This window comes from Panicum virgatum, chromosome 5K (genome assembly GCF_016808335.1).
Source record: "Panicum virgatum strain AP13 chromosome 5K, P.virgatum_v5, whole genome shotgun sequence".
Classification (NCBI taxonomy): domain Eukaryota; kingdom Viridiplantae; phylum Streptophyta; class Magnoliopsida; order Poales; family Poaceae; genus Panicum; species Panicum virgatum.
Window position 1 is genome coordinate 40,185,723 of NC_053140.1, and position 143,162 is coordinate 40,328,884.

At 47.0% G+C, this 143,162-nt stretch overlaps 7 protein-coding genes and 2 long non-coding RNA genes across 9 annotated transcripts; 4 read left to right on the forward strand and 5 right to left on the reverse strand.

Annotated features, from left to right (window-relative positions):
* The first annotated feature begins 55,421 nt into the window (after positions 1-55,421).
* LOC120707479 (kinesin-like protein KIN-13B) lies at positions 55,422-59,481 on the forward strand. Its single transcript, XM_039992386.1, has 12 exons — positions 55,422-55,741; positions 55,837-55,992; positions 56,484-56,669; positions 56,784-56,891; positions 57,003-57,080; positions 57,166-57,247; positions 57,321-57,480; positions 57,602-57,904; positions 58,024-58,242; positions 58,324-58,783; positions 58,850-58,915; positions 58,991-59,481. The coding sequence occupies exons 1-12, from the start codon at positions 55,646-55,648 to the stop codon at positions 59,168-59,170; spliced, it is 2,094 nt and encodes a 697-aa protein (XP_039848320.1). The 5' UTR covers positions 55,422-55,645; the 3' UTR covers positions 59,171-59,481.
* A 13,207-nt stretch (positions 59,482-72,688) lies between these two features.
* On the forward strand, positions 72,689-74,869 carry LOC120707480 (heat stress transcription factor C-1a-like). The gene is made up of 2 exons (XM_039992387.1): positions 72,689-73,558; positions 73,768-74,869. The coding sequence occupies exons 1-2, from the start codon at positions 73,310-73,312 to the stop codon at positions 74,473-74,475; spliced, it is 957 nt and encodes a 318-aa protein (XP_039848321.1). The 5' UTR covers positions 72,689-73,309; the 3' UTR covers positions 74,476-74,869.
* Positions 74,870-78,599: 3,730 nt separating this feature from the next.
* On the reverse strand, positions 78,600-80,318 carry LOC120707481 (transcription repressor OFP3-like). The gene is made up of 2 exons (XM_039992388.1): positions 78,984-80,318; positions 78,600-78,813 (listed from the first exon to the last, which is right to left on the reverse strand). The coding sequence occupies exon 1, from the start codon at positions 80,154-80,156 to the stop codon at positions 79,005-79,007; it is 1,152 nt and encodes a 383-aa protein (XP_039848322.1). The 5' UTR covers positions 80,157-80,318; the 3' UTR covers positions 78,600-78,813; positions 78,984-79,004.
* Positions 80,319-88,023: 7,705 nt separating this feature from the next.
* On the reverse strand, positions 88,024-89,177 carry LOC120710678. The gene is made up of 5 exons (XR_005689981.1): positions 89,056-89,177; positions 88,824-88,981; positions 88,357-88,735; positions 88,200-88,265; positions 88,024-88,096 (listed from the first exon to the last, which is right to left on the reverse strand). It is a non-coding gene; the product is annotated as an uncharacterized LOC120710678 (long non-coding RNA).
* Positions 89,178-96,243: 7,066 nt separating this feature from the next.
* Positions 96,244-106,278, reverse strand: LOC120707482. Its single transcript, XR_005689013.1, has 3 exons — positions 105,825-106,278; positions 105,566-105,610; positions 96,244-96,451 (listed from the first exon to the last, which is right to left on the reverse strand). It is a non-coding gene; the product is annotated as an uncharacterized LOC120707482 (long non-coding RNA).
* A 1,382-nt stretch (positions 106,279-107,660) lies between these two features.
* On the forward strand, positions 107,661-115,169 carry LOC120707483 (beta-adaptin-like protein A). Its single transcript, XM_039992389.1, has 11 exons — positions 107,661-107,818; positions 107,909-108,425; positions 110,169-110,293; positions 110,382-110,580; positions 111,060-111,288; positions 111,392-111,558; positions 111,659-111,868; positions 112,268-112,378; positions 112,467-112,643; positions 113,627-114,085; positions 114,442-115,169. Exons 1-11 carry the CDS (start codon positions 107,763-107,765, stop codon positions 114,730-114,732), a joined length of 2,541 nt encoding a protein of 846 aa, XP_039848323.1. The 5' UTR covers positions 107,661-107,762; the 3' UTR covers positions 114,733-115,169.
* A 521-nt stretch (positions 115,170-115,690) lies between these two features.
* Positions 115,691-116,291, reverse strand: LOC120707484 (mitochondrial import receptor subunit TOM7-1-like). Its single transcript, XM_039992390.1, has one exon. It carries the CDS (start codon positions 116,186-116,188, stop codon positions 115,940-115,942), a length of 249 nt encoding a protein of 82 aa, XP_039848324.1. The 5' UTR covers positions 116,189-116,291; the 3' UTR covers positions 115,691-115,939.
* A 4,155-nt stretch (positions 116,292-120,446) lies between these two features.
* LOC120710679 lies at positions 120,447-121,142 on the reverse strand. The gene is made up of 3 exons (XM_039996284.1): positions 121,032-121,142; positions 120,866-120,946; positions 120,447-120,798 (listed from the first exon to the last, which is right to left on the reverse strand). Exons 1-3 carry the CDS (start codon positions 121,099-121,101, stop codon positions 120,479-120,481), a joined length of 471 nt encoding a protein of 156 aa, XP_039852218.1. The 5' UTR covers positions 121,102-121,142; the 3' UTR covers positions 120,447-120,478.
* A 6,629-nt stretch (positions 121,143-127,771) lies between these two features.
* Positions 127,772-130,927, forward strand: LOC120707486 (WRKY transcription factor 71-like). Its single transcript, XM_039992391.1, has 3 exons — positions 127,772-128,492; positions 129,581-129,727; positions 129,950-130,927. Exons 1-3 carry the CDS (start codon positions 127,942-127,944, stop codon positions 130,347-130,349), a joined length of 1,098 nt encoding a protein of 365 aa, XP_039848325.1. The 5' UTR covers positions 127,772-127,941; the 3' UTR covers positions 130,350-130,927.
* Positions 130,928-143,162: the final 12,235 nt, after the last annotated feature.

A 143,162-nucleotide genomic window follows, 5' to 3' on the forward strand; every position in this document is an offset into this window, starting at 1 on the left:
TTCTATTGACGCGTGGTCACGCCCGAGGTTTTCAACAACTTCAAGAGTGTGGGTTTGTGGGTGGGTGCTGTGGTAGTGCTTCAGTTTTGCTCCCATCATTGCGTAGAGTGGTGGTTTTATAGAGTAGAGCTTGAGATGAGTTGTATACTTGTATGGTCGTGTTGATGTCCAAATCCAATCGGTGGTGTGCCTTTTTTGTTTGTTTGTTGTGCCCAATTTGGGTGTTGTTCCTTTTTTTTAATATAATCAACAGCTCTGTTGCCTGGTTCGTTAAAAAAATACAAATGATATTTTTCAGAATCATTAATATCCACATAAAACTTTTACATAATGTTGCACGATGCTTCTTGTTGCTTTTATTTCTCTTTTCTTTAGCCTTCTTGTTGCTTTTATTCCTCTTTTGTTTTTTCATCAAACATTGACACGTTGCTTCTTGTTCATGTCATTTTCTATTCAACAAATATTGTTGCAGATTGGGCTCTCTAAGTCTGATCTCTTTAGTTCTTCAAATCATCTCGAGCAGTCTCCCTTTCCATAATAAACTGTCAACATTAGGAAAAGATACCCTCCAGCAGTTTTTCTTAGATATGCATAGCCAACTCGAAGAACTACATATCGAATCAGGATAACATATACTTGGAGATTACATCGACCTAATGTAAGCATCTAGGCCCTCTAGGTATGTTTTGGTGATTAATGACAACCATTATTGTGACTAATGAGTTTGTGCAGCTTAATGAAACATTATCGCTCATTTGGTCATATGTTAAAGAGGCCCCTCAATTTCATTATTCAAAAAGGCGATCTCGGTATTCAACTCAAATATATAACAAGACTAAGGATCTTTGTAGTCCTAAGTGTCGCAAGGTTGAGAAGGACACTTAGATTAGTATAGGTTTTATAGTTTTTGTAGAGGTCGCACTATTAAGAGGGGTTAAGGCCAAATAACTTGAGCATGGACATGGTCAATCAAAAATGGATGCACACTATGGTCACTCAAGTTCCTAGAAGTTCAAATGAGTGGTTTTCAACTTATATCTCAAGAATATTTGGATTTCATTCAAGACTCAAATCAGAAAAGACAAAATCAGAAAAAAAATCTATACACCGGTTTAACCGACGATTCCATTTTTCTATACGTCGGTTAAACGCAGTTAGCAGAGTCTGGATAAGTACATACACCGGTTAAACCGATGATATTTGAAATTAACATCGGTGCAGTTGTCCAGAACGTTGGTTTTCCAGGGTGTTTCAAGGTTATATACACCGGTTAAACTGACAATGTTTGAAATTAACGTCGGTGCAATTGACCAGAACGTTTGTCTTTCCAGGGACTTCTAAGATTACACTCACCGGTTAAACTTGAGTTAGCGTCGGTGCAGTTGTCCAGAGAGTTGGTTTTTCAGTTGATCAGTGGACAACTACACTCACCGGTTAAACCGATGATACGTCTGTTAATTGGCCCAAGTTGTAACGGCTAGTTTTCCAAATGGGCAGTTTACATTCATCGGTTAAACCGACGATGACTTTTGGAGAACCGTCGGATTAACCGGCGTTAAGTACTTTTCTGGCAGCTTTTCTCCAACGGCTCTATTCGTGTGAGCTGCCTATATATACCCCTCCAATGGGTCATTTTGCTCTCTCTTGACACCAGGCAACATTCGTACACTCATACTATTGTTGAGAGCCACCTTGAGCTTCATATTCCACACATTTGATCATTCAATCATTCAAGAAGCAAGACTAATGACTTGAGTAGAGAGAAGCTTGTGTGCATCCGTTCTTGGTGATCAGTTCTTACTCAAGTGAAGGCCCTAGCTTGTTACTCTTGGTGATTGGCAGCACCTAGGCGATCTTGGTGATTGAGGTGTTTTTCCGGAGCTTGCCAAGTTGATTGTGGGAGCCCGAAGAAGTTTGTACGTGGCTTGAGCTCCACCACGACGGGATGGTGAACGGAGACTCTTAGTGAGCGCCCTCGTCTCGGTGACATGGGAGGTGACAAGACTCTTAGTGAGTGTCACAATGTGGATTAGGGGTGTGTGCCAACACATCGACACCACGGGAAAAAATCCGGTTGTCTCTTGCCCACTCTTTACTTTAAAGCACTTACTTTCATGCAATTATTCATGTGCTTGACCTTAGAGATCATAACTAAGCTCTACCTAGCTTAGTTTCATATCTTGTTGTATTCTTTATAGCTTGTGTAGTTTGCTTAGTTAGCCGGTTGGTGAATTGAGCCTTACTATTATTCCATAGGTTAAGGTTGCTTCAATTTATTTTAGAAATTTGAAAAAGGCTCAATTCACCCCCCTCTTGGTCCATCGATCCTTACAATTGGTATCAGAGCCTCATTGCTCATTTGAATCATTAGGCTTCACCGCATAGAGCTATGGCCAAGATGGGTGGTTCGCCGCGTCACTGTAAGCATCTAGGCCCTCAAGGTATGTTTCGGTGATTAATGACAACCATTATTGTGACTAATGAGTTTGTGCAGCTTAATAGATCATTATCGCTCATTTGGTCATATGTCAAAAGAGGCCCCTCAATTTCATTATTCAAAAAGACGATCTCGGTATTCAACTCAATTATATGTCAAGACTAAGGATCTTTCTAGTCCTAAGTGTCATAAGGTTGAGAAGGACACTTAGGTTAGTATAGGTTTTATAGTTTTGTAGTGATCGCACTATTAAGAGGGGTTAAGGCCAAGTAACTTGAGCATGGACATGGTCAATCAAAAATGGATGCACACTATGGTCACTCAGGTTCCTAGAAGTTCAAATAAGTGGTTTTCATCTTATATCTCAAGAATATTTGGATTTCATTCAAGAAGAACAAAAATAAGAATTTTGGGAAGAAGAAGAGCCATGACAACTTCACCAAGCTCTTCCCGAAGAAAAAGGGCAACACCAAGAGAAGCTTCTTGGTAGAAAAACAAGAGTGGGTGACCGATGTCTCATCAAGCGAAGAGTCAAGTGATGAGGAAGAAGATATCGTCACCATCGCCCTCACCAATGAAGAATCATCGCTACCTCCACCTCCCATGTGCCTCATGGCAAAAAGGTAAAACAAAGGTACGTGAGGTGGATAGTGACAATGATAGTGATGAAGAGCTTGACCCTTATGAGTTTACTAACCTCATTAATGAGTATACATCCGTTATCAAGAGGGAAAAGGGCAAAGTCAAGATTCTTGAGAGCACTCATGCCAAGTTAGAACTTGACCACTCCGATTTGCTTGGCAAGTACAATGACTTGCTCAAAAAGCACAATGAGTCAATTGTACTTGCTAAGCAAGTTGAAGAGAGCCACAAAAAGCTTAAACAAGAGCATAGGGAGTTGGCTCACAAGTATCAAGAACTTGAATTTGCCTATGAAGCAATTGACCCAAGTCTTGAGAACTTTGTCAATGAAACCATTGAAAAGGTCAATGCTTCTACTTCATGTGATGACCTACTCATTAATGCAAATGCCACTAATATTGTGTCCGAGCTTGCTCCTTCTAGGGAAAAGGAATTGATGGATCAAGTGGCAAACCTCAAGAGTAGTGTGGAGAAGCTCTCAAGAGGAGAATACATCCACAAGGAAATTCTCTTCAACAATGCTTGTGACTATGGCAAGAGAGGTCTTGGTTTATTTCCGGAGCCAAATCAAGGCACTACTCCTTCTCCGGAGATCAAGACTAGCTTCATCAAGGAAGTTGGTTCATATTACCAACATTGCCAAGTCACCGGGCACCACACTAGGGAGTGCACCTTACCATCACGTCATCTTCCCACTTTACCAAAGAATTACTCATCAATGTTTCAAAATAACCATTTTCTCTTGAGTAAAGTGAAGGGCAAGGTGAAGGCCAAATTCATTGGCAAAATTGCTAAGGAGTCAAAGAAGAAGCTCCCCAAGCAACTTTGGGTCCCAAAATCTCTTGTCACACATGTGCAAGGCCCAAAACTTGTTTGGGTTCCTAAAACTCAAAAGTGAATTCTCATGTGTGTAGGTGAACTACAAAGCCGGTGGAAAACATTGGGTACTTGATAGCGGTTGCTCTCAACACATGACCGGCAATGATAGCATGTTCACCTCTCTTGAAGACCCCGGCGATCATGAACATGTCACCTATAGTGATAACTCAAGGGGGAAAGTCTTAGGTTTGGGTAAAATAGCTATCTCTAAAGATTTATCTATTTCTAATGTCTTGTTTGTAGAAGCACTTAGTTTTAATCTTATTTCTATTGCTCAATTATGTGATCTTGGACTAACGTGTACCTTTGACAAGAATGGTGTTGTAGTAACTCTTGAAGAAGACAAGTCAATAGTATTCACAGGGTTTAGGCATGGCAACATTTACTTGGTGGATTTCTCTTCAAAGCAAACAAGCTCCATGACATGCCTCTTCACCAAGTCGTCTCTTGGGTGGCTTTGGCATAGAAGAATTGCTCATATTGGCATGAGCAACCTCAAGAAAGCCCACAAGAGAGGGATGATCACCGGCTTGAAGGACGTCACTTTTGACAAGAACAAGCTATGTAAAGCATGTCAAACCGGGAAGCAAGTTGCAACACATCATCCCATCAAGACAATGTTGTCTACCTCCAAGCCGCTCGAGCTACTACACATGGATCTCTTTGGTCCAACTACATACAAGAGCATTGGTGGTAACCTCTATTGCCTAGTAATCGTTGATGATTTTTCACGTTACACTTGGGTCATGTTTCTAGGCAATAAGGGTGAAACTCCGGAAATCTTCAAGACATTTGCAAGAAGAGCTCAAAGGGAGTACAACTCCCCAATTGTGAAGATTCGGAGTGACAACGGCACCGAGTTCAAGAATATGAAGATTGAAGAATGGTGCGATGAAGAAGGCATCAAGCATGAGTTCTCCGCCACCTACACGCCTCAACAAAATGGAGTGGTGGAAAGAAAGAACAAGACACTCATCACTCTAGCAAGATAAATGTTGGATGATTATGGCACGTCCGAGAAGTTTTGGGCAGAAGTAATCAATACGGCGTGTCATGCATCCAACCGAGTGTATCCCCACCGACTCCTCAAGAAAACTCCATATGAGCTCATCACCGGGAAGAAACCAAATATATCCTACTTTCGAGTCTTTGGTTGCAAATGCTTCATCTATAAGAAGAAAAGGCTCGGTAAGTTCGAGAGTAGATGTGATAAAGGTTTCTTTCTTGGTTATACATCAAACTCCAAAGCATATAGAGTATTCAATCAAACCTCCGGGTTAGTTGAAGAAACATGTGATGTGGAGTTTGATGAATCTAATGGCTCCTCCGAGGACGTCGAGTACTTTCCTGCAGCAGCCCCAGCTAGTCACGACCACGAGGCAGGGGGTCTAGAGAGCCAGCTCCAGAGTCACCAGCACCTGCCACTGTTACAGAGTCCCAGGTGACTCAGCCGTCCGAGCTCACCTCTCTTCTTCAGCAGCTTGTTACTCAACAGAGAGAGGATCGGATCGCTCAGGAGGAGGCCAGGAGAGCCCATGAGGCTCAGCTTGCAGCGATACAGAGGGAGGCCGCCCGAGAGCGTGCTGCAGCGGAGGAGCGCTTTGTCGGGCTCATTGACAGAGTTTCACAGAGAACAGACGCTCAGTTCCAGCAGATGCAGCAGGGCATGATGGCGATGTTCGGGATGATTACTCAGCTATACACTCACACCGGACTCGTCCCGCAGCAGCCAGGACAGCCAGGCCTTCAGGGTGTTGGAGTACCTCAGCTTGCAGTCACTCCAGCTCCAGCCCCTACTGCAGCTCCAGCTACCTCAGCGACACCGGAGACCACGTTCTCGATGTCCGCACTACTTGGGTCTGCCGGTCGTCCACTCTTCTCACCACTGCCAACGACTTCACTCTTCCAGGAGTCTCCTTCGGCAGTCCAGTCAGTCGCCCTCCCCATTGTACCTCAGACAGCACCTTTAGGGGGAGGAGCACGAGAGGAGTCCCTGCTTCCACAGTCGACGCAACTGGCAGCTTCAGCAGTCACGACTTCAGACGTTGACACTTCTTCTGCTGACCCGGTTACGACTTCTATGGATCCTCTCCTAGGCAGTGCTAGCACGAGAGCCTCGACGACAGCTACACCCCAAGTCAGTTCAGATCCAGTAGGCAGTTCTGACCAGCAGCTCCCGTCCGTCACCGAGGGTTCACCGTCCGACGACGACGATGACGATGACGACCCGGACCGCTTCCTTGCCGTACCGCAACAGCCGGACCAGTAGCTCGCCTTTTTGGTGCTTTGACGCCAAAGGGGGAGAGAGTCAGGGGGAGTTGGAGTCAGGGGGAGGGTAGAGTTAGAGAGAGCTCGTAGTTATCAGGACTTTGATGCTTTGTATCACATTTGGTGTTAGTTCATGGATATGTACATTTGACGCTTGAGTATGCTGTGGTTTGAGACATATCTATGGATTTCGTTTGAGCCGTTGAGCTCTTTGGTCCTTTTTCGAGTTTGCTTTTGTTTATCCTGTTTTATCTTTCTCGCTCTCTCGTTATTTATGTTTGTGTTGTCATCAATCACCAAAAAGGGGGAGATTGTAAACATCTAGGCCCTCAAGGTATGTTTCGGTGATTAATGACAACCATTATTGTGACTAATGAGTTTGTGCAGCTTAATAGATCATTATCGCTCATTTGGTCATATGTCAAAAGAGGCCCCTCAATTTTATTATTCAAAAAGGCGATCTCGGTATTCAACTCAATTATATGTCAAGACTAAGGATCTTTCTAGTCCTAAGTGTCATAAGGTTGAGAAGGACACTTAGGTTAGTATAGTTTTTATAGTTTTGTAGTGATCGCACTATTAAGAGGGGTTAAGGCCAAGTAACTTGAGCATGGACATGGTCAATCAAAAATGGATGCACACTATGGTCACTCAGGTTCCTAGAAGTTCAAATAAGTGGTTTTCAACTTATATCTCAAGAATATTTTGATTTCATTCCAGACTCAAATCAGAAAAGGCAAAATAAAAAAAGTCTTTCACACCGGTTTAACCGACGCTTTCATTTTTCTATACGTCGGTTAAACGAAGTCAACAGAGTCTGGACGAGTCAATACACGGTTATACCGACGTGTTTGAATTTAACGTCGGTGCATTAGTCCAGAGTTGGTTTTTCCAGGGTGTTTCAAGGTTCTATACACCGGTTAAACCGACGCTGTTTGAATTGAGACGTCGGTGCAATTGACCAGTGAGATGGTTTTTCCAGGGATTTCAGAAGTTGTACTCACCGGTTAAACCGACGATGGTTTTGAGTTAACGTCGGTGCAGTTGTCCAGAGACTTGGTTTTTCAGTTGATCAGTGGACAACTACACTCACCGGTTAAACCGATGATACGTCGATTAATCTGCCCAAGTTGTAACGGCTAGTTTTCAGAAGGGGCAGTTTACATTCATCGGTTAAACCGACGCTGGCTATTGGAGGATCGTCGGATTAACCGGCGCTACGCAGTTTTCTGGCAGCTTTTCTCCAACGGCTCTATTCGTGTGAGCTGCCTATATATACCCCTCCAATGGGTCATTTTGCACACTCTTAACACCTGGACACATTCATACACTCATACATTGTTGAGAGCCACCTTGAGCTTCATCTTTCACATACTTGTTCATTCAATCAATCAAGAAGCAAGACTAAGGACTTGAGTAGAGAGAAGCTTGTGTGCATCCGTTCTTGGTGATCGGCTCTTGCTCAAGTTAAGGCCCTAGCTTGTTACTCTTGGTGATTGGCAGCACCTAGGCGATCTTGGTGACTGAAGGTGTTTCTTCCGGATCTTGCCAACGATTGTGGGAGCCCGAAGAAGTTTGTACGTGGCTTGAGCTCCACCACGCCGGGATGGTGAACGGAGACTCTTAGTGAGCGCCCTCGTCTCGGTGACTTCGGAGGTGACAAGACTCTTAGTGAGTGTCACAACGTGGATTAGGGGTGTGTGCCAACACATCGACACCACGGGAAAAAATCCGGTTGTCTCTTGCCCACTCCTTACTTTCAAGCACTTACTTTCATGCAAGTATTCATGTGCTTGACCTTAGAGATCATAGCTTAGCTCTACCTTGCTTAGTTTAATATCTAGTTGTATCTTTGTAAGCTTGTGTAGTTTGCTTAGCTAGCCGGTTGGTGAATTGAGCCTTATTATTTTTGCATAGGTTAAGGTTGCTTTACCTTGTTTTAGAAATTTGAAAAAGGCCCAATTCACCCCCCCTCTTGGTCCATCGATCCTTACACTCACTTCGAGGGCAAGAACTTTGCTTATTGGAAAGTTCGCATGGCCGCATATCTTGATGCAATTGCCCCCGAGGTGTGGTTAGCGACTAAGACCGGGTTCACCGGAAATCCCACCCCCGAACAACTAAAGTGGAATGCAAAGGCTAGAAATGCAATTTTCGAAGCCATTAGTGAGGAAGTCTTTGCTAGAGTAAATGGCATGGACTTGGCAAGTGATATTTGGAAAGAGGTAATTGAAATTCATGAAGGCTCCACTAAAGTTCGTGAGCAAAAATATCACTTGTTTAGAGCTAAGTATGATTCTTTTAAAATGCTAGCTCATTAAAATTGCAATGATATGTATTCTCGCTTGAATGTCATTGTCAAGGACATTAATGCACTTGAAATATCTAAAATTGACAGTGGCTCCATCAACCGCAAGATTCTCATGCTCCTTCCGAAGCCCAAGTACAATATCATCAATGCAATGCTTCAAAAGGAGAATCTTGATACGATGGAAGTGGGAGAGATTGTGGGCAAAATTCGCGCTCATGAAATGGGTATTCTTGGTATGTCCGAAGAGCCAACTACAAGCAAATCAATCGCTCTCAAAACTAAGGCCAACAAGCCCCGCAAGCTCAAGATGATCAAGCAAGAATCAAGCTCAAGCAATGAAGAAGAAGATCATCATGAAAGCTCATCCGATAATGAAGATGATGGAGAACTTTCTCTCATGATGAGAAAGTTCACACGCTTGAGTGACAAGATCAACAAGAAGGGGTACAACTTTGACCCTAAAAGAAGAATGTTCCGGCCAAGGGAAGATGTCAAGAACAAAATATGGTACAATTGTGGAGAAAAAGGTCACATCTCTCCCGATTGCCCCAAGCCGGACAAGAGAAAGAAGGACAACAAGAGCAAGCATCGCCATGATTCAAGCGATGATGATGAAGATGAAAAGAAGAACAAGAACAAAAAACTTGGGAAGAAGAAGAGCCATAACAAGAAGACCAAGCTCTTCCCAAATAAGAAAGGCCACACCAAGAGAAGTTTCTTGGTGAAAAAATAAGAATTGGTGACCGATGTCTCATCAAGTGAAGATTCAAGTGATGAAGAAGACATCGTCACCATTGCTCTCACCAATGAAGAACCATCGCTACCTCCACCTCCCATGTGCCTCATGGCCAAAGGTAACTCTAAGGTATGTGAGAGTGAAGATGATAGTGATGATGAGCTTGACCCTAATGAGTTTACTAACCTCATTAATGAGTATACATCCGTTATCAAGAGGGAAAAGGGCAAAGTCAAGCTCCTTGAGAGCACTCATGCCAAGTTAGAGCTTGCCCACTCCGATTTGCTTGGCAAGTACAATGACTTGCCCAAAAAGCACAATGAGTCAATTGTACTTGCTAAGGTGAAGGCCAAATTCATTGGCAAAATCACAAAGGAAGCAAAGAAGAAGCTCCCCAAGCAACTTTGGGTCCCCAAATCTTTTGTCACACATGTGCAAGGCCCAAAGCTTGTTTGGGTTCCCAAAACTCAAAAGTGAATTCTCATGTGTGTAGGTGAACTAAAAAGCCGGTGGAAAACATTGGGTACTTGATAGCGGTTGCTCTCAACACATGACCGGCAATGATAGCATGTTCAGCTCTCTTGAATACCCCGGCGATCATGAACATGTCACCAATGGTGATAACTCAAGGGGAAAAGTTTTAGGTTTGGGTAGAATAGCAATTTCTAAAGATTTATCTATTTCTAATGTCTTGTTTGTAGAAGCACTTAGTTTTAATCTTATTTCAATTGCTCAATTATGTGATCTTGAACTAACGTGTACCTTTGACAAGAATGGTGTTATAGTAACCCTTGAAGAAGCCAAGTCATTGGTATTCACGGGGTTTAGGCATGGCAACATTTACTTGGTGGATTTCTCTTCAAAGCAAACAAGCTCCATGACATGCCTCTTCACCAAGTCGTCTCTTGGGTGGCTTTGGCATAGAAGAATTGCTCATATTGGCATGAGCAACCTCAAGAAAGCCCACAAGAGAGGTGCGGCAGAACTTCATCCATGAAGAAGTCCGCAAGCTCCTACATGCTGGCTTCATCGAGGAGGTCCACCACCCCGAGTGGTTAGCCAATCCGGTCGTCGTCCCAAAGGCCAACGGGAAGCTTCGGATGTGCATCGACTACACCAACCTCAACAAGGCATGTCCTAGAGACCCCTATCCTCTTCCACGTATCGATCAGATTGTGGATTCCACCTCCAGGTGCGACCTTTTGTCTTTCCTAGATGCATACTCTGGTTTCCACCAGATTCACATGTCTAGAGAGGATTGGAAGCGTACTGCTTTTGTAACAGTAGATGGGCTCTATTGCTATATTGTCATGCCATATGGTCTAAGGAATGCCTTACCCACATTTGTACGAGCTATGAACAAAACCTTATGTAATCTAATTAGAGATATCGTTGAGGTGTATGTTGATGATATTGTGGTCAAGACTAAGGTAGGGTCAAGACTAGTTGAGGACCTGTCCCTCGTCTTCGATCGGCTGCGCGCCATGCGCACGAAGCTGAATCCCGAGAAGTGCATTTTTGGCATCTCGGCAGGAAAGCTGCTGGGTTTCCTAGTCTCACATCGAGGCAAACCCAGCCAAGATCAAGGCGGTCGAAGCGATGAGGCCTCCTGGCCGTATCAAGGACGTCCAGAAGCTTACTGGATCTCTCTCCGCTCTTAGCCGCTTCATATCGAGGCTGGCTGAGAGGGCCCTCCCCTTCTTCAAGCTATTAAGGAGGTCCGGTCCATTCTCTTGGACCGAAGAGGCTGAGCAAGCCTTCCAGGAGCTGAAGCAGCATCTCACCTCACTGCCAGTATTGGTGGCTCCAGGGCCCGGTGAGACGTTGTTTCTATATCTTGCTGCGTCTGCAGAGGCGGTCAGCATGGTGCTGGTCGCCGAGAGGGCAGAGCAAGCTCGCCAGGGGGGCGCCAGGGTCTCCCTAGCCAAGGAGGGTGAGCTAGACCCCAGACATGGGGGCCCGTCAGCCTCACCTCTGTCTGAAGGTCCGGACCCCGGACAAGGGGGTCCGCAGGAGCCTCGTCCCAGTGGGAACCCAGAACCGCTGGGGGCCCAAGGACCTGACGTGGTGGATAAGGGTGAGCCGGACCCGGTCACCAGGGTCCGGACCATCCAAAAGCCAGTCTACTACGTCAGCGAAGTCCTCCACGAGGCGAAGGCCAGGTATCTTGAGACGCATAAGCTTATCTATGCAATACTTATTGCGTCCAGGAAACTGCGCCACTACTTTCAGGCACACCGAGTTGTCATAGTGACCTCTTACCCACTGAGAGCGATCCTGCCCAACTCCAACGCCACGGTGAATATCGCCAAGTGGGCAGCAGAATTGGCTGAGTTCCAGCTAGACTTCCAGCCTCGCCATGCAGTCAAGAGCCAGATCCTGGCCGATTTCATAGCGGAATGGACTCCTTTCCCAAGCAATTCTGGGGGTCCGGACTTCAATGCCGGACCCCCGGAGCCGGAAATCAGGACACCAGCCTTCACCGAGCCCCACTGGACACTCTTCTTCGACGGGTCCGTCCGCAAGAAGTGGGCTGGAGCTGGTGTGGTCCTCATCGACCCAAACGGAGATCAGCTGAAGTACATGGTGCAGCTTGAGTTCGAGGCCACCAACAACATGGTGGAGTACGAAGCTCTGATCTTTGGCCTGACACAAGCCCAGTCTCTGGGGATCCGGCAGCTTCTGGTGAAAGGGGACTCTCATCTAATCATCAAGTAGGTCCGAGGGGATTGCAGCTGCAACAATCCCCAACTCGCGGTATACCTCATCCACGTGAAGAAGCTTGAGAAGGACTTCGACGCCTTGGAACTACATCATGTTCCCCGCGAACTCAACTCAGCAGCAGATGATCTCTCCACGAGAGCATCTACCTGGGCATCTGTGCCCGAGGGCGTCTTCGAAAGACAGTTGCTGAGACCTACCGCCCAGCCTGCCGAGCTGGGTGAATGGGGATCAAGCTAGCACCTCGAAGCTAGCGGTCCCGGCGGCATTCCACCTGTGGTGCCTGCCCTGGGTTGTGAGCTCTGTCGAGGATGCTGGAGACCTCATAGAGCCACTCCCGCCTGCTCAGGGAAGTCCCGATGCATGGATCTCCGAGATCCGGGGCTACCTGAAAGACAATGTCCTTCCTGATGACGACGAGTCCGCTGAGCACATAGTACGATTGGCTAAACGTTACGCGGTGGTAGAAGGGGATCTTTACCGCCGTGGCGCCAATGGTATCCTCATGCGGTGCATTTCCCAGGAAGAGGGCTGCGAATTGCTCACGGACATCCATGGAGGCGAGTGTGGAAGTCATTCCTTATCTCGCACGCTTGTTGGTAAGGCCTTTCGGCATGGCTTCTACTGGCTGACAGCACTCCAGGATGCAGCTGAGCTGGTAAGAACCTGCAAAGCATGCCAGTTCCATGCAAAGCAAATACACACACCGGGTCAAGCTCTACAAATGATTCCGTCCTCATGGCCATTCGCCGTGTGGGGCGTGGATATCCTGGGGCCATTCCCCCGGGCCGTCGGCGGGTACCGGTTCCTCTACGTCACCATCGACAAGTTCACAAAGTGGCCGGAGGTTACCCCTGTGGTAAACATCACCAAAAAGTCAGCAGTCACATTCCTCAAGTCTATTGTGTGCAGATTTGGCGTCCCAAACCACATCATCGCGGACAATGGGACCCAATTCAAAAGCATAGTCTTCCAGGTGTACTGCGAGGACATCGACATCCAGCTATGCTTTGCGTCCAAGGCACATCCCCGCAGCAATGGACAGGTTGAGAGAGCGAATGCAGAGATCCTCAGGGGACTCAAGACCCGCACCTACAACTGCTTGAAGAAGCATGGTGCCAAATGGGTTGATGAGCTTCCGTGCGTACTATTGGGCCACCGGACCACACCCAGCCGAGCCACCGGGGAGACTCCATTCTTTCTGGTCTACGGGGCTGAAGCATGCCTTCCCCCAGAAATTCACCTGGGCTCACCACAGGTCCAGGCTTTTGACAAATCCATGCAGGAACAGCTGCGGCGTGACGATGTGGACTTCGTTGACGAACGAAGGTGGCGAGCAGCAATCCGAAATGCACGCTACAACCAGGCGCTCAGGTGCTATCATCAACGGTTCGTGCAAAGTAGGGAGCTCCGGGCTGGCGACCTCGTCCTGTGGCGGATCCTGAATCGAGCAGGACTCCACAAGCTCTCCCCCAGCTGGGAAGGGCCCTTCAAGGTTACAGAGGTGTGCCGGCCCGGGTGCGTTCGCCTTGCCACAGAAGATGGGGTGCCGCTGCCCAACCCATGGAATATAGAGCATCTGCGTAAGTTTTACACTTAGGCAGAGCAGGGAAATGAATTTTCCTTTGTAATAAGATAGAATCAGCGTGCGGCCCAGAGCGGTTGGGGTCCACCCCCATAAACCCGACCTCTGGCATCCATCGCACCATCGGCTAGCATTAACGCGCGGCCCAGAGCGGTAGAGGTCCTCCCTCGTAAACCCAGCCTCTGGCATCCATCGCGCAAGCCATGCATATCAAGTTGCAAAGGAAAGATTTTCTCCCAGTTATGTCTTTGCTTCAAAATTTAATTTCGCATTCCAATTCTCTAGATTTTACTTTTCTAACCACCGCGGGGACTTCCACTTTTGTCGCTACAACTAAGATCTGTATTGAGTCGTTGGACTGCTGTACAGATCCGGACCCTCTTGCTGCTGGAGAGGGGTCCGGACCCCTAGGGACCTGCTCTGGAGAGGGGGTGCTTGTTTCCTGGGGTGGTCCGGAGTCCTATGTAGCCGCTTAGCCGGTTCCGTACCCAAAGCCTACACACTCCACCACCCTGTAACGAGTATTCTAGTACCTGGAGCTGGGTAATTAGGGGCCCGGACCTCGTTCTAGCTCAAGATTTGGCATCCTAAGTCCTACACGGCATGTCCAGCTCCATATCTCAAAGGATTGAGTACGACAATATGACCTCACCCACTGCTAGGAAGGGTCTGGAGCGTCGGAGCAAGGTCCGAAGAGTCGTGTTGTTTCCTGGAGTGGTCCAGAGTCCTGTGTAGCGCCTTAGCCTGGTTCTGCACCCTAAGCCTACACACTCCACCACTTTGTAACAAGCACTGAACTTCCTGGACCTGTGCATCTGGAGCTCCGGACCTCGTACTAGCCTGGGAGCCGGTCCAGATTAGGTCCCGCAGGCCTACTACTAAGCTGTAACCTTGAGTGGTATGCAGGTGAAGCCTTGACTGGTGGTAGCTAGTCTCAAATCATTGAGCCTACCTACCAGGGGGTCCCAGCATCCGCTTTAAAGGCTTCATGCAGATCGAGATCCAGCCTATGTGGTAGACAGACTCAAAACAGCTGAGCCTGTCTCCCAGGGGGCCCGGGGCGTTTGTTTTGAGCCAGACACCAAGGATCGATCCTGCATGCGTCAAACAGCTAAGTTACAGTATCATTACTGCCATACAAACGAGTTAATTCTCCTCTCTGTAGTTCTTTCTGCTACACAGGGAATAAGACTCTCGCTCGGCTTGCAACCTATGCTACACCTACACGCCTAAGAACGCTTGCCCAACCTCACACGGAGGTCCGGAGTGTCTTCTGCGGCTCCGATGGCAGATAGGTCCTTACAACTGAACCTATCTGCCAGGGGGCCAGGGCGCCGGGGTGCTGCATACTGCAACCACAGCAACTGACAAACAGCTAAGTTGAAATTTTTTTCCTTTATTAAAATTTCAACTGGTACATAATGCAATGTTTCTTACATAACGCAAAAGAAAAACAAAGGTACAATGCCCAGCTCAAAGGTCTGAAGGCTCCCGCTTGAAGTAGGCGGCGACGAAATCGACGACGTCCCGCACACCTTCCCGGGCGGCGGCCTCTGTCTCCGCCATAGGACCATCGACCATGGGCGCTAGCGAGATGGCCGGGTCATGGCTCCGGAGGCAGGTAAGGATGTGCTCCGCCAGCATCCGGATCAGCTCGTGGCCCTCGGCTTCAAGCTGGCCAGTAAGGACCGGCTCCAGACGCCGGAGCCTATCCGAAGCGGAGTTTGACACTGGGAGGGCGTCAGCAATCGAAGCTGGCGGCTCTGCCACTTGGATTGGGCTCATTCCAAGTGGCACCAGTGCTAAGCTCGCTTCAGTCACCCAGTCAGCAATTCGCTGGCCCCCCGCACGATGGTCCTCCTGGAGCTTCCGAACCGCCTCCTGGACCGCCTCCTGCACCCGGGTGTCTAGAGCTGCCTTGGTCGCCTCCACCTCACGGGACCTCTCCTCGAGCTCGGCCTTCCTCTTCTCTGCCCACTCCTTCTGCTTCTTGATGGAGTCATGCTGGCGCCCAAGCAGCTTCTCCATGTTGGCGGCGTGGGACTCCATCTTATCGAGGGACTTCCAGTCCTCCTCCAGCTCCACCTCGGCAACAGCTAGCTTGCTGGCCCTATCCTGCAGCTGCTCGCGCCATCCCTGCAGAGTCGTAGAGAGATTGTTGAGCTCCTGCTTCTGGACCTCGAGACCCTGGCTGTGAGTCTCAAGCTCGGACCACTGGGCCGCGAGGCAAGTCTCAAGTTCGGACCGCTGAGCCGCAAAGCTGGCTACCTCCAGGGCAAAAGCCTCCTCCCGCTGTGCCAGGGTTTTTTCCCGACTTGATACTGCGAACTCCCGGTCAGACACCTTCCGAAGGTTGGCTCGGTAGGCCTCTTGGTCGACCTTGAGTTTGGACCAAGCTTCCGCAGCATGGGAGGTTTCAGCTTTCGTGTGTGCCTCCAGGCGGGTGTGCCAGTCGGAGAGGCACTGGCGTTCGCTCTCCAGGGCAGCCCACTCCCGCCGGAAGCCTACCTCGGCGGAAGAGGTTGCCTCCATTATCGACACCTAGACCTGGACTAGCACCCGGGGAAGGGGAACCGTTTCCTCCTCCGGGGGACCCTGCAGGAGCTGCCTGCCAAAGACCACCTCCAACTCCTCCTCAGCAACAGGATCGGAGCTGGAGGTGGGAGCTTCCGGCGTAGGCATTGGGGCCTCGGTAGCCGTTGTGCTCGCTGCTGCAGCACTGGTCGCCGCCGCGCTCACCGCCGCCAAATCCGGTGCCGGCGCAACTGTCGCCATAGCTGGGGTCTCGAGGGCCTCTGCGTCGGGTAAGGCTGCGCCCAGCACTGGCGCATCCGCCGCCGCTGTGTCGGGTGCAGCTGCACTCAGCACTGGCGCATCCGCCGCTACTGCGTCAGGAACGGCTGTGCCCAGCACTGGCGCATCCCCCGCCGCTGCGTCGGGTGCGGCTGCACCCAGCACTAGCACATCCGCCGCCACCACATCGAGTGTGGCTGCGCCCGACACCGACGCATCAGCCGCCGCCGCGTCCGGCACAGGCGCATCCACCACCGCTGCATTGGGCACAGCCGAGCCTGATGATGGCGCGCCCGCCACCACCACATCGGGCACCACCGGGTTAGCAGAGGTCGCTACACCCGAGGTTCCCACGCCCGCTGTCGCTCCTACTGTCGCCGCCGAGGCCCCGGTCACCTAGGCACCAGTCGACGAGCCGGCAATGGTGGAAGAACTGCTTGGGCGAAGGGTCCTGGCAACAAAGAGAAGAAGCCTTCAGCAAAAAACAGAGCACCTAAAATAAGGGGAGTGAGCACAGTAACACTAACCCAGAAGCGCCGGGTATCCAGCGACCACGGAGGCTCGACGACTGCTTCTGTTGCTACTGCTGCACCCGCCGCGGTGACGGAGGTGCAACCCGGGACTGTTCCTGCTACTGCTGCCCCTACTGCTGCTGCCGGAGGGAGCTATCTCTCGGCGGTGATGGTGGTGGTGCGGTCGCCCCGGAGGACCCGTGAGGGCCGGAGGCTCGGGAGCTACCCTGGCCCGCGCCCCCAGCGGTCCTCTGACGCTTTGCGGCGGGCTCTGTGACTGGGGTCCCGTCGCCCCTGAGTAACCTGCGCCGGCCTGCATCTCCCAACGACGCGCCGGAACTGCTCCGGACCTGGCTGGGACCGCTTGTGGCGGCGTTGCCTGCCACGGCCTGCTTGCCCTTTGTAGTGGGGCCGGACCCCGGGGCGCTCGGAATAGCTTGATCGCCGGACGCACCAGGGATCCGGAGCCCACGGTTCGGGTCGCCTCCGGTCTAGCGTGCGGCCAGCCCACCGTCGTCGAGAGTCGGCAGGGTAGCCAGCACCGCCGTCCTCAGGTGTGAGTCCTCGCAGAGGGGGACGACGCCCTGGGGAAGGATCAGGTGCTCCGGGACGAAGACTTCCTCCATCACCGCCCGCACCAGGACCTCCAAGGCTTCCTGGGTCAGGTCGCTCCCCTCTCCGCGGTGGGTCCTGCTGCAGTCGTTGAGGCCGGTGAAGCTCCAAGCAGGACGTGGCCACTACTTCAGGGGGGCAATCCGGCGCTTCAGGAAATCTTCGAGTACGTGCAGCGAGGTGAGGCCGCTCTCCGCCAGCGACCTGATCTTGCCCAGCACGGAGTCAAAATCTGGCGGTAGGGATGGCTTGGTCCTCCTAGATACACGGTCGGAGGTGGGTCCCTCGGTCGGCATGACCAGGCACTCGTTGGCTTCAGTGGTGGCGATTACCCACTCCTTGCGCCACTCCTCCCACTTCCCGCCATTGAGCCCGGGAATGTACGGCGACCGCAGGTCGCTCCTCGTCTGGAAATAGTATGCCCCCACTTCGTCTTTGCTCTTCCCGGACTTCACCAACTGGAAGAAGTGGCGGAAGAGGATGACGCAGGGCCGCATCCCCACGAACATCTCGCACAGGTGCACGAAGATGGCCGTCAGGAGGATGGAGTGCGGTGTGAGGTGTTGAAGCTGGAGGCCGAAATCTTCCAGCAGCAGCAGGAAGAAGGAGGAGATCGGCAGCCCCAAGCCGGTGGAGATGTGCGAGATGAACAGCACAAACTCCCCGGCGCGTAGGTTGCCGAGGGGAACCGAGCCTGCTCATACCCCCAAGCAGTCTCCTGAGCACTCCACCCAAGTAGGCGGCGCATTGTGCTCAGCTCTTCTTCAGTCTGGAAACGGCGGGGATGAGCAAGGGATGCCATTTCTCCAAGGAAGTGAGATCTACGCAGGGGAGCAAGGGGCGAGGAAGCTCGAAGGCAAAAGGGCGCAAAGGTTGGAAGGGAGACGGCGAATGCGGGAAAGTAACCGCGGTATGCGGTTTGTCCCTTTATGTAGCCTGACCCAACCGGCGCGCCCCAGAACCGTCGCTTGAACCCAAGCGACGCCTGCACCTAGAGTTAACCGCCCAGTCCATGACAGGGGGGCCCAGGCCCGCCTGTCAGGGAGAGCGGGTAACAAACAAAGGTGTGAAAAGGCGGGATCTGAGCCGTCGCCCGCGCGCGAAGCGAGGCAGAAGATGAGCTGACTAGGTGAACCACTGTGCGTGGGGGCCACAAGTCAGTAAGCCGTTGTGATGTGATGAGGTAGCAACCAACCCGATGGATGGTCAAAGCCGGTCAAGACCCCTGCAGTGAGAGGCCTCAAGTTATGCAGGGCCAAATCGCAGTAGTAGCCCCACCTGCGGGTTCGGACCTCCCCCGAGGTGAGCCCGGGGGCCACTGTCGGTACCCTATAGCAGGGATACCCACTTCTACTGCAGCAAGGCAGGACACGCGTAGTCATATGTAACTACGCGGTAAAGGGCGGAGCAACCGGGGCCCACAGGTCAGGCTCTTACCTCACCGGGCCAACGGCCCCGGACCCGCTCCCCGCTCTGGGACGGGTCTAGAGACGCCACGTGTCCCTGAGGAAGGGAAGCTCCGAGCTGACAGCCGAGGCCTCGAACCCCCCATCGGGGTCCGGGACCTCCCGCGTCCATCTGGACCTCCCATGCGGTAGAGCTAACATACCACCGGGGGGGTCCGGAGCCACCACGTGTCCCGGAGGCGCGGGCGCGGGCGCGAGTCTTCCTCTGCAAGACTCGCCCACCCACCGCATTCAATGCGTGTGGATGAGGTGTGCTCTGTCGCCACGGCTCGCAGGGCAGACTTTGTCAGTCCTCACTGTAGACCACGTATTACCGAGGTACACAGTGCAGCCGCCTGCACCGCACCCGCGCAGAGCCCGTCTGCCGCATTAATTGGATATGACGGCACGGCATTTTTCCATCATGCCGCCTACACCGCAAGCTACACGACCCGCTCAGCTACATAGCAGGCGACGCCACTAGCTACGTCTGACGCTGTTCCGACAAACAGCGCCTGGACATGCTGAATGGGGGATTCTAGGAGCAGGCAAGGAAATCCAGGAGAGAGATCTCCTTCGCCTGCGACGCAATAATGTATGAACAATACATTATTTTATACTACATCATTGGGCCCACCTGTCGGGGACCCAACAGCCATGTACGCGCCTCCCTTGAGATATAAAGGGGAGGCACTCGCCGCACAAGGCAAACCATTGAGAATACACACAGACGCACGCTGGACTCAGCTCCAACTCTTGAGTCTTATGCAATACAACACACAGTGGATGTAGGGTATTACGCTCCGGCGGCCCGAACCACTCTAAACCTGCTGTGTTCACCGCATTCTTGAGTAAGATCGAACTCGTCGCTAGCTAACCCCCGAGTACTCACCCTCTGGGCATAGGCGGGTGCATTCCGTCACCCGGCTGTGGTTTGCCACACCACGACAATAAATCTTGGGGGAGTACTCTAAGGGAAAAGCTACCACGATCCGTGCGCTTGCGGTACGTAAATTGGGGCTCTAAGGAGTATCAACAAGCTTTTCTGGCGCCGTTGCCGGGGATCGGCAACTCGAATGCTAGGGTGATCTATCTAGTTTTTGGGACTAACCCTAATTTTTATTATTGCATATACCCTTGTTTTCTTGTTTGTGTCCTTGAAAGCAGGTGGAAAAAGTTAGACACCAAACTTGGACTTCGAGAAGTCCATAATCCACTTCGACAAATTTCAACAATCGGCAACAAGATGATCGTGGAGCCTTGACATGGAACATCGACAACGTCCACATCGACATGACGGCAACAACATCAAGATTCGCTCTTCAGTGGTAGGTGCTAACTTTTGTTAGTGGCCCAGCATCCGCTATCGAGTCCCCACTCCCCAAAGCAAAAGATGATAAATAAGGTACGCCACCGTGTCAATTGATTTTAAAGAGTGATGTTTTTGGGAAGAATTGTTTGTTCAAGCAATAGGTATGAAGCATGCCCGCGAAGAAAATCGTGTGATCATCATCATCATCTATGAAGTTTTACTGTTGTGATGAGTTTTTCGTCCAAGATCAGAGAAGTACCATGAGAAAATAATAGATTATTTTGAAGCTCCATCAAGTCTTCTTTCCAACAGATCAAGAACCATTAACTTTGGAGATCGGTGTGAAGAGTTATGCTAAAATCTTTCAACGCTGCGCGTTCTGAAATCCCTCTGGACAGATTGCAGCGCCGTAATAAAACGAGCATAACTTCTTTATCCGGAGTCTAATTGGGGTGAATAACCACTTGTTGGAAAGATAATTTGATGCACCTTGCAATGGAGGAGAATTTTGGTACATGTTCTGCACTGTATGAAGGGTAATTCAACAAGGATAGAGGTAGTAGCAACCGACAAAGAAGGTGATGATGATGTCAAAGGATGATTGGAAGGCTGTGTACACAAAAGATGATGATTTGAAGTTGACCAAAGCTGGAGGCAACAAGATTAGGAGAACCACAACACCACCTATCTTCTCCAGTGGGATGCTCGATATACTTCTAATCGAGTGATGCTATCAAGGAAGGAAACCGTTCGGATCATCAACACGAAGCACAGGAGCATCTTCGATCCCGACACCTTAGGCAAAGCAAGAACCATGGAGACAGACCATTGGAGCCATGATACTCGCTGGTGAATCAATGGTGATGACCTTGAAGCCAAGGACACACGACACTACGCTCCAAAGACCACATGATCGAGATCATTGACATCTTCGGGCGAATTCACAAGAAGATATTGTTCTCATCAATGTCCAGCCCGAACTCAGAAGAAAAGAGAAGCATATTTTTGGATATTCAAAAGCTCCATGAAGTTCCCGTTCCAACGAATCAAGAACCAAGTCAATCAGAGATTCCTACAAGCGGGTATGGCCAAAACATTGAAGGTTGTGCACTCTGAAAATTTCTGGACAGCACGCAGCGCCAAAAGTGAAACGGGCATAACTCCCTCATTTGGATTCGGTTTAAGATGAATGACCACTTGTTGGAAAGGTAATTTCATAAACATTTCAATAGATCTATATTTTGGTATATGTTCTGTTGAGTATACAGGAGAGATTCCACAAAGAAGAGGAAGGAGCAACGCGATGAGAACAAGATAGAGAAGATGACGATGACAACAATGAAGGGGAGCTTTGGCGATACTTTCATCAAGTGTACGTGATAAAATTCAGAGGCTTGGAGCAAAGGAAGTACCCCAATGACATTGGGAAATGAAGACACAAGCGGTCGACTTTCGACAAATGAAGATGATGCAAGCAAACCACGATGGATTACAAGAGGCGACATCAAGCTGCATGGACACTTCGGATTCTCGCACGAAGGACCATGGCTTCACATCAATGAGAAGGTATGTGAGAAAGTCAAGCTCTATGACTTTAAATGAAGCGCTTTGCGGGAGGCAACCCGTTCATTTTATTTATATATATTAATATGACCGTCTACATTGCACTCTTTAATCGGAATATCAAGTAACATTGTACCGTTGCTCTAACAAAAACCACAACTTCATGTTGTTCATTCTAAATGTTATTGAGGGAGCACTTTGTAATTTGATCTTGGGAAACTTGTAGACCTTTTTGTGTGCCTATTAGCGTTTTGAGTCTTTTTCTTTGTGTCTTTTTAGAGAGATTTATGAAGCATTGCACCACCCTTTGATTCTAAACTTGTGGCTAGTTAACTTAGGCTAACTTTTTGTTTTGTTTTAGACCACCTCATCATGTCATATCATTTTGTTCACCCACCCCGTGTTGCATTGCATACCATGTTGTTCGTCTCACCCTTGCATTGCATTGCATGTTGCATTTAAAAAAACCTTTTCTAAAAACATTGACTAGCCTCGCTTTTGAGATCCTAAAACCCTTAGTAAAACCACTCATAGAGCAATCCTAAAACAATAGGTTATGTTTTTCATTCAAAAAAAATCTAACTTTTGTTTCTCTCTAGTTTTTTTTTAAAAAACCACCTTAGATAGAATTTCTATACCCAACACTCTCTCTGCAAAATTTTTGTTTTAAGCCAAAAAAATATAGGAAACCCATAAACCTATTTCTAAAACCTTGTTAGGTCGGTTGCTTTGTCCTTTTCGATAAGCTAGTTGCGGAACAACATCGAAAGGTCCTTTCAACCTAACTAACGCTTGTTTTTGCTAACTTTGCATTTGCACTTTGCATCCATTCCATTGTTCATGCACTCATTTTGCTAACTTGGTCTCAACTTTATTGATGAAAGCTTTCATATCCATGTTAATGCTTCACGTGAGCATTTTCCTTTTTGCAATCTTGTGTAAACATGGTGTTTAGACATGATTGAAGACCGTCATCATTTAGTTACCAAGCTATGAGGTTGTATTTGGTTGGTTTATAAGCTTTGCAATGCGCTTTATTTTTTCTTGTGCTATTAAGGCCTATTGATCTTGGGATAGACATGGTGTTTTGACCTTGGTAAAATAAGTTTTTTTGGCTATGGAGAAGTTCGGCAACCTAGTTGTAAACATGGTGTTTAGAACTAGGTGTAAACGTTGTCTTTGTTTATATACCTTCATCTCATTTGCATTTACACTAGCACACACGTACACTCACTAGTTTCGCTAAGCTAGCTATGCCACAAATTGAGATCTTAGGAATGGTAGGTTTGTTGGCATTTGTTTCTACTCCCGACCGTCACCCCGGGGGTAGTGTGTGTTTAAAATGTTTTGCAGGCATGAAGAAGCGTTCGCATGAATTCGTGATCAAAGAAGAAATCAAATTCGTCAACATCTCCAAAGTTCGAGAGCAAGCCCCGCTGTTTTCATCAACTTTTGCGCATGGACAGAGACATACAAGGAATAAAAAGTTTATATTCAGAAGCTCCATGAAATTCCCATTCCAACGCATCTAAGATCAATGAATTTGAAGACCCGTACAAGGAGATATGGCAAAAACTTTGGACGCTGCGCGTTCTGAAATTCGAAACAGATTGCAGCGCTGGGATAAAATGGACACAACTCTCTTGTTCGGAATCAATTTTGGGCGAATAAGGACTCGTTGGAAAGAAAAATTCATGCACTTCGCAATGGAGCAATGTTTCAGTACAGGTTCTGTTCTGGAAATTGAAAGAAAAATTCGTGAAGATGAGGCAGCAATGGAACAACGAGGAATTGAAGGAGGCGACGACGATGAGAAGCAAGGATTGGGACCATGACTTAGTACAAGAAGAAGTTGAAGGAAATTGAAGCAACAAAGGTGAAGACACATTGAAGATGATATTCATACACATGAGGGAAGAACTTCAAGAATTGCAAGATGGTCCATCTTCTCCTTCCACGCATAGCATCATGCTAAGCATGGGGGAGGATTTCGTGGACAAGGAAGAAAGATCTCATGGAGTAAGATAATCACGGTTGCCACAAGATGCTTATGATTCTTCTTCCATGCTTAGCACAATGCTTAAGTATGGGGGAGGCCACGCTACACTTCATTACGAGCATCGAGAAGGTCGGTAATTCTTCCTCAACTCTCTCTTTTTCTAAATGCTTGTACATATATGCCTTCAACCATAGATGCAACCTTTGTATATCTCTCCCTATAATAACATGGCTACTAGGAGTACAACCTAGATTTGTTTTTGTTTTCAATGAATGATAACCACCATCACCTTGAGCTCACCACGATGATATTCTTATATGCTCTTGCTTATGGAAAAGTGATGAAAGTTGCTGCTTTGTTTTACCTACGCTATGTTGTATATGACTTGACCCTTTGCTCTCAATTAAATGGAATTAAAATGATTAAATACCGGCTCTTTTATTTGTGGAGGTTAAATGACTAAATTCTAGACCCACATATTGCTTTTTGATTTAAGTCTGCCGACGACCTTACACCTTGTGTTGTTTAATTTGAAAACTTAATTCCTATGCTATCTACATTTGTGAATCTCTTGCAAAGTTCTACCTACCAAAGCCTATACATACATATTCTTTCATGATGAAATCTTTAGATTGCAAACTTATATTTTGATGAGTTGGATTAAGATTGATTTCTTTGGTATGAGACTAAGAAGCTGGTCATTTTGTTTTTTTTGTGTAACCTTCTTTTTGCTAGCCTATTTATCCATGCATTGTGAATTTCTACTTCGGGAATTTTGCAAACCTCGCTGGATATCCACCCTAAACCAAAAATATCTTTTTGTGATTACCTCCTTGACCACAACCCAATTTGAGTATGGATTATTATTTCGACGGAATCAAAAGAATCAAGGGCACCATATAAAGAAAAGTTTTGGGAGACAAGGCTCCCCGGAGATTCAAGAGGTTCCACGAAGAAGAAGGTGAATTTGAGATACTTACCCCAGCTAGTTGGTTCTCCCACTATTCATACTCGAGGACGAGCATTCGTTCAAGCATGGAGGGATGGCTGGGTAAGTATTCTATGTTATCAAAAGTTCTAAGGAGTAAAAAGAAAGAAAAAAAAGAGAAAAAATGAAAAAAAGGAGAAAAGAAAAGAAAATGAAAAGAAAAAAGAGAAGAATAAAATGCTCCTTAGTTCTTTTTGGCTTCATTAATTTTCCAAGTTATTTTGAAGAACTATTCCATACTCAAATCTTCCAACCATGTGCAATCCGATAACGAGAACTTCATTTGTGTCTCGGGATCATCCATTTGCCACTTGCACATGTCCACCTATCTAAATGTGTGTGTTTCACCTTTCTCCCTCTCCAACATTATTTTCCAATGGCCTTTTTGACTAGTCTCGGTAATTTCATTAGATCTCTCTCTTAGTTTGACAATATTTCAGATATAATGTTTTGCTATGATTGTTTTTACCTAACAAGCTCCACATAAGCCTTCCACTTTTATATATGAGTAGAATAGGTTGAAGACAATCTAATGTAGGCTTGAGAGACTTGATGAGATGAGTATTTCCATGATCTTTTGCAAGAGAACCTCACTTATGTTTGATATGCATTCTTTTGAAAACTCTTCACGATGAAACAAGGTAAAGGTTTGAAGTCCGCTTAAGTTTGAGAGCATTGCATTTATCTATTATTGTGGCTTGTTCTTTAATTGCTAGTCTATCTCCCATAATGAAAAAGTAGCCGGTCACAACATGAACTTAAATGCTAAATACTTGAGAGAGCAATATGTCTTGTTATGTATGACTAAGTGCAAAGAGGACATTGAGGGGCAACGCTGATTTCTTTATAAGCAAAGCTCCTGGACTTACTCGAGGACGAGCAAGGTTTAAGCATGGGGGGAATGTTGGTGCTCCTTAAGTACCCCTTTTATCCCTTGTTTATCCTTGATAATGGCATGAATTTAATATCAAAATCACTAACCGTCCTAACCCCGGCCTAATTATTGGTCATTTTCACACTTGCACATATATTTTGGAGGAACTTCATTTCTGCAGGTTTTTGGCCTATTTTGGAGCATTAAATGACGAGGCCCGTGATCGAGCGCTAACACGGAGAAAGACGAAGGCCAAAGCCCAAAGGAAGGACCAAAGCCCATGTTGATTCGAAGCCCATTCACGCACATCCATCCTCCAAGAGAGTTCAAAGGACCAAGCCCACAAAGATGAGATCAAGATACTTCGGGATTAAGTAAAGCAAATGAAGATTTAAGGAAGGATTCCCTATCCTATCCTTTCCTCAAAGATATCTCCAAGATAACGACGTCCAAAGGGGTGCAATCGTGAAGGACATAAACTCTAGAAGTTGCGAGGAGTCTGCACATGAAAGATGAGACCGAGGCGAGCCCGAAAGGAGGTAGGCCGGCCGGCCTAGCCCGTTTCCGAGGCGGTTCGGCCTCCCCTTCGACCGGTGGCTTCCTTGGCTTATAAATAGCTCGCACCTTATTCAACTCGTAGCATCAATCCACCCAGAACTCGACGAAAACCTAGGGCCAAGACTGGAGGAGGCTGACGGCCACCGCGAGTCTTCGAGGGTACCTAGGAGATGGCTTAGGCCACCCCTAGCCGCCATGGCAACCCTGCGAGGTTGTGCCATGGTGGAGTTCGAGAGTCACCCCCAACATTCTTCGGGGTATGTACACACACGATGGTGATATCAATCTACTCTTTATTCTAGTTGTCTCGACTTTGGTCTACTTCAATGCATACTTTCTTTCTCATATGTGATGCATCCATATGTTCATAGTAAGATTAGATCTATTCGTGGTGATTAGTCTATATCTTACGGATACGTTGAGGTAGCGTGTTTTAGCTAGTTGGTTGATTACCCTGGTGTGGTGACAGCATGGTGGAGGGAAAAGCCCTAGCAACGACATGATGTGGAATAGGATCGATGGCAAGTATCATGGGAGTCGTGGCGCGGCCACCAAGAGGAGAGCTTCGAGTAAGAGTATTTGGTGGGCGTTTGGGGTAAAGCTTTGGGAAACCTTAGGCATTAACACGCACCTCGCACCGACAACCATGGGAAAGTAGGCCGCTTGCGAGCCGCCTTTCTGAGAGATGATTTCGTGTACCTTTAGTTGAGATGCAATCTATGTTTTGATCGCCTTTTTGACTAGAACTGTACCTAGAGATGATAGGCCCTAGCTCCTTGGTTGTGTTATCTCATCTACGGTTGTGGGTGTGATGAACACTTATGCTTCATTCATATCTATCAAGTGTTCAGTTTATATACAATCTTCACTTCATGTTTAGGATAGGTTCGATAGATTAGATGGTAAACCCTAGTCTGTTCGCTTCCGATCCACGGATTGATAAACCTTGGGGGAGTACTCTAAGGGAAAAGCTACCACGATCCGTGCGCTTGCGGTACGTAAATTGGGGCTCTAAGGAGTGTCAACATTGTGGTACCCCAAAGGCGCTAGCTTAGATCTCTTGGGATACTCGGATTCGGATTTTGCCGGAAGTCGTGTGGATCGCAAGAGTACCTCCGGGGGTTGCCACTTGCTTGGGCGTTCTCTAGTTTCTTGGTCGAGTAAGAAGCAAAATTCTGTGGCTTTGTCCACCGCGGAAGCGGAATATATAGCGGCCGGTGCATGTTGTGCCCAAATCCTATATATGAAGCAAACCCTTTTGGACTTTGGTGTGAAACTAGATAGGATTTCACTCCTTTGTGACAATGAAAGTGCCGTAAAAATTGCCAAAATTTCGGTTCAACACTCTCGCACAAAGCACATTGATATTCGCCATCACTTCTTGCATGATCACGAAGCTAAAGGAGACATATCTCTTCAAGGTGTGAGATCCGAGGAGCAATTGGCGGATATATTCACAAAACCATTAGACGAGAGTACATTTGTTATGCTAAGGAATGAGCTTAATGTATTAGATGCGGCAAACGTCATGTAAGTTGCCATGTCATATAGAAAAATGCATACATATAGGACACTTGTCTAACCATGGTAAGATAGTGATGAGCATGGGTTTAGCTAGTGGTGGTGGTCCACTTGTTTTCCTCTAGGCTTGTAGAAAGGCTCATCATGAAGAAGCTTCCCGTGGGTTCAAACTTGACAAGTAGAACTTAAATTCTTGTTATGCATTTCTTGTCATATAGATGTGCACTTCATGTTCACTCTTCTTTCGCATGTGGTTATAGCTTGCACCATCATTGCATGCGTAAGGGTCACAAAGGAGATCACTTGATGAAAATGAGACTTGTTTCAGATGCAAGATCTTAATTCATGAAAAGTGAAAAGAGCAAAGTGTTAGGTGCATTATTGCCTTGTGAGTCATGTCATGATGAGTCTGAAGCTCTCTATCTTCAATATTCCTATGACAAGGCTCATACATTTTATTTGGCGCTTTGTCTCGCTTTACGGCTTTTCCTTGTGCTTGAAAACAAAAACTACTAAGCTCTATGCTATCCTAATTATTTTGAGGGGTAAAGTCGCCTATGCAAGTCCATTAACTTGAGTTTAGTTGAATTTTATAAGTTTATTAGATTTAGCATAGAAGAGTGAGCTGAGTGAAGGTTTTTCGGGTTCACCGGTTAAATCGACGCCTAATGGAACAACACCATCGGTTTAACCGGCGTTACTAAGCTCAGTCTCAGCTCAGTCAAAACCAGGCGTTCAACCGCCGTATGCAATTGTCAGAGCATCGGATCAACCGTACTGGTGAACATAACACAGATCTAACCTAATAATCAACCGGTGATAGCAGTGTTCAACCGGCGAGTTCAAAATGCATATCGTCGGTTCAACCGGCGTTCAGATGGGTTTCTGTTGGAGTCTCGGGTGAACTGAACCGATGCAATCAACCGATGTTCTAAACCTAAGCATCGGTTTAACCGGCATTAAGAAAAATCGCGGGGCCCACCTATCATATATCTCTTGCCCGCGTACTCTGCTCTTACTTTTCCGCGCCACCGCTCACTCCACACAGCTGCCGCCGCTCGCTCCACGTGCCGCCTGCACGCCGCCGGCCCGAGCCACCGCCACCGCGCGCCATCCACGCCACCACGCGCCATCTACGCCGCCCGCGCCACACACAGTTTGCGCCCGTGCCGCTTCACGCCGCCACGCGCCACCGTGCGCCTCCGCGCCGCCCCCACGCGCTTAGTGCTGCCACTGCATACACCTCACGCCGCCCACGCAGCAGCGCTTGCACGCCGTTCACTTTGCGCTGCAGCCAACACCCTCACTCAGTGCGCACAAGGTGTTCGACGTTTTGCCTGACCGAGATGGGCCGCGAGAAAAGGAAGGGGAAGAAGGTAGTGGTCGAGAAGCCAGTCCGAAAGCGGACTCGTGTAGAGAGGGAGGCCGAGAGGGCCGAGATGGTGGCCAAGGCCGCCGAGGAGCAGGCATCAGGCCGTGCTCGACCGTTCGCGATTCGAGAGCAGCCAGCCAGAGGCAGAGGCCGAGGTATGGGCAGGGTCCGAGGTGCCAGGGCCACCAGGGCCACGACTGAGGCAACTGCAGAGTCAGATCGCTCAGATTCAGATGCAGTTTCAGATACAGTGCAGTCAGAGCAGTCTCAGGGGCAGAGTACTCAGGGGTCACCGACTCCACAACGTTCTAGCCGCACTCGGCAGACGTCCCCAGCAGCAGAGACTTCGCCAGCGACCGAGCGTCGCACTGGACCGAGGACACGAGGAGGTCACCAGCCACAGGAGCCTCGCAGGTCCACAGCTACAGCAGCAGCAGCTCGCAGAGCCGAGGCCCTAGCGGCCGAGCGCGCAGTGTTCCTTATGGACACTGTTGTGCGTCTGGAGCCAGGTGTGCTGCTCCAGAACTTGACCAAGGCAAATATGGTGAAGGTCAAGAGGCTCAGGTGGAGTGTAGCAGAGGAGGACTGGTTCCCCGTGACACGTGACAGCAGGGTTGACCGTATGTTCTGGACGCTCCTTCAGGCCAGTTTCTACGAGACCTATCAGAGGCGGGGACATCGGATCTTTCCGCACAGAGTGCTCGACTGGGTTTCACTGAGGACAGCCGTAGGGGGAGCGGACGTTAGAGAGCACTTTGCACACTTCAGAGGTCTGCCTAGGCTACTTGAGATGGAGCAGAACAGATATATTGAGGACTGAGTCATAGTGTTCTATGCCACAGCATGGATAGCTCCCGAGCACAGAGCCGTGCACTTCATGTTTGGAGGCCAGGTCTTTGGTTTGTCCAGGGCGACGATTGCAGGGATCCTTGGAGTCGACTTGGTCGATGTCTCCCTGCACGAGAGAGTATACGGAGATGCAGATCCACCTCGCAGGGCGATGATTGGCGGGAGTGCACCTTCTCACGAGGCGATCTCTCAGTGCTTCCGTCAGCCATTTCCAGCATCATATGCCAGAGTCCCTAGCTTGCTAACCCCATAGGGGTTCACAGGTCTGCAGCAGCTGCTACTTCTACACATACTCACTCACGAGCCTTTTGACATTGTTGACTTCATGTTGGCTGAGATCGAGGATGTGATCACTGACGGGATGGGTGTTGTACGCCAGTTTCCTTATGCTCACTGGATCAGTTACATTTGTTCTATGATCGTTCCAGTTGAGTCACCCATCAGTGCAGTTTACCGCCAGGATGAGGCCCCCAGGTTCCCATTCTACCGTCCCACTGCACCACAGGACCGGAGGAGGGGCAGACAGGCAGACAGAGCTGCTATGTCACGGCTGTCAGCTGAGGTGCAGGCCCGAGTGGCAGAGGAGGACGAGACACTTCTAGCAGCAGAGGCACAGCTTCCCGGAGGAGATGATGAGATTCACTGGTCTGAGCTTGAGTCAGACTCCTCCGAGGATAACGAGTACTTTCCTGCATGACCAGTGAGTCGCGACCACGAGGCAGGAGGGTCCAGAGAGGCACCTCAGACGTCACCAGCAGCTGCTACTATCTCAGAGTCCCAGGTGACTCAGCCGTCCGAGCTCACCTCTCTCCTTCAGCAGCTTGTCACTCAGCAGAGAGAGGATCGGATTGCACAGGAGGAGGCCAGGAGAGCCCATGAGGCTCAGCTTGCAGCTATTCAGAGGGAGGCTGCCCGAGAGCGTGCTGCAGCCGAGGAGCGTTTTGTCGGGCTCATTAACCGAGTTTCATAGAGGACAGACGCTCAGTTCCAGCAGATGCAGCAGGGCATGATGGCGATGTTCGGGATGATCACACAGCTTTACACTCACACCGGACTCGCCCCGCAACAGCCAAGACTTCAGGGTGTTGGAGCTCCTCAGCTTGCAGTCACTCCAGCTCCAGCCCCTACTGCAGCTCCAGCTACTACAACGACACCGGAGACCACATTCTCGATGTCCGCACTCCTTGGGTCTGCTGGTCGTCCGCTCTTCTCGCCACTGCTAGCGACTACGCTCTTTCAGGACTCACCGTCAGCGGTTCAGTTAGTCGCCCTCCCCGTCGTACCACAGGCACCACATTCAGGGGGAGGAGGAGGAAAGGAGTCTATAGTTACGCATTCGATGCAGCCGGCAGCTTCAGCAGTCACGACTTCAGATATTGACACTTCTTCTGCTGACCCGGTTACCACTTCTACGGAACCTCTTCCAGGCAGTGCAAGCACGAGAGCCTCCACGACAGCTACACCTCCAGTCAGCTCGGACCCGCAACTCCCGTCCGTCACCGAGGGTTCTCCGTCCGACGACGACGACGACCTGGACCGCTTCCTCGCCGTACCGCGACAGCAGGTCCCGTAGCTCGCCTTTTTGGTGCTTTGATGCCAAAGGGGGAGAGAGTTAGGGGGAGTTGGAGTTAGGGGGAGGGTAGAGCTAGAGAGAGCTCGTAGTTACAGGACTTTGATGATTTATATCTCATTTGATATTAGTTCATGGATATGTACATTTGACTCTTGCATATGCTGTGTTTTGAGACATATTTATGGATTCCATTTGAGCCGTTGATCTCTTTGGTTCTCTTTCGAGTTTGCTTGAGTTTCTCCTGTTTATCTTTATCGCTCTCTCGTTATTTTTATGTTTGTGATGTCATCAATCACCAAAAAGGGGGAGATTGTAAGCATCTAGGCCCTCTAGGTATGTTTCGGTGATTAATGACAACCATTATTGTGACTAATGAGTTTGTGCAGCTTAATGAAACATTATCGCTCATTTGGTCATATGATAAAGAGGCCCCTCAATTTCATTATTCAAAAAGGCGATCTCGGTATTCAACTCAAATATATAACAAGACTAAGGATCTTTCTAGTCCTAAGTGTCGCAAGGTTGAGAAGGACATTTAGATTAGTATAGGTTTTATAGTTTTTGTAGAGGTCGCACTATTAAGAGGGGTTAAGGCCAAGTAACTTGAGCATGGACATAGTAAATAAAAAATGGATGCACACTATGGTCACTCAGGTTCCTAGAAGTTCAAATGAGTGGTTTTCAACTTATATCTCAAGAATATTTGGATTTCATTCAAGACTCAAATCAGAAAAGACAAAATCAGAAAAATTCTATACACCGGTTTAACCGACGATTCCATTTTTCTATACGTCGGTTAAACGCAGTTAGCAGAGTCTGGACAAGTACATACACCGGTTAAACCAACGATATTTGAAATTAATGTCGGTGCAGTTGTCCAGAACGTTGGTTTTCCAGGGTGTTTCAAGGTTATATACACCGGTTAAACCGGCGATGTTTGAAATTAACGTCGGTGCAATTGGCCAGAACGTTGGTCTTTCCAGGGACTTCTAAGATTACACTCACCGGTTAAACCGACGATGGATTTGAGTTAGCATCGGTGCAGTTGTCCAGAGAGTTGGTTTTTCAGTTGATCAGTGGACAACTACACTCACCGGTTAAACTGATGATATGTCAGTTAATTGGCCCAAGTTGTAACGGCTAGTTTTCCAAATGGGCAGTTTACATTCATCGGTTAAACCGACGATGACTTTTGGAGAACCGTCGGATTAACCGGCGTTAAGTACTTTTCTGGCAGCTTTTCTCCAACGGCTCTATTCGTGTGAGCTGCCTATATATACCCCTCCAATGGGTCATTTTGCTCTCTCTTGACACCAGGCAACATTCATACACTCATATTATTGTTGAGAGCCATCTTGAGCTTCATATTCCACACATTTGATCATTCAATCATTCAAGAAGCAAGACTAAGGACTTGAGTAGAGAGAAGCTTGTGTGCATCCGTTCTTGGTGATCGGTTCTTGCTCAAGTGAAGGCCCTACCTTGTTACTCTTGGTGATTGGCAGCACCTAGGCGATCTTGGTGATTGAGGTGTTTCTTCCAGAGCTTGCCAAGTTGATTGTGGGAGCCCGAAGAAGTTTGTACGTGGCTTGAGCTCCACCACGCCGGGATGGTGAACGGAGACTCTTAGTGAGCGCCCTCGTCTCGGTGACATGGGAGGTGACAAGACTCTTAGTGAGTGTCACAACGTGGATTAGGTGTGTGTGCCAACACATCGACACCACGGGAAAAAAAATCCGATTGTCTCTTGCCCACTCTTTACTTTCAAGCACTTACTTTCATGCAATTATTCATGTGCTTGACCTTAGAGATCATAACTTAGCTCTACCTTGCTTAGTTTCATATCTTGTTGTATTATTTATAGCTTATGTAGTTTGCTTAGTTAGCCGATTGGTGAATTGAGCCTTACTAGCATTGCATAGGTTAAGGTTGCTTTAATTTATTTTATAAATTTGAAAAAGGCCCAATTCACCCCCCCTCTTGGTCCATCGATCCTTACACCTAAAAATTTAATTCTACTATTTATTTCATTAGATTACCTTCATTGGTGTTGTTTGGCAGGTTCTCCAAGTGGGACTCTACTACCATTCCTTCTTTCCAAATTTGCCATTTATGTTAGCATGCAAACATAAAACTACAATCTTTACTAATGTAATATAATATTGGACGATTCAAAATCATATTGGAAAACAGTTGTTGTCCAAAATTTCACACCACGAGCACTCATAATATTAGTTTGAAAGGACCTATGTAGAGATAATGATACAAAACTATGTCATGATCATATTTTTTTAATCTACATAAGAAATTTACGTGTATTTAAAAAGTATTGTTGAAATATATGCAAGTGACATCTTGCTTTGGAGGTCTTTTCAAAAGAAATATAGTTGTGCAATCAGAATTTGAATTTGACTGCTCAACTTTTTTAAGTTTTGAGATTGCTTGAATATGCGGTGATAAAAAAATTTCCACCACAGTTGAGTTGCTATTGTTAACTTAACTTAGAATTCAATGCGGAATGTATACTATAGGGAAAATGGGAGTACCACATAAATCCACATGGTGTGGTCTTTTGTTACTTTATCGGTACAAAAGTGTGTGTACATACTGATCAAATTATGGCTAGCTGTAGTGAAACTATTAATTTTTATATTAAAGAAAACTTTATCTGAATAAAATGAAGTTTTTATGAAACAGAAAAATAAGAGGGGAAGAGACAAACCCAGAATGCCGATAGCAAAATGCTGAATCTCGAAATAAGACCATAGTCTCATGAGCACCCTGTATACAGTGAAACTGTATGGCTCTTGTGCGTTCTGTTTTCTTTTCATTCGTTTGGTTCAGTGCTCCGGTGACTCTACCGGGCCGAAATTGTATGGCCCACCGCATTTCTGCGCCATTAAGGGCCTGGTTTGGACTTTGGAAGGTTAACACAGGCCGCCTCGTCGGTGGCGCTTGCACATCGCACGGATGGGGCTACACTTGCGGTTTTATCTTTTTTATATTTAAAAAAAAATCAAAAATATATGTCCGTTTTGGAAAATTTTAAAAATATACCCCGGTCGACCTCCTATAGGGCGACAGGCCCAAAGTGTAATTTTTTTTCTTCAAATTTGCAACGAAGTCCCTGGAGGAAAAAAGGGGGGCCCGTCGCCCCCCAACGGGCGACAGGGGGACCTGTCGCCCCCCCCCCCGTCGGGCGACCAATGGGCCCGGCCCACGAGCGCGGCAGGGGGGCCTGTCGCCCCCCCCCCCCCCCCCCGCGGGCGACAGGGGGGGCCTGTCGCCCCCCCTCGGGCGACCGGGGTAAGCCCCCCTATATAACCTCCAACCCTCCCCTTCTCTCTTCATTTGAGTCCGAAAATTCCACCAAAAATCCAGAAAAAAAGAGAGGAGTGAGGAGAAGAAAAGCGGCGAAGCCCTGCCGGATTCATCACTTGTGGTCTGCAGGTTAGTACATTTAGTTTATATATTTTTATATTTAAGTAATACGTATTTAAGTAGGAGTAATTTAAGTAGGGGTGAGTAATTTAATTTAATTAGTGGTATAGTAGAACCATTTAAATAGGAGTTTAATGATACTTTAGTTTGTAGTTACGTAGTAGTAAATTAGTTTAGAAAATTAGTTCTACGCATTTATTATTACAATTGCAGTACTATTAGAGACGTGTTTATAAATTAATTATGATTTAGAATAGAATTTGGCATATGCAGTATAGAATTTAAGTGTCATCACGTAGTTATGAATACTTATACGTTGTAGTTGAATTTCATACTTAGTTTTTATGGATTATTGAATAAGGTAGTGAAGTAAAGAGTATAACTCGATAAGTATTATGTGATATACAGATATGTCGAGCAAGATGCAGTTTCAAGTATTTTATGGTGAATACAATGTTATGTATGGGCCAAATGGAGTAGATCTTTCTGCCTTTAAGTGCACATCTAGCGGCATAGATAAACCTCTGGAAAGGAGTTTTGGTTCCATATGTAAGTGGCTGCAGCGTGGGTTCCATGTTGATCCGTTGACACATGTGATCACTGTCCAGTCTCTTGTTAATTGGGAGGTAGAAAGTGAATTATGGGAATTAATGATGATACACAGCACTGATGACTGGCAGAAGTACATGCAAGCAGCTCTAGAGCGTGGGTGGCCTCTGGCCATTCTTGTTCAAATTCAGGAGAAGACACAAAATGAAATCCAACATTGTGCAGATCAAGGAACTCCGAGTATTCGAAGAGAGACCAATTATGTTGAGCAAGATGAGTCAGAAGAGACAGAGAACCAAAACATGGGACCACAGGGCCTTGCTGATGAGGGAGAGAGGATACATAGCATTGTGGACGAGATGGAGGCAGAAGACCAAACCGCAATAGAGATGGAAGAATATGAGGACTCATCTGATGAGGAGCAGTACTCATTGCCAAAAGAGTGGAAAGAGCATGGTTTTGGCAGTCATGTCGCAGAAGATGTACGAAATCAGGAGTGGGAGTACAGAGGGAATGAGGTAGTGCAAGGTGCAACATATCCAAACATTGAAGCCGTAAAAGATGCTGTGAGACTATGGGCAATCTCATTGAAACGAGAATTCAGAGTCGTAAAGTCTGGCAGTAAAGAATATGAGGTGAAGTGTGTGAATGCTGGATGTCCATGGCGAGTACATGCATTCAAGGGAAAATGGAAGTCAAACTGGAAATGTTCCATTGTCACAAAGCACACTTGTTTGCTGTCAGAAGTTCTTCCCTCGCATCGCAATATATCATGCGACTTTGTTTGCTGTCAGAAGTCAATACATCAAGTGTTCCTACATATTTACTAATATCACATACATGATACGATCCAGCTACTGCGTTCGGCCATACTAGAATGTTTAGAGGGACAGCACCAGTTGGCGGACCGTATCCAGGGATGGTACCGGGGCCACAGATACCGGCCTACACAGGTTAGTTTATGTTTCGTATTTCAGTTTCTACATGGCATGACAAAATATATGAGCGTACGCTAACATCCACATTTTTTGCGTAGGATTCTACCCCCATGCGGGCGCCGGACCTTCTTCTTCCTCCTTTCGACCAGATAACAAGACCTTCACCTTAGACGACTTCGACAGCTTGAGTCCAGAAGAGCCTGCCGCGCAAGGTGACCCCGATGAATTGGGGTATTCACAGCTAGGAGGAGCACCACTTGGGATCTCTCAGCAGCAGACACCGCAGCCCCTTGCGCGTCCTGAGCGACAGGTGAGGTCTCCGGATGTTCTTACCTACTCCGAGGGCCATGTCCGTACCCAGCAGAGGGCTAAGAGGGTCCGACGCCCTAGGGGTGGTTAGATGTATCTGATGTTTGTATCTCTGATGTTTATTTGTAATGAGATAGCTGTGGACTGCTTATTTGTATCCGATGTTTATGATTGTGGTAGGTTACTTGTCATTTGTTTCTATAGATACTATTGATGTGAACTTATTATGTTTGTGGGTTCCATAATGCTCGTGAAATAAGGGAAGTTCTTGCGATTTTTCCCGTGATTTAATGAAGGACAAGTTAGGTGCGGTAGAAGTTAGCGGCCGAGATCCTGCCGATGATGATGACGACTACACGCTCGAATAGTTCAAAATAGGTCCCTGGAAAAAAAAGGCCCTGTCGCCCCCCCAACGGGCGACAGGCCCCTGTCGCCCGAGGGGTGGGCGACAGGCCCCTGTCGCCCGTTGGGGGGGCGACAGGGTTTTTTTTTCAGGGACCTCATTGCGAATTTGAATAAAAAAAATTACACTTTGGGCCTGTCGCCCTATGGGAGGGCGACCGGGGTATATTTTTGAAATTTTCCAAAACGGACATATATTTTTGAAATTTTAATTTTTTTTTACATATAAAAAAGAAAAAATCGCGCTACACTTTGGGCTGCTCGGGTTCGCAGCGGTGATTGTGAGGAGCAGCATCGTAGCAGGCCCACCTGCACCTTACTATGTAATTAAAAAAACATCATTGCCTTCATCTCCACCGGCAGTGCTGCCGGATCCGCCGGCGAGCAATCGCCCCCATGCACTAACTTTCTCAGGCTTCTCCACCTGGGTGCCTGGCCCATCAGTTGTTTTTCTGACCATCGGCGGCCGACTGGCACCTACCATCTCATTGCGCTACCCTCTCAAACTGCCACCGCTGCCGGACCTTCCTGCCGCCCCCTCCTCTCCTCTTCTAAACTAGTCCCGGAAGCCCGGAAGTCCCCACTCCCCAAAACTCCAGCTGCCGCTATTCGAGGAAGAAGGACAGAAACACATACGAGTGTCTTTTATGTCCCGTTCGCAACACGTTTGAACTGAGTGCCGTCAAACACGAAAACAAATCCGTTAATCACATAATTCGAACGGTGGACCCTCCAGACATCCCCACAAGACACACATTATAAATTTGGATCATATCTAACAAACTCCATCTTAAGACGAATTCCATCTTGTAGCGAATGAAGTATCATCAATAAACTCACTTCAATAATAAATAATCACCGGCGCCAAAAGTCACTAGGACTTAAACTTTAACACCAACCAAGCTTGAGCATAGCTCAAACTTAGCTACAAGAACAGACTTAGTCAACATATCAGCAGGATTGTCATGAGTACTTATCTTGCATACTTTAACATCACCTTTAGCAACAACGCATCGAATGAAATGATATCTCACATCAATGTACTTTGTTTTTTCATAAAACATATGATCTTTAGTAAGACAAATAGCACTTTGACTACCATAATGAATAGTAATGCAAGAAGAAACTCCGCATAGTTCAGAGTATAAACCTCTCAACCAAATAGCTTCTTTACAAGCTTCAGAAATAGCCATATATTCAGCTTCAGTAGTGGACAAAGTAACAGTAGCCTGTAAATTTGCTTTCCAACTAACAGCACAACCACCAATGGTGAAAACATAACCTGTGAGAGACCTCCTCTTATCTAAATCACCAGCATAAACAGAATCAACATAACTAACAAGTCCATCTCTAGATTTTTCCAAATTACAAACAAGCACTAGAAGTACCTCGCAGATATTTGAAAATCCACTGAACTGCTTTCCAATACTGTTTACCAGAATTAGCCATGTATCTACTAACAACACTCAATGCATGAGATAAATCAGGATGAGAACAGACCATAACATACATAAGAGAACCAACTGCACTCGAATATGGAACTCTAGACATGTACTCAATATCATCATCTGACACTGGACATAAAGCTGAACATAATCTGAAATGTGCAGCTAATGGAGTACTCACTGGTTTTGCATCATGCATATTGAAACGACGAAGAACCTTTTCAATATAATCTCGCTGACTGAGGTATAACATACCAGATTTTCTATCTCCGATAATTTCCACACCAAAAATTTTCTTAGCTGGACCCAAGTCCTTCATCTCAAATTCTTTATTCAATTGTGCCTTTAATTTAGCTATTTCTAATTTATTTTTTGTAGCAATCAACATATCATCAACATAAAGAAGCAAATAAATAGCTGAACCTTTAACTGTCTTCAAATAGACACAGCTATCATAATCAGACCGCTTAAAACTATGAGAGAGCATAAATGAGTCAAATCTCTTATACCATTGCCTAGGAGATTGTTTCAAGCCATAAAGAGATTTCTTCAATCTACAAACAAGATTTTCTTTTTCAGAAATAACAAAACCTTCAGGTTGGTCCATATAAATGTCCTCTTCTAACTCTCCATGTAAGAAAGCAGTTTTAACATCTAATTGCTCAAGTTCATAATCATGCATAGCAACAATACTGAGTAATGTGCGAATAGAACTATACTTTACAACCGGAGAAAAGACATTATTAAAATCAATACCTAGAATCTGACTATAGCCTTTAACAACTAACCTTGCTGGCTCACTTGGAGACATAGTTTCCTTTCTTTTGAAAATCCATTTGCAACGGACAGACTTTTTATCTTTGGACAATTTAACTAAATCCCAGGTACCATTTTTTTCAAGTGACTCCATCTCATCTTGCATAGCGGTCAACCAATTGTTGCAATCAGCAGAAGTAATAGCCTCTGAATAATTGGAAGGTTCTGCAACACCTTCAATCTCTTCTGCAACACTCAGAGCATAAGCAACATTGCATTCTTTTTTCAATCTTTTAACTGGCTTAGGAGCCCTTCTGGCCCTATCAACTGCAATAAAATATTGTGGAGGCTGCACAACTGGAGAAGAATGCTCAGCAACGGATGAATCAACAACAACTAGTGGATCATCCATAATAGGTGCATCTTGAACAACAGCATTAATATTTTCTGGTGTGCTATCAATATTAAAAAAATACTCCACCTGCACACTTGATTTCTCAACAGAAGCATCAGTAGATAGGTTGTCAGGTAACATAACAGACACATTAAAGATAACGTTCCTGCTAATCACAACCTTCTGAGTTTGTGAATTCAACAACTTATAGCCTTTAACACCAGATTTATAATCAAGAAAGATGCACTTAATAGCTCTAGGCTCTAATTTACCATTATCAACATGAGCATAAGCAGTACAACCAAAAACTCTCAATTGCAAATAATCAACTGCAGAACCAGACCATACCTCAATTGGAGTTTTCTTATCAATAGCAATATTGGGTGAACGATTAATAAAATAGCAAGCAGTGGAAGCAGCCTCAGCCAAAAATGTCTATGCAAACCAGCATTAGACAACATGCAACGGGCTTTACAATATGCATTAAATTCTTTTAAACAGAATTCCATCCCATTATCTGTACGAAGCTTTTTAACCTTCTTTTCAGTTTGATTCTCAATCATAATCTTCCACTTTTTAAATGTTGAAAATGCTTCTGATTTATCTTTTAAAAAATAAGGCCATACCTTTCTAGAATAATTATCAATTATGATCAACATATAACGAGCACCACCAATAGAAGGCTTGCGAGATAGTCCCCATAAATCAGAATGCACATAATCAAGAATACCTTTACTTGTATGAGTAGAGGTATTAAACTTCACCTTCTTGTGTTTGCCAAACACACAATGCTCACAGAAATCCAGCTTGCTGATGCTATACCCATCGAGAAGTCCTCTCTTGCTCAACACTGCCAAACCAAGTTCACTCATATGCCCAAGACGCATATGCCAAAGATTAGTAGCATCAGAATTGGATAATGAATTAGAAATTACAGCAGCATCACCTGTAATTGTAGTACCACGAAGACGGTATAGATTAGCAGATTTCAAATCACCTTTCATAATAATAAGAGAGCCTTTTGACACCTTCAAAACCCCATCTCCACCGGAGTACTTGTACCCTTTGCCATCAAGAGTACTTAAAGAAATAAGATTCTTCCTCATGTCTGGAATATGCCTCACATCTGTCAAAGTTCTAATAATACCATCATGCATCTCAATCTGAACAGAACCAATACCAATAATCTGACATGGACTGTCATCACCCATTTTAACAGAAACACCATTAACAGAATCATATGTGATGAACCAATCTCTATTAATGCATATATGAAAAGATGCAGCGGAATCAAGAATCCATTCATCACCACTATTTGCACATACAACAAAAGCAACAAGAACCGCATTACCGTCAGAACTACCATCGGTAGCACCAGAAGCATTACCTTCTTCATTGAGTTTACCTTTCGGTCTGTATGTGCCAGCTCTTTTTTTTTGTTCTTCAATTTAATACACTCAGATATGGCATGATTGTTTTTCTTGCAATACCTACAGAATTTCTCATCCTTGTCTCTTGACTTTGAACGGCCATGATAGCCATTCGAGCTCTTGCCTCTATAAGAATTATTTGATTTTTTTTGTGTCCTGCCACGAACAGACAAAGCTTCTCCATTGGAAGTTGAACCTTCAGAAGGCACCATTTGTTTCATCTTTTCCTTAGCTTGCAAAGCCTCAGAAACCTCATCGGCGTTAGAGTATCATGACTGTATAATAATGTATTTCTGAAGTTTGTAAAAGAACTAGGCAAAGAGCACAAAAGAATAAGAGCCAAATCCTCATCATCATAATCTACCTCCATAGACTGTAGATCAGAAACGATCTCCTTGAAGACCGAAAGATGATTAAACACAGAATCACTCTCTTGGAGCTTATAACTTCATCTTCATATGCATCTTTCTTGTCAGATCCTTAGACATGCAAATTGACTATAACTTGAGCCAAAAAACAGTTGCAGTTTTCTCCTGCAAACAATCTTGCAAAATATCATTTGAGAGATGAAGTTGAATTTGAGACCAGGCCTTACGATCTTTTCTCTTCTCCTCATCGGTCCAAGACTTCGAATCTTTATTACCGAATTTATCAAGAGCATCCTCCACTTCAGAGTGAATCAGCATAGCTCTCATTTTGACTTGCCATAGAGCGAACCTTGTGGTGCGATCCAAAGGTGGAAGATCATACTTTGTCGAAGCCATTAGGAGAAATAGCCAGGAAAAATAATCTGCAGTAAATAATCTAGGTATGAAATTGTGGAATCCTAGAAATAACTTGCAGCATGTGTACATGTCTGTGTACGTTCAGCGAAGAACTAAAAAACCCTGGTAGCCTTCTCGTGTGCACGTAGCACAAATCCTCAATTTTAGGAAAGGAAAAACGCAGCAGCGGGTTGCTCCTCGATGCTTGCCATGCTGTACTCCGATGTAGCAGGAGTCAGCAGATTCTTTGGCCCTGTTTGGTTTCCCTATTATACCTATCACACACGATTTTTGAGAAAAAAATCTTATATATATGGAGTACTAAACGAAGTTTATTTACAAAACTTTTTCACGGATGGGTGTAACTTTTCACGACGAATTTAATAATAGTAATTAATCGATGATTGGCTACAGTGATGCTACAGTAACTATCCTCTAATCGTGCGGTCAAAGGTCTTATTAGGTTCGTCTCGCGAAACAGCGTAGGGTTGTGGAGTTAGTTTTGTAAATTACTTTTATTTATTTAGTACTCCTAATTATTGGTCAAAAAATTTGAACTATTTGTGCTAAACCAAACCAAACAGGCCCCTTGCGTGCGGCCTCCGTTTGAATGCGCCGCCCGTGAGCTGGGAGCCTGGGACAGGGGATTGCCGCGCCGGACACCAACTGCTAGGTGCAGACGTTGAGCGACGTGGCGGCGTGGGCGAACGAGCTCGCGAAGGCCGCAGCGGCGGCGGTAAACGACAGCGGGGCGACGGCGTGGACGGCAGCGGCGCACAGGGTTGAAACTTTTTTTTTCAATCGATTTCGTGTATGGCTGTGGTACCACTTTTTAGCAAATAATGCGAAAACAAGATCGAACACGAGACACGATTTTTACGTGAAAAATTCTTGCGGGAAAAAACCACGAGCGCCAACCGGCGATATTCACTATAATGAGGAGAGTTACAACGCAGAGAATACAATGAGTCGTCAACCCTTCCCGTACGGCTTACAAGATGTATATATAGGGTGGACTGAACTGACTGCAGTCAAACACGAAAATAAATCCATTAATCACATAACCTGAACTGTGGGCCCTCCAGGCGTCCTCACAAGACACACATTATAAATTCGGATCATATCTAACAACGTTGACCCGTTCCTACAAAGAAGCGAGATTACTGTAGCACCAACCACGGGTGACACCATCACCTGCCCTACAAATAAGCTCCATTTTAAGAGGCGGATGATGGAGTGACCTGCCCCTAAAAAATTTGAATGCGGCGAGCGGGTAAAAATTCACGTGGCTGCAGCGCGGCTCACCCATTATCTTCTCATCCTCACTCTTTCTCCTCTATCTCTCATCCTCCCTCGTCTCCCAGGCTCACACCTTATCTTCTTATCCTCTCTCTCCGGCAACACGCCTCCTAGGGCAGCGAGCGGCGACCGGAGGGGCATGGGCGCGTGTAGCAGATCCGCCCAAATTAAACTGGTTTAAGTACGCTAACTATCATCTTAATAAATAATCAAATTACCACGCACTTAAAATGGTGTAATCCGGCAGTCCGTCGGTTAATTCTCGATTAAACTACTGTACTCCAGGATCATATTTGCACGAGAAGTCTCGCACGAAGACGAGCACAGGTGATATAAGCATACAGAAATTCTCAAATTAATTTACAACACGGGTTTACATAAAAGTTTTGAATACAAACTACAGAGTTCAAACACACAGCAAAAGTTTAAAACAGAGTTCGAAATACATTACGGTAACTACGAACGACGATACAGGGTGAGCTCCACATCCTGCCCACCGATGTGATGCCAACCTGCCCGAACTTCACGGGAAAGACGAGACCCACTCGACGGTCCACCCAAGAGGAAGCGGTAGTCCAATCCAGGACACACAGACCTCCTCGAAGTCAGCGGGGACACAACCTGCTCAGATGGGTTACAACAACAACAATCCGGAGTATACTAATACTCAGCAAGACTTACCTGACTATGGGTATACTTAGCCCATTATCTAGATATGCAAAACTTTTTGGCTCTGAAATTCTTTTGCTGAAAGGCTGCTAGCAGTGAATCATTACTTTCAATATTTTAGCTCCATTTAGTATAGCGAGTATTAACTAAATTAGATTAAGTATCTAGAGCACACATGGTGGATCAGATTATCTTTCAGCAACATACAAACCAAATATTTTCATTCCGTTCCCATTCCACTTCTTTACTACGATGTGACGAAGTGACCAAGGTTCTCTTAACCGAGAGAGACGGCGAATTGATCCGATTTAACCTTGCAAGGTGGACCTAACTCATACGACACGCGTAAACCCCGTCGGGTCACACACGTCAACCGTTCCCCTCTTTATCACGACGTCTAAATCACGCCTACCAAAACCCGGGTGAAGGGCCCCTCACAGCGAACTCTCAGAGAACCCGAAGGCGACACACAAACTGACACCCGCCATCATACCACTCCCAGAGTAGCAGGTCGCGATTCAAAGTATCGTTGCAAATCAGGTAATTAGATTACCGATTTCGACCACCTCCTACTTCCGGCATGTGGTTAGTATTGTTCAAACTTGGTCAGCACAGCTAACAACGGTACGGTCCTCAATCGACACAGGCGGAGGCTACTTTCCATCTCTTTCATATCCAGATCCAACTCATCTCCACCCAGTCTCTATTTCTCTTTACTCATCAACTCATTTCCAAGCCATTCGCCAAGGAATCAAGATACTAAATCTCGCGAGTGACAGTAATCACTCGACTTTTACCGAGATCCTACTTAGCTAAGCATTTCTAACGTTACCTGTACACTAGTAGAGACTCACAGGTACCTAGAGAAAATATGCATACTAGGGTTTCATACAACTCTTAGAACATAAATGCACAATTACTTAAATAAACATTGAATACTGAAATTAGGGTTATACTCCGGGGCTTGCCTTGCAGGTCAGCGGGGTTAGCGACTTCTTCCTAGCTTGCTCAGCTGCTTCTTCGGCTTGCGATTCCCCTGCTTGCGGCTCCTGGATCGGCTCAGCAACCAACTCGTAGACGGCTTCGTTCGCGGCATCTACACGTATGAAAAAGATGTCGTGCAAGAATTAAAACAGTGCAAAGAACAATACAAGGCACTCAGGATGCAATACGGCAATTAAAAGAAGGACACGACTTGCCAATAATTCAGCAGAGATTTTATCAAATTATTTCCAAGCCCACCCTATTCTGATCCTAAAGCCAGGACCGAAAGAAGTATACGGAATTCGAGCAATTGTTGCAAGGATATAAATGTTGTAGAAAAGAATTTTATTTAGCAACAACAAAAAGAACAATTGCAGCTAGGAGCAAAACACTTGCAAAAACTTAACTTGCAGATGTGACATAGCAACAAAATTTTACCAGCATAAAAATATATTGATATAACATGCAAGAAAATTTTGTTAACCTTTATCGCAAAAATAGAGCATTTATTTTGCCCCTAGCCACATAAACTGTGCAAAATAAACATTTGCAACATACACAAAGCTTATACACATGAAATTTTTACAGCGGGCTACATATGCAAAGAGTAAGCTACTTCAAAAATTTCATAATTTTTAGAGAAACAGAGTAACAAATATTAAATAAACCAGCATAAACACAAACCAAAATTTTAGCAGGGGCAAAACTGACATTTATCATGTATGAGTATTTCTCTCTGAAGATCTTGATTTAACCAAAATAATAAAATTTAGTTTGCATTTTTATCATTTTTCTAGATTTTTCTACGAATTTACAAAGTTTTCAGCCATTTAAAGAATAAAAGAAAACCCTAAACCCTAAACCAGGGGCTGACAGCCGGGCCCCACATGTCAAGGGAGCCCAACCCAGCCCCTCCCTTGCTCTGCTCTGCCATGGCCGGCGCGCGGCCAGGCCAGCCCGCGGCGGCGTGGCGCTCCCCCGCTGGCGGTGGCCGGCCGGCGGCTCGGCATGGCCGGACCGCAGCTAGGGCGGGCCGGCGGAGCAGGGGCGCCCGGCGGCGCATCAGGGGCGCGTGTGGGGGCGGCCCGCGACAGTGCGGCGACGCCCATGGCGGCCTTGACGGCGTTCCGTGCCGGCGGGGTCGGGCCGGCGGCGCGGCGGGGCGAGACCGCGGCCAGGGCGGAGCGGGGAAGCGGGGGCGCTCGCCCGCGCGGCTAGGGCCCGCGCAGTGGCGGTCCGCTGCGTGCGCGCGGCGGCGGCGCCGGACCCAAGCAGCGAAAAGGGCGGGGAGGAAGAGTAGGGCGTGGAGAAGCTCTCCAGGCTCACGATTTGGGCAGAGGATGGCCGGAGAGGGGAGGTCGACGGGAGGGGTGGAGCTCTGGCGGGGCAACAATGGCGGCCGGCGTTGGCGGGCTCGATTTCGGCAGGGGAGCGGCTCAATCGAGCTCGTGGAGGGGCGGTGGAGCTTCAGGGCAATACGAGGGAGGTTTGGACACGCGGAATCAAGCAGGGGCGGCGAGGGTTGGCCGGCGCGACGTCGACGGCGGCACGCAGCAACTCAGCTCAGCTCGAGCTCGACGAAGGGGAGGGGAAAAGCGGGAACAGGGCGCCGGGAAGGATAAGAACGCATCCGCGCGTAGGTCGGGGCGTGATGACCGACGCGTGGAGGAGCTCGCCGGCGGCCACAGTCGCCGGTATGAGCGTCGGAGCGACACAGTGCAGCACAAGAGAAGAACAGTGGCGAGTTTGAATTATTTTGACTCGATTTTGTCCTGGTAAAAACTCAAAAATTTATATAGGAACTTGAATTTTGGCCAAAATAAAAGTTGTAGAGGAAGAAAAGATCTACAACTTTGGTTTTAGGCGAAACTTGATTTGAGGCTCGGATCAGGGAGAAAAACATAGTCAAACATAGCTAAGTTGATGAATACTATGCAACGTGATTAGCGCTAATGACACGCTTAGGTCCATGATTATCGAGTTAAGCACGTGATTAGCACCACGATTAACACAGGGGTGTTACAGCGCGGCCACCGACAATAGCACGCGGCGTCCGGTGAGGTGCGGCCTCCCGCGGCGGGGCGCGGCTCGGCATTTGTTTTTTTAAAACAGTTTATAGGGAAGATTGATTTTTAGACAATCATTTGTATAAAATCTGCGAGAAATAGGTACGGTACCACATTCGTCTCTAAAAATATATTTTTACCTTACAGGCCGTTTTTTTGTAGTTACACGGGATCACACGCGGGATCCTAACATTGGCGCAGGAACGCGCTTCTGCTGGTGCCTTGTCGTAGTAGCAACCCTTCACGCTCTTCGCGGACGTATGAAATTTCACACGTGTTGGAGCCGCAACCTCTTGAGTTTTGACATCTCCAACCGTGATGAAATGCGTGAACCACATGGCCGCGGGAACTCCCCGCGATGATGAATATGCGGGTGACCGTAAGCTTCCAAACTTACGGTCACCCCGGCCCGTCCGCCTCCACCCGAGTCCGTCCCCCATGCCTCCCCTTCCCCCTTCACTCCCCCTCGCCCACGCCCTCCCGAGTGGATCCCGGCGACCCTCCTCTTCCCCCTTCACTCCTCCTTCCCCCCGCCCCTCCGAGTGGATCCCGGCGACCCTCCCCTTCCCCCTTCACTCCTCATTCCCCCTGCCCCCTCCCGCGCAGTGCCGCCGCCGGATCCGAGCTCCCCGCCGCCGCGCGCCTCCGGATCCGCGCTCCACCGACGCGCGTGCCGCCGGATCCGCCTCCGCGCGCCGCACGCCGCTGGATCCGCGCTCCGGCGCCGCCGCGGGCTCCTCTGGCTCCGCCGCTGCCGGATCCGCCTCCCTGGACGCGGCGGGGAGGTGCGGCGAGGCGGCTCCGGCGGCGGGGAGGTGGCGGGGCGGGCCAGCGGCAGCGGGGAGGTGTTGCTCCCTAGGTTTTGAGTTTTTTTTGTCGCAAAAATTTTTTGCAAATTTTTTTTTTGAAGGTTCCCTGTTTCCTTTTTTTTCAAAAAATTTTCTGCTCTCCAATTTTTTTCTTTGATTTTCCATCTTAAATTTTTTTCTCAAATTTTTTTCTCTAAAATTTTTCTCGTCAAAATGTTCTGTCTTTTTTTTCTCAAAATTTTTTTCTTGAAAAAATTCTTGAAATCAGAAAACGACAAAAAACTTACTAAAATATGAAAAAAATAAACGGTCGGAAAATCGACCGCACGGAACCCCTGTGCCCGGAACTCCCACGCGTTGGATCACGGCGTCTCGCCACGAGCATGCGAAGAGTCCGATCGTCGCTATCGGATTTCCTCGGCCCAAGAGTGAGGCCATCATGATCGATACTACTGTAACTTTCATCGGCGACTTAAACATCGTCACTCCACGCGAGTACGTACAAGAGACATCAATATCGATCGGGTTCCTAGAAGCAAATTAGCCTCTCTTTTTAAAATAAATTGCACTCTAGATCTCTTAATTTGTCCCAAAATTGTACCTAGATCTCTAAACTCTCAAATCATTTATCTGGATTTCTAAACTATGTTAAGTGATTTATTAGAGATTACAAACATGCCACATCAGCTTTCAACACCGACATGGTCTGTCACTTTCAACACCGACATGGTCTGCCACGTGGTGCCACACTGACACACATTTGCAAAAATCCTCGTGCATAATCTTATCTTTTTGTATTTGCTCCTTTCTCCCGATCTCCCCGTAGCTGCGCCGGTCATGCTGGCCGGCGCTGGTTGTCCAGGGCCCCGCCGTGCCGTGGCCACAGGCCACGGCCGCCGCCAGCCATCCGGACCGCCGCCGTGTCATTCCATCCCAAGCGTTGCCGTGCCCGCCGCGCAGGCTATCCCGGACGCCGCCGCCCGGACAGTCCAGGGCGCCGCCGCCCATCGGGCCTCCTCCGTGCCTTTCAGCACATCCGGCCTCATCCACGCCATCCTCGTCTCCAACACAGGTTACACAGCCTAGCGGCCCGCGGCAGGGTCGCATGCATCGCCGGGGAGAGGACGCCGGATGTGCATCTCTAGAAACGACAGCATGTTATCCTAGCGTGGCTGTCCCCGACATGGTTCTGCTGCTGAATCAAGTTCTGTCGCTACCGGATCGAGCTCCGTTGCCTCCAAATTAAGCAGCTAAATCCTCAGAGAAATCAGTGAAATTCCTCACAAATCGAAGGAGGTGGAGCAGGGGATGAGAAGATGAGATGGTGGATGCGGAGTTGAGGGCGTCCTCGTGCTCGCCCAGGAGGAAGATGGCGGCGCCTGTGCTGCGCTTAGCTCGAGGAAGCCACCGAGTGCGACATCGGTGTCGTCGCGGTGCCGGTGGGCACGGCCGGCGTGGCGGCCGCGAGCTCGGTGTGCGGCGGCGGCCTAGACGACCGGCGCGGCGCTATCTAGCCTGTGCGGCACAGGCGATGGATGCAGGTTGGCTCTGTCCGAGCTTTTTTTTTATTCAAGCTCAGCCTGAGCTAGCAGAGAGAGAGGAGAGATTGGAGAGATATGATTGGGAGAAAGGAGCAGATACAAGAAGATAAGGGCCGTGTTTAGATGCATAATTCCAAATTCCAAAATATTTTTCCGGCATCTGCATGGAGACTTAAATCTAGACGAAATAAAAAACGCATTGCGACTGCTGTCTGTAAATGGCGAGACGAATCTAATGAACCTAATTAGGTTGTAATTAGATGCTAAATTGCTACAGTAATGCTACAGTAAACAACCTCTAATGACGGATTAATTAGGCTCATTAGATTCGTCTCACGATTTACAGACGAGTTCTGTAATTATTTTTATAATTAGTTTATATTTAGTACTTCAAATGTAGAAAGATACCTTTTCAAAAAATTTACAGCTTGCAACCAAACACGGCCAAGATTATGCAGGGAGATTTTTGCAAATATTTGCCAGCACCACGTGTTATGCTACGTCGGCGTCGAAAAGCTGACGTGGCATATTTGGGATCTCGGATGAACCACTTAACACCATTTAGAAATCTAAATGGACGATTTGAGAGTTTAGAGACGTAGTTGGAACCACTTATACGTCGACAGATTTTGTCTACAGGTTAACGCGCGAGAGAATTCGCTGATTCACATGCCTGACGATCGCCTTGGGGACGAGACGGAACACTAGAATATATCTGGCCTCTTCAGTACGTGTTGTTACAGGAGCAGTGTTGCTGCATACTAAACGCGCAGCCATAGACCCATAGTAGGTGATGAACCCAGAGCCCTGTAACTAGTTCGGTTTTGTTTCATCCACTCTACCGCCTAGCAATAGCAAGCTGGCCTGTGCTTGATGCGGCAAAATGCCAAGTTTGCGCGGAGGTGGAGACGACAAGCAGGCACAATTCAAGCAATCAACGGCAATATTATGGTTCAAACACGACCTTTTCGGGACAAAGTGCCAAGAACATGGGCCCCCGGGCCTTTCAAACCCACTAACACAACGAAAAAAAAATACAATTATACTACACCTTGTCTCTCAAAAAAAATTAAACACGCCCCCAATAATAAAGATGTTGGCCGTGAAAAGGCGTGTAGTCTAGTGGTTACAAGAACCTCAGTAGCGCCTGAGGTCCTGGGCTCGACTCCTCATAAAAATAAATATTCTGAGATTTAACGGCGTTGTGCATTAAATGGTAGGCGACGTCCCCGTCGACAGCGATACGCCTATCGTGACTTCGTCGATTTTGAGGATCTGCCGGCTCAGTCTTCGAAAATGCTCATAGGGGTAGGGTTTGCGTATGTGTGTTCATAGGAGTGTGAGTATGCATGGATCGTGAATGCCTGAGTTGTACCGTGTAATCTTAAAAAATAAAGATGTGGGCTGTTTCAAAAAAATAATAAAGAAATTAGCCCACGTTGCAGAGACCGGCAACCGCGCGCTGAAATAAATGCAATTTTAGTATTGAATATGTAAATCAATGTTATGTGTAAAATTACTAAAATATTTTTTATTTTTTGTGAAGAGTGGATGAGATGTCAGTTGTCTTTTGTGAAAATCTTTCAGAAATTATTTTATTTTTTGTGATTGGTGGATTAAAATTTGTATTTTTGTGGAACAAAATTTAAACTCAATTATTTTGGAACGGAAGGAGTATCACCTGCCAGGGCCCCGACGGACCTCCACATGCCCGTGAGCGGTCGACTGCCCGAAGAATTATTTCAAAATCATTTTGCATCACCCCCCTCGCCCGTTTCCATGTGTGGGGGATTTGCCCTTGGCCGATTATTTTTCCTGAAAGCATGGGAAGCTACCACACCTTTGTACTTACATGTATAGCCACGAGAACATCACTGCTTAGGGCATGTACAAGTACAACAGTCAGAAAACAACCGTCTATATGAGTCCACATAAGCAAAATGAACTAACATGACCATCATTAGATAAGAAAAGAATGTGTTACTATCTATTATTTCATCTACTGCATTGACCTGTGCTCCCATATATATAAAACAATGAAAAAAGCCCTAGGCGCGCGACTCGGGCGGCCCCCGAAGCCCCCGCCGCCGCATCCTCTCGCCGTGCTGCCGCCCGAGCGGAACACCGGAAGCCCGTGCGACTCGCAATGAGGGTGGCGGCGGGGCTCCTTGCCCTTCCCCAGGCGGATCTGGGCGGGCGTGGCCGCCTCAGCTGTCGGCGGGTGCTCGCCGGCGTGGGCATCTCTCGTGGCAGCAAAGCTCGAGGGACACAGATCCGGCACGGCGCCGGCCGGATCCGGTGGCTGCGCGCGACATGGTGGGTCTTGCCGGCGGCGGTGCTGCGGCAGCCGAGGACGGCGAGAGGCAAGCGGCCGGCGGCGGCTGGCGCGAGGGGCGGCAGTCGGCGCGGTTCTGGGCCAGCAGTGAACGAATCCGGACCTTGCGTCACCGAATCTGCCGGCCCCGGCCCTTCCCGGCTTACGGGGAGGGTTGGGTGGCGCGGTGAGGCCCTGAAGGGGGTCCTGCTGGGGGCAGCGTGAAGAGAGGGGGCGCGTGGCTGCGGCGCCGATCGACGGCGTGTGCGGTGGCGACCACGGGGTCGTGTGGTGCAGCTTCGCTGCTCCGGTGTCAGTGGCTTAGCACGCAATCTTCTTCATGGCAGAAGGACGGGAGAATCTTTGGCGAAAGCCTGGCTTGGCATTGTGCCGGTGCTGATGACGACGACGTCTATGGGCGCCGTTTCCTTCTTGGAGGCGTCATCAATTTGCCTCCCTCCTATTCGTCAATCGGGACTCCCGGTGAAAACCATGCTCAGTTTTTCTGAACGTGCAATGACGGCGCCTTCGGTGTTGCTTCCTCCTTGGAGGCGTCGCTTTCGGAGATCCCACAGCCAGACGTTCACGGGAAGAGGCATGACAAGCACAGATGATCCAGACATCAAGTTTCTAAGAAGACAATGATGTGATGGATTGATGTTGTGTGAAGACTTGCAAGGATGAAGCCGGAACGAGGAAGAAGATTGAAGCTTAGCCTTCCAAATTTTTCTTTCTTTGTTCTTTAGTTTCTCTTGTTTTTGTGAAATTCCTCATTTGAGGTTTAGAGTCTAAAAACTCTTGTATTTTGAGGGTCCGATCCCTCTTTTGGCTGTAGACACTTTCTTGAGAGTGTTCAAGACCGGGACATCCCTTAATCTAAAAAAATATATAAAACAATACCAACTAGAGTATGTATTAACATATCACACAAACGGCTAAACAGACAACCCATTGTAGAGATGCCTATTTAGCGTCTACGTATGTCATTACTGTCTAAACTTTTGTACATACCTTAGGTGAGACGATCAACTTTTCAAAAGAAAAACGGTGATACGTTGGACCTGAGTTGTAGACTTGGCCACTATTTTATATTATTCTGGTAAAATGTAGTATTTGCAAATGCAATAAAAATGACATTGTGGCAATATATTTTTCAAGATAATAAACTTAGTTATACACATAGTTTACGATTCCAATGTGAAAATCCTTGAAAGATGTTCCAATTCAAAAAAAATAACAAAATTTGTATTGGAGCCGTGCCCAAAATTTCATACTTTCGTAACTAGCGAAAATACTAGGTTCTCTTTGGTTTCCTAACCCATGCCTAGTATGGTGTCATTGCTTTCATGATTTACCCGGCAATGCAACTGAAACTTTCTCCAACAATCTCAGCGACATCGCTGGTGAGGTGGACACTACTACAGAATGTGCATGTAGTCCCGGTTCGGAAGAGGCTTTTGTCCCGGTTTTCCAACCGGGACAACCAATCCGGGATAAATGTGTCAATTCTTTTGTCCCGATAGCTATTGAACCGGGACAAATGTAATTTTTAATAAAAAAATTAGCCTCCGCCCGCCCGCCACTGTCCCCGCTGCCGCTCACCGGATATGGCCCTGTCCCCGCCGCCGCTCGCCGGACCTGGCCGCGCCGCCCATCAGGGTCTGGCCCAGCCATCCACGCCGCTAGCATCCCTTCCCATTCCCCTCACATCCCCACTAGGAGTGTGGGCAAATCATTTGAAGAATGAATCACCAAATATTGAATCGACCGATACAAAATCATGCAAAATCAATAGATCCCCCAAATCATTCAAAGAATCCATTAAAAGATAGATATATCCCATACAATCCATCTCTATTTCAGAAAATCAGAAAAGTAAGAGAAAAAAATCAACGCGGCAGCGGCCGGCGGCGGCCTGCTCCGGCGCGCTCCACGCTCCGCGCGGCGGTGGCCCGTGAGCTCCGCGGCTGCCAGCGGCCGGCTCGCTCCGTGGCAGCGACGGCCGCCTCCCCGCGCGCTCCGCGGCTGCCAGTGGCCGGCGCACTCCGTGGCAGCGGCGGCCGGCCTGCGCGCTCGATTGCTGCCAGCGGCCGGCGTCTTCCGTGGCGGCGGTGGCTTGCGCGCTCCGTGGCCGGCGGCGGCCCGCGGCAAGCTGCTCGTGCACCGGCGGTGGCTCGCCAGTCCACCTAGTCCCCGCCGGTGTCGGGGCGCGGCTCGCCGGCCTGCGCCCGAGCGGCGGCAGCGGCTCGCCAGACCCCTCCACGCGGCTCGCCAGACCCCTCCACTGCTTGCCGGACTGCGCCTGTGTGCGGAGGAGGGAGGAAGATGAGGAAGGGATCGGAGGGAAGGGAGGAGAAAGTGATAAGGGAGAGAGAGAAAGAGAGGGGTTGGTCCGCTGCAGATAAAAGAAATGAGAGGTGTTGGAGGCGCCTCTATTGTCCCGGTTCCAGTCCCCACCCGGGACTAAATGGTACCCTTTAGTCCCGGGTGGAGCCACCAGCCGGGACTAAAACATTTAGTCCCGGCTGGTGGCTCCACCCGGGACTAAAGGGTACCATTTAGTCCCGGGTGAACACTCCAATCGGAATAAAAGTTTTTTTTCTGCTTCTCACTGGCTCTAGATTTTAGACCCGGGACTAAAACCTTTATTGATCCCGGGTCGGATGGTAGCCGGGACAAATATGGAGGACCAAAGCCATGTTCTGTAGTAGTGGGAGTTGAGAGGCTGTAAAGAATAAAACTCTCCTCTCCTCTCTTGATATGTGCAACTCCGGCAGATGTGTTGTCATAGAACTTTAATTCATGCGCCAAGAGCTAGCGAGGAAATAGTAGATAGCACAGTTAAATTTACACGCTTTCTCTCCGCCAGCTCAGCCAAGGCCTGCGACATCGTGTCTGCTGGAGGAGGCCTAGGAGATACTACAATTCCATTGTGAAAACAAAATACGCTTCCTTGCAAAAGGAAGCAAACAAACAAAAGATGCTAACATTGAACCTCAAGGTATAACATGTGTTAACATGGAACCATTTCATGAATCTCAAGGTAACATGAGTTTTTTTTGTTAAATTTGAGATTGGTTCCTACATTTTTACCATGGTAGAAAACATGAAGAAAGTCATGATATTTATAGTCCTCCATAAAATGTACGGTTTTATTTTTTTAAAAAAAGGATAAAAAAATCCCCACTCCACCAATGTTCAAAGAGATTAATCAGGACCTTGTCTAAATTGTCTTTAGCTAGAAAAGGTACCCTATGTTTATTTAAAACACAAATAGATGCAGATTCTCAGATATACATATGCATACATAAAACGTTCTACTATCTTCAATTTTCTTATTACTCATTGCTAATTGTTAGTTCAAGCCTCCATGTTTTCTTCGATAAGCTGTAGATACTATCCTCGGTTCGTTTTCAAAAAAAAAAAAGAATACCGAGAGATGCTAGCATTCCACCAGCACCAGCACCAGCGTCACAAATCACAAGAAAAAAGAACCTTGAATTTGTGAATATACAAATAAAATAAAATGAAAGAAAGTCACCGATGCTGATGGCCCTCCATAAAATTGATGAAAATTTGAAAAGAAACGATAACGAGATCCCCACTTCACCAACCATGCCGGCGGAGACGGGCGCTGCCTAACAAAACCCCCAAAAAGCAGCCGAAGAGAAAGGTCCCCTCGCTTCGAGATTCAAGGCGCACCCCACCTTTTTCTTCGTCTCTACCTGCTGCTGCCTTGAACTCCACTCAAAATTCAAACTCGGGGGGCGTCCGCGCAACGTCTCGCAAGTTCCCAGGGTGCAATCCGCAAAAGAACCACCTCCCCTCTGCCTCTCCGAAACAGAGGCCTTTTTTTTACTCATGGTCCACTAGGAGCGGCTCCTCCGCCTCCCGTTGTCCCCTCCACCAGCACTCGGGCCTTCTCTCCCTCCACTCCCCCACTCCACACGGCGTCGCTCGCCCCCGTGTTTCGCCGGCGGCGACGATGAACGGAGGCGGCGGCCGGCGGCGGTACTCCTCCGAGCAGCTGCTCTTCGACGTGCCCGCCAATGCCGGCGCCGACCGGTGGGCGCCGCAGCAGGTACGGCCAAATGGCTCGTCGAGATCTGCGTGGAGCCCGGGTTTCCCGGTTTCAACTGGGTCGAGCTCATCGGAGGGATCGCTTTGTGTGTACAGCGCGGCGGGGTGCGGCGCGGGGATGGGGAGATCTTCGTGTTGGTGGAGCCCACGACGCCGGCGCGGCTGCGCGGAGGGGACTCGCCGGGGCAGAGGCAGCAGCTCAGTCCCGGGCTGCTCGATCTCCACGCGTTCGACACCGAGTTAATCCCCGATGTGAGCCCAATCATCTACGCTCTTTTTTTTTTTTGTTTGCTGCTTCTGTTTGGGTAACCTCGGATGATTGGGATAAATCGTATTGTTGGAGAATGTTGTCGGCGTGCTGGATCTGACGTTTTGTTTGTAACAGTTAGGGACTTAGGGTCATGGATTCACGAAACAATCGCTTTTATCTGTTTGTTGAATTGATCATCGACTTGGATAGCGGATGTATTTTTCCTGGTCTTCTTTTAGTTCTGCTAATTCGCATGTGCAGAGTCTGGAGTGTTAAACAAATATAGCTTTGGTAGAATCATGGTTGGTTGTTGAGATGGGGCACCACATCAGTATGCTAATATCTTACTTCAGCTGATGCTATGTACTTGATCATTCATTGATTTACTTTTAATCCTAACAATTGTGCTGGCAATATAGTATTGCAACAATGGATGTTCCACATTAAAAAGAATATATTAGCTTGAGCTAAAATTCATATGCTATTTATATAGTTTCAAGTACCTGGGATGTACGATGGTGCCCAAAAGTTTGGCTATGGAGGAGGTTTGGATGATCCAGATATGAGCTTCGCAGCAAATAAGCAGATAAGCAAGTCTACCATTTTCCCTCAAAATAATTACCTGATGGCCTTCCCTGAGAATGCGAAGGCAGCACCTGTTGCGAAAATCAAAGTGGTGGTATGTTTCTATAGTTTTGCTCCACAGTTGCTGATAAATATTTTATTATTGGCTTACCTGAAATGCCATAACTTGCCCAATTTTAATAGCTTCGATGTGACATGTCGAATGCAGGTGCGGAAAAGACCACTTAATAAAAAGGAAATATCAAAAAAGGAAGAAGATATCATAGACATTGAACAAAGATCAAACTCTCTGACTGTCCATGAGACTAAACTTAAGGTTTGCTTGTTTTTCTTCTCTCTTCAGTATCTATTGTCTATATTCCTAAGAATAGTAACTTGCTTCTGCAGTTTTCACTTAATACTCAATGTCTGGCACATCGTTTCGCAGGTTGATCTTACTGAATATGTTGAAAAGCATGAGTTTGTCTTTGATGCTGTGTTAGATGAAGATGTTTCAAATGATGAGGTTGGTACAAATTGCATAACCTTTTTCATAATATTTTTAAGTACTGTAAATTCATTCCCAGACACTGTCTTCCTCCAATTTACAGGTTTATCGCGAAACAGTGGAACCTGTGGTTTCAGCAATTTTTAATCGAACAAAAGCAACTTGTTTTGCTTATGGACAAACTGGTATATGCCCGTCCTACTCTAGATACATCCTATTTCTGATTTCATATCATTTCAACTAATATCCTCTATTCAGGCAGTGGAAAGACATATACTATGAGGCCCCTTCCTCTTAAGGCCTCTCAAGATATCCTGAGATTAATGCACCATACATACCGCAACCAAGGCTTTCAATTATTTGTCAGCTTCTTTGAGATATACGGTGGCAAATTATTCGACCTACTTAATGATAGGAGGTGAGTTGCCACCAAATCTGTCATGTTCAGGAATGGTGCCTATCTCTGGGTCTGCTATTTCTCACATTCTGAATATTTATTGCTTTTTTTTGTGGGTCTGAATATTTATTGCTCAATGCAGTAAACTTTGCATGAGAGAGGATGGAAAGCAAAAGGTTTGCATTGTTGGTTTACAAGAGTATAGAGTGTCTGATGTTGAAACTATCAAGGAGTTGATTGAAAAAGGCAGTGCCACCAGAAGTACTGGTACAACTGGTGCAAACGAAGAGTCCTCAAGGTCTCATGCCATTCTTCAGCTTGCTATTAAAAGGCGTGTTGATGGCAATGACTCCAAACCACCCAGACCAGTCGGCAAGTTGTCCTTCATCGATCTTGCTGGCAGTGAGCGTGGTGCTGATACAACTGATAATGATAAACAAACAAGGTCACCTTTCATACTAACATACTTTCTGCCCCCCACCCCCCTAGTTTGGAGCAATTCATAAAGTGATAAAGATACTGACATTTTGTGTACTGAACTATTCTTTCTGAAATGCAATGCAGAATCGAGGGTGCTGAGATCAATAAAAGTTTGCTTGCCTTGAAAGAATGCATTAGAGCTCTTGATAATGATCAGACTCATATTCCATTCCGTGGTAGCAAATTAACAGAAGTTTTGCGTGATTCATTCATTGGAGACTCACGCACTGTCATGATATCATGCATCTCCCCTAGTTCTGGCTCTTGTGAGCATACTCTGAACACATTGAGATATGCTGACAGGTGATTACCATACCTCCATTCTTTATGTTGCTATAACTGCTTATGTCCTTATAATATAAGCAAGGCTTCTTATTTTTTCAGGGTGAAGAGTCTGTCAAAAGGAGGCAATGCGAAGAAAGATGTGCCTTTGGCAGCTCCTTTAAGAGAGTCAAGTCCTTCCCCATTAGCTTCAGTTGTGCCCTCTTTCTCTGGTTCTGAGATGATGAATGATATCACCGAAAGAAGAGATTTTGGTTGGCCAAAACAGCAGCAGTATGTCAAAGAACAGCCAACTCCCACATTTGCTGATCGAATGCCCAAGGTGAAGGAAGGGGTGGAGTTCAGCTCATCAAATGGTGTTTATGTCAAGGAAAAAAGAAGCAAGGGTGGCATGGCACCAAATATAGCTGAAGTACCAGATATAATGTACCAGCTGGGAATACAACCAGCAAGGAAAGCCAAAGATTCTGCTTTGGGTAATAATATGGGAAATTCCATTGCTTACAAAATCAGAAGGGCTGAGCCGGATGAAGAAGATGAGCATCTAAATGGTCTCCTCCAGGTAATGCGATTGCTTTTCAAGATTATCTTGATACAATATGACTGATACTTTCGGTAATTGCTGCAGGAAGAGGAGGATTTGGTTACCGCTCATAGAAAGCAGGTGGAAGAGACTCTGGCCATCCTAACAGAGGTTAATACCCTATGATTCTGCATTGCCGCATTGGGTTGCTGAATTATTTTGCTCTAACACCTTTGCCTTGATCAGGAATTGAACATAATAGGGGAAGCGGATCAGCCTGGTAACCAACTAGATGATTACATTGCAAGACTAAGCAGTATACTATCGCAGAAGGCTGCTGGAATTGTGGACTTGCAATCTCGGTTGGAGCAGTTCCAGAGGCGTCTGAATGAGAACAGCGTGCTGCTATATGCTCAGTGCCCTTGATTGTAGATACTTCACATTCATCCGCTACTGTGATTCCTACCTCTGAGATGGACAGGTGGGCACCTATCCGTGTTTGCCATGCTCCTGCAGTATTAAAACCTCAGGTGCGTGGCCAATGCAGAAGCAGAAGTGCAGAACTAGATGGCTGGTTTCACTTCTTGCCTGATGGTTCCCTCCATGTGTGTATTTGCGCGTCACATTAGTACCTGCTGTTTGTTCCTCAACAAATACCTCTCTTTTTTCCCGATGTATGCAGAATTCCAGTGTTATCAGTTGCTATCATCCGTTTACGCACACCATTTGTCTGGCTACCTTGTTTCCTTATCTGTCGATGTTTATTGTGTGAGATCCACTCCTGTCACCTCAGTTTCAGGAGGAGTAGGCAAGGTTTCCTTTTTTTATACAAAAGGCAGATCATCTTTTTAGCTGCTCTTGGTGCTTTCAGTTTCAGGCGGTGCAGGTGCCAATTTGCTTCTGCGTTGATGATAATCCAACGCAAGAACAAATTGGCATCTGCACCAGCTGATAACTTAGGAACAAATTGTATTCCTAAGTTCTTGTTTGGTGGCACTTAGAATGAAAATGTCGTATTCTCAATCAAGTCAGAGTTCAAACTGTGGTTGTGTCGAGGGGTATAGTAATGGCCCCTGTCCCCTGTTTTTGCATCTGAAAAAGGGAACCTTGCCAGTGAACTGAATGCTGAAAGGATCTCAGAAGCATTCTTCAGAAAATGCAAAAACAATGGCTTAGGATAAGTTGTGATGCCAACTTTCTTCACTGGGAATATCTGGTTTACTGACCACATAACTCTTAATGCTGAATGATCGGAGTTCGCTTGCATCACCTGACCATACATAACTCTACTTTCACTGATAGTACTTGCCTGAAAATTTCCGATTCCACTACTAACAATTAGTCTCATGCGTAAGTAGGCCAACACGGATCATCTGTCAGGCGCCAGTAGGGGATCACTGCTCGCGCTTCTTCTGCCTCGCGGCCACCTCCTCCTCCCACGCCATCTCGAGGCGCGCAATTTCTTCATCCATCTCCTGTGACTTGGCGCAGAGGAAGACATTCTCCGCCTCCTCCCTGCGCACGTCGGCTTGCTTGTCGAGGAAGACCTTCCCGACGGGGAAGACGCAGAGGGTGATCATCCATCCTAGGCATGCTCCGAGCTCGAAATCCTCGCCGGCGGCGCGCGAGGAGGAGGAGACGCGGCGGCGTGGGCGGCGCGCGAGGGCCGGCGCGGCCGCCGAGCCGAGGCGGCGTCCCCGACGCTCGTACGCAGCGGACCTCGCGAGGCGGCGGGCGACGGCGCCGAGAGCTCCAGCCATATGGCTGTCGCGGCTGCGAGGCTGGAGTGGAGGACCGGAGGAGCGAGGCGAGCCGGGTGGGCCGGTGGCGGTGGGGGCGAGTGGATGTTCTTGGGCTGCGGCTGTGCGTTCACTGGGCCGTGTGGGCCGTCCAAATCGAGTACTCCGATTCACATCCTCGGTCTCGGAAAAGGAGACTGAGATTCCTACGCGTATGCGGATCCAACACAGATCGTCGCCTACAAACCCCTACAAATCCTGGATGCACACCGGCGTCCGGTACCCAACTCACGCCCGAACCAGCAAGCAGGCAGATTGCAGAGCCCCATTGACAACAACAAGAAACAACCGATCCAGGCGGTTCTTCGCATCGCGGCCGAGAGAGGCCGTCCGGCCATGCAGTGCCTGGCGCGGGCAGTTGCGCGCACGGCGGCGGAGGGCTACGCCGGACGGAGGTTCCTCGCCACCGGCCGCGGTGCCGCCCGGAGCTACGCCAACAAACAGGTGCGGCTCGCCACCGCTCGCGCCCTGCTGCGAGACCGACGGAGTTCGGAGTGGCTGTACCAGCAGAGGTTGATGTCTGAGCGGCGAGCGGTGGGGGTGGAGGCAGGCAAGCTGGACTCGCCCGGAGCCGTGATGGGGAGACGGTTGTGTGCGTTCCTAGCTGGCGCCCTACTCGCCAAAATCTTTGAGCCAAGTGTTGGTAGTAGTACAAAGGAGGATTGTCGTCCGTGCATTTCTTCGTAATTAGTAGCATCATCAAGAAGTTGTTTTCTTTTCGACTAGTATTTTTCGGGTGGTTTTAGGCAGCTCTATCTCCTTGTGAAGGGAGGGTGTTATTCTTATATATAATGGTGTTTTGTATACGGCCATCTCTCTGCCGATGGCCTTGATGAATATACCTGAGCATGCATTGTTCTGGATTGCCTTTTAGCCTTTAGGCCGAGCAATTGTGTTCTAGATGCTTATATATATCCAATTGTTTCAACTATTGGTTTAAGAATTGCTTATCCTATTCGGAGCATTTTTTTTCTTATGGACAACAAAATTTTCAATTTTCGGGAATTTTTCAACAGAACCTTTTTTTTTAATGCTGAGCACAACCTCGTTCACAAACTCTAGCACTATGCCCTTGTTTTTCAGTAGCAGCCACGACATACAAAAATCCAGGCGGTCGATCTTGGCAAAACCAGGAAGCGAGTGAGTATGGATGTAAATAGTATGGATATTTCCCGACTTTATTTGAATTCGATCCAGTCTGGAAGTGTTTTTTATCCATCCGTATTCGATTCCGAGTATACAATATCCGTAACCGATCTGTATCCGAACGCTCAAAAGTTACATTTTTATGATGTCGATATCCATTATAATCTTATCCGTATCCGACTCCGTATTCAAATATAAATATGAAAACAAATACAATATCAATGATATTCATCTGTATCCGATCCGTTTACATCCATATGAGCGAGCATTCTGCTAAATTACTGTATTTATCCTACTGCTGCAGCTGGTCATTCCGAAGTATAAGGCAATCATCTATAAAGCCCACTAAATTCCATTAACACTAGTCTCCGGCCCGCTTAACATTTTTTCCAACTTCTTTGACGCCGGTGGCCGCCGGCGGCATTGCGGAGGCGGTGGCGGCGGTGGCGATGCGGCGGGGTGGGTGGCGGCGGCAGGGAAGAGAGAAAGTGAGAGAGGAAGTTAGGGTTTGGAGTGGATTCAAGGGCAGTGGGTGTTTGCATGAATCATGAGGAAGAAAAAAATGTTTCAAAAAAATGTAGTATAGGATTCCTAGGCCCAAAGCTGTTAATGCGGGTGACTGGTTGTTCGCGAACCCACGGTCAATTCGACCGCCCAAGTCTGCTGAGGCGCACAGGATTCACGTGGCAGGCCCCACGCACGTCTTTATCTCCCGTCACCAGCGGCTTCTTTCCTGCCGCTGTCCTCTTCCTCTCTCTTTCTCTTTCCCGGCAACCTGAGCTCTGCGGTGCGCCGGCGGCGGGGAGGAGAGGCGCAGCGTGACGGGGCTGGCGGAGCGGCGGGGCCGGCGACGGGGAGGCGCGGCGTGGCTAGGCCAGCGACGGGGAGGCGCCACACGGTGGGCCAGGTGGCGGGCCATGGGCGGCGGCGGCGGCGGCGGGAGCGCATGCGAAGCGGGCGGCGCAGCGGGGCCGGTGGCAGGGAGGCAGCACAGCGGGCGAGCTCCTCGTAGTTTTATTTTTATTTTTTTATTCAAAATTTTTTATAAAAGTTTTTACCTGAGTTTTTTTATTTTGGATGTAAAATTTTTTCTGTTAAAAAATTTTCAATTTATTTTGTAAAACTTTCTTTTCAAATTTTTTCTGGTCATTTTTTTCTCTCTATGAAATTTTTCTTGAAATATTTTTTCTCTCCAAATTTTTCTTGAAATATTTTTTTGTCTCTCCAAAAAAGAAAAAAAAGACACGGTCGTAATATCGACCGTATGGAACCTCTCCCTACGGTGCCTCATTCCTAGGTCTAGGGGTGGTAAAGGGCCCAAGATTTTGAACTAGAAAATCTAAGGACCGGACTCTAATTTTATACAATTTTAAACTAAATAATTTAAAAACATTGTTGGACTGTGAAGATCCCACTATAACCATGACCCATTACCACGTCTGCTTGTTTCTCTGCCGGCCCGCGAGCGGTCCGTCCAAACTCTCGCTTCCCGGCCAGCCGCCCACCGCCGTGCCGCTGCCGGCTCCCGGAGACCCAGCTCCCTGCGACCCTGCCCTGCCCCCCACACGTTCCGGCTCGAGTGACAGGCGTAGGCCGCCTGCCCATCTACCACTGGCACGGCCGCTGATTCTTTGGCGTCACGGTGCCGAAGCCGAACGAACGATAGCGACGGACGGTCATCACTGTCACGCACGGATCGCACGCGATCCGGCCGGCTGGGGGCTAATCGCGCGAGCTCTCTAGAGTCTGTATTGAGAAAAAGTCAGAGCGACGAACGCCGGTGGGCGGCGGGGGCGCTGAAGGGGACGTTGCCGTCCGGCTCCGGCCCGGCCGGGGTCCTGTGGAGTCGTGGCCAGCGATTCCTCGTCACGGCGAGCTAGAGAGAGGAGGCGGCGGACGACTCCGACGGCGCGCGAGGCCATGTCTCTGTCTCCGTCTCCGTCTCTACAGGCTACTAGACTACATACTATAGTACCAGGAGTGCGCGCGCCTGCACCCTTTTTTCCCAGCGATGACGAGGCGCGCGCGTGATCCTTCCTGAACGTGATCAATACCTGCACCTGGCTACTCCGAGCATTAACCTCTGAACCGATCTTTTAATTGCGAGACGCATGCCGGAACACGAGGGTCTGGTCTGGTCTAGCTTCTTGCAGCTACAGTTTTGGTACACGCTGTGTCGCCACAGTCACTCTCGTCAGTACGATAGTATACATATGCAAGGACATCTGACGATGCTGGCGGTAACATACAACCCATATATATAAAAGAGATGCTCGTACAGTCGTGCGGCCAATGCAAAGGAGAACGGGTTACTCACATCTGTCCGAAATTAGTGAGGGCTGCTGTTTCTTTCTGTGTGCAGTGTGGCCACACAGCACCATATATATGGCATATGCCCACGTAGATGTGTCAAGGTTCTGTTAAAGAATAGTAAACGCGCCTACCGTTGAAAAGGCCTTAAACAACTGCAAATTCAGGAAACGATAACAAATCGCACTAATGCTAGCTAGATAGTGGTCAAAATTTTGAAACTTCGACATTTAATAGCCCTCAAAACTAGATAATCATTTTTTTAGATTTTGGAACCCCGGATTATCTCTAGCTATACAATACGTAAGAAAACATCATTGGTGACACCACAATTAGACGCGTTTTGTTTTCGCGTAGCAAATATTATGCTAGTGACGGCTATATCTAAAACGCGTCACTAATGTTCGTCACATAAGCAAGGTACGAAAATAGTGGTGACGGATTTCTTCAAAATCCGTCACCAATCTGAAATTTTATTAGTGACGTACTTCATTGAATAACGTCACTGATATTGGAGGTCACCAACTTCATTTACACGTCCAACAACATGTAAAAGCTTCTCATCAAATTGTACCGGGAGCGATTAGCACGCAAATATGTAGTTGCATTGACCTAGGTGGTGGAGTACTATTATAGCACGCAAATTGTACTAATATTTCTTCAAAAAAAAAATACTAATAGCATAAGCGTACACCTACTGCAAAGACTAGAGTAAATAATCCCCGCCAGACTGTTAGCATTGCTGATCACTCCGGCCCAAGGCCCAAGCGTGCCGCTCGGCCCAGTACCCGTATCAGTGGCCCAGAGTGGCTTGTCTAGTATATGTATTCCGAGAGGAGAGGAGAGACTCAGGTATGAACACGGCACTTGTGCTTCTTCCTCCCCAAGACAGAGCGGACCTCGTGCCGCCGCCGATCCAATTCCTCCTCAATTTCCTACCGCCCTTTCCCAATTCTACCTCTCTCTCCTATCCCCGCTATCCTGCTGCTAACAATTGGTATCAGATTCCCCTCGTTCCTCGGCATCCCGCTGTTCTGCTCTTCTTCTACCGCTCGCCCGATTCGACCAAGTCCCGCCGCCATGGCGTACTAGGTCCGCGCCGCCATGCATCGCTCCGATCTCGGCGTCCAAGCCTCGCCTACTGACTCCCAGTCGGCGGCGACCCTGCATATCGCCGGTTAGCTCTTCCTGCGCCGGCGACCACCCAGTTCGCGCCGCTTAGGATCGTAGATCGGGTTTGAGCACTGGATCCCCTACCGGCCCACGAGCACTTCACTCGCCTTCAGCGTCGCCAGGGCGCTATGGACCCAGCCATCAAGCTCATCCTCGACGAGATGCAGCAGCGGTTCTCCGACGAGCTCCGCAAGGGCTTCTCCGAGCACGACGAGAAGTGGGACCGCCGGATCTACGACCTCGAGCAGTCTCAGGGCGCACGGCTTGACCGCCTGGAGGACGCGGCCCAGGTGTTCGACGAATGGCGTCCCCGCATCGAGGCCACCGTCGACGACGTGAAGCTCGAGCTCGGCAAGGTCGCTCGCTTCTGGGACCGCTCCTTCCGCGAGCGCGCTGTCCCAGAGCCCCCCATCTTCCCCACCCCGCAGTCGGTGACGAAGCGCCTACCTGCTTCTACCGACACCGACGGCCCCGCTGGGCACCGCGTTGAACAACACTACCGGGATGAGGGGTTCGGATCGGTGCTGATCCACACCCACGTCCCGGTCAAGGGTGCGTTATCTCACTCCTCCCCTCCACCCCGTGTTAATCCTGTTGCATCTGGTTTTTCCCGCGACAACCCCATGCTAGGCAAGTTACCCAAATTGCATTTCCATCGCTTTGACGGCGAGAATCCTAAGCTTTGGATCTCTCGTTGTGAGGACTATTTCGACATGTATTCTGTTGATTCGAGTTTCTGGGTCCGTTTGGCCCTCAATCAGTTGGATGGCCCGGCCGCGCGCTGGTCCCAATCGGTGACCAAGTGCCTGAAGGCGGCCCAGTGGTCTGAATTTTGTTCTCTGTTGCTTGAACGATTCGGTAGAGACCAGCAGGAGTCCTTGATTCGGCAGCTTTATCATATTAGCCAGGATACCACAGTCGCTGATTATGTTCAGCGTTTTTCTGAGTTAGTCGATCAGTTGATTACTTATGAGCACACTACAGATCCCATGTATTATACTATTCATTTTGTAGATGGGTTGCGATGTGATATCCGTGCTTCTGTACTTGTTCAACGCCCATCTACGTTGGATTCTGCTTGTTCCCTTGCTTTGTTGCAGGAAGAGGTGGGCGATTCATCTTGCCGACGGGGATTCAAGCGGTCGTATTCTAGTTCGTCGTTCAAGCCTCAGCTCCGAGGAGCCCTTCCTCTGCCGGCTCCTCCTCCTCGCGACCGTCCATCTCCTGCTATGACTAAGGATGATCGTCGCAGTGGGGACACTGCCCAAGTGAGTTCTCCTGATGCCAAGCTAGCTGCGCTGCGAGCTTATCGTCGTGCCATGGGGCTTTGCTACAAATGTGCTGAAAAGTGGAGCAAAGATCATAAGTGCTCTCCAACAGTGCAGCTTCATGCAGTGCAGGAACTCTGGGAATTATTTCAATTGGAGGATGTGTCTGTCGACAGCCACTCCTTGCCTACAGAGTCTTCAGAGCAATTGTTTTTGGCTATTTCCAAGGCAGCAATGACAGGTCAGGGAGCTCCCCGTACTATGAAGTTCTTGGGCTCTATTCAACATCAGTCTATATCTATTCTTGTCGATTCTGGCAGTTCCACCTCTTTTATCAGTGCTCAGTTGGCTCAGCGGTTGTCTGGTGTTACTTCTCTAAGGAATTCAGTTTCTGTGCAAGTGGCGGGTGGTGGCATACTGTCCTGTTCTGCCGTCATCTCCCAGGCAGTATGGTTCATTGGTGATTTGGCCTTTCAGTCTGATCTCAGAGTGCTTCCCTTGACAGCATATGATCTTTATAATTGGGATGGATTGGTTAGAAACTTATAGTCCCATGAACATTCACTGGAAGAACAAGTGGATGGAAATCTCCTATGCCGGTCAAGCAGTGTTGCTTCAAGGTCTGCTGTCAGAACCTCCTGATGAGGTGTTACTTCAGTTCTGTGTGCTCACTCCTGATGGTTCACAAGAGGGTTCAGTTCAGTTGCTCCCTACTGAGGTGCAGTCCCTACTTGACCAGTTTGGGCATATCTTTGAGGCACCTGATGGGTTACCTCCTTCTCGAGCATGTGACCATGAGATTCCTCTCATACCCGGTGCCAGACCAGTTAACATTCGTCCCTACAGATATCCCCCCGCTCTGAGGGATGAAATTGAGAAACAGGTGTCTGATATGTTGCAAAAGGGGATAATTCAGCCTAGCGCTAGTTTGTTCTCCTCGCCTGTGTTGCTTGTCAAGAAGAAGGATGGTACCTACAGGTTTTGTGTGGATTTTCGACATCTTAATGCTTTGACCCTTAAGTCCAAGTTCCATGTGCCTGTGTTTGACCAGCTGATGGATGAACTAGCAGGAGCTTCCTGGTTTTCTAATCTTGACTTGAGAGCCGGTTTTCATCATATTCTTTTGAAGCCTGGTGAGGAGTACAAGACAGCCTTCCAAACCCACTTTGGCCAGTATGAGTTTAGAGTAATGGCCTTTGGTCTTACTGGTGCTCCTGGTTCCTTTCAGGGCGCCATGAATGTCACCTTGGCACCTGGTCTGCGCAAGTTTGTGATTGTCTTTTTCGATGATATCTTAATTTACAGCAAATCATATGAAGACACCTGCGGCACATTAATTTGGTGTTTGAATGGCTAGCTACGGACCAGTGGAAGTTGAAATTGTCCAAATGCAAGTTTGCTCAGAGATCTGTTGCTTACTTGGGGCATATTATCAGTGAGCAAGGAGTTTCAACAGATCCATCTAAAGTACAAGCAATTGTGGAATGGCCAGTACCGTCTTCTGTCAAGGAGCTCAGATCTTTTCTCGGTCTAGCTGGATACTATCGAAAGTTTGTGAGACACTTCGGTATTATTTCTAGACCCCTCACTACTTTGCTTAAGAAAGGTTGTTTGTTCATTTGGACATCAGAGCATGATACTGCTTTTGCTGCATTGAAGTCTGCTCTATCTACTGCCCCAGTGTTGGCCTTGCCTGATTTTTCACTTCCTTTTGCAATTGAGACTGATGCCTGTGACTCTGGTGTGGGTGCCGTGTTAATGCAGAAAGATCATCCTTTAGCTTTTATCAGTAAATCTCTTGGTCCACGAACTAGGGGGCTCTCTACGTATGAGAAAGAGTATCTCGCTATTTTAGTTGCTGTTGAGCAGTGGAGGCATTACTTGCAGTGTGGGGAATTTACAATTCACACTGATCAAAAGAGCCTAGTGCACCTCAATGAACAACGGCTTCACACCCCGTGGCAGCAAAAGGTCTTTACTAAATTGCTCGGCTTGCAGTACAAGATCATATACAAACAAGGGCCTGAAAATAGAGTTGCTGATGGGCTGTCGAGACGATCTTCTACTGATCAGGTCCTGGCACTCTCTACTAGTACCCCTTTATGGTTGGAAGCTGTAGTGTCAGCTTATGCATCTGATCCTCAGGCTCAAGAGTTGATCACCAAGCTGTCGCTCAAACAAGATGCTGTTCCCTATTACACCCTGTCTGGTGGTGTTCTCCGGTTCAAGAACCGCATATGGGTCAGTAATAACGCATCCCTTCAATCACAGCTCATTTCTGCAATGCATACTTCTGCTCTGGGCCGCCACTCAGGCATCCCTGTCACTTACAGCAAGCTGAAACAGTACTTCGCCTGGCCAGCAATGAAATCTTCGGTGCAACAGTTTGTTCATGCCTGCCAAATCTGTCAGCAAGCTAAACCCGATCGAGCTCGTTACCCAGGTATGCTCCAACCATTGCCAGTTCCAGATTCGGCATGGCAGATAGTCTCTCTAGACTTCGTGGAGGGTCTTCCTCGTTCTGGACAGTACAATTCAATTCTTGTGGTGGTCGATAAGTATTCCAAGTTTGCTCACTTTGTTCCACTCCGGCATCCTTTTACTGCTCTCTCGGTTGCTAAAGCATATTTGGACAATGTGTATAAGCTTCATGGCCTTCCAATGTCGCTCATCTCTGACCGCGACCGTGTATTTACAAGCAAACTCTGGCAGGAATTGTTCTCTTTGGCGGGTGTTTCTTTGCGTATGAGCTCGTCCTATCACCCCCAGACGGACGGACAGACTGAGCGGGTCAACTAGTGTATGGAAACATTTCTTCGCTGTTTCGTGCATGCTTGCCCCACCAAGTGGATTCAGTGGCTCTCGCTGGCTGAGTTTTGGTACAATACGAGCTGCCATTCCGCTTTGGGGCGTTCCCCGTTTGAAGTACTCTACGGTCACCCCCCACGCCACTTTGGCCTGGAGCCTGCTTCTGCTATTTCCACTCCGGACCTGTCTACTTGGTTACATGAAAGGGAACTGATGCAAGATCTGGTGAAGCAACACCTTTTGCGTGCTCGGGACCGCATGAAGCGGCAAGCTGACAAAGGCAGGTCAGAACGTTCACGTTCAGACATCGCTGGCACCTCGAGCTAATCAGAAGTTGTCCTTCAAATTCTTCGGCCCCTTTCGTGTGCTGGAGCGTATCGGGCCTGTAGCTTATAAGCTGGAGCTTCCGCCGTCAGCCTCTATCCACCCAGTTTTTCACGTGTCCCAGCTCAAGAAGGCCGTGGGCGATCAGATTGTCTCTTCGGTACTGCCAGATGGTTCATCATACTATCAAGTGCCTGAGCGTGTGCTCCGCCATCGCCTTTCTTCTGGTGATCGTCCAGTGCTCCAAGGCTTGATCAAGTGGTCAGGTTTACCGTCTTCGTTGGCCACCTGGGAGAATTTGGACGATCTTCGTCGACGCTTTCCACGAGCAACGACTTGGGGGCAAGTCGCTTCGCAAGAGGAGGGGAGTGTTAGCATTGCTGATCACTCCGGCCCAAGGCCCAAGCGTGCCGCTCGGCCCAGTACCCGTATCAGTGGCCCAGAGTGGCTTGTCTAGTATATGTATTCCGAGAGGAGAGGAGAGACTCAGGTATGAACACGGCACTTGTGCTTCTTCCTCCCCAAGACAGAGCGGACCTCGTGCCGCCGCCGATCCAATTCCTCCCAAATTTCCTACTGCCCTTTCCCAATTCTACCTCTCTCTCCTATCCCCGCTATCCTGCTGCTAACACAGACCCGTTGCAATCAACAAAAAAAACTATGCCAGTGGGGGCAGTGGGATATTTGGGGCCTACAAATCGGAAGAAAACGTCAAATGGGATGCTCGTGCGTGTAAATTACTCTCTTCGCTTCACATATTTCTGTCTACTGATCTATTGAAAGTTTTTCCTCCATCCCACAGACACTAGAAATTAAAGAGATTGGGCCTTTTTTTCTTTTTAAACATATATTGTAGATATTTTTTCTTTAAATGAGCAATTTGAGGCTTATGCCTCTGCTTGTCTAAGCCAATTGTGTGTTCCAATGATTCTTGCGAAATGGAATAAACTGAGCTCCTGCGGCTTTGGCTTTGAATTTCTTAACCACAAAATGTCACATAATTTGGTCTGTCTCCGATCCTTCCCAATGGAAAATAGTGTCGTTCAAATATAACACTGATTCAAAATATACAGTAGGTTTTTACTAGACTGTGAACAATGGATGCATGATACATAAGAAAAACTACCGACTCATGAGGTGTCAAATAATCAGTGGTTCATCCAACCCACGAGTTGTATGTTTGATACACTCATATATGCCTACTTTTTAAAAAAAAAATCTAGACTCTAACTCATGCCATTGTCATCGGGCTGGTGCTGAGTTTTAAGATGCCATCAAATTCACCACTTTTCTGGAAACAAAGTTTGAGTAGTTGGGGACTTTGACTCCTGCTTCATACTAATTTCTTGGCAAGTTGGGCTTCCTCCTCATTTGGAAAACCACTGACATATATACATTGGCTATGAGTGAGCACCACTAGCTTTTCTTCATAGGGAAAACCAAGTAGTAGGGCCATAGGAGGGATCTGAGGAGCCAAAGCAACAATAATTGATTAAGCGTCTGTTTGAATGGATTAAAGTTAATGCTAAACTTTAGCATCCATTAGCGCTCGTACGCCCTTCTAAAGACTGACGGTTTAGAGAGTCTTGGCTAAAGTTTATCCTACCGTGTTAGCGCTCCTGTTTAGATAGACTAATGCTAAAGTTTAACACTCTAAAATATTAGCACTTGGAGCTAATAAACACCCTCTAAAGAAACCTAATAACTGTAACCACGAGTCGATACAATACCGTTTGCAAAATACCATGGCGGGCATGCCCGATTGGGAAGCTGCATGGACGGTCATCGTCGTTGGACCGTGCAGCAACCAGCTGAGCTGCTTTATTATTGGGGACCAAGCAGGGCGTGCCGCGTGAATGAGCATGATCTATGGGCTCTATCCCCGTTTCCATCCCATCCATGATCCATCCAAAAGAGGGCTTGGCTCCAAGGGGACAAGATATTTTCGAAGGGAGCGCACCTACACCCCCTAGCTAGCGTGCATTTCTTTACTCAGCCGGGCATGCAGGCCCCAGGAAAAGCAAGCGGGGCCCCCCTGCCCCGCCCGGGCCCATTGCCCATTACCTCTCTTCGTTCGTGCGAGTGATTGATTATTCAGTAGTCCACGTCTTTTTCTTCTTAGGTGAAAAAAAATACAACAACATAGTTTTTTTTCTCAAGCAAGTTAGGATAGCTAGAGATGAAACCCGAAAGAAATAAGTTCAAGGTTCAGGCACATTGATAGCTAGTCTCCAAGCGCTCCTATCTAAAACTATCTCTTTAGAGATATTCCAATCCTTAAAGTCTCTCTTAACCGACTCATCCCATGTCAGTTTAGGTCTACCTCTACCCCTCTTTATATTATCGACCCGCTCAAGAACCTCTTGGAAAAAAATAAAAAGGAATAAAATATCCCAGGGCATGCAATACTCCATCTGGTGCTGGGCCCTCGCCGTGACCCGGGCGATTTGATCCACCCGACCACATCCACCCCGGCCGCCCTGCCTGTTAGCTCATCCGATCCACCCCCGGCGGCGCGCCGCACAGGGGCACGGCCGGCTGCTGCTGCGCTAGCTCCGGCAGCAGTACGTCGTCGGATCCGCGCCCATGTAAGCGCGCGTCTTGTCTCGACCGACCCCGGCGCCTTTCCGGTGGCGTTCCGCGCAGGCCGGCCACCTCCCCCGCGGACCCGACGGGATGTGATCGATCTCGCCGCGCCGCCCCGCCCCGCCCCGCCCCGCCGATCGATCCCGTACTCGTAGGCGCCCTGTAGCAGCCTAGCGCTACCGGATCACATGACTACTAGCACGTCGTACTAGGCACGCGGTGTGCCGTAGCGATCAAGCAGGACAGGTGTCCGGTGCAGCCCGCGAGATCGACTAGCTAGGTGGCTAGTCGCCGCCGCCAGACGATCGAGCGCGCGCGGGCGCGGCACACAACACTGCACACTGACAGGAAAGGTCGATGGGAGAGTCTTTTCGTCGGGAGAAAAAGGAAAGAAATTAAGATCCCCTCTGGAATAAAACGAGGGGGGAAGCACCCTTTTCTTCTCTAAAGAAAAAGAAGAAAGATTGATGACTACTGCTAGTAGTAAGTAGCTAGTACTAGTATACGCTGATGCCTGCCTGCATGCGGCGATGATCCTGATCGATGAGCCAGCCCTCGGCGCCTGCTAGATTGGGCAGTCGGATGGGATTACCTGCATTTTTAATGCGAAGATCGATCACCCGGTAGTATCTTTCCTTCCGCTTTGGTCCTGAAATCGGAAATCCCCCGCGATGGCGACGGCACACGAGCCCGGGCGGGCGCGCGCGAGGGGAAGGATCACACGAGCTCTCGCCACTTGTCGCCGGCCAGGGGGCGCGCGCCTCGCCGCCTCGCCGCCTATATCTTCTCTTCAACCGGCGGGCGAGGCCACCCACCGGGCCTCGCCATGCCCGTATGATATGCGATCGGTTGGGTTGGACCCCCACCCCTCGGCCCTCGCCGCTGCTGCGGCTACTAGTTTATTCATGCCCTTCCTGTCACGCACGACGACGACGGCCATAATTAGTAACCCCCTCCGCGCTCCGGCCCATCCGCCAGGCCAGCAGCAGCAACACCTGCCTGCCTTTTGGGGGATTTGACACCCATCCATCCAGCTCGGAGAGCCGGCGCTTGCTTCTTGCTCTTGCAGTCTTGCTTCGAGCGTCTCCTTCGTTTCCGATCGATCGGTCGTGTTCGTGTCGATCCTTAGCTTGGTGGTGATAGTCCGATAGATGGACGGCCTCCACACGGAGCTCGCGCTGGGGCTGCTCGGGTGCGGCGGCGGCCAGCTCCAGACGGCGCCGTTCGTGGCCAAGACGTACCAGATGGTGTGCGACCCGCGGACGGACGCGCTCGTGCGCTGGGGGAGGGACAGCAACAGCTTCGTCGTCGCCGACCCCGCCGGCTTCTCGCGGCTGCTCCTCCCCTGCTTCTTCAAGCACAGCAACTTCTCCAGCTTCGTGCGCCAGCTCAACACATACGTAAGTACATGCGGGGCAGCAGGCTGCAGCAAGCTGCTTCCGCTTCGATCGATCGATCCCCTGTGATCTATCCAAGAAGCTTGAACTGGAACTAGCCAAGCTAGCTAGCTCGCTAGATCGTTTACTCCTCACATGCTGATGCTGTAGCTAGCAGGGCTGTCTTCCTCATGTGTCCTGTGCGCTTACCTGGAGCCATGGATTCCCTGCAGGGGTTCCGGAAGGTGCACCCGGACCGGTGGGAGTTCGCGCACGAATCCTTCCTGCGCGGCCAGACGCACCTGCTGCCGCGCATCGCGCGCCGCAAGAAGCGCGGCGAGGGCGCCGCGTCGTCCTGCTCCGCCGCGGGCGCCGCCGGCGAGGATCGCCACCAGGAGCAGGAGGGCCAGCTGCTGGATCAGGAGGAGCGGGAGGCGGTGCTCGAGGAGGTGCAGCGGCTGCGGCGGGAGCAGACGGCCATCGGAGAGGAGCTGGCCCAGATGAGCCGCCGCCTGCAGGCCACGGAGCGGCGCCCCGACCAGCTCATGTCCTTCCTCGCCAGGCTCGCCGAGGACACCGACGGCGTCACGCGCCACCTCGTCGAGCAGGCCGCCGAGAAGAAGCGCCGCCGCCTGCAGCTCTCCTCCCACCCCATTTCCCCTATCCCGCCCCCGCTCCCTCCGGCGGCGCCGCCAGCCCACCCGCTGCTGGGGCTCGGAGGCAAGGACTGCGACGGCTGGCAGTGGGCGGAGCAGAAGCCGCCGGCGATAGTCCTCCCCTCCTTCGATCCCGCCCCGAGCTCCTGCGGGGTGCAGCAGGTGCCGGATTTCGGAGGCGGCGGCGGCGGCGGCGGCATCATCGGCATGGGCCTGACTACCGCTGACGACACGGCAGTGGAGACGCCCTTCCCGTTCTGCCTCCTCGGCCAGGGTTTCTTTTAACCGCCTGCCGGTAAATCATGCGCATGCACGTTCTACCTCGGCCTCTCCTGCTCACTCATTTCCAGTTACTCCTGCTCCTTGTACTCTGCAAACCATTCATCTGCACATCGATGTCCCTATCCGATCATCATTATCGCAAACGAGCACGGATCATTACAGGTCTGCTGTATCTGTTGTATGAAATCGAAGAACTAGAACGATCGGTATCAATGAGACGATGATCATGTTCACTAGATAGCTAGTAGTTTTTCGATTCTTGTAGTAGTTACTAGTTAGGCCTTGTATTTGTTGGTTGGGCATGGTAGTGTAGTGGAGCTCTTTTTGTCCTCCAAGCTTGTAGGGTTTTCAGGGGATTAAACTAAGATTTGCCCCCATTAATTACTTTTGCCCCAAACTTTTGTCGACCTGCAATTGCTCGATGAACCTGATCGATCTGGTAGTACCATCTCACCTCACTTTAGCTCATTATTAGTTTACGCGAAGCCGGGGGTACGTGTTACCCCGGCGCTAATGCAGGTGCTTTAGTTTTCCGCCTTGGATGCTTTCCGCGGGGCCCACAGGCTCAGCCAATAGGAAGGTGATGGGGTTCCTGGATTGCGATTGGTCCAGGTGTCAGTCTCTGTTATTATTAAAAAGAGCTGGTAATATGCTTCCTGTAGTGGTGATGTTAGTTTTTTTTTTCATTTTTACTTAATTTTGAGAGCGAGAGTGTGCAGTGATGATGTTAATTAAAAGCGTGATTTGGACGTTGATGGGGAAGGGAGAGCGAAATGGGAGGCCTTTGGACCCAATGAGAGGGTGCCATGGAATCGAAATGGGCGAATTTTCTCCATGCTTGATGCCGATGGTGGGCGCGACAGCTGCTTGTTGATTATATATTGCCCGAACTCGTTTCTTATTCAAAAGATTCAGTTTTAAGTGTACTTTGTGAGATTACCAACCGAGTGGTCCAAAGGCCAGGTGGGCACAGGCCTTAACAAAACAATATGGAAAATGTATACAAATAAGTGACCTGCCCGATTACCGAACAATGCATATCTATGACCTCCACAATTTTTTTCTTTAAAAGCAAATGGCACGAATATGCTTAAGCCTGGTTACTAGATTGCACCTTGTGTGCAGAGCCGGATTGAAGAACTTAACTAGGGGGATTTATTTTTTCTCCTCTTCTTCCTTACTTCTCTGATCTCTTTTACTTCTTCTTCCTCCTCTATATCTTCTTTATCCATGGCTGAAAATTGTTAGGAGTCCCCGTGGGATGGCATGGGCAGTGTACTCAGATTGGTCAAACCGGACCCGGTCACTGAGACATGTACTACGTACTACTCTGCTACCTAGCATGAAAATCATTGTCCTGCCATGAGAATGAGATCGATCGATATCGTGGCTTAACGGTGGCTATGCATATCATGTGTTTGCTTACTTGGCTCCCAGCTCTTAACTCCCTTGGGTGGTGCGCGTGCATCTAATAAGGTGATTGCTTGCATGATTATTGATAACCATATGGTTGCTTTTCCAGGATTCCAGCTGGTGCAAAAGACGGGATGAAAAAACGAACATCGATCGATCCACAAGATCTGGCTGTCCGGCCGATCGATCGGTCTGTCGATGTGTAGAGCTGTATATAGCTAGTGGTAGTAGATTATTATTACAGGCTATACGTAGAATAATATGGCTGCGGCCAGGGGGAAAGGAATAGTGCTGCTAGCTTGTACTAGCTGCCGCTACTATATACTGTTCCTCCGGGCTGTCGTTTAATCCCGTACGTCCATCCACGTGGCGCGGATCGTATGGCTCGCTCGCTCGCTCTCGATTGGGAGTCAAGTCCAAGTCCCCCCTCGACGACAGAGCTGCGTGCATGATGGCCGATGATTGTGATCACGGGGGTCGCTGTAGCCAGGTGAAACGCCCCTGTTCCGTTATTAATTCGGACAGATATTAGACGTGCAGCGTGGATGCTCTCGCTACGTGTACCATGGTTGTTGATCGCCGGCCGATCGTTGAGCTTTCAACCGGAAGTCATGCGTGCGCATCCAGCCAACCGGTTGAAAGCAATTCGAACTTCAGGCGGAGTTAGTAACTTGATTAGTACTATACTGGATCCATGTTTTAGTAGTACAGAGATTGTTTATTTGTGCTGTAAAAAGAAAGATACGATGAGATACAAGTCGGGTTCCGTTCGTGATACTGTGTATTTCAAAATGGAGCCGTGTGGTGTGAGATAATAGGTCTATTTGGTCCGTGTGGTAAGGTTGCCATCATCGCCACCATTTAATTTGTTAACAAAGTTGCACAACATCTCCAAATCACACTAGCCAAATCTCATTTAGCTAGCCATTTACTTATCGAAAGGGTGGGAAATTCAATATAGTTTCTCCATCCATATATACCCTTCTCCCACGCGTCATCCTCTTCCTCTTGCCCACAATCTTCTCTCTCCTCCTCTCCGCCCCGGCGACTGGGTAGCCACAGCCGGCCGAAGGGCACACGTGGCGAGCGGCGGAGGGCGAGCAAGAGGGCACGCGGGGACCGCGGTCCGCAGGAGGGGATGGCGAGCCGCGTCCACCAGGCAAAACCGCCGTCCGAAATAAATAAAAAAGAAAAAGATAAATAAATAAAAAAGAAAAGATAAAATCGTGTTACTGTAGCAAAACCGCTGTCCGAAACCGCCTGCGGGGGCTATTTGACCGGTTTTGGATAGTTTGGGGGGGTAAAGTAGACGGATTTGAAATTTGGGGAGTGAAGTAGACTACCACTGATAATTTATGAGATTAAGTAGATTTTTTCCATATAGGATTGTAGGAACCAGGAACGCCCGAGCCTTTGCTGTCCATAACCGCCAACGGGGAGCAACCAAACCACAACCACGGTAGCTGATTACTTTACTACAACCTCGATCAGCGCATCGTTCCGTGCGCGCGCAAAGGGTAAACAACGCCTCCGGACGCTGAAAACAATCGCAAGAGGGCAGCCGTGCCGACGTCAGCGAGCCGCGCGCGGCACGTGCGCACGGCCACTGCACTACGAGGCGGCGGAAACCAAACTCACACGCGCGCGCACCGCGCCGGCCGCGGGGGGGGGGGGGGGGGGGGGGGGGGCTCCCATCGCCGCCCGGGGGGAGAATCTGCTCGTTGCCAGCGGACAAGCGCGCCGGCGCCTTGCGCACGTCGCGGCGCGCGCGGCTAGCAAGCGGGGCTTGAAAGGATCCCTCACCCGTTACGCTGGCGCCCGGGCCCCACCGTGCCGTTGGTTACCTGGAAGGCCCACCTGTCGGCGGCCGCGGACCGGTGACGGAGTTCTCCGGTTGGCTGGACGAGGAATCATCCGATCGGTCGCATGGATTTCTTTTCTTTGGGCTTTCTGGACTGGACGCGGAGGTTCCGTATGTGCCATCGCGTAATTCTAAACGTTTTCTTTTCTGTCTGAAAAGTCTACTACTGTTGGCATGTTGCTCCTGTTGGCTGTTGCTGCAGTGTGACGTGGCAGCACACCAAATTTGGCGAGGAGAGGGGACTCTGTTTTCAGTGGAACCGGCCGGCGTGTGCTTTTCCCTGACGCGCAGAGAGATGCGCGGTTCAAGCTTGATGCGATGCTACCGGCTCTCGCCTGGAAAGCAACGGTTTTCTTTGGAAAAGAAAACCTCGGACAGTATAGTAGCGGTTGACGTTTATTCCGGTGGGTAATGATGTTGCATTGTTCTTTCTTCTTTTTTTTAGAAAAAAACTATTACATTGTTCTTTCTTTAAACACTCAATTTACATGCATCTTGCGTTATGTATTACTCCATACGTTAAGGTGATGAGCAAGGTCTCATCAGCCCTTGCCCTTGATTCACCCTCAGCTACAAGTTCGCCACAGCTTCACGTGGTTCGTACATCGTAATGGATAATTTATATCTATATCTATTACTAAAGCGAGTAAGGTTTCTACTCAAATTATTGATTTGATATATTGGTTTGGTCCACCTATTTGACAAGTGGGCTTAGTCCATTCCATATGTGAGTCGGACCAACTCCCTAAATTTGTCGGTAGCAACGCATGTGCATAATTGCCTAGTAATAATAATAGTAGTAGTAGAATAGTCGAAATGAGGATCACCAAGGCATCAACACATTCCGGGAAAATGGAAGTAAAAGAAACCAAGGCGCTCGATTATCATCATTTAGCTAATTCATTACATGAGCACCGCAGCATTCCGATGGCACGATCATGCCAATTTATGCATTGGCACGTAGTACATCATACTAGTAGATACAACACCACGACCAAGCTGCGCATCAACACGTCGCCGATCGATCCATTCCCAGCGTCTCCACGGAACTAAACGATCGTCCCGGTTAGGGGTGCCAATGGGCAACCATTAGGTGCCCCTCCAATCCACTTTAGTTCAAAATTTTGTATTAATTCTCCAAAACCATATCTCAATTTGGAAAACTAGTACAAAATTTTGAACTAAAGAGGGTTGGAGGTGCACCTAAGGATCACGCATTTGCACCCCTAGTCCCGGTGTAGATCGGCCATCCGTATGGTCACTCCTCGCCGAAGACGGCCTCCCAGACGTCCTCGAAGGCGGCGAGGATGGCCGGGTGGTGGCGCGGGGAGTTGAGCGAGAGGTACGACCCCAGGAGCTCCTCCATCCGCCCCACGCTGCCGATGCGCCGCTCCACCACCATCTCCACCATCGAGCTACGGAAGTCCAGGTACGGGTTGCTCGAGCGCTTCACCACCGCCATGCCCGCGCCGCCGGTTGTCTTCGTCTCCTCCGCCGCGGCGCCCATCGGCTTCTTGACGCTCACCCCCTCCTCTCCCTTCTTCTTCCTCCCGTCGAACCCCCTGTGCTTCCTCGTCTCCACCGACACCAGCGGCCGGAAGGCGCCGTCGGCTGGGGCTGCCTCGCCGGTACTTCTTGGCGGCGCGCGGCGCGGCGCGCGGCGAGCCGTCGTGCTCCTGTGGCTCTTCCTCGTGCTGCTGCGGTAGAACTCGGAGGAGTCCGACGAGAGGCTGAGGGACGAGAAGAGCGTCCTCGTCTCGGCCTCCTCGCCGCCCGCCTCCCCGTCGCAGCTGCTGAACGGCGCGACCTCGTCGTCCGTCGCGGAGGAGGCGGAGGAGGGCGACCAGCTGTACGGCGCGGGCGTGCTCCGGGGCCGCCGCGCGCGGCCCCAGGACGAGGACGACGACGACAGGTGCCGACGCGACGCCGACGGGGACCGCGCCGCGGGCTTGCCCCCGGCGCCGCCCTTGCCCCGCTTCCCGACGACGTCCCTCGCCGGCACCGACAAGCGCTGCAGCAGCGGCGCGTCGGAGTGGAACGAGCGCCGGCCAGAGGCGGCCGCGTTGCCGCCGGTGCAGTCCACGGATATGTGGACGAGCGACGCGCTCCGGGTGCGGCGGCGGCTGCGGCGCGGGAGGAGGCCCTCGGCCGTGGGCCGCTCGTAGGTGCAGGGGGTGCAGAAGTACGGGGAGGGCGGCGCTTCCTGCTGGCGGGGGGAGGAGTCGGCGCCGGCCCGGGCGAGGCTCACGAAGGCCGTTCCCGCGGTGGCGCTGGCGCAGGCGCCGGCGCCGGCGGACGTGGTGTTGGTGGTGCAGGAGGAGCGCGTGAGGATCTGCGCGAGCCGCTGCTTCAGGCGGCCGCCGGCGCTGTCCCGGCGGCGGGGGCTCTTGTCCACGAACGGCGTGTGCATCGCGGTGTGCGCGCGCGCTACGGCCCCAGCGGGAGCCGGGAGGAATGGTGGATTGACGTGAACGGCGGAGACGGACGTCCTGTCTCTGGTGTCCCTCACTTTGGCCAGGCCCCAGGCAGGCTCACACTCGCCTCGCAGCTTCTTGCTTTGCTTTGGCTTAATAAGGCAGTGCGAAGCGAGTAGAAGAAGAATCCGCCGAGATTTCTTAGCCACGTGTTGCCCGTAGGATTGTGTACTGCTAGGGTACGTAGGGGAGGCTTAAAAAATACTACTGGAAGGTAGAAAAACCGTGAGCCCGAAGCAAGTTGCAAATACAACAGGCTGCGTGCATCAGTACTGTGCAGCGACGCATATGCTTCGTGCCGCCCATGGCGGGCCAGTACGGGTCATGGTAGGTGAGCAGTGAGCACGCACGGCCTCTGGCTCCCTGGCCGCAGGGGGACCGCGGCCGGGGGGAATGTGCACGAACGTAACACTGATCCGATCACGCAGGCACAGCGCCGCCACGTCGGTGGGTGCAGAGAACAAGCGCAAGCCAACGAACGAGGAGAGCCAGTACGGCGCTGCCGGCCGGGCTGCCCGATCGACGACGACTCCGCGTGCCAGGACGAGGGTTCACCTTACCGGTGGTAAATCGCCGGTTATCGGTGATTTTTACCGTTATTGCTACTTGGCGGCAATACTTACCGGTAGCGGTAAGTGGTGTTTTTCGATTCAAAATTTAAAAATACAAAAGTTAAAAAAACAATTACCGTTATAGTGAAAACAATAAAATCTAGGTGAATCCTGGCCAGAACCCGACCGACCCAGGCGGTGGTGGCCTGCTGGTACGTTCGTCGAGTGGTCCTCCCGCCGGCCGCTTGCGGCCTGCTGCTAGCTGCGGCGTGCCGTGTCGGCCGGGGTGGCCCCGTTGACCGCCTGCGCGCGCGCGCCGCACGGGTCGTGATGGCGCGAGGTGGATGCCGCGCCGCGCCCGTGACCTGACCGCCGTCATTTTTGGGCATCTTTTTCGTTGCTAGTACTCGGACTACTAGGTGGGTTGCGCCATCGCCGGCCAGAGGTGGAGGGATCAGTTGATCCGTCCTCGCAATAATTCACAAGCTAGCCTAGGCGCCTAGCACACGATCTGTTCTCTCCCCGATTGATGCGCCGGCAGCAAGAGGCCGGGCACTCTCGCCTTCTTGACCTCAGCGCGCCTTTTTGTTATCGGAGACAGTGCACGCAGGAGCACCAAACGCAAGCAGACATTCCCCGACCTAGGCACCTAGGAGTACAATCTGTTCCTCCGTCCATCGACCGTCCCTCGCTCTGATTTCAAACAGACGGCACACCGAGTTTTAGAGAGGACGAAACAAACCCAACGGCCTAATCTCGCTCCGCCCCAGGCATAATCCCCTTTTTTTTCCGCCACTGCACGGAGTTGATTTGTAGCCACACGATTAGGAGGTAGCGGAATGATCGATGTAGACGACTAGACGTGTGTGCTGCACGCAGCTCCCGAGATGCCGCAGCTGGGTTCGTTACGGAATCGTATGCGCCCGTGTCCTGCTCAATGACTCCTCGCGGTAACGCGCCAAAAAGGGTAGACACGCCCATGTAAACCCATCCATGCGGGTACTGCGCCAAGTCCGTGGAGGAGAAGCTAGCTTACACCAGGAAAGGAACAGGTTGCAGCCTGGTACGGTGCTCTTGATCAGACAGCAGGCCCCCGTCGCCTGCGGCAGAAAATTAAGAAAAGGTCATGGCGGGATTCGAAACCATGCATGTGGACTAGAGGATGCGGCGTCAATGGCCAAGAACAAAGGGACAGGGCAGCGCAAAGGCCATGCAACGACTATGCAAGCGTCATGCCTCGCAGCAACCGTGCTTGCAGGAGAAAGTGAAAAGCACGGCATGGGTGCGGTGACGACTGACGAGAGGAAGACGAAGCAGACCTCCTGGATTAGCAATGATTAATTATATTGTGGGGCAGAAGGGAAAGAGAGGGCCCTTTGTTGGTTTCCCGTTTGTCTCGGCGTGTCACAGGCCGAGCTTAGTTGCGGCGGAGCATCTTCGCCCTGCGGCCAACCCATATCCGTGGACTAATTTCTTCGACTCGCCATCAGAGCTGTGTTCAACTCCCCCTGACACTGGCATGTGAACACCAAAGGAAGGCCTGACGACGCATCGTTAAGGAAAAAGAAATGGGAACCAGGCCACCCGCCCACCCCCTCCTAAAATGGCTCAATTTTGAGCTATGGGACAGCTGGTACTTTTTTTTTTGAAACGAACAGGTGGTACATTTTCTGCTCTTTGTTTGTATAGCAATCTTAGTTTGGGCATGCAGTAAGGTGCTACTTGCACTGGTTCCGATTCTTCCAAATGCAGCCAGTTTCATGTGACCAGTGGAAAACAACGGCATCAGTGGTCACGCCGGCGCGGTCCATACTCCATACGGCGGGGGGTCATCACTGCCCCTGCCGGTCCAGCCCGGCAGAGGCTAGCTACCTGCAGATCAAACGAGTCCGATCCCCAAACGAATCTGGCCGATCGATCAGAAAACGAACCCAGATGCCGCCGGCGTGTACGCCTGCGCCGGAGAGGAAATAAAGGCTTCGGCGAACCGTCGTCGTCGTCCCTGTGGAGTACCTGCTGCCTGCTGGAGCCTCCTTGGAGGGTATTGATAGTTTACGGTCAACCGTACGGGAGGCTCCCGTATGGTCGATTTTCCGACCGTTGCTTTTTTTCTATTTATAGAATTTTTTTTTGTTATTTTCTGATTAAATTTTTTTTAAAAAAAATACAAGAAAAATTTTGGAGACCGAAAAACATTTCAAGCAAAATATGAGAGCAGAAAAAATTTCAAGAAAAAAAATTGGAGACCAGAAAAAAATTTCAAGAAAAAAAATGGAGAGCACAAAAATTTTAAGAATTTTTTTTGCATCATTAAAAAAAATATTCATTCGAAAAAAATCAAAATGAATTCAAAAAAAAATTGTTGAAAATTCTTTGCAAAAAAAAACTGGAGGCGCGAGGCGGCGGCGGATCCGTGTTGCCCCGTCGTCCTCCCCGCCGACGGGGGAGCGCGCGGCCCAGGGAGGCTTGAGGCCGCCGCACCCCGGGGAGGCGGATCCGGCGGTGGCGACGTCGGTGGAGCGCGCGGCGGCGGCAGCGCGCGGATCCGGCGGCGGCACACTGCTAGTCTTCCCACCACAGCTGCCCGTCTTCCCACCGGCACCGCACCACCCCGCCGGCGTCGCGCAGCGACCCAGGGAGCCGGATTTGGCGGCGCGCGGCGGTGGGGGAGCCCGCGGCGGCCCAGGGAGGCGGTCCATCGACGGCGCGCGGGGGAGGCGCGGCGGATTCAGGGAGGGGGAGCAGCCGGCTCAGTGAGGGGAGGGAAGCGCGGCTTGAGGGAGGAAGGGGAGGCGGCGGCCGCCATGGATCTGGTCTAGCGGAAGGAAGGGGAAGGGAAGGGGGCGGGGATGGGAGAGGCGCGGTCGCCATGGGGAGCGGAGCTCCCACGACCGGAGCCGAGATCCAGGAGAAAATGGTGAGGGAGAATGGGGAAGGGGGAAGGAGGCGGAAGGCTGCGGGAGAAGGGGAGGGATTGGATCGGGAGGGGAGGGGAGGGGGAAAGGTGAAGGGGAGAGTGTGGGAGGGGAGGGTGCGGGAGGATCCAGAAGATGGGAGTGGGTGGAGAGATCGACCGTGAGTTTAAAAACTCACGGTTGACTGTAGATTCAGCATCCCGCTCCTTGGATGCCATGCCTTCTACGCCCTCCTTGATCTGTAGTCTGTACCCAGCACCAGCTTGCATTGACTGCTCTCTTCAACATCCATCGCGCCTGAAACGGATGCTTTGCAGGTCTATAGACAACTGAACATGGAGCGCAAATGCCATCACCATCACCGCCATCATCCGGCGAGCGATTTATCTTAAACAGGTGCGGGTCCAAACTCCAAATACGATCAATGATTTGGATGCATTCGAGAGAGGGCATGCATGAATGCAGGAGGCTAAGCATTTTCTTTTGTCAGGTACGTATGTGTAGACGCATGTGATCTCGCGAGGGCGATGCTTGCCGCAATCAATGAGCGCCAACAAAAACCCTGGTCATGAAAATCAACGCCGCGCCGCTTACACCACTCCCTGGTTTCTAGGGTTCCAGCTGTAGAGATAGTCTCCAGCGGTCCTGCTGTGCGTCTGCGTCTGCATCCAGGCACCACCTGATCATTGCAGACACCCTCATATTCGGCCAAACTTTAAAGACCAGGGAAAAAGGAAGATTGGGATCGGATATAGCCAAGCTAGCCAAAACCATGATGAAACTTCTGTCATGGAAGGGTTCAGGCTCCAGGTGTAAGAAGAGGCACTCGCAATGATGAACGGTTCTTTATCGGCAGCCGAAAGAGTTCAGGACTGCAGCAACCATGAATGCAACCGAGTATAGCTTGTGCAAACTTTACATAACCTGAAAAATGCAACACCTGTTTTGGTACGTCCGGTCCCGTGCAAACCTCCAATTTTCCAATCTTCAGAATAGTCAGAAGGCATAAAGTGCAGTGATCCTGTTGACGACCAAAATTGGCACCGGTAACAGACCGGTCTGATCGGTGCTTGAGGGCGGTCTGACCGGTCTGGACCATATAGCCGGTCTGGCAACACCGACCGGTCTGACCGGTGGGTCTGACCGGTCTACCTAGAATCCGAGTACAGCTAGAACTCTTTGTAGATTTAGATCTGTAATAGGATTTTTTGCGGGATAAGTCCACCCCACCCTATAAATATAAAGGGTCACGGCCGATTAGGGCATCCAATCGATCAAATCAATACAACTTTTATCTTTTTACTTTTCTCTTGCCCTAGCTTTTCTAATCTACTATTTGTTGTCCCTCCGTCGTCTCTACGTCGATTGAGGGCGTTCTAGGTGGCCTGCCGACCCTAGAACAACCCTACGTGCGCCTGCCCCGACGGGTCTTCCCGGGCTAACGTTCGTAGGCTTCATCACTGTTCTGCCGGCGGCGACCGGTCTGACCGCTCCAAGGGACCGGTCTGACCGGTCTACGCAGAAAGCGCTGCAGCGAGCTGCCTCTTCGCGCCGCACGTTCGAGTGCGTTCGTGTGTTGATCCTGAAAGGCGTCAACAGATCCCTACCTAACCATTATTAGCCGTTGCCTCAGGGGATGGATGAAAAGCCACTAATGTTCACACTATGTTTGGACCCATGGCAGAGACGACATAAATGAAATGCATCCATCATCTTTCATCTGTAAAAGTTGTCGTGAATACAAGAGAGGTGGATGGACCTAATGCTGGCTTACAAGTTACTCCCTCCTTCCCCGTTTATAAGGCATGGTGGAACATGACACGGTCTTCTAAACAACACTTTGACCATTTATTTATCATATATTATATCACTTTTGATTATAAACTTATAATCATTGTAAAATATATTTGATTATGAATCCAATCATATGAAATTTGCATTATAAAAATAAAAATTTAATAGTCAAATTATTGGTCAAAGATGACAAGGTTTGAATCTTGATATACGTGTATGCCTTATAAACAGGGAAGGAGGGAGTAGAACTGGACATATAAATGCTTTTTTTTTTCCCTAAATTTTGCACAAGAGTCATTAGAAATGTAAAAACACATGATAAGAAGGCACACTGTCTCATAAAGCCAACAGTCAGAACCGGAAGCAAAGTAGCAAACACCAAAATCCACCGATCATCTTCCTTTCCATGTTTCCAACCATAAAGGAGAACTGTACTATAGAAAAAGGAAGTAAGCAGAGAGTGATAAGAGAGATGCTGCTTCAGACTTACAGTTACAGTATCCATGATTGCAACGCATGTTTGCCAGGAAGGGATGAGGGTGACCCGATTCAATACCATCATGATAGAAGAAAACAAAGGAGAGCAATAATTGCACAAAATAATGTCAAGCACAAATTTTACCTAAAATCGATTCAGTGACTTATTTTGCACAACAATCTCTCTATCACGTGTCTTACCACGTACTCACTCTGTTTTTATTTTCATGTCGTATTAGGTTTGTCCTGATTCAAACTTGATCAACTTTGACCGAGTTTATAGAGAACATTTAGAATACCCAATTTATTTTGTTGAATCTATTACGAAACATATATTGACAGTGTATATGTTGGGCAGTATAGTTATTGCTATATTTTTCTATAGATTTGGTCAAAGTTGGTTAAATTTGACTTGAGACAATCCTAATACGACATGTAAATAAAAACGGAGGGAGTATAGGGAATTTCCCATTCAAATGCTGGTGGTCTGGCCCTGGAACACTGTTTGCCTGACCCTGATATGCGACAAGCGTTTTCTTATTTCTATTTTATTTTTTGTATAGACCAAGTATATGATTACTATGAAGGCATTAATACTTATTTTTATCTTTTTCTTGCTCTCTTCTTTCTTTAATGTTTTATTTCATTTGGCTTCCCCCTTCCTCCGTAACAGTACCATTGCCCAAAATTTATCATGTATACCAGATAACTAGATCTCAAGCATTAATATCCCATTTTCTAAACTTGTAAATAACAGAAAGAACTTGGGATTTCAAGATATTTTCTGTGAAAGTTTGTGTAGCGTGTTTATAGGATTTGGCCCATGTGGCCCTCACAATCCAGAGTTCACTAAGATGGCCCATGTGGCCCATCTCTCCCGGAATCCAATCGCGCAATCGCGCGCTACTTGTGCTGCTAGCAATCGATCCGACAAGCTGTCACCGGGCCTCCCCCCGTGGGCCTTCCCCTTCCCTTGTTAGCAACATCACAAGGTAATATTACAAGGTAATATTAACATTCATGATGGCAAACATCACAAGGTAATATTTTCAGGGTGTTCAACTTGTTAGCAACATCACATGGTAATATTAACATTCATGATTGCAAACGTATATAAGCCAGCAATTATTTTTTCAAGCATTATTTTTTTTTCACCATACAATTTGTGCTTTATAAGTCATACATTTTTTTTGTAGTTCAAAACTTGTCATACAACTTTTAAATAAGTTATGTACGATGAAATAAATTATATACACAAGGTTTCAGACAACTCACCACGCATCAAAAGTTGCGTATCACCAGTTATGCATCATAAGTTCCACAAGTCATGAATCATAAGTCCCGCATCACAAGTTGTGCATCATAAGTCCGCATCACAAGTTGTGCATCATAAGTTGCGCATCACAAGTCATGCATCATAAGTTGCATATCACAAGTTATGCATTGTAAGTTATACAATTTAGGAACAAGTTATGCAGACATAAGTTATGAACGCACGGCATCAAGCTCAGGTTCACGTCATAAGTTAGGCATAAGCAATATGTCATACAAGTTTTCAATAATTTTTTTTCCAGACCACAACTTGTGCTTCACAAGTTATACGATATGTAGCATGACATAAATTAAGTTATAAAGTTTTTTCGCTCGACGGCTTATGCATCATAAGTTATACAACTTATAAATAAGTTAAGGAGCACGACATAAATTATGCATAAGTGACATGTGCATAAGTCACAAGCTTACACGCCAAACACTGCTTCATAAGTTATACAAGTTACCATGTAGTTAAACTTATAAACTGCTTCATAAGTTAAGCCCGCGCAAAAGGTTGTCAGCCGCCTACCGGGCGGCCCAAAAAAAAGAAAGAGAATATTAGGCGGGCTGGTAGCTATATTTACTGTGGGCGGCCCAAAAAAGAAAGGGAATCGCCGGAAAGGTCCAAAAAGGAAATGAACCCGAAACCGGATATGGAATCTGACTAGGTTGTCGGAAATCGTTTGTTATATATTTTCTTGGGGCGCGCATGTATTAGCCAACCCCCCATCTCTCTCGTGTAGTATAAACCTAGTGATTATCCAAGCGTTGCTTTTTGGAGCTTGGATAGATTGGAGCATTGCTTGAACTATCTTCTTCGAGTTGCTGATGTATATGTAGAAATATTAATTTTTACAGTGGTTAGATTATGATCAGGATAGTTGCTGTTGATGCAGGGTTTTAGAATATATGTGTCAAGTCATTATACCTGTTTAGTGTTGCCGATTTCCTCATCAAGGTCCATGTTTTCTATTTCTTTAATGGGTTGGGTAACCTAAATTGATATCGAACAATGAAGCATACAATAGTTTAGTCAGCTAGAAAGAAATTGTAAGGAAAAATATATAAATGTTTTAGATTTTTACCTGATGGTCACTCGTTTTGGATCCTATAGGAATAAGTGGTGGTAGATTTTCATGCAGTGCCAATGTGCTTGAGGTGGATCCCATTGATAACACTTGGTATACTTCCGATTTAGGAAGGATTGGCTGCTTTCCAAATTTTTCTTTGATGACAACAACTTCAAATGAAGGTTCAGGTGCATCTATGCTTTTGTATAAGACCTTGACTATAAAGGTGAATTTATGTCCTATATATGCAAGCACTTCAGCAGGAGTTTGCATGAAGTCATACTGCTTCCGAAGAATGTCCGCATTTTTTCCAAGTAATTATGTTCCTCGCTTGTCAAAAACCATGAATTCAAGAGTGTATGTTCCATCAGTTGCTATGAATGGTATCTTGTACCTGAAAGATATTATATTTAGTGTCAAATACTATCTTTTATGTACAGAAGTTTTGCTAATGTGTTAAATGGGAAAATCTGGTTACTCACTTCCAATCAAATTTGCTATTTGTGCAGCCTTGTTTGGTGCATGTAAATGTATTATCCTCAAGCTTGACATTATGATTATCAATTGTGCAAGCCCTATAGCACCACGGCTAGTTTTCTTTTACTCCAGTAATTGTAACAGTGCATTCATATTTCTTATCCTGTAAAATTAATTTGATATAAGTGTGTTAATATGAGTCAAATATATCTGCATAGAAGTTCATAATGAACTTACCTTTTCGATGAAAGGATCTATGTCTTCAGTTGTAGTAGTGTCTTCTGTTGAAAATTTTGCTGAGTTTCATCCTCATATTGTAAGAACAATATTTGAATTGGCTGAGCTATAGGTGGAAGACTGCATTGAGGAAGCAAAAAAAAAATACTTAAATTAGATATATTTTATTTCATGCTCATTTTGTAAGAACAATCTCCGAATTGGCTGAGCTATAGGTGGAAGACTACATTGAGGAAGCAAAAGAAAAGAAACTTAAATTAGATATATTTTATTTCATGCTCATTTTGTAAGAACAATATCTGAATTGGCTGAGCTATAGGTGGAAGACTACATTGAGGAAGTAAAGAAAAGATACTTAAATTAGATATATTTTATATGTATGATATAGGCAGAATATGTATACAAATTTGACCGGTAGATGTGTACCTTTTCTGGAAAGCTTTGATTTCAGGAATATCTTTTTCATTAATGTACCAGCAACAAGCTGATGTGCCACCTAAGAACTGTTGATCTTCTTTGTACCCTTTCATTAAAGTACCAACAAATATTGCTATGATATGATTTTGTTGTCCAACTCGTAGTACTTCATCTCCATCAAATTCTAAAGCTCTTTTGCCACCAAGTGATAATTCGAGAACGTTTCCACTGTAATAAAAGAATAGTATATGAGTGACATTATTTGATTGAAACGAAACAACAAGGTAGAGTCAGTAGTATCATAATAAACTTGGGCTATTTTAAGCATTTATATTGGTGGTACATATAATATTTTGGTAACAACTAGCTTAGAAAGAGAAAAGCATGATTTTGTATAATTTAGTGTGCAGTAATAGTTTAATATCTGATGAAAATCTGTCCTTAAATATTTGTTTGTTCTTGAAATGTGTATGTGATTGATGAAATATAATGTGCTATAAGCACAATAATGCGTACCTGAGGTCTTGAAGCTTTGTTATCCTTCTTGTTATTAAATCTCCAGAGGAAGAGTAAACATTTGCTGCATTTGAAATAGCAACAATCTTTCCAATAACATCTATAAGATAGAATTAAATTAGATATCTTGATATGTAGAATAACAATGATGTAAAGTAATTATTTGTGTTTGTAGGAAAAGTTGAATACCAAGAAATTTTTCTTTGCTGCGCAAATATTGGGTCAGATTACTGAATGGAGTCAGCGAGAATGTATATTTTGGAAAGTTCTCTGGATAAGTATTTGCCTCCATAATGACTGTAAACTTATTCAATCTGATCATGTAAGGATGTTCAACCACTTTGAAGTACTGCTTGGCTTTCTCCACTGTTATTTTTCCCATGTATACTATCTTGCCTTCTTGAAGATGAGACTTGCAAGTGGGAATAGCATTTGGTGGGATTTCAGCATAAATTGAGGTACCCTTTTGCAGCAAGATAAAAAAAATTAGAACTTTCAAAATATTTATGTTGTAGTAGTTGCAAGTCTGATATATAAATACCTTCTCATCAATCAGAACAAGATCAAGATGCTTGATATCATTTTTTTCGCTGGTACCAGTGTGCTCCCACATTCTTGATATACGCACATGTATCACATAATTGTGTCCTTTTGGTTGCAGTTCCGAAAGTAGAACAAGGTTTCCTTGCATCTGCATTGGGAAAAAGATTATCAAATCAGACCATCTGAATTATTTCTTTGTATACAATATTTGTAGTTCTAGTTGCACATGTACCATCTTGATTTTCAATTAATATTTGAAGGCCATTTCTGTTTGTAACTCTTGAAACTGCAACATAGAGCTGGCCATGTGTGAAAACTGGTTTCTTTAAATATATTCCTACTCTTGATAAAGTCTGGCCTTGACTCTTGTTTATAGTCATACAATAACAAACTTTAATAGGAAATTGTCTTCGGCATAAAGTAAATGGCCACCATTTTCCACGAGTTGTTAAATTTATTCTAGGTATATATGCTTTTTCTCCTATATGTGTGCCAGTTATTATGACAGCTTCAATAATATTATATGCTAAATTGGTGATTATCAATCTCGTACCATTGCAGAGTCCTAAACTTTGATTCAGATTTCTCAGTAACATTATTGGTGTGCCTATCTTGAGTTTCAATTTATGGGAGGGAAAATTATTAGCATTCAAAGTATTTAAATACTCAACAGGATATAATATATTTGCATCATTACAAGTATCTATACAATTTGATATTGAATCAGCACTGAAATATTCTCTCTCTACATTTGGTACTAAGGTTAGTATGTAATCATTTATTTGGTCAACTGTATCATTTGTAGTTGATATAATAGCTCTTTCTTTGAGGTAGTCTGGATCATTGTATTTTCTTCTAAAATCTGGAAATACAAAATTAACTAATTTTTCAATTTTATTTTCTGTGGTGTATAGTAACAAATCTCTTGGTATCTCAACTATAGATGTATCTCCATCTTTATCTTCATTGGTTGCATTGTTATTTACTGGTCGGCCATATCCAATATCTAGAATCCAATTGTTAAATCTATTTAACTCTTCATATTCATGGCTGTTAGGTTTTACACTTTGTAATCACATGTTGTTATGTAGTTTTAATATCTTTACATCTTCCCAAAGATATGACTTAAATATCGAAGCATTTATAATTTGTGTTTTTGAAGCATTTTCAATAACCGGAAGAATTTGCTTGGGATCTCCACCTAAGACAACAACTTTTCCTCCAAATGGCATATTAGATGTTTTAGTGTCTATTTCAGAAATTATATCTTTTAGTGATCTATCCAGTGCTTCAAAGCATTGCCGATTTGTCATTATGGCTTCATCCCATATAATTAAATCCGTTTATATAAGTAGCTCAGCCAATTTTGTTTCTCTTTTTATATTACACAGAGATAATTCATCAATATCTAGTGGAATTTTAAATCTTGAATGAGTGGTTCGTCCATTTGGAAGTAATAATGAAGCTACGCCTGATGATGCAACAGTTAGTAGTATCTTGCGTCTTGCTCGTAAGTATGATATGATTGTATTCCACAAAAATGTTTTTCCAGTTCCTCCATGACCAGATAGAAATAAAAAATTTGGTATGTTATATAGCACACTATTTATTATCTCGTGGAAAGCTTGTTTTTGGTCTTCAGTTAATTGAAAATACATTTTATTAGCTTTTTCTTCTAGATAATCTGTATCATAGGTTAGTTCCTCCTCTATGAAGTGGTTATTTTCTCCGATAGAGTATCGTGTACTTAGTTGTGGTAAGTTATAATTAATAATATTTTATTGGGTGATGCTTGGTAACTAATGCATTTTCTATATCATCAACCATTTTTCTCCAATTTATATTATAGAACTTTCTCTCATCCTTCAAATTGCAAAATAGAAGCATTGTTGCAAATAGATATCTGAGTTGTGATGCTGTTGCCCAGTTGACAGCTTCATTAAAAGCATTATACCATTCGTTGTCGTCAGTAAGTAGACCTCGTGCTGTACAAGCTTCTTTAAAAGTTTGATATATAGTACCATTGTATGTTCTTATATCTTCATAACTTGTTGCTCCTTTGACTATCATGAGTAGCATACGAAGGTAGAATCGTTCCTCTTCTGTTGGGTTTACATAATATAAACATCCAATCTTGAAACCATATTTCCTTTTGACCCAATTTTTATTTTTTGTATCCCATTTCCATTTTAATGGAAAGTCACAATATGTTAGATTTCTAGCTTCTTGGTATTTTTTGTTGGCCTCAAACCATTATGTAAGCATTGTTTTTTTATTCTTAGGGTCAGCAAGTATGGCCTTTAGCTTATCATTTTTTTGTAGTTTTACTATATTCATAAAAGGTAGATGAACAGGAAGCCTTTCTACTGGTGGGCAATGATAGTGTATATCAAATCCAAGTAGCCTCCAAATTGCATCTTGTTCGCAAATGTATCTGCAACCTAGATACTCTTTTATTTCATCAATATCTTTTGTTTTTTTGTTTGTTGGTGGATCTTCATTTCTCTTCAAACGTTCAAATATTGCTTTTGCTCAATCTTGTCTTTTGTTTACCTATTTGCAAAGGTATTTCAACAGCTTACTTTTGTTTACATACTCTACATTTATGTGAGCTTGATATTTTTTCAGAAGTTGTAAGTTATGAGGCACGACCCATCTATTATCTAGGTTAGAATTATCTCTGCGTATGTAAATATTAGTATCTCTTCGTCGATATTGTGTGAAACCATTATTTGTAAAATTTGTTTCATTTTGGATTTCTTTTAGATAAAACTTTGTGCATCTCCCTTTTTTCATACACGGGCAATTTTCATTTAGTACTCCTGTAAGGATCACCGGGGTGTCCGACCCTAGAGGGGGAGGGGGTGAATAGGGTCGCTAATCGCTTTTTACCCTAGGGTTCAATCTAATTGCATAAGATAAACCTAACACGTCCTACACATGCTAGTTATGACTAAGGTTTATCTATGCTACTCTCTACTTACCCCTAAAAACTTGCAACCTATAGCCAATCCTAATCAAACTAACTAGGAAAGTAAAGGCAAGCAAGATAGAGTAAATGCGGAAACGTAATATGGTAAGTAAAGAGATAAGTGCAAGAGGGATGCAAACTCCCGAGTAGACACGGTCATGTAACGTGGTTCGGCACAAACGCCTACGTCCACGGGACACCGAGACTCTTCCGATCACCGTCTTGCACTACGCCACCAATGGCGATGCCGGCAAGCAAAGGCAAGTGCCCACAAGACACCGAGTCTCGTGCACCGCCACCGTCTCTCTCGGTCACCCGGCCGAAATCCACTACGGAGCTTCTCCACCAAGGAAGGGGCCTCCTCTTCCCCCGCACAAAGTGTCGTTGCCACTCCACACCAAGACGGAGGGTCACACGACGGATCACAAGTTGCTTGCCGCAGCAAGGCTTCTCTCAAGGGAGCTCTCGCAAGAACTAATCCCTATTACAAGCACTAAGCACTCTCACAAGTGTGCTTAAGCCTATATGATGTATAATGAAGCTCTAAGGTGGTTGGAGATGTTCTTCAAGTGTAGTAGAATGTTCAGCAACTCCAGCACACTTCAAATGGACGGGGTGAGGCGTATATATAGGCCACCAAGTCTTGTAGTCGTTGCTCCAACGGTCAGCTGTAAATCTGCGTATCACCGGAAGAACCGATGCCTCTGGCAGGGGTAGCGTCGGTTCTTCCGGTCACTCATAAACCGAAGTAGCCGTTGAACTCCTGACAGCTGACGCAGTGACCACCGGTTGAACCGATGCTATGCACCGATGCCTCACCGGTTCAACCGGTGCTGAAGAATATTCTCCCGGGCGCTGACGTCATTGCACCGATGGTATGCTCCGATGCACCGTCGGTTGAACCGGTGCTGAAGAAACTTCTCCTGGGCGCTTGACATCGTCTCTGGTACAAAGGACACCCAATGCACTGATGCCCTATTTTGGACCGTCGGTTCAACCGGTGCCTATAGGCTGACTTGGCTTCGATTCCCTTCTGCACCAAAGTGTCATGGCGTCGGTTCTTCCGACTACCACCGGATGCTCCGATGCCCTGGCGTCGGTTCTTCCGGTGCTCCTGAACCGAAGAGCTTTTCCCCGTAGGGGCGGCCCTTCGGGCCTAGCTACGCCTATCTTCTCTTTGTCATCACTTGAACCTAAAAGCCTGGGAATGTTCATCTTAACAATCATATTAGTCCAAGTGTTGTGTGTGTCATCAATCGCCAAAACATTATATTGAAATATGGCATAAGAGGCCATTTTCGCTACAACTCCACAAGGGCCATGCATCATATGTTCTGATATAAGAATATACCCTAAAGGATCTTCAGATGGATGTGGTATCTCGGCATATATCCATTTATCTATCATTTCGGGTGTGATTTCATTTCCATTTTTATCTATCCAGACTAAAATATGCACATGTGGTAACCCTCTTTTTTGGAATTCTATGGAGTATAGAAGAGATAATGTTGGACCGAAAATTTTACCCAAGCGGAGATCTTGAAGTAATTGCTCTAATTTGATATGAAAGACACGTACTATAATATCAGGTCTATCATTTGGCTGTTCACCAGGTAGGATAGCTGAAATTATCTCAGGCCATTTTGGATTACAAGTAAATGTTATGAATAGATCAGGTGGTCCATAAACTCAACATATAGCAATACCATAATGGTAATTTTGTACTATATAGCGCCTTGAACCGACATGACTTGATGATAGTAACACTCGTTTTCCAATTTGGTTTTCTTCACTTAATACTTTTTCTACAGCATCAAATACACCTTGAAGATAGTCCGCTCTTAGTTTATCTTGATTTCTAGCAATATATTCAAGTCTATCTTCATCTTCCATTGCACGAGCATCTACAATAGCTTGTTTTGATAATCTACCATAACATAAGTATGGATTTGGCTGGTTAGGGCGGAAATGCATATGGTATTTATAAAACTCATGTATTGTTACAGTATTCCTTTTCTTTTGATTATCTTTTTCTTTTTTATCTGAATGGTATGGTATGCCAAGTTGGAATCCTCTTTCACCATATGGGAATAATAATGGATATTGCAAAGGCATATAAGCTGGATGGAATATTGATATACGTTGCAATCCTTTTTGTTTTGTACTAACTATGATATCTCTTTTATATTGTTCTCACTACAAGAAACCATTTTATCCATGACGATTAAATTTCGTCACAAATCCCTAAAAAATCGTCATAAAATAGTATCTATGACGATCTCAAATTGCGTCATGTATTGAGCGTCACAGATCACATCTAGTGACGTTCCTTAAAATTTCATCATAAATTGCTTCATCCATGATGTTTTGAAACCGTCATAGAATGTCCCCGGGCCCCCAAAGCCCAACCCAAACCCATTTTCTATGACGAAAATAAGCGTCACAAACAGTATAATTTTCGTCACAGATTTAATTGCCATGTCACACATTGATGACATGGAGGATGACGTGGCTGTTGACTTGGCGATGACGTGGATAGCAATGATGACATGGGCAATAACATGACTGCTGACATGTTAATGACGTGGAAAGTGGTGCTAACATAGCAGGTGATGTGGCAATCGAAATGACAGGTGACATGGCGAGTGACATCGGCAGCACAGCCTGGGCCCAATTTAGTGGGCCACCAAATTGGGTATGATTTTCAACCCTTTTATTAGAATAGTCATGACAGCCCAGAATACATACCAAAATTGTCAGACCATTTACCACAGCATCAAATCAAATACAATATCTCGTATTTACATTGAGAAGCACCTCAAAATTTACATGCAAGTTACATTCATCTTGCATCAAAAGCAACACTAGAAACAAAAACAGCAAAAATTCCTGCATTTGCCTTCAAAATTCCAATCTCTTCTCACTGTTTGTTCCTTATTCCATTTCATCCTAACATGAAAAGAGCACAATGCCAAATATTAATCCGAGGACAATATTTGTGATGGAAACTACTGAAACTAGCCGCAATTCACATTGATAAATATTAATCAGAGGGATATTTGTGATGGAAATTACTGATGCTAGCACAAACTAGTTCAATTATAATAGTGGAATTAATGCTGTAGACTTAATTAAAATACTATGCTCGACAATTGACACTGGTGATAAAAAATAATCCATTAGGACACCAAATGAGACCTGCTACACACTAGAGTACTGCTACATCTATAAATAATCAGAGCTCTGTTCAATCAAGAAGCATGTGTGACAGGATGAGCATCACAATTAAATTGACCGCAAATCCCGTTCGCCCCTGCGGGGAAGGCGGCGGCGGGGTTTCCTCTCGTGTGCCCAGGGCGCGACGCGCCGGCGCCAGCGCCGGCCATGGAGGCGGCGGTGGCGGCCTGGGGCTGCGGATCCGGCGTCCTAGGGACCGGATCCGGTGCCCCCGAGGACGGATCTAGCTGTCGCGCAATCCTGTGCGGTGGCCCTCTCTTCCGTGCGACCTCCGAGAGGTCCTGATCTGCCATGCCTGGAGCAAGGCGGCTGCTGCTCACCTCGGCTTTGGGAGCTCTGCCCCGGAGCGCCCGTTGCTGGATCCTCTGCGATGGAGGCCATCTGCGTCATGCCCGCCGGTGCCCCTTGCGGCGGCACTGCCCCGGTGGCAGCGGGGAACGCCACTTCATCTCTGCCCCTCTTGGCCGAGCTTGGCGTGTTGGGCTTGGCCGAGCAATGAAAATGCCGCGCCCGGTGCGTGGGGAGGAGATTCAGCCTCCGCTCGGCCAGCTTGTGCCTGTGCTCGCGCCCCTTCGGTGGTGCGACGGGAGGGGAGTCTACGTCCACAGCACAAATCCCGCCCCGGCATCCTGCCTCGACTGTCGCTGCTCGCTGTTTTTCGGCCGTCCCCAGCCCTGATCTTGTCCCTCCCGCTGTCTTCCGGCCATCCCCAGTTGGGGAGCTCGGTGGGCCCTGTCCAACTATGGCTCCTCCGGGGAGGCGGCGAACGGGGCTGCTCCGTGCAGGCCCTGCTGTGCTCAAGTAGGGGGCTGGTGGCTTCGGCGATGGCGCGGAGTCGCGCACACTGCCTGGCGGCGTTGGAAGCCATGGATCGACGCGGGGGTTGCCTATTCCACTCACCAGCGGTAGGCAAGCACCTTCCTCCATGCAACAGCGAGGGCCGATGCGGTGGAGGCCTCCATTGGCTCGCTCTTCGGGTCCAGTGGGGGCTCAGCCAGTGGCCGGCGGCAAAGCACCTCTGCTCCAAGATGAAATCGCCAGTGAAAGCTATGTTGGATCTATCCGGCCTCGACAACGATGACGCCTCCGGGCACCGTATCCGTTCTTGAAGGTCTTGTCACCACGATTTCCTCTCCTACTGCAAGGTGATGCTTCTGTGAAGTTTGATGCCGTGTGGCATGATGTTATTCGTGGTTATGCTACAAACTCATCCTTATGCTAGGATGCCCTATTGTGATCCGTGGTTAAGCCACAAATTAGTCCTTGTGCTAGGACATGATGTTGTGATCTGTGGTTATGCCACAAAATTCATCCCTGTGCTGGGCGCGATGTTGGTAGAGGCCTAGTTTAGCTAGGTTGCTCATGGTTTTAGCCTGGTTTTCCCGAATTAACCAAGCATTGTAGGGTTTTGTCTTGTTTTCCATAAAAAAACAAGGCCGTTGATCTGTGGCCTGCCACATCTTTGAATATAATTCAGGTGGGGATGCTCTCCCCCCCGGTGATCATTCAAAAAAAAGTGTACTCTTTTCTTTGTGTTAAAAGCTAAGTGTGGCACTAGGAAATATGTGGCACTCAAATTGATAGAGGCGTTTCAAAGACATTGCAATCAAATTGTTGAACTACTGCTCACCTAAAAGTAGAGCCTGAGCTGTTTGCTAGGCTTCTGCACCACGCCAAAATAATTATCTGTATCCAAGAGCAGAAGTTGCAGGCACTGCTAGCTAGTTGAAAGCGAACTAGCATCAGGGCAATCTCTATGACTAGCATAAGGGCAATCTCAATGCTCTAAAGAAAAGTTTAATGGCACTAGTCATGCTCAAAAGAAGGATACTTTTTGGTATTTAGAATCGGTGCTACAAAAGGATGGTGACATTGATGAAGATGTTAGGCATAGAATTTCAACTGGCTGGTTGAAATGGTGTCAAACTTCTGACATCCTTTATGACAAAAGGGTGCCACAAAAGCTAAAAGGCAAATTCTATAGGACAGCAATTCGCCCGATGATGTTATACGGTGCTGAATGTTGGCCTACAAAAAGGCGACATGTCCAGCAACTGAGTGTAGCAGAGATGCGGATGTTGCGGTGATTTTGTGGGCACACAAGGAGGGATAGAGTCCGGAATGAAGCTATTCGGGATAGAGTCGGAGTGGCACCAATTGAGGAGAAACTTACCCAACATCGGCTGAGATGGTTTGAACATGTCCAACGGAGGCCTCCTGAGGCGCCGGTGTGTAGTGGGATTCTTGAGCGGGTCGATAATGTAAAGAGGGGTAGAGGTAGACCTAAACTGACTTGGGATGAGTCGGTTAAGAGAGACCTTAAGGATTGGAATATCTCTAAAGAGATAACTTTGGATAGGGGCGCGTGGAGACTAGCTATGTTGTTGTTGTTGTATCATGTTAATGAATTGACATTGCTAGTGATCTAGATGCTTGCAAAATAAGTTAAAGGACATCAGCAGCACCCTGCAATAGGCAAACTCATTATAGTTATCACGTGAGCTAAGGATTTGTGGGAAAAATAGCTAAGTCAAATGCAGGGGCGCAATTATTTCTGAATTATACGTTCCATATCTACGAATTGCATAGGGAAAAAACTAACTGAAGAAATGTTTGTCTGTACGAATTCCATAACTACGAATCCCATATTTACTTATCTGATGAAGTCTTCGAGGGAGGCAAGATTGCCGATGGGACAGAGGAGGAGCGCCTCCGCGTCGTAGGAGACGGCCTCCGAGACGGAGCGGTGCATCGCCTGCAACTCGTGGTCCAGCGCCGTCTCCGCCTCCGTCGCCCACTGATGCACGCCGCAGTCGCCAATCGCCTGCGGCTCCGTCAGGGGCTCCGCGTGCCAGACGGCTACCTGTGGAGCATATGCGTGCATGGTGGCTAATCAGTTCATCCTCTCTCTCTCTCGACAACCCAGGCCTCCAAGCTCCAAGCTCCAAGGTGAGAGATGGAAGCCGATTAGGGAAGGAACAACCATCGGATCGGCCGGCGCCGCTGCACGAGGCGCATGAGCAACGGTGGCGCCATGAGGTGGGGCTCCGAGAGGCAAACGTGCCGACACAGATCAGAAGGCGACAACAGCAAGATCTGAGAAGAGGGATGGGAATGGACAGCTCACCTGGGGCAATGGACTTGAGGGAGAGGGGGCACTGGGCAGTCGCAGCTGCAAGGTGTTGCGCGCACAGCCCGGACGCAAAGAAGCGCCCCGCAGGAGAGCGGCCGCCAACTGGCTAGAGGAGGATTTGGGGGGGGGGGCTGGGCGGAAGGAGAGAGGGGAATGGATCTGCAGAGGCCGCGGGGGGATGGGAGGTGCTAGGGTTTCCGAGACCGCTTTTTATAGTATAGGGATGTGATGAGATTCGTCCGATCGGCGATGGACGGTCAGTAATTATTAGGCTATTTGGGCTGAAATGGGCCTACTTCATTTCTTCCCTACTTAATATTTTTCTTTTTCCTTTTCATTTTGTTACACCATTGTGGAGTAATATATAAAAATAATAATCTTATGCACACCAATGTATTTTTTATATGTACTAGACTCTATATAAGTTTTCTTGAACAAGTTTCAATAATTTTAGAACTCATTTACTATTTTTAATAGTTTAAATGAATTTCTGCAAGTTTATTGAAAGTAATTACACATTGAACTATATGTATCTCAAATAATATCCAAAAAATTCCTCAAAAATATATTTTAAGTTTCTATGTTCTATTATAGCTCATATCATGAAAATAGTTCAAACTTCCAAATGTTTACTAGGGATAAGTCAAACTTCTACTTGCAACATTATTATAAAATAATAATAATATCTAAAACTTCTCTAAAAAATTCTATAAATTGTCATAGAATCATTTTATGATTGTATAATATTGACATAATTTTTTTTAAAAATTTTATGATGTTTGAAGTATACATTGTTCATAATGGATACATCTCTCACATAGTATCCTGTAATTTAAGTCAAAACTTTGAGATTTGAATACCTCATCATATTTTTGAACTCGTATGCACCTCAAATTTGGACACAACCTTATTTTCACCATAACATTAGAAAAATATGAACTTACATTACCAATTTTTATGAAAAAACATATTTTTTCTACTTTCAATTTAAGTGGTAGCAAACAAGCTGTATGAAAAAGATCCAGGAAATAGTAATTAACATTAAAAAATACCATTAAATGAAAGATCATGGTTTTAGAAAAATTTAGAAAAAAGAATCATCAAATTCGGAGTTCTTATGAGGGAGAAATATCAATTATAATATTTAATTCCAGATTAAAAAGAAAAATATGAATCACATATCTGTTCTTCATTACATTCTTCATTACAGACTACGTTACAAAAAATAGTTTATATAAAATTTATTACCCACATCATCACAAACGAAGCCCTAGCACGCTGGTAGGGCGCCCGTTTCTCAACTCCGTGAACTGGGTTCGAATCCCCGTCACCCAATGCATCTCTTTTTTTCTCCGAATTACAATAAGGGATATTTGTATAAATAGAAAAATACCAGTTATTATCAAAATAGAAGTTGTAGCGCAGTTGGTTAAGGTTTTGTGCATCTTAGGCTGACCTCACTAGACGACGGCTACGACGACCGACGTTTCTCGACAACTCTCCACTCCACCGCAGATGTGGCACGCCCCGGCCCCGCCACCTCCGCCCGTCCGCCAGCCACATCAACATCGCGACGCCTCCACCGTCGTCTGGTGAGGTCAGCCTTATGCTGAAGACCACGGTTCGATTCCCTGTTGCCTCACTTATTTTTTAATTTCTCCAAATTAAAGTACAAATGTTAGTATATAAAGCGTAATACCAATGCCATCAACTAAAGAAGTTGCCGAAGACGAGGTAGCCGCACATGAAGCCGCGGGCGCACGAGGAGGCGCCATGGTGGTGGCGTAATGGAGAAGACGCCGGAGATAAAGATGGCGACGCGTCGAGGCAGTCGTAGAGGGAGCGATGCCAAAGTCGATGCAGTCAAGCCATCGGGCGACACATGCACGAGTTTGCCAGGCTCGGGAACGCATCGGGGACGATGGGCACGCACCGGTGTTGCCAATACCGGACGTGCACGGGAGGATGCACAACCAGACGCCGTCGCCGAGGGGGACCAGCATAGAAGGCCTCCATGGCGGTCGCAGGCGCAGAAGAAGGCGAGGTAGAAGGTGCCAACACCTGCTGTTGCTGGAGTAGACAAAGTAGTCGGGGACGAGATGGCGATGCTGGCGACGTGGTTGTGCTAGACGAAGTGAGGAAGGGAACCCAGATTTTCCAGCACAAGGCCGAATGATCCGGATTGCGCAGCGGCGGTGCTCGAAGGAGATGGCGAAGAACCAGTATAGCTTGACGAAGACCATGCGCGAGACGCGCAGCGATAAGTCAACGATGAGGTTGTGGACGTAGTCGGCAGCGGTGAGGACGCAACGGCGAAGGAGACCACGGGTGGCGCCGCGGCTGCCCGAAGAGGCGAAGCAGCGACAGCCCTCCATACTCGGGGAAGAGGCGCGCAGTACGAGGATGGACGTCATGGGAGCTGGGTGGATCACGCACATCGGCTGATTAGACCAAGTAGCGTGAGGCGAGACGACGGTGGGCGAAGTTGGTGAAGGCGATGACGAGACGGCAAAGGTCGACGTGCGAACGAAGCGGCGAGGAGGGCAGTGCAGATGGGCATCCCATAGGGCACCGTCCATGTCACCATGTCGCATGTTGAAGACGAAGAAGAGGCCGGTGAAGTCGACGCCGATGTCGAAGTAGAGGCGCGAGGTCGACGAGCGGTGGGCAACTCAATCTCGATCAGTGATCGAGTAAAAATCAGAGAAACTAACCAAAAATAAATCAGCAGCAGCAAATCTTCGAGTAGAGCCTCTGGGTGCGCATAGCACATGCCTCCTCCCCACTCTTATCCTCTCCCCTGCTCATCATGGTCAACGACGGACCATAGCCACGGGGCGAGAGAGAGAAACAGAGGGTGAGAAAGAGGTGGCCAGGCGACGGCGATGAGGGCGGGTGGCGCGCGTCCCTCCCGCCGACGGCAGGTGGCCGGAGGCAGTGGAGGATCCCCGCCAGGGACGGCAGTGGATCCGGAGCGTGGCGCACGTCCTGGCCGGCGACGACGGATCCCCCCGGGATGCGGAGGAAGCCGCCAGGGCAGAGGCGCGACCAGCGGCGGAGGGAGCCCGCGCTGCAGAGGAGGCCGCCGGGTGGATGGTGTAGCCGACGCGGGATCCAGACGGGAAGCCTGGCATGAAGGCGACGGGTCGGAGCGGAGGCACTGCACGGAATTCGTCGACGATGAGTTGAAGGCGCCACGCGGAGCCCCTGCTGCCACCACGACAGCACAAGGTGGGTCACGGGCGCCGCCGGGAGACTGCGACTGCCACCACGGCAGCGCGGATCGGGTCGTCGGCGGATTCCATACGGGTGACGAGGTACGCCGATCTGCTACTGCTTGACACTCTAAGGGCGGCGGATTAACTCGATCCGCAGTGATGGAGGGCGCTGCCCCCGGTGGAGGTCATGGGCGACCTCCCCGGGGGCGCGCTAGAAGGCCGGCGAGGGGGCGCCCTGGAGGGGCGCCGTGGGAAACAGGGGGAAGGCGGCGGCGCGAGAGGAGGGGCGCCGGCGGCGCTAGGGTTAGGGTAGCGGAAGGATGCCTAGGATCTCAAACCCTAAACTTGTGATACCATGTAGGAGGGATAGAATTGGTGTAATGGATGGATGGTTGTATTGTATTGAGGCTTCGGCCGGTATATATAAGAGTACATGGCTTGGGGGGCAAGACTCCCTGGGATACATATGGCAGTCTATGATACATATATCTACAACTACCAAATATACTCTAATAGTATGTCGCCACAGTTTCGAGGTTCGAATGCTCCGTACCCTTTTTTTTCCAATTTTTTATCGTTATTTATTTTTGGCGAGCAGCTATTTGGTCGAGTAGTGTAGTGGTAAGGCGCGAGTCCCTCTTCCCTGAGATCGCAGTTCGAACCCCATCATCCCCCCCTTTTTTTTTTGCCTGAAGATCTCGGACGGACGGAGGGCAGCGGGTGACCTGGCGAGTCGAGCAAAAAAAATATAAAAAGGATCTAAAATCAGTTTTGAGCTAAAATTATATTATAAAAAGACCTAAAACTAGTTTTGAGCACAAAAGGTTGTGTGGTGTGGTGGTATGTCTCAAACATCTTTAGTTTAAGGCTCTTGTTCAAACCCGAGAGGAGCACCTTTTGTGCTTCATTTTCTTTTTATTTTTCTATTTTTGTTTCCTCCCCTTGTGCTATACATGATAATAATTCTAAATTAATTATTTGCGACGGATTTGTTAAAACGTCACAGGTTATGGGTTGCTTCACGACGAAATCGAAAAAATGTCACTGTGTTATGTGCCTTATATCCATATTGCATATCCATGACGATCTCTAAAAACGTTACAAAATTTTTGTCAGAATTTGTCACAGATTAAATGGTTTCTTGTAGTGTCTAGACTTATATCACCGACTACAAGCATTGCTAGGTCTTCGCTATGTGGCATTTCATATTGTATTTTATCACCTTTACTTGCTCCTATAATTTTAATGCTAATATCAACGCCATTATGCTTCTCAAGAAGGTCTCGAGCATTGCGAAATATTTTAACTAATGGATTGTTGTTGTCCAACATTTCCTTAAGTTTATTAACTATTTCTACACTTAAATCACTTTCTTCAGGTTCTTCATTTTGTAGTGCGCGTATTCTATTTTGAATTTCATTTTTTGTATCAAAAATATATAATTCAGTGAATTTTGGAATTTTGTTTGGTGATGGTAGTAGAGAGCCTATTCGGTGATGTACTTGTCCATTAACACGAAACACATAAGGACCTTCACCTTTATTAATTTTTTTGTCGATATTACCACCCATCGATGTAAATGCAAAGAGGCTATTATACTGTCTTATCTTTGGAAGAAAATGCTTTGATATTGGTTCATGCTTGTTGTTTATTAACCTAGATAAAAATTCAGGTGGTTCTTTGAAAGGTGGTATCTTGATTTGTCCATATTTGCAGCAGTTGGAGTAAATGATTTCTTTCTTTTTTCTAGAGTCAGTAATGTTTCTCTCATGAAACCAGAAGCATGCATTGCAATGTTTACAAATATGTTCTGGTAGTCCTATATATGATCGTTCCTCATAGGTTTCCTTTAGATGCTGAATATAATCTACTGGATATGAAACCATACCATGATTTAATGACAAATAAGCATGAGTAACATCAATATTGATACGTTGGCGTTTTCTTTTATTTTCTAAGTTTGAATCATCACTTGATCTTTTTCTTCCAGTCCTACTTGATATTTTTTGCATTCTGATTCTTCTTATTTTTTTAGGGCTTATCAGCATATTGTCATCTGATATGATAGGAGCTTTTCTTTTTCTGTATACCATGTTTTTATATCTATATTATGAAATAAAAGTATCATAATAAAGTTAGTTAAGTACACTGCATAAGTTTAAAAATAATTCACAAAACAAGCATATATAGGAGAAAAAAGAAAAACAGTTGGTTATTATTGGAATTCATATTGCTATGTATTTGTTATGTTTAAAATTATTGTAAGATGTACAGATTTCAAAAAGCAGTGAAGTTTCAAAGAATTAAATAAACAATATCTATAGGTTATTATTTTAGTTGTTACATGATATATATCGGTTATCATAAAACTGGTAATGCAAAGTTAGAATTTGTTGGAATATTGGCCTCTAGTATTTTTATAATCTGATAGCAATGAAGTATATATTCCAAGAGTACTATGGTGATGATATGTACCTTGGCTCAGCTAATTGTGCTTGTCGACTGTCCAGAAAATGGTTCCTGCATCATGGTTAAAAAGAAGATTGTTTCAGTAAAAAAGGGCTATTTAGTAGATTAGCAATCTAGAATTGCGTTTGATGAAAGATGTGTAATAATCTACAACCAAATGCGAATTGGCTTGTAGTCCAATGGTAGGATGGTCCAGTGGGACGCTACCCACCAGGGTTCAAATCCTGGTGCTCGCATCTTTTCTTGGGATTTTCCTAGGATTTACCGGTGTTACACGTTAAGTGGTAAGCGACGTTCCCGTTGACGATGAGACGCCAGTGGTGACTTCGGGAATGTTCAGATCTGTCGGTGCTCAGCCCTTCGAAGGTGCTCATAGGGGTAGGGTTTGCGTACGTGTATTCATAGGGTGTGAGTGTGCGTGCGTGTTGTGGACGTCTTTGTTGTACTGTGTGATTCTCGAAAAAAATCTACAACCAAATACAATAAATAAACCAATCAGAATTTGATTGACATGAGCGGTATTTATGGTGGTGGATTTATGCCATGATTGGAGCACAGAGTTTATGGAAATGGGCATATGCTGGAGGAACAGCACGGTGCGGTAGATCATCGCCCACGGAGGGTGCCGTGCGGCCGTGGAGAGGCCGCGGCGGAGGTGGCCGGAGACGGCGGCGGAGAGGCCAAGGATGGCCCGGAACGGCATCTCAGGGACCCGCACCGGCCACGGCCACGCGCCTCACCGCCTCCCCCCCGCACTGCCTGGCCTCCGCGTGGCCCTAGGCCCGGTCCTCGCGCAGGACTCCCGCCGCCGCCGCGCCCCTCCGCCGCCGGCCGTGCTCCGCCGCTAGCGCCTCCACGACCCAGTCGCCGCCGCGCGCCACGCGGGCGGCCATCGAACGGCCACCATGCGGGGAAGGGGGAGGGGGAAAGGAGGGGAAGGCCTGCCACCGCCACAGATCGACGCCATGGAGCGAGGCCTGCTGTGTGCAGACCCGCCCCGCCACCGCGCGTGGAGGGCACCCGCGCCCTCCGGCCGAGCTCCGCCCGCCGGGGAAGAGGGAGGGAGAGAAGGAGGGCCCCGCCATCGCGTGCGGAGGAACGGAGCTCGAGGCCGCCCGTGCTCGGCAGGGATCCAATGGAGCTGCAGCTCGCCGACGCGCCGGCCTCCTCTGATCTCCGGCCGCCTAGACAACATGCTGTTGTCCGCCCGCTCCTCTCAGCCCGCGGCGCCCTTTTGCTTGCTGCTGCGGCTGGGCAACATGGGGCCGCAAGCACTCACAGGCGTGGCCTGGAGGTAGCTGGACGATGGTCCACGGAGATGCGGAGAGAGCGAGCTCAGAGGGGGGAGGGAGGGAGCGAGGACACGACCGCGCCGCAATCTTGATCTATCTGACCTCCGACACAGGAAGAATGATTGAATCGAGGGGGTTGAAACCGTAGAACTCGAGTTTACCTGATTTTATCTTGTGGATTCGTCAGATTTTCCGGTCGATGGGATGAGGGCTAATGTGCACAGTTTTAACAGTGGGATGTAGAAGTTGAAGAGTCTTACTGCTAGAATTTTATTTACAGTGGCGCTCTTCTAGAAGAGTCTAGGCGGCGCCATGGCATAGGAAGCGACAGACTCACGGTAACTTTTTTATTTCCCTTGAACATTCGCGAGACACTTGATGCAGACTTCATCTGAGCCGCTCAAAATTAAATCAACGGCTGTTATTAAACAGTTGACGTGGCCCAATGAGAGATCAGAGCTTGGCTGAAGTTTAGTTGAGGAGAGATAAGAGAAGCTTAAAAGGTGCCACAAAGCATGCACTCTGATCTGTGCGTAGACATGAGTACAAATTAGTGGTGCAGATTGATGTCCTACAGGCTACATGATGCAACTATTAGGAGGTTTGACCGGCAAATTAGGCAGTAGTAGTACACATTTTCATCTGACATTCTTAAGGTTCGCTTGCAGAAAATGTAATGTTGTAAACAAACAGTGCGCCTTCGTGTTGCTCCTAATTGATTGAAATACGTTTACCCCACACGAAGGCGTATTATACTATGGCCCACCTGTCATTGTCTGGTACTTCGTCAGTCCCCAGACCCCAGCTCAGATCCGGAGCTTCCCAACCAAACGAAACACCACGGCTCGTCGCAATCGTCTTCTTCCCCACGCGAGGCCAGATCCAACCTTCCGCCGCGGCCGACCTCCGCCATGGCTCCCACCGTCCCTTCGGCGGCGAAGTCCGCATCTCCTTCCCAACCTTCCGGGTGCGCCGCTCTCTCCCGCTCCGGCTCCCGAAACTTCCCGCCTCTCGAACCCTAAACTGACGCGCCAACTGGTGACTCTGTTGAGTGCAGGAAGAGCGAGGTGGCTGATCTGAAGCAGCAGCTGCGGCAGCTCGCGGGGAGCCGCGCGCCCGATGCGGATGACCAGCGCCGCGACGTCTTCAAGCGGGTGATCTCCTGCATGACGGCCGGCATCGACGTGTCGGCCGCGTTCGGGGAGATGGTGCTCTGCTCCGCCACCTCCGACGTCGTCACCAAGAAGATGTGCTACCTCTACGTCGGCGCCCACGCCCGCGCTCACCCGGACCTCGCGCTGCTAACCATCAACTTCCTCCAGCGGGACTGCCGCGATCAGGACCCCACCATCCGCGGCCTCGCGCTCCGCAGCCTCTGTTCTCTCCGTGTCCCCAACTTTGTCGAGTATCTCGTCACGCCACTCACGACCGGGCTCAAGGACCCCAGCGCCTACGTCCGGATGATCGCCGCTGTTGGTGCTGCCAAGCTGTATCACATATCTGCCACCGCCTGCATTGATGCTGATCTGCCTGCTTCGCTCAAGGCGCTAATGCTCTCCGATCCAGATGCACAGGTAAACTACCCTGCCGCAAAATATCACTATTTACTACTGATTAGCTACAGTGGCCACTGCCACAAACTGACTGTGCAACTGATTAATTGTCACCTGAAATAAGCAATTTGCATTTTGTGGACTCAACCTGGAACTGGGACTAAGTTCACTGCACGCAGATGCCAATCTCAACACTGATTGAATTTAGGCACTGCATGCCGATAGGAGCTGTTATATAGAATCAGGGCAACATGCAGCTTCTACCTGCCTTGCAGCTTGTTTGATTGCATAGATGAATAGGCGCAGCTAATAAAAAATGAGGCTGAGTAAGGGTACGGTATCAACCCCCCATCTGAACAAATGCGAGAACCGGAGTTTGAATCCTGGTTGCCTAATTCCTCTCACAGAGATTAGCCAGCTGCAACGAGGTAGCTCTCATATGAAAGTGCTTAATGGGGCTGCATATTCATAATTATTCCCCTAGTAATAAAGACTTGTTTGACGCTTGATTGTACCGATTGTTAGCACATTTCAGCCGCCACTTTTTTGTTAACTGGTTACAAATACCAGATTATTCTCATTCGTTTTTGGTTAGATTGTCTGATGAGATCAGCCATCAGTCACACAGGAAGTGCAACTGTTCTTACATATAACTTGTGATGGTAGTTTTGCATGACAGTTTTTCAACAATTGGTTGGTTCATAGCCCAAGAGATTTTGCATTGCATGCATAATGACTTACGTAGAAAATTATATGAGCTTCTAGTGACGACACCACATTCTAGCAAATTTAAAGTGCCGTCTTACTTTCTTCTCAATCCTGATATGCCTTATTATGCTTGCATTAATATCTGTCCATCATGGATTCTTCTCTTTGAATAAGGTAGCACAAAGAAATACCCCCTCCACCTTCAGTCACTACTACTTGACATTTGAACCATGCCAGTCTTCAAAATTTTGCATTGACCACTATTTACAAAATTTAAGAAAATTGTCATAGCATAAAAGAGCATTTCGGGGGAAACATACTCATACAAGTTTCATTTTTCCAATCTATATGTTACGAAGATATTGATAGTCAAATCTTCAAAAGTTTGAACGGAAACCTTGTCCAAAATGTAATATATTTGTGATTGGAGAAGTACCATCTAAACTTACTAAAATACATTGGATATTACAGTTATTTGAAGCGGGTACACGATTACCCACATTGGATCAAATGAAAGCCTAGATTTTCACTCACCTGATACTCTTTGAATAACAAGTGGTGTGTTCCCACTTCTCGCTTGTTCTCCCTATTTTTTCTTTCCCACAGTGCTTTCAACACTGTTGAATCTGTTGGGTGGATTTACGTGCTCCCTCGATCAATGAGACATTGCATATATTTTAATTTGGAAGAAACACTTTTTTACAGTGCATAAATGATTTTTTTTTAAAAATGCGAGTGCATTTGAAATTCACTGCTAGAATACTTTTGAATTTGCTTCCACAACACCAAGTTTATCAATCTATTGCGATTTAGTTGTGGAACATCAAAATTTAATTCCATAACACGGCTTTCATTTGTCCTATGGCTTGCATTAAAAGGCTGTCTTGTAAGTTCTGTCTTTCTGGTATGAGCCTATGTGGTTCTTCCTTGTGGATGGTCTTACTTTATTTTAAGCTATTCCATTTCAGGGTTTGGTTCAACTGATTAATAATTGGATGTTATCTTGTGTGAGACTGTTCTTTCTGAGATAAGCTGATTACTTTGGTGTACTTGCAGGTAGTTGCCAATTGCCTGCATTCGTTGCAGGAAATCTGGACCTTAGAAGCTGCTAATTCAGAGGCAGCAGCAAGGGAGATTGAAACATTGTATAGCAAGCCAGTGGTATTTTACCTGCTAAACAAGTGAGTTTCGACCTTCCTTTGGTGCTTTTCTGGCAATAATCCAAATGTGAATTTACTTGGATTTTTTATATTTTTTATTTACTTGCAGGATCAAAGAGTTCAGTGAGTGGGCGCAGTGCCTTGTCCTTGAGTTGGCATCAAAGTTTCTACCATCTGATAATAATGAAATTTTTGACATAATGAACCTGCTGGAGGATAGGCTTCAGCATGCAAATGGAGCTGTTGTTTTGTCAACAATTAAAGTATTTCTCCATTTGACAATGTCCATGACTGATGTTCATCAACAGGTGCACATGTTGCTACTCCCATTATATTACCGAAGATGTAATTTTGCTCATGCAGCACTGTTATGCTTCTTAGGCTCCATTTGATATTACTATGGCTTTTCAGAAACAATTATTCTTCCTAGATCATTATGTGTTGGAGCACCTTTTTAGGATCCATAACAGCATAATCTGATTAGGACTAGTAAAAGTTCCCGGAATAGACTACAGCTTAGTACAGTACAGCACAACTACCACAAACTGACCCTTTGATGGCTGGTAGCCTTTCGTACATTTCTGGCATGTTATGCAATCAAATACAATGAACATACCATTTCACATAACTGTTCGCTCTACACAATGCTGTTATTTGCAAGTTCATGTAGTATGGAAGTATATCTTAATTCAGAGAACACTCATATTCAGATTTCATATGTTTGTTTATTTATTTATCTCATTAGGCTTTGATTGAAGTAATCTAATTTATGTTTGAATTCTTCTAGGTTTATGAGCGTATAAAAGCACCCTTGCTTACTTTAGTGGGTGCTGGGAGTCCTGAACAGTCATATGCTGTGCTATGTCATCTACATCTCCTGGTGATGCGTGCTCCAATGTTATTTTCCTCTGACTATAAAAGTTTTTACTGTCAATTTAGTGATCCATCATATGTGAAGAAGCTGAAACTTGAGATGTTGACTGCCATAGCAAATGAAAGCAACACCTATGAAATTGGTATACCAGATATCCAACTTCCAACTCTTAGTATGTTATGTTTTTACTCATTAGTTACCATCATTTTTTTCTAAAATATCTATACTGAATGTTTTTCCACCAGTAACTGAGCTGTGTGAATATGCTGGAAATGTCGACGTACCAATTGCAAGAGAGTCTATCCGGGCAGTTGGAAAAATAGCACTCCAGCAATATGATGTTAATGCCATTGTGGACAGGCTTCTACAATTTCTTGAAATGGATAAGGATTATGTTACTGCTGAAACTCTAGTAAGTTTTGCAACGCTAGACGATCTCTACTCATGGTCCTGCCTTGCAGGATTACATTGCATTTGCATCTCGGATGTTTCTGATTAAAACTAAAATGCAGGTCTTGGTGAAAGATCTTCTTAGAAAATATCCTCAATGGAGCCATGATTGTATAGCTGTTGTTGGAAATATCAGTAGCAAAAATATTCAGGAGCCAAAAGGTAAAGCAGCTCTCATATGGATGTTGGGAGAATATTCTCAAGACATGCATGATGCTCTGTATGTCCTTGAAAGTCTTGTTGAAAACTGGGATGAAGAGCACTCTCCTGAGGTACCAACATGTTCTTCCTTGTGCTGTTAATAATTTCGAGTACATATGCATGGATTTTTTTTCACAGTAATAGTATATATGTACTACTAGCTCAGAGATTTTTGTTCTAAAGTATCAGAAACATACATATCTAAGACAAGGACTCACACATTTAATAACAACTAACATTTCTAATTGGTGAAATGAAATGTTTGGTTTCATGTGTGAAATTCATATATTTCCCACTGCTATTGGAAGTGGGATGGTTTTGTTACCCTTTTCTCAACCATTATCTAGAACCTTGTAGGACTGTCCTGATATTAATGTCAAATTCGTCCATTTTCTTTAGATTTATTTTTGATGTCATGGCCCTAGTTGTTCTTGATCTCCACTTAACTCTTCCATTGTTGTCTTTTGCAGGTTCGCTTGCATCTCCTGACTGCAGTGATGAAATGTTTCTTCAAGAGACCACCAGAAACGCAAAAGGCCTTGGGAGCTACATTAGCAGCTGGTCTATCTGACACTCACCAGGTCAGGATTTGTTTGTGTTTCTGCAACTGTTGGATTATTCATTATGGTGAAAATATTGTTGCTCCAGCTAAACCGCACTTTGTTGCAGGATGTTCATGACAGAGCGCTTTTCTACTACAGGCTTTTGCAATATGATCCTGCTGTGGCAGAACGTGTAGTAAACCCTCCCAAACAAGCTGTCTCTGTATTTGCAGATACGCAGAGCAGTGAAATGAAAGATCGGATATTTGATGAGTTCAACAGTCTATCAGTTGTATATCAGAAGGTATGCAGTATTGAAATTTTAAGTATGGACACCATTTATTGGATACTGTAGCAGATTCTCAATATCATATAATTATGCTAATGGGCTTTTGTTGGTATATTCCTGCCATATCAAATTTTGTGTCCAACCCTTGTACATAGCAAGTTAGCAACCTTATTTTTTCTATTCTTCCTCTGAAGTTGTCTTTCTCTTCAGTGATTAAGCTGCTTTGGCTAATGTTTTGGAATAGCAGAGCATGAACGACAATACTACATTACTGTGATAGGTTATTTATTTAATTTTGACAGATCCCAACAGCTGTTAGGGGATAGATTTTAATGTAGTGGTTTGCTGATCTGGACTTGTCTCATGATAAAATGTTGAATTCTTTAGATAACTTTCATGAGAGACTTTGTTTTTCCTCGAAAAGAGATAACGGCTCTGAATTAAAAAAAACTGTGTGTGTGTTCTTTTTTAAAATTAACTAACATTGTACATTTATCACAACTCATCATACAACAGATTTCAAAATTAAAGACTGTCTTCAACTGCAAACCTGTTTATAGGCTTGTGATGTTTGCTTTTAGTATGAGTTAATGTCTTTGCTATGTATTGATTTGGTGCTGAACTTTGTTGAGAGATGAATTGTCTTCAACTCGAAATTGGTCATGGGCCCTTGTGGCAGTTTTTAGACCCTTTCTTGAGGCAAATTGAGTTAGTGTGACTCAGATATAGCTCATGTCTTTGTTAATTTTTTTGACAAGCATTGTTGAGATGAATCTATTCACATCTTTGTCATGCAAAATGCATCCCTTTTATGGTTGTGGTGAAAAAAAGTCCACATTTCTGTGGCATGCACTTATTACGATTTACAAGTGCTGGAGCTCGCTGGAGCATGTGTTTGTGGAAAGGCATATACTCTTCCGGTCTTCCCAATATTATCCTATTGTCTATATATTATTCACAATTTGCCTGACAGGTACTAACTTCTATGTACTTGGCAGCCATCTTACATGTTTACAGATAAGGAGCATCGTGGACCATTTGAGTATTCTGAGGATCTTACAAACTTGGCTGTTGGTACAGAGGCTCAGGAAAATGTAATATCTGCCCAAAGATACCAAGAAAATGATAATGACCTTTTGCTTAGTACGTCAGATAAAGAGGACAATGGTACAAGAGCCAGCAATGGTTCAGCCACCTCTACATACAATGCTCCTTCGGACTTGATTGGCTCTTCATTGATAAGTTCTCAAACACCAGCTGAAGCTTCACTAATAAATACTGGTGGGCCGACATATTCCTCGCAATCAAATTTCAGTCTTGATGACCTTCTTGGGCTTGGTGTTACTGAAACTCCTGCGCCTCCACCACCACCAGCACTGACCCTTAACTCAAAGCCTGTGTTAGATCCTGGTACGTTCCAGAGGAAATGGGGCCAGTTAGCATTGGCACTGACTCAGGTATGCTACAATCTAGTTTTCGATTACCAGAAGTGCAACATATGCCATATGGGTTTTTTTTTCATTTACTGGTCTCTTTTCTTCGATAGCAAAGTGGTCTACTGCATGAGATTTCTAGTATGTTTGTTTCTGAGTCTGGAGCTGAAGTTTCTGTTCCAACTTCTGATCTCTAGGCAATGATTTTGTTTGGTTCAAGAGTCCTATGATTTAGCAAACTGGTGTAATGAATTAAAACCCTTGGTGCCATGGCTGTATATGCATCTCACCTTGAAATTAATCTCCCAAAGTGCTTGACATCATGTTCTGAGCTTTCGTTTTTCATATTCTGATCTTTCTCTTATGTGTTTCGTGGACAGGAATGCTCTTTGAGCCCACAAGGAGCAGCATCATTAATGAACCCCCAATCGCTCATCCGCCATATGCAAAGCAATTACATCCAATGTATTGCTTCAGGTGGTCAGCCTCCAAACTACAAGTTCTTTTTCTATGCTCAGAAAGATGGAGCTACTGCTTTCTTCCTTGTAGAATGTATTGTCAATACAGCATCAGCGAAGGCACAGCTCAAAATCAAGGGTGATGATGGAACTGCTGCTGAGGCATTCTCGACTTTGTTTCAGTCAGCCTTGTCCAAATTTGGGCTTTCTTGATCCTGAGCATTTTCTGCCTCAATGATTCACTGGCCCCCAGTTTTTCTGCCCTGTCGCAGTTTGTCCACTGTCTGCAGCCCTTAGACTTCGAGTAAGCTTGTCCAGTGTACATTTTATCATCAAAATATTGGAGAACGAGATGAAACATTGCCGTTTGAGGGTGTAGATCAGCAAGGAGAGAACACTGGAGTTTTGTAGGGGATGGTAATCTGATTTGTTCCCTGTGGGTGAAGAACTGGGCGTCTGTACATGTCATCCAGAGAAACAGTTGTGCTCTGATGTTCAGGGGCCTGCTGGTTTGATGTTGCCTATTGTGGAGCTGAATATCCTTTTTTTCCCAAGGGATGTGGAAAGAATAGGGATCACCCTTCATGTATGTTATTTACTTATTTTTATCTACCTGCACAGATCAATAAAGATGTTCATAATTTGTCCAATTCGATTTTCACATTGCCGACTACATTGTCATATGTTAAACCATGGTACGAGTTTGTTACTCTTGCCATAGGTTGAAACATCATCTCATCATGTACTCGCGTGTGCTTCCATATTTAGGACGAGAAAATAACAGAAAACAAGTGCAAACACATGTTTTTACCACAAGGGAAGGCATCTGCTTCTCATTAGTCATTACATCTTTTGAACCGGTTTGCAAATAATATACATCAGTAGTTGCCTGGAAACATGAGAAACAAATAACCAGCTAGACTGCATACTAGGGAATCCTCTCTGAAATCACCGCCAGTCTCTCAGCTTCGGAAATGAAGGCAACCACAATTCATAATCACGCATGAACACATAATCACATACAAACGCCAATTTCACATCGAAAACTCTGATCCCTCCAGTTGTATGATAAAAACTAGCTAGATTGCACCACACCGCAGCTAGTTCACCTCAACTTGCTGTTCAATGAAAACATCAGGCACATGATGGACGCACATAAAAACCGAACACAGATGAACAAGGATCTAGTTCATATACCATCACATTAATAGCATATAGCAGATTCATATAACCAACTTAACAGATTTGGTCCGTTCTATAGAAGACACATCCGCCAACAAGAAATTATTACGCTCAACCTCCTCACAGAAGCATCACTCGATCCAGCACATGTGAAAACAACTAACCAGCTATGAGCTACTACGAGAGCAGGCGGGACCGACCGCACCCGGGGCCCTGCCGGCGCCGGGGGAGGCCCCGATCAGACGGGGGAGAGGAGCTGCGTGATGGAGGGCTTGGGCTCCGAGTTCATGCCGATGACGATGACGAGCGGGATGAAGCCGTAGTGCGCCGCCACCTTGGCCGTCTTCATCGTCCACGTGGTCCACTCCTTGACGAGCCGCACCGCGGTCGCCGCCCTGGTGGCCTCCCCGTCGTCCGCGCCCGGGGCGGCGCCCTTCCTCCCGCCCTTGCCCTTGGGCTTCGCCTTCAGCGACGGGCGCGACGCCATGGCGCGGCGGATCCCCCGACTCGACCCGACCCGGCTCGCGGAGCGGAAACCCTAGGGGAGGCGGGGATTCTTCGACCTGATTGATGGGGGGCTGATGCGCGGCGCCCTCCGGCTAGGTTAATATGAGTCGGTTGCTGGGCTATTGGGCCATCCGCAGGTCACCTGGCAGGCCTATTCTTTATAGGCCAGGATTTCGATGTGGGAGTTTTCTTATTTTTATTTTTTTTTCGTCGATTTATCAAAAATATATGTGGGTATAATTTTTTTTTCAAAAATGTCACCCTGCCGCCGGATCAATTGGCGGTAAGGAGCTACCGCCGTTTGATCTGGCGGTAACTTCCACGGCCCATGGAAATTACCGCCAGATCAAACGGCGGTAGCTCCTTACCGCCAATTGATCCGGCGGTAAGTACTACCGCCGCGCTGTAGCCCGGCTATAGCCGGCTGCTACAGCCGGCTGTAGCTGGCAGCGCCCTACCGCCGTTAGGTGTCCCATATTTTTTTTAAATTATTTTATAAGCTTTCACTGATATAAATATTTGTATAATTATTTTAAAGACTATCTGAACTGTAATTATTATCTTTACATTTATAGATATTTCAGAAAATAATAGAGATAGCGGAGGTTAGGGAAATATTTTTTAAAAATTTATACAAATTAGATTTAACTCTAATAATCTGTGAAAATATATTTTCATGAGATATTCATGAGTTTCAATTACTATTTCGATGTCTTGTCACCTTGCATCAGATTCTTCTGCACCCCTACTATAATTAAAAATATGGGAGTACTTACCGCCGTTTCAAATGGCGATAGACATGCGTGAACCATGCCTATAGACCAAATAGCTCCATCTATAAATAAAACATCGCCCCATCTCATATGAAGTCAGTAGCCATCTCATACGGAGTCTTTAGCCATCCACGCACGGCCACCATGTCTTCCTCTTGTTCTACCTACATTCCGTGGAACAAAATTAGAGAACCTGTGCCTGAAGGAGTGCAGGTTCCAATGTGCTTCTGCGGTTCGTTGTGCAAGCTGATGGAGTCCAAAGTTTTGGGCGATGACTTTGGCAGGAGGTTCTCCATGTGTGAGAACTACGAGTTCGATCCGCCAAAGCGCTACGGCAAGGACAAAGCGAAGGTATCACCTCGCACTATCTAGTTTGCACCTTCGGAGTTCAGTATGTTAATTCTAACTCGGCTTCGAAATAGAGTCCACCACCTCTTTGTGATTTCATACAGTGGCTGGACACGGAGCAATCGACCGAAGCTAAGGAACACGTTGAGCGCCAAGCAAGGTGGGCTGCGGAAAGGTGGCAGCGAATGCTGCAAGAGGAAAAAATGGAGGAGAAGCGCAAGAAAGATAAAGAAGAGATCGAAAAGAGGTTCGCAGAAGTTGAACGTCGGCAGGCGGAGGAGCGTGAAGCTGATAGGGAGAGGAAGCGAGAGAGGGCCCGCCGTGCGAAGGAGGCGGGACCCGAGGCTATTAGGAAGGGGAAGTATCCTCGGTGCACTCAGTAGATGACTATCATGTAATGTTCGAATTTCATATTCCCTAAGGCATGTTAGGTCTAGATGGAACACGACGTTACCGTGTTCCATGTACATGCTAGTGCAATTGTTATTGTAATTTCAATCTCAAATTAATCGGCATTGTGTAATTTGTACTAGCTGCAACTAAATTATTCAGAAGCATTGCCCTAAAAATAAACTTTTCAGACTGACGCGATAACAACTCCGTTGGCATATATCGGCCAGTACAGACAATAAAAACAATCACCGTTCAAACATTGAACACAAATTAAATAGTGGTACACACAATTCAACGCACAGAACACATGACATGGCATGTCAGGACCTGTTGCAAACTACGGTAACGAGGTCCAATACTAAACCTAACATGCCTTAGGTAATTCGAACAAACGTTACATTATTTATTCAGACGTAGCAGTACAACATCAATCATTCACGGGCAGTACCCTTATCACGTCCCGCGATGTCTGGTTTTGCACGCTCGCCTTTGCGTAAATCTTCATTCACCTTCTTTAACCACTCCATATATCGCTGATCACGATGGGTGATCCACGTGTCAATCCACTCATGGAAATGACACCAATGAGTATGCGTGTCTTCACCAGCGTACTTTTGCAAACAAGAAACGATTCAAAATTAATAAAAATAATAAAAGCATATTTACAAATTAATCTATACCTGTGATGTTGCACCTCTTTTTTAGACTTCCTCGATATTCTTGCAACACCAATATCTCTGGCCAAAAGTCTCGTAATCACGAGATATGTTCGGAACACAACGCATTTGGCAATAGCAATCTGGTGGCTCTACACCTTTCGGCCATACCTTGCAATCTGTAATACATCTATTGGGATCGTTAGGAGAGGGTCCTAAATTAGCCTCCATTTCCCGACGGAAAGCTGCCCGGGAGAATGAGGAGCTCATAGCTGTTTGGTTGGGCTAATTTAAAAAAGTGGGAACTGAATTGCAAGTCTGTGCTCTCAGGAACCACAAGGTGCTCTTTTATAGACGCAGGGCTGCTTACATGTCCAAGCACTTTGAACACAGATATTATCTCTCACTGCTCCATAGTCGTCCACGGTTCTGCACTCGCACGCTCCATAGTGCGCACCCATTCCACTAAAAACAACAATAGGACCTCTCACTGCTCGTACCATCAGCACTCGCACGCTCCACAGCATTCACTGCTACCACTTTAAACACGGATTATTGCATCGACCTACTCATCGCATCGCCCACTTTAAACTCATCGTACTGTCACTGCATCGACCTACTCGTGATTATTGCACTGCCCTGACACATCCCATCGCCCGGAACACTACACGGTACTGGCGTAATCGTCACAATGTTAACCATAGGAATTACATCATAATACAACATTAATGAAACACACAGCAGAAATGCAGTGGCATGGCAGAACCCGTTGCAACTACGGTAAACAGATTTTGATCTAAGCTAACATGCCTTAGGTAATTTAAAAAAACACAACAAATACAACGATGCAACATGTCACTTGGACTAGGTAGTCCTAATAGCCGTACCCCCACGTAGCAAACTGCGTTGAGCCTTCTCCGCAGTATCCACCCATTGCAGGTTGCGCAGGCGGTGGTGCCGGAGGGCCAGGGCCCTTGTTCTTGTGACAAGGGCAGTTGCAGTAAGGATTAGTGCATGGTTCATCTTGTGAAGCGGCAGCATTGCTGTTATCATCATCTTCGCCGTCTTTGTTACCCTCGCTTACTTCCTCGTAATGGTTCACCTTGCACTCCAGATCAAATATCTTAATCTGGAGGTACTCGATGAACTCCTGAACAGAATCAATTGGTGCAGGATCGACCCACCTGGTAAACCCACAGTTTTCTGGAGCATCTGAAGACTGCAAAACAAATTTCATGTAAGATGTCTCAATGAATAAAGAAATAAAACAACCGAGCATTACCCATGCGTGAGGGCATTTGAAGAAACGCCGACCGCCATCCATCCCGTCGGTGCACATCTGCACTAAGCAGTCCTCACCATGTCTGCATTTTGGCCACGTTTCTCTACGGTTATCGTATTGTCGAAGAGGAGTTTCATTGGTAAATTCACTCTTCTGTTGTGGCGGAAACTCAAACACTGGTTCTGGAAAGGAATCGGGTCCAAGAGGCCCCTCCCATATTATGGGGGTCTCCCTTTCTTCCCCCTTTTCCTTTGCCAAAACCGTAGTAATTCTTCCCGCTAGACCCACCTCTAGACATCGGGTATACAATGAGCTTTGGTGTTTGAGTGCTGCTGGGAGCTCACAACCTTGTGAGTATTTATAGGCGCAAAAAGGTCTGATACCCGGAGTGTGGAGTGTAAATGCACATGAAAAGCCTACTATATTCGCACGCTCCACAGCGCTCACTCGTACCACTTTAAACACGGACACGACCTCTCGTTGCTCTTGATTTGTACCCTCGCACGCTCAACACTGCTCACTGCTCCCACTTTAAACAACGACACGACGTCTCACTGCTCATGACTTCAGCACTTTCACGTTCCACAGCGCTCACTCGTGATTATTGCACTGCCCCGACATTTCCAATCGCCCGAAACACTGCACGGCACCGGCCTAATCGTTATAATTTCACTCCACGGACATATACCATCGCCCGAATCATTGCACCGGCCTACTCATCATAATGGTACGCAATGGACACATCGAATCATAGTCTGCATATGCATACATAAGATAGTATGTCGGAACAAATTAATTAACAAGCTACAACCTGTAAACTAGATGCGTCCGCGCTTGCCCCCTCTCCTCCTGCCACGTCGCTCTGCAGCCTGGCCCGCCCTAGTGTGGTGCTGTGAGTACGTCAGTGGCTCCGGCGGGATGGTCTGGCGAGTGGACCGACGACCCTGCTCAGGAACAGGCGTCTGTTCCACCTGACTGTAGTCCTGCGTCGCGAGTGGGGCACCCCCCAGCTGTGAAGTGCCGACGACCTCCTGCGTCGGTGCAGAAGAGAAGAACGTGTTCACCCACTCCATCTGCGAGAGGTCGTCTACCTCCTGAATCTCCTCATCGTCGTCTGTCCCTCCCACTTGCCGGTACTCTGATTCGCAAACTTCAATCCATCAATATTCAATTAAAAATGCACTTGTTACCGCCTATAGACGTACCTAAATCGTGTATTGGACGACGAAGAGACGAAGATCCAGCGCCGTAGGGATCCATCGACGGAAACAGCGACGAGCCGGGCGCTACACGAATAAGAAGTACAAATTAATAAATAAAGTTTTACATGATACGGTATTGTAAGTGACACGAGGTTGGAGTACGATTTACCTGCCGAGTACAAATGTGCCGGTCGCGGCACGTACGTGGGCCGAACTGCAGAACCCGAAGGTGTCGTCATCGTTTCACGTGGCGGTGGCGGTGGCGGTGGACCTGACTGTGCCGCGGTGCAGACCGTCGTGACGATGGACCGGTCACAGGAACCGGCCCCGAACTGCGAGGTGGGAGGAAGGTGTCGTCGTCACGACAGGTCACGGCTCGTCGGAATCGCTTGCACATATCGACGATCTTCTGCAGTGTGCTCTGGTGCTGGGCGGGCGTCATGTTGGACCTGACTGTGCCGCGGGTGCAGACCGTCGTGACGATGGACCGGTCACTGCAGTGTTCCTGGTGCTGGGCGCTCATGTCATGGTACTGGCCCAGCCTCGACGCCAGCCTCGACTCAGCTCGTATGACATCGTACTGTACAAGAAGTAGTAACATCATATGCAACCAGTTTTTTACTGCAAATTCAATCATGAGAAACGTACCGCTATGGCGAAGTTCTGATCTCGAATACGGTGGTACGTCTCCGACACCCTTGCGGGCCTCGATCGGAGCCTTGGTGGAACGTGCATGACACGTTGTGCGAGTCCTCGGCAGGTACCACCGTAGGTAGTCCGCGAACGCCCCTCGTCGCTGTGCGGCCGATCCTCGAAAACGACGTCGTCGAGGGCCGCGGCCCAAGAGTCGACGTAAGGACGGACCTTGTCGGCCCACCGCGATTCTGGTGGCTGACCCTGCCGTGTCCACCTATAATAGAAAGTTTGAGCGATTCAATGCTAAATGGTAGGTTAAAAAATGAATAATTATTAACAAAACTATTTATTCGGTACCTGTGGACATGGGCCTCCACTGAGTGCACAATCGGGACCGGGGTCTGCTGGTAGAGACCGAACTGCCTCATAACCCGGTCAACGTGGTACTCCTCGACGTGGATATTGAAATCCAAGTCCTCTCTCTAGCTCGGGGTATTTTTTTTGTGATCGAGCTAAACTCTGACAAATCTACCCCTTCAGGACCATATCTAACTTCTCCAGACCCATAGAACACTTGAAAATACAAATCATCTGACATGCCTGTCAATATTTACGACAATAATTACTCATCCTTAGAATTTAATCAACGCTAAAAAATAATTCTGCTATTCTTGCATATATCTTAATTATTTCTTTACAATTTTTAGTACTGACAACAATTTCTATTTTTCTGTAATATAATATTAATTAATATTATTTTTTATGCGACAAATATGTCTGTTTGAATTCATTAATATTTTCAATTGTATTCGTATGTAAACTAATATTTTTAATTACATGTTCTACGATTTTATATCGTAATAATTCCTACATATAAACTAATATTTCTACATATAAAAAAATAATTTCTACACATCAAACTATACTCAAATAATTACACGCTAAAAACTATTTCTACACATAAAACTATATTCAAAAACACTAATATTACTAATTCTAATCTAAAAACTATTATTAATAAAATTAAAATTGTACCTGGAGCGGGCGGCGGCGTCGCGGGCGGAGCGCTGCGAGCGCCGGCGCGCGTGCGGGAGCCGCGCGGGGGGCGGGCGGGCGGCGACGCGGCTGGAGCGGGCGGCGGCGTCGCGGGCGGAGCGCTGCGGCGGCGCGGGCGGGCGGCGTGGCGGGCGGAGCGGGCGGGCGGAGGGCGCGGGCGGCGGCGCTGGGGGAGCGGGGCGCGTGTGGTTTTAAGGGAGGGACCTTACCGCCGGTTCAACCGGCGGTAGGTGCGTACCGCCGGATGATCCGGCGGTAGGTTCCACCTACCGCCGGTTGAACCGGTGGTAAGGCTCAGCCCACCACGGCCCAGCGCGGACCCATTCTACCGCCGGTTCATCCGGCGGTAACAACCTTCCGCCGGGTGAACCGGCGGCTGGGTGACATTTTTGAAAAAAAAAACAAGACATATATTTTTGATAAATCGAAAAAAATAAAATAAAAATAAAAAAAATTCTCGATGTGGGTATGGATGGGCTTGAAACTGCGGTTGGGCTAGACGGACATTCGGGCTGCGTTTCTAATGGACCAATCTAAATTTTTTAGAGGAACAGGCACACATGCCCTGTCCCCATCTTCATTAAGAACTAACTGCCCCCATCTTCATTAAGAACAGGCACACATCCCCATCTGCACACATGCGAAAAGTCATACAGCAATAGAGTTCCGGAAGAACTAAAAGCATTCAAGGCACACACATCACCACCAGTGACTAAGATCAGCTCACAGAGCGCCTACGGACAAGGTTATCCACCAGCGAAAATCACAACAAAGCAAGAACTAACTGGGGTAGGACTTTTAGCAAGCCCAGTGCCCTCCATCCTTCGGTCTCCTTTCTTCAGCTTCTTGGCGAGCAGTCGATCGCCAGCGGCGTCTTGAGGGCCACCTCCAAGAAGGCACACCACTGGGCCATGCCTTGCGCCAGCTGCCCCCGGAACATCGGCTTCCAATCCACAGTACATAGCCAGATTCTCCGCAGAACAGTTTTCACATCTCGCCAAAAATCTGGTTATTAAACACGAAATCATTTCTTGTTAGCCAGATTCCCCACAGTATTCCACCAGAGATACTCTAATGCGTGGACCAATCTAATGCGTGGGAGTTTCTGGCAACCGCGTGCGTCTTTATTATATATACCTATAATGTTCTTATTGGAAAAACAAAAGAAATGACGTATATGCATCTACAGAGCACGACAACAATGTTGCAATCAATCGCTATCGCTGGACTAACACGGGTGCGAAGAGAGAGGTTGGGTCAACTTTTCCACGTACGGCCTACGCGAGGGTGGATGGAAGAGCTACGGGGGCCGGCCGGCCGGGCCATGTTGTCCCACGAGTCATCACTACTACTTACCATCCATATCGGTCAAGCTAAAGCTGTTACAAAACTATAGGTCAAGCTAAAGTGCAGGTTTTATAATGCCCGTACTACCCCCCGGCCTGACATTAGTATATGACTGGCATGTTATTTGGCCTACCTGCTGGGTCCCGATTATTCAACTGGGAGGAAAAAAATTAAAGGCCGCTAATTAAAAGGAATCCCGCACAGGTGCACTCGTGCGTGCAGTGCAACCGACGGGCCACATGCCCACATGCATGCACCTGAACGCGGAGCCAAAGGAGAGGGAGCGCACTGAACGCTGGGCTCGGTGGGGGCGCACATATTCACTCGCCGCGATCACCCCCGGCCCCTTTCGGAACGAATGGAAATATTGAACCCGGCGACGGCGACGTGACACGGCGATCCCGAAGGTCGCGAGCCGTCCCGGAGCCCCCACGCTGTCGTTGGCAGAGTCGACAGGGCGTCGACAGACCCGGGGGGCACCCATCGAAATCGCAGGAAATTCGCGCACGCACGGGGACGAGGACGGGACCGCGCGCCGCCGGCCGGGCTCCCGGCCCGCACCTGGCACGCCCGAGCGCCACGCAGCGCGCGCACAAGATCCTCGCGCGCGCAGCAGCAGCAGCAGCGCATCGGCGTCGCGCCTGCCGACGCCGCGCGTGCGCGAATAGCCAGCTCCCCGACACGGCCCCGGCCGGAAAGGCAACCGGCCGGACGCGCGCGCGAGGCGTCCGCGTCCCGCATCGCCAAATATAATCTCCGCCGCATCCCTCCCTCCTATCACGGCGCCCGCCCATTCACACCTCGCGCCGGCGGCCGCCCGGCGCGCACCGGATCCCGTGGAGCCCCCAGCCCGGCCGGCGGGCGCGCCTCCGCCGCTCGGCGTGGCGTGGCGTGGCGTGGACTGATCGCGGCAATCGCGCGCGTGGGGGAGCTAATAGCCCAGAGCCGCGCCGCCGTAAAGCTTGACCGGCGGGCGCGCGCGGGTCCAGCGACGCTGACGGCGCGGGCCCGCGGCCGGCCGTCCGTCCTGGCTCCTGCAGCGCTCGTACGCGACGGGGACAGCCCGTCCCCCCCTGTATTGTACTGTACCGTGCGCGTACTGGCCGGGCCGGCGCCACCGCCACCCACCTCCTCTGGCGTCCATGGACGGACGCGGCGTGACGCGACACCAGCTAGCTATACGCCTATACCCATCGCCTCGCCTCCGCGCCCCGGGCGCGCGCGGCCGGCGCGGTCATCGTGACCAGCTGTGACGAGCCGTGCGTGGCCGCTCCTCCGCCTCCGTACGTGGCCGGCGCCGGGGCGTTCTCGCGGATCTTGAAAAGCGGCCCGGGTTGCTTCTTCTGGTTGCCTTCGGCGGGCGAGATCTTTTCCGTATCTTTTTCCCCCCACCCGGATTTCGAACCAAAAGGTGCGTGCACTTTGCATCGGCAGTTTTCATTTCATTTAGGTGCCTTCTACATCATCACCAGAAAGAAAGATCAATCCATGTGAATTCGCCGATTTCAAAGTTACAGCAGGTATACGTGTCCTTGTATTTGTATCCAGCTCAGCTGGTCTGAAGCAAAAAAGAAGAAGAAAAAATTCGCCTAGTTTGGCAGCCGTGCTCGTATATATGGCGCACGTGACTATTGTGCTGTGTGCCATCGCGGCATCAGCTACATGCTCCAACCAATGATCAAGCGTACGCAGTTACGTGTGTATGTGAGCATCGGAGTTATTGAGCGGTACTCGTATCGCACGTGTAGGAAAAGAAAGAGCTCTGCTGTACTGTGCAAATCCATTTAAAACTGTTAACCAAAATTCTTGGCTGGAGCCTGGACCTCACAGCTCATCAGTCAGAGGGCATATGCATGTTCACAAAGTTGCACAATGAGTACGGTAGGAAACAAACTGGAGAGAGGTGCAGGATCCACAACCAATGCAAGAATCGAGTGGCACAAGTAAACTTGCCATTTTAGACAGGAAAAACAAGAAAAAAAAGTGTCTTTTTTTTTAAATCTGAAACATCGACTTTACTGACCGGATCGAGGTAGAATAAATTATACAAGCAGTAATTAAGAAGAAACAAAAAGAAGTATTTTATTTGTTCAGTAGATTCTACCCGAGCTTATATTGGAGATGCCATATCAAAGTTCCAAGCTTTTGAGTCGATTGATCTGATCAGTGCGTATAAATGTATAATAGCTAACTTAAATTTGGTCGTGGCTAACCAACACATACTCCATCCGTTCCAAAATTTATGTCATTTTGACTTTTCTAGATTCATATATTTTGTCTTGTACCTAGACATATGTTATATCTAAATACATAGCAAACACTATGAATCTAGAAAACCAAAACGACCTTCATTTCGGAACGGAGGAAGTACAATTTAGGTTAAGATTGACAAGCATGGTTCCATTCCACGTTTAAGATAGGATATTGGGCTTGGTCGTTCTATATATAAATACAAGTGATTTTTTCTAGCGCTATAGCCTAGTGTTGAACTGACTGAAATACGGTGCATGTCTAGTTAGGGGACATGATGGGCTTGGTCGTTCTATTCCACATCTAGGATGAAATCTGAATCCCTGCAGATTCCTTAGTGATCTGATGGTTAGGGGGATGGGGACGGAACTACCTCGTTGATCGCTGCGGTCACGAGGTTGGACTGGACCGGTGGTCGACGATGAAAGGGCGTCGATCTGCCGGCAGGCTGACGAGTCAGTAGCTGATGCCATCAGCATCACTGGATGGTTTACGGCTTTGCGCATCAAATAGTCAAAGTCAACATTTTACATGCCACGAGTGAGAATCTGTGGCATCTGCTTCCATACCGCCACACATGTAGTAGCTAGCTATAGGTGCCCCCATCGACCAACATACGACGACGTTCAGAAGCAAACAAATTCTATAGCTTACTGCGGGATAGCTAGGGAACCTACAAGGAATAATATTGAAAGCTGCAGTCAAGCTTGTGGCTTCACAACAAAATTAAAGACTACAAATCTTAGACAGTCTGATATGGAGATTGCAGTCATGGAAGTCTTCAACCAGGTGGGATGGAACCTCTCGAGGAGAATCAAGGGCTAGTTTTTGTTTCAGACTTTGGTTCCTTGTTGTTTCTGTCAGTTCCGAGTTTTTGTTTCTGTTTAGTAGCCTGAGCGCTGCAGGGTCATGCGGTTCTAATCAGTTGTTTAAGCTCTCGTTTCAAGATTTATTTTCCTTAATTAAAAAAATATCCTCAAAGTGGGTGGCTTTAAGATCCTCAAAGTAGGAGAGACGAGAGAGTTTATTCCATTCAGTCCATACCAGAGTACACTGCACGTAGCAGGTTATCAGTTACCTAGTCATGCCACAGTCACTTGTTGTGCGAGTAATGACCAAAGATTATATTAAAACTTTGACTGAACATGCATTCCAGGACAATAATGCATGCAAAACACTGGACCAAAAGGTACATAAGCATGTTGCGTGAGACGAAAATTAACATCATATCAGGCCAGGACGACTCTGCAGCATGTACATGCATAGCACATTGCACATGCCACTCCTATTAATTCGTTTGCACGAAAATGACCCCAAATGGCCCGGCAGGTAATCAGTAACTGTCGTTCAACGCCTAACTCGATCCCAGGATCGGAATAAGCCTCAAGATCGAATCATATAGTAGACTAGAGTACTGCAAGTTAGTTTACGCCGAGACCGGTCTTCAGTACGCCGAGATCACAGATGATCACATGCAAGAAAGAATCTTAAGCACGCTTGATTTATGTCATTAGGTTAAGCGATCGATATTAGTCATTCGCATTATGAATTGACGGGCTGCGTTGTTATATATTGGTGGTGATCACCAGACCCCCGCACCCACAAATTTATAAATTCCGCTCCAAAGAAAGTCGTATCTTGCGCCTATCCCCGCACGCTTTTTGCAACCGAGAAAAAAAACAAACCAAAAGGGCGCTGGGGGCAGGAAGCCTGCTGCTGAAAAGCTCAAACCCTCCTCACTTCCACGCCTCTCCCCCCTTTCCACGCTTCGCTCCCGGCAGCCACTCCCCATGTCTTCTAGAGGAGGAGGGATAGGCGGCGGCGAAGGAGGAGATCACCATGGCGTCTACCACCAGCACGGCCACGGCCATCTCGCCCGCGCAGATGGGTCCGAGTTCATGTTCAACAGCAACGACATGGAGAGCTTCTTCTTCAGCCAGCCCGGGCCGGGCGTCGTCGGCGGCGGGGGTAGCAGCAGGGCCGGCGCCGACGAGCTCATGCCGCCCTACTCCAGCCTCACCGACTACCTGCAGGGGTTCCTGGACCCCTCCGGGCTGGCGCGGCACCTGGACGCGCCGTTCCCGCCGGCGGATCAGGAGGCCCCGGTCAAGCACGAGCTGTCCCTCGACGTGATGAGCCACGACAGCCAGGGCACCAGCGGCGGCGGCGCGGCCGGAGAAGGCGCCGCGCTGCTCACGCCCAACTCCTCGGTGTCTCTCTCGTCCAGCGACCGGGAGGGGGACGGCGGCCAGCCTCGTCGGTGCAAGAAAAAGGCGGACGATGAGGTGGCCGCGGAGGGGGATGAGAAAGATCAGGAAGATGGGGAGAATTCCACGAAAGCGTACGTATTCTCATTAATTTGAATTGATGCTACTAATTAATCTCTGTGTTCATCTCCAATTCTTGCTCGATTTGCACCATCATCTCTCTCTTCAGGGTCAGGAGTTCTCCTTCTTCTTGGTGCATGTTAGATCTGGTCCTACTGTTGCTTATTGAAGTATATGGTGTGAACACTAGGGTTTATTTGCAATTGCTTCTTTAGGGTTCTTGGATCATCATCAAGGATTTTGAGATCCGGCGGCCAGCTACAGATTTCGCAGTACAACTAGCTGGCCATGCTTTTCCCTCTTCTTTATCTTTTCTTTCCGTTCCTTTTTGGTCCCGTTTCCAGTATGACTTTCTAGATCATTTGGTACTGTCCAATTCAATAGGCGGCGACGTGCTCTCCAGAAGAGATCTTCCTTTGAATTAAACAATTGCTGCGTGCCACAGCCCGCAGCTTCAATGTTTGACCAACTAGCTTATTCATATCAAATCAAAGATTTCATTTTCCCCCTTTTATAAAAGATTTTAGAGATCATAGTGATAGACTATATACATCATCCCGGAAGCACCGAAAGCATGCAGCCATAGATCTAGAGTATCTTGATCTTCTGCCAAAAAAAATTTAATAAATCTGGATATGACATGCTCGATCGATCCCAATTGCCAACAGCTCGCTAGCTAATCTAATCTAATTAAGCTAACTCTAGCTGCTCGTGGTCACTATAGATCTACAGCACATGTTCGACTTATTGGCGCTAATAGTATAGCCCTTGGCATGAAATACCTACTTCATCTGTAGCTCTAGCTAGCTAGCACTAATTCATATCAAATCACTGGATTTGTGTTGTCGATCGGAAAATGTGAAACCACACATGTACATGTGACCACAAGATCTGTCTCATTCGTTGATTTCTCTTCATCCAACTGTTGATTCAGCTCATCTACCTCATGTACTCTCATCCAGTCATGATCAATCTCACCATTGATTCAAAATAAAGGACCACGATAACATGTGTGGTCACATATAGGTACATATGAAAAATCCATGTTCGTCGCCGATCCGTTGGTTAAAAACTTAAACCTTGTAAATATTTATAACTACAGGACCAAACCCAACAAGAAGAAAACCGAGAAGAGGCAGAGGCAGCCCCGAGTGGCGTTCCTGACCAAGAGCGAGGTGGATCACCTTGAGGACGGCTACCGGTGGCGCAAATACGGCCAGAAGGCGGTCAAGAACAGCCCATACCCAAGGTTTGTGTATATACTTTGGCAGTTTCATTTGTTCCCCAATCTAGCTATGGCCATTATAATTGCATGCTATTGCGTATACACTTACGCTAGCAAATAGCAACCAAAGGGTACCCAATAATGCCTTATCAAAAAAAAAAGATACCCAATAATATGCATTGTACTTGTAGTACACCTTAGCCTTCTGATCATGTGTAAAAAATTCTTCCGGCGAAACGCATGCAGGAGCTACTACCGGTGCACGACGCCCAAGTGCGGCGTGAAGAAGCGCGTGGAGCGGTCGTACCAGGACCCGTCGACGGTGATCACGACGTACGAGGGGCAGCACACGCACCACAGCCCGGCCAGCCTCCGCGCCGGCGGCGCGCACCTCTTCATGGCCGGGGCGCACGCGCTGCCGCCGCACCTCATGCCGGGCGGCGGCGGCTTCCGGCCGGACCTGATGGGCATGATGCATCACATCCCCACGGGCGCAAGCCCTAGCATGTTCCTGCCGAGCATGCCGCCTCCGCAGATGCCAGCGCCGTCGCCTCCTCCCCCTCCTATTCATCAGCAGCACCACTTCACGGACTACGCCCTCTTGCAGGACCTTTTCCCGTCGTCCACAATGCCCAACGACCCATAACTAACTGCCACACAATTTATTAGCTGCTAGCCTAGATCATCGACACATGAGATGCTTCTTCTGAAATACTCGAGTTTGGGCGCGCCAAATGTGATCACCTGACCCTATTATTGGGCTTGGTCTTGCACGGTGAGGGAGTTGTTATTATATTGTTGATTAATCTGATGCATGCAAGCTTTCATCTTAAACTTTTGCTTGCATTTCTTCCTCTTCCATTTGTCAACTTCTCTCCTCCTGGCCTCCCGCGGATGGAAGTTACTTTAAAACTATCGCTAGAACGGCAACATAATTTATATGTGTACATCACCTCTAGCTAGACTTCATGTACATGTACTAGTGTATATCATGTGTTCCTCATTGACTCGTTCGGGAGAAATTTGAAGGGAGCTACTATTTCATTTCTTTCCCTAGTTCCCATGTGAAACTCAAGAAGATGCCACCTCCACTTCTGCTTGTTTTTCCCTATAGCATGGTGCCTGGATGCCGTGTCCAGGCGTGCCGCTTCTCTGGTCCATGTGTAGAACTTGAGCTGATAATATGTTGGTGTATGTAAACAAGAGTTTGTTTGCTTTGGTGTTGATTAATCTCACTGAAACGGTTTCTTTTCTGAGTAGCTAGCTAACCATGCAGAAAATGCTTTCATGGATCTTTATTTGTTTCGGTGGTAGCACAACTGAGAAAATAATTTGAGGCTGTGATACTCATCGATGCTAGCTCTGACCTTGCTATAAATGAAGCTGTGATTTTAATTGATTCTGTTTGGTACACATGTAGACATTATTGAGATTGAGAACGAGTATTGATGGATGTCCTGTCTCAACTTCACAATCGGTGTAGTGGCATCTTTTTATTTTTTTTGTGAACATGCTTGAGCACCTGTTTCATTAAAAAGAAAGATGTGACTTTATTATATCGGACTAGCTGCTAATAATTGTCCGTTTTAACTCTATGAAATATATTGTTTGTGTTTCCCCCAGTTAATTGTACTAATTTATGATGCCCTAAATTGCATTTCGTGCATATTCAAGCACGGGGGGCAGGTTTGTAAAGCATGGAAAATACTGGTCAGTTTCGGTACATGCTACAATTTTCCTCTAGTCAAATTAGCATAGTTTTGATACATCTCCTCTAGTGGAACAAAAGTAGATTTAAACATGCATATGCATGAATTTTAAAAAGGTTATACAGATAAATTTAAATCTCTTTCAGCAATACTCTACATATATTTTGTAAATCGTATTTTCTCTTTACCACTCTCTAGTAGACGTGTAACAAAATTAATTTTACAGTCCTGAACATTATACAAATGTTGACGGCTACAGGTTAAAAAATTTATACTTGTGCATGGGCGCACTTTATGGATTGTGTTGAAGCGGGTTTGAATTTTAATAGATTATCCAAACCCGAACAATCTTAGTTAATTGGTATCTTGCAGTAAACATGCATGCATGGAATGTTAATTTTTACAGCCACACAGTTTTTTCTTTAAATCGGTATATAATTTAGTTCCTCTCTCTTTTTGCCATGTTAAAGTTTCACCTTGCTTTGTTTTAGTCTTCCTCTTTGGTCTAGCTGAATTCCCTAGTTTTTGGTATATAGTCAGGATTCAATACTCAAGTGCCATGTCCTTGATTCCCTCTGCCGTCGTTTTTGACCAAACCATCCACACCTCTTATACTTTAAGACACGCGCCTGAAAGCTAGGCCATAAATTAGCTACTCCTTGCCTATGCATCCTATTGAGCAGGTGCTGAAAGAGTGGATCGGATTTGTAGGTTAGGTACGTAACCTTGGGAAATTGACAAAGGAAAAAAAAGAAGTCAATCCAACTCGTCGACTTTTAAAATATTATTGCAAGAGAGTTAGGAAACAATAGGTCATCTCGATCATATACACACAACAAACCATGGATACAGGTTTCCGAATGAAGAAATGGGAAGCAGTTAAGCGAGAAAGCTACTCATGCACTAGTCTTTAATCCTTACACGTAATTATCGCAGAACACCACAATTATTTGGCAAAATTGTTTATCTACTAGCAGAATCATGTGTAAAGCACGCGCGTAAGTGTACTAAATTATCAACTCCTACAGGTCTAATTTGTTTTGATTAAACACACACTACACATGCCGCCTTTAACTTCGTCCTAATAACAAATTAAAGGTGACGAGATGGCGATTATCTATACTCTTATTTTAACTGTTGCGGTCCGTTGAGGCATGATATACTTGCTCGTCTGTCGCGTATACGTTGCCTCCATACGCTGAATATCAATATTGCCCATGCTGATTGCACGTACGGCCATACTATTTATATGGATCCAGACGCCGCAAGTAGTATCAACGAGACAACGACTCATCAATTATATTTGTGCGGTCTAATACTGATGAACGACGATTGTATGTGTCCTTTATTTCAGTGTGCAACTATATACTTATTAGTACATTCGTTCTATAGAATGTATAATGTTCAGAACATGCTCATTAGCTTGAAAAATAAACTAATTAGCTAGATTTGTTGGAAATGTTATATACTATTTAAGAACGGTGTGTGGGAATAATATAGTAGCCTCTTTTTGCAGTATATTGACACCAACATGCAGGCAACCGCGCGCTCACTTGAGTTTTTTTGTTCATTAATTGGCCATTCATCTATATATACGATGGATGGCTAGATAGGAACAATTTTTTTCTCTTTTTTTTGAATTAGATGCCGCCCCGTGTTTAACTAGATGCCACCCTACAAAAGGAAACCTTTTTCATGCAAAAAACTAGCTCTGCATGATCGAGAACAAGGGAGAAGTAGTATATATATGAAGGGGAAAAGAGAGAGAACATTCAGAATTGGATGGCAATTTATTTTGAAGAAGCTATACATTGGAAAGCTAATTTCTATGACATGTCCAGTATGGAAAATACTTGATAGTGTCTGGTGCGACTGTCCTAAACAACTAAAGCTAGACAGCTAGAACAATATCTTGCATATGCCTATTGTAGATTTGCAGCCATGCATTTTCCCTTTGGCTTTAGATATGATAAAGAATCCGCAACAAAATCATTTCATATGTACTCCCTCATTCCACTTTTGTAAGGTGCACACACATATCAAGATTCAAACTTTGCTATGCTATATCTTTGACCAATAATTTGACTATTAATTTTTTTTATTTTTATAATGTAAAATGTATATGATTGGATTCGTAATCAAATATACTTTACCATGATTATAAATTTATAACTATAAGTGATATACTATATAATAAATAAATTATCAAAGTATTATTTGAAAGACCATGCCATATTATACTATATGCCTTATAAAAATGGAAGGAGGGAGTAAATATAATGATCTGAATAACGACTTTAGTAGAATAATCATGATGCATGTCAGGTTCCTTGGGAATTAGATGTGATGTCATGGATCCTAGAGACCTAGACTTAGTAGCCCATGCAACTATGCAAGTTGGATGGTTTCCTCAAATTCAGCGGGAACTTTAATATTATCAGCTGAAAAGTTTGGCTCATATGACTGCTATCATCTATTTTAGGCTGAGCGTATGTGACCGGTCCCGTCTTAATTACCTGTCCACCATCATCCCATCCCCGTTTCCTGACATCTACACCCAACAAAAATTAACATCTTGCAGTGGTTCCGGTGCAGTTTGCCACCCACATGGCCACATTGTCACTGCCACACACTTCTATAATTTCTAGATATATTTGGTGGTATATATATAGACACACACAGACAAAGAGGACTTTTTTTAGATAATGGAAAAGAATATCCGGCTTCACCCTCCTCATCGAGCGGAGATCAGACTAACCTTATTACACGCAGTAGCAACCACCCACGTTCTCACAAATACTACATACAAAGAGAACTAGCTATACAGTACAAATACTACATACAAGGTGGTATATATAGTTTGGTGAGCCAAGGCTGTTGTAAACATATATAACAGTTATATAAAAACATCCACATCTTCAATAATATACCTTATTACCTTTTAGCAGCCGGAAATTAAGGCTGTGATGATCCTGATGTTTTGATGGCTAATTTGGTGCCAGAGCATAACAAGCACGCACGCGGAAATGATCTGTGTGTGACGTCCAAGGATAATAATCCTGTAAAAAGGAAGTGAGAGATCACGAACTACTACTACTCGAGTTGGATTTTGACACCCAGCAGGCATATCAGATTCCGTTTAACGTGCCATTTGAATTGATCTCACTATCGGCACCCAGGCTACTACCATGGATTTTTTTTTGCCGACTTCTTTTTCGAATTCGACGTATGACGTGACAGGGAATCCTATCGTGGAAAGGAAGCGATCAGCTGGCGTCGATCCGTCGGTCATTCTGTCCATCAATGGGTCACCGACAAGGACGGTTCCTCGAACCACATAATAAAGGCGCGCGCCGTGTGTGTGTGAGAGAGAGAGATTTGTCAAGACATGCTAGGCAGCGGCTCGCATGTTGCAGGTCAAACGGCGCGTGCGAACGCACTGCTGGGGGATTCCCGGCCGGCAGGAGGAAATCTTGGGACGGAAAGGGCCGAAGTAAATGGTCTAGCGTCTAGCGTAGTGGCCTGTGATGCTTGGCACGAACATGAGGTGGGCGCAATAGTGGTACGGGGCGACCGATTTGTTTTCGGAAAAGTTTTATTTTTATTCTCAAACTAGTATGTGTTGGAATTTGAAAATTTGGGCTCGACCCAATGAACATTTCAGCTAATTCCAAATAAATCTCAAAAGCCCATATGAGCATGAGTAAGTGTAGGAGTGGTGCAAACATTTACTCCCACCTTGCTTGTGAAAATTAAGTATGGCTAACTTAAATAGTGAGGTCATCCTTACTTCTCCATGCTATATGTGTGGGGGAGAAAGGAAACTCCACATGCGCCATGTATTTTTGATTTTTTAGATTTATTTTTTACCATGTATCTAAAAAGTCAAAGCAACCTATAATTGAAACGAAAGGACTTATGTTTTGTAGATGAGCATAGCCTCTAAAACACACGTTTAATTAGTAACCTTTATTATAAAAAATATTTATAAAAATATGGTAAAAATATACTTTTGAACTACACTTCAATGCATATCAAGTAACGAACATAATTTTATTTGAAAAGTTAATCTAGGATAAGGAAAATAACGATTCACGTTCGCAAGATGAACACGGGTTTCTTTATATGTTGTGGCTTTGCAAGTGTAAAAGTGGAATGATCATCTGCTACATATAAAAACATAAATAGCAAGTTTTTAGGAAGACGGTACTATATTTAGTGATCAGAAGAAGCAAAGGAGGCACAGCCACGAAATCTCGCACAAAACTTTTCAGGATAATGTGGTCGGGCGCGATGTTTCCTGGAAGATGCTTCAACGTCCAAGCACATGTTGAAATTTGAGACCCGTGGAGCAACTACCAAGGACCAAACACCCATTTGCTGGGCTGCGGCATTAGACAGCGACTCTTCGAGTGTTACTGCTTTGTAGGTTTCCCCTTTTTGAGAGGAAAATGTTCCGAGCAACATTTCTAGCTTGGTGAAGCCTCCCTTTCAAGTTCCAGCTTTTGAATGATTCATTCAACAAATCGGTTTCTACGCTTGTTGGATCGTAGATGACCACACCTGCATCAAGTTTTCTTGGTCCTTCTTGAAGGCGTCGTCTTAGAAGCTCTTTGGCTCGACTTTCATTATCTAAGGTGGAGTCTCTTGCTTGAGAGATAGGAGATAAGTATTCCAAGTCCGACAAAGTTTCTAAGCATACGAAAGATGCAATGGACTGAAGATGCTTAAAGACAATGCATGGACGAAGAAAAAGAACGAAGCTTTGTCTTCTTTTCTCTCTCTCTCTCGGTCTTAGAGGTTTTTTCCTTGTGTTTTTGAGCTCCTCATTGTTGAGGATTAGAGTCTAAGAACTCTTTGTAATCATTGGTTGTACATATCCACAATATGGTTATGAAAGGCTGGATTTTATCCTTAATCTAAAAAAATACTAGTGTAAAAATGTAAGACTTACATCTTGGTTGGATTAACCTTACATCGTATAACTTTGAAATTTCAATTCGTTGTAGGACATTGATATTTAAATTTGACATACTAGCCTATTAACCGGTGCACCTGCATGGGCTAAATAGAATAAATATAAAAATAAGGGTTATAGCTAGTAATTATAATTATCTATCTCACACCCTTTTTCCATCTATTAAATATTCTAGCACATGCTCTAAAATAAATATTTATCATTATCTAGTTGCAATAGTTTTAAATTTGCATCATATCTCCATGTATGTTTGATATATATTTAATTGAAATATTTGTTTGTGAATTGTTATTCTTATCTCTTCCAACATACATGAATATATGGTGTCACGTATCGTGGATAGTAAATAATAACATAAATAATATTAATAATAATAGAAATAGTAATTTAGTTGGTGCAATTTAATATTTTTGTTATAACTTTATAATTTAGATTCAGAGGTCACTTTAAATTTTAATTATAACATAATTGGATAATCCATATGCAAATTTAGGGAGTTATTTGCATTACTTTTTATAATGGCATAGGTGGGTAATTTACATGAAAATCAAGGGGTTCCTTTAGATTTTTTTTATAATGACAGAGGTGGGTAATTTAGATGCATGTTTAAAGAGTTACTCTATTCTATTTTTATAATAGCGAAGGTGGATAATTTATTAAGAAAGATAACATATGCAATAACTATTATAATTAGAAGAGTTGTCGGATAGATGGCCGAATGTTTCTAATTTCTGTTAGAATTTTAAGATTTCTCTATTTTTGTGGAGTGTCCACTTAGGATTCTAAATAGCTTCACGTGGAAGTTTGAAAGGAGCCTCCAATTAGTAATAGTAAGATAAGATAGAGTATAAAGCATTATGTCAGCTTGCATTTGAAAGCATCTATGCCCCTAATTCGAGTTTTGATAATTAATGACAACAGTTTGTGGATTAACGATTTCATTTGAGATAATGAGTATAGGTTGATCCACGGATGAAAGAGATTTGGTTGTGAACATATGGAGTTTTGGAGATGATGAGCAAAGCTCGGGCACAAGGCAAAGGTATAAAATAGGGCTTTTGCATTTTACCGGTCACAAGGCGTTTAGTGGATGAAAAGTGACCGGATTTGCTGGATAGATAGCCGTACTATCAAGAGGGGTCATGTACTCGTTCTTGACAGGTCCTTAGTGCCATTTTGCTCAAAATGTCTAGTTGCATGCATGAGGGCTAATGGCATTTTGAAAAGATTTGAAAAGGACTAAGTTTGAGAGCTGACTGAGTAACGGCGGACAGTCCGCACCCGAGGGGCGGACAGTCCGCGCCAGTTCCAGAGAGCTTGCAGAGGCTCTGGTGGTCTGGCGGACAGTCCGGCCCAGGTGGGCGGACAGTCCGCCACCTTTTTTTCAAAAATGTACCAGAGAGGGTGTCTCTCTGGTGGGCTTCAAAGTTGAACGGCGGACAGTCCACCCATGGGGCGCGGACGGTCTGCCGGCTAATCTTAGATTTGTACCAGAGAGGTTGTTTCTCTGGTTTGGGCTGAAAAGTGAACTACGGACGGTCCGTCCTTGGGGGCGCGGACGGTCCGCAGGATAATTCGATTTTGTACCAGAGAGCTTGTTTGTCTCTGGTGAGTCAGATCTCTTAACTGCGGACGGTCCGCCGGGGTTTAACGGCTAGTTCTGACACGCATTAAATGCACTCTGACTCACTGGTTTATAACGGCGGACGGTCCGGTTTTTGAAATGCGGACGGTCCGCGACTTCGCAGAAAAGAGTGTAACGGTTAGTTTTTGGAGGGATGTCTATATATACCCATTGCCCGGCCTTTGGGTGGCTCTCTTGGCCATTTGGACTGCATACTTGACTTCATAGAGCTAAGGCATCCCTCTCTCACACACACTTGCTTAGAGATTGCATTCTTGAGGGTGTGAGGGCTTCCTAGTGCATTCCATCAAGAGTTTGAGCTTTGTGGCACTAGGGAAACTTCAAGCAAGCGTCATCGACTTGTTACTCTTGGGAGTTGCCGCTCCCTAGACAGCTTGGAGAAGAGGATTTCGTGGAGCTCCTCCAAGGAGATTGTTGAGGAGCTCCGATTTCGGTTGTGAGAGGTCTTGTGCTCACCTCACCGGAGTGGTGAAAAACAATTCTAGTGGAATCGAGGTGTGGAGCGGTTCCTTGATTCAAGCCGGCTCAAGATCAAGAGGTTCTTGATAGGGGAGCGGTTGATTCTTGGAATCCACCTCAACGTGGATTAGGGGTGACCGGCAAGTCATCGACAACACGGGATAAATTCTTGTGTCAAGTTTGGTTACTTCTCTTGCTCACTTTAATTCTTATTTTTACTTTGAGCAATTTACTTTACTAGAGCTTGATTTGTATCTTGTCACCCTAGGTTGCAAACCCATCTAGAGATAATAATAGCATGACATAGGGCTTTTTTTTGTTACTAATTAAATTTCTCTAGTGTTGTTGGCTTTAGATTTTAAACCGCCTATTCACCCCCCTCTAGTCGGTGTTCTTGATCCTACAGCATTGCGTCGAAAGCTATCTTGGTTTTTTTCTGCGAAACCAAAAATGTGCAATTACCTCTTTATTCATTTTTAGTGCTACTTTTTTATTGAGATCCTTTACGTGCAAATTTTTTGAGAGGATTTTCATGTGAACTTTTTTTTTGAGGGACGGATTTTCATGTGAACTGGGTGTGAGAGCTGTTACAATGTGGCAGAGGCCTCTTGTGTTGGGCTTTTCCCTATGTTTTCCACCCTGTTCAAAACCGCATTTCATATGGGTCAATATGTTGGCTAAGCTAACTCAGGGAACTTTTGTCGCCAGAAAAGAAAAGCTAACTCACAGAGACGCTGGAGCATCTATCATCAAGAAGAGATCTTGGTTGGTGTTGGGCCGCTACTGAATGGGATGTTCTCTTGAAAAAAAAGGCTCAACTAACGTTAGGCAATTCTGACACTTTTGTCCCAGTTTTCTGCGCACTGCCCCTACTCTATGAGGCCATGACGATGGCTGATTTGAGGTATCCAGTCCAGAGGAAGACGGAGAATGAAAAAACCGGGGTGTTTGATTTCAGGAGCTAAACTTCAGTACATGTCATATCAAAAAAATCTTAGTATTTAGAAGTATTAAATAAAAGTTAATTATAAAACTAACTGTAGAATTCTGGGGCTAAATTGCGAGACGAATCTAATAAGGTATATTAATCCATGATTAGTGCATGGTTACTGTAGCATCATTATAGCAAATTATGAATTAATTAGCCTCATTTGATTCGTGTCACGAATTAGCACTTGACTGTCAAAAAAAATTATAAATAAATTTTATTTGATACTCTAATATATAAAATTCTTTTCGATGGGATAGGGATTAAAAAAAATCTCTGGAAACAAGGTCTTAGTTGCCAACATCCAGCAAGGGGACAAAGAAGCTATTTTTTTTCTTCTTTCTTGGCGTGTAAAGAAGCTAATTTTTTTTTCTTTTTTACTTGGAGTGTAACGAAGCTGAAATCTGTTGATTGAGAGGTGGAATTTATATCCATACAGCAATTCTCGTTTTCTATCATACAACAATCCCGTTTTCTATCATGTAACTGAGGACCAATGGTGGTCACCCTTAAATGATAAGTGATTGATATCATGGTGTGAATTTGATGTATTTATTGGCTTGTGATGTGCAGGTATAGGATGCGGCATGGCGGTCGGCGGCGCGTGGTAAAGGTTGTCAGGTCCGGGACGACGGGACTGCCCACGGGCACAGAATATTCTGGAGTAGGGAGTAGTACATGGTTATGCCCTACCTCTTCTTGTATCTACCCGAATATGAGTAGAACTAGTCGGCGGTCTCTGGAACTAGCCGAACCTCTCGGACTAGAATTCTAACGGGACTCGACTAGGATTTCCATGTAACCCTGTTCCCCCGGACTATATAAGGGCGAGCAGGGACCCCTCCAAAACATCGAACAATATTTGAGGGAATACAAACCACCACACAGGACGTATGGTATTACACTCCGGCGGTCCGAACCTGTCTAAATCGTTGTGTTCCTTGCACCATCGCGTTCTGATCTCGGCGAGTCCCTACTCATAACCACTTTCCTCAGGATACCCCTCGAAGAACCCGACGATAAAACACCGACAGCTGGTGCCCACCGTGGGGCCTCTCGCCAGCAATCGTCAGAAGAACTCGATGGCTTCTCTTGATGACAATCCGGTGCTCGAAAAAGGCGCTTCCCTTCGTATCGGCTCCTGGATCTTCGTCGCCGACGGATCAGGCGGCTTCGAAAGCTATTCAACCAATCAAGATCCCCCCAGAAGTTTCAGAAGCCGCAAAAGGCCACGAATTCGACGAGTTCATCGATCAACTCAAAGAAATCGGATTTCCGAACCTCAACGACGAAGCCCGAATTCAACTCGAATTCGACGCAATCAAAGCCAAAACACTCTCCGAATTAGAAGAGGACTTGGAAAAACTGCTGGAAGATTCCAAGCAAGAAACTTCCACAAACGGAAAGACCATACTTCCCAATTGCATCCGCATCATTGAACCAAGTCTTCAGAAGAAAAAGTCAAAGACTAGCTTCAAGAAAACTACTCGCAAAAAGAAGCAGTCGAAAAACACTTTTTCAAACATCAACGACATCGATGATAAGATCGAGCACTGCCTACAGAAAGCTGAAGACACGTTCAACATCAGCACTTCTCTCGAAGAATTCTCCAACTAGTGGACTCTCAACTCCGCAGAGCTGGAACAAGAGTAAGCTTTCATCAAATATCTCGAAGAATTGGACGAACCAATTTCTGAAGACGAACTAGCTGAATGGTCATACGACATCGACTCGTTCATGGAAGGATTAACCAATCTTGACAAGCTTGAAGCTCTCTGGGAGCAATCCAAAGCAAAGAAGCTGTGGGTCGATTCGCAAAACAGGTCACTGAATCAATATTTATCACAATCCCACCCCGCAGAAGACTCTGTTTCAATCGAAGACTACATGAGTCACTGGTGTAATGTTGTTCAAACTCCAAATTCCCCTACTCCGCAAGAAGATCACCGCATGCCGCAGATACGTTCTTCAGAAAAACATGACAATTTGGACAAATACAACAAATTCATAAACGAACGATCAGTTCGAATCGAAGGCGGTTGGCCCCTAGTGGATCACATCCCACACGACGAAGACCTTCTGCGACACACTCTCGGACTCCCTCCCCGAGTCAACCAAGATGAGGAAGTCTACCCGGTTTCGGTTCAAGACCAACTCACACCACAACCCGATTCTGACAAAAGGACCGAATCCGACAAGAAATCGACTATTACAGTCACTACAAAAGGAAAACCACAGTCCTCAAATCAGGAAGAGAGGCAGCAACTCTCGAAAGACGAAGAACTACCATTCCAGCAGGGTCTTCCGCTCAAGGAAGACAACATCAATTCGAAAATTTGCGGTCACAATCGCGAAATTTTTATGGCTTTTCTCTCGGATCCCACAAACCGAAAAAGTGATTCTAGAACACTGGAAGACTTGGATTATGACGAATTCCTCTCTGAACCGGAGATAACCGAAGCAGCAGCAGCTAGCCATGAAAATCCTCCACCGGGAATCACAGTCACCGTCCGTCTAGATAACAACCCAAAGATGATTCTCAAGACAGAGCATCATCAACAACCTGGCGACTCGTCCGACTACTCCAACAGTGACTTACACAATGTTATCAATATTGGCCGCAACGCAAAAACAGTTGTCATCAACAAAAGGGAAGATCATGAGGAAGTCGAAGCCTACAGTCCAACTTCTAATTACTGGATACTTGATATCTACGGGTACAACCCGCGAAAATGACGTCGCGACAAACCTCCTTCCCAACCAAAGCAGTCAACGATTGATTCTGCTTAACAGAAAATCCATTCAAAATGCTTCCTGCGTCCCAAAGGAAAGCACTCGAGCTTCCAATGCAGCACTCTTCGCAAAGCACTCGGAGCACCTCCAACTTCTGCCAACAAAGACAACAAAAAAGAGAGCCAACACAAGCAAAATCATTTCCAAAAAGGAATCAAGAATGCCAGCTACTCAAACGAGTCATCTATTGGGCTTACCCCGGTCTTACACCTAATAAAGACTAGGATGGGTTCACCCGAGCTCTGACTCGAGTCATCTATTGGGCTTACCCCCGGACTTATACCCAATAAAGACTAGGATGGGTTCGCCCGAGCTCTAACTCAACCCAAAAATTACTCGCTCTGGCAATCAAGTCATCTATTGGGCTTACCCCAGGTATTAAACCCAATAAAGGCTAGGATGGGTTCGCCCGAGCTCTGACTCAATTCACCACTCGTGTTGGCAGAAGACAAATATTCAAGTCGATCCTCGATCTTACACCCAATAAATACCAAGATGAATCCACTCGAGTAAGATTCCAATATAAAGAAATCGAGTGCTTCAAAATTGTATGAAAGAGAAGATTTCGTCACCGGAGCCATGAGCTCCCCCCTCCCAAGGGGTTACTTCCTCAGGAGTCGATACTCCATCAGTTATTCCGAATACCAAACTTTCCTTGTTAAGTTAAGGTCAAAGGCATGGCGAATCGGGTAACTGGGGCTAGGGGACATGAGCTTCACGGCCCAAGAGACAAGTTCTCTACCTTCTTCAGGAGTCGATACTCCATCAGTTATTCCGAATACCAACCTTTTCTTGTTAAGTTAAGGTCAAAGGCACGGCGAATCGGGTAGCTGGGGCTAAGGGACACGAGCCTTGCGGCCCTGAGGGACAAGTTCCCCATTTCCCAA

Excerpts from the sequence above, each read along its gene's own strand:
- LOC120707483 (XM_039992389.1), top strand. The coding sequence starts at position 107,763 with ATGGCTCCCACCGTCCCTTCGGCGGCGAAGTCCGCATCTCCTTCCCAA. Across the intron at positions 111,559-111,658 it reads ATGTTACTGCTGAAACTCTA|GTCTTGGTGAAAGATCTTCT; the intron begins GTAAGTTTTGCA and ends ACTAAAATGCAG. Across the intron at positions 111,869-112,267 it reads ATGAAGAGCACTCTCCTGAG|GTTCGCTTGCATCTCCTGAC; the intron begins GTACCAACATGT and ends TGTCTTTTGCAG.
- LOC120707484 (XM_039992390.1), bottom strand. The coding sequence starts at position 116,188 with ATGGCGTCGCGCCCGTCGCTGAAGGCGAAGCCCAAGGGCAAGGGCGGG.
- LOC120710679 (XM_039996284.1), bottom strand. The coding sequence starts at position 121,101 with ATGACGACACCTTCGGGTTCTGCAGTTCGGCCCACGTACGTGCCGCGA. Across the intron at positions 120,947-121,031 it reads GGCACATTTGTACTCGGCAG|CGCCCGGCTCGTCGCTGTTT; the intron begins GTAAATCGTACT and ends TTATTCGTGTAG. Across the intron at positions 120,799-120,865 it reads TCGTCCAATACACGATTTAG|AGTACCGGCAAGTGGGAGGG; the intron begins GTACGTCTATAG and ends TTTGCGAATCAG.
- LOC120707479 (XM_039992386.1), top strand. The coding sequence starts at position 55,646 with ATGAACGGAGGCGGCGGCCGGCGGCGGTACTCCTCCGAGCAGCTGCTC. Across the intron at positions 56,670-56,783 it reads TTGCGAAAATCAAAGTGGTG|GTGCGGAAAAGACCACTTAA; the intron begins GTATGTTTCTAT and ends TGTCGAATGCAG. Across the intron at positions 57,905-58,023 it reads GATAATGATAAACAAACAAG|AATCGAGGGTGCTGAGATCA; the intron begins GTCACCTTTCAT and ends AATGCAATGCAG.
- LOC120707480 (XM_039992387.1), top strand. The coding sequence starts at position 73,310 with ATGGACGGCCTCCACACGGAGCTCGCGCTGGGGCTGCTCGGGTGCGGC. Across the intron at positions 73,559-73,767 it reads TGCGCCAGCTCAACACATAC|GGGTTCCGGAAGGTGCACCC; the intron begins GTAAGTACATGC and ends GATTCCCTGCAG.
- LOC120707481 (XM_039992388.1), bottom strand. The coding sequence starts at position 80,156 with ATGCACACGCCGTTCGTGGACAAGAGCCCCCGCCGCCGGGACAGCGCC.
- LOC120707486 (XM_039992391.1), top strand. The coding sequence starts at position 127,942 with ATGTCTTCTAGAGGAGGAGGGATAGGCGGCGGCGAAGGAGGAGATCAC. Across the intron at positions 128,493-129,580 it reads GGGGAGAATTCCACGAAAGC|GACCAAACCCAACAAGAAGA; the intron begins GTACGTATTCTC and ends TTATAACTACAG. Across the intron at positions 129,728-129,949 it reads AAGAACAGCCCATACCCAAG|GAGCTACTACCGGTGCACGA; the intron begins GTTTGTGTATAT and ends AAACGCATGCAG.